At 45.6% G+C, this 111,391-nt stretch overlaps 4 protein-coding genes across 12 annotated transcripts in view; 3 read left to right on the top strand and 1 right to left on the bottom strand.

Annotated features, from left to right (window-relative positions):
- Positions 1-6,570: 6,570 nt before the first annotated feature.
- On the bottom strand, positions 6,571-29,997 carry LOC133381572 (zinc finger protein 436-like). 6 transcript variants are annotated; one of them, XM_061620852.1, is made up of 7 exons: positions 29,578-29,656; positions 28,747-28,793; positions 27,061-27,570; positions 24,767-24,917; positions 20,122-20,204; positions 12,291-12,417; positions 6,571-9,615 (listed from the first exon to the last, which is right to left on the bottom strand). In XM_061620852.1, the coding sequence occupies exons 1-7, from the start codon at positions 29,639-29,641 to the stop codon at positions 8,051-8,053; spliced, it is 2,547 nt and encodes an 848-aa protein (XP_061476836.1). In that variant the 5' UTR covers positions 29,642-29,656; the 3' UTR covers positions 6,571-8,050. The 6 variants fall into 6 exon arrangements, with proteins under 6 accessions (XP_061476836.1, XP_061476839.1, XP_061476841.1 ...); XM_061620855.1 differs by lacking the exons at positions 28,747-28,793; positions 29,578-29,656 and adding an exon at positions 29,892-29,997; XM_061620857.1 differs by lacking the exons at positions 28,747-28,793; positions 29,578-29,656 and adding an exon at positions 29,698-29,833.
- Positions 29,998-32,376: 2,379 nt separating this feature from the next.
- On the top strand, positions 32,377-51,612 carry LOC133381566 (zinc finger protein 345-like). 4 transcript variants are annotated; one of them, XM_061620831.1, is made up of 8 exons: positions 32,379-32,456; positions 35,890-36,535; positions 37,238-37,361; positions 39,090-39,169; positions 42,556-42,682; positions 44,367-44,447; positions 45,539-47,350; positions 49,146-51,612. In XM_061620831.1, the coding sequence occupies exons 2-7, from the start codon at positions 36,122-36,124 to the stop codon at positions 47,347-47,349; spliced, it is 2,637 nt and encodes an 878-aa protein (XP_061476815.1). In that variant the 5' UTR covers positions 32,379-32,456; positions 35,890-36,121; the 3' UTR covers position 47,350; positions 49,146-51,612. The 4 variants fall into 4 exon arrangements, with proteins under 4 accessions (XP_061476814.1, XP_061476815.1, XP_061476816.1 ...); XM_061620830.1 differs by having other exon boundaries at positions 32,377-32,456; positions 35,961-36,535; positions 45,539-51,612; XM_061620832.1 differs by having other exon boundaries at positions 45,542-51,612.
- A 4,842-nt stretch (positions 51,613-56,454) lies between these two features.
- LOC133381635 (oocyte zinc finger protein XlCOF6-like) lies at positions 56,455-89,323 on the top strand. Its single transcript, XM_061620984.1, has 6 exons — positions 56,455-56,773; positions 67,217-67,401; positions 68,595-68,721; positions 70,514-71,902; positions 77,256-77,263; positions 87,374-89,323. Exons 2-6 carry the CDS (start codon positions 67,387-67,389, stop codon positions 88,364-88,366), a joined length of 2,532 nt encoding a protein of 843 aa, XP_061476968.1. The 5' UTR covers positions 56,455-56,773; positions 67,217-67,386; the 3' UTR covers positions 88,367-89,323.
- A 20,170-nt stretch (positions 89,324-109,493) lies between these two features.
- Positions 109,494-111,391, top strand: part of LOC133378971 (vomeronasal type-2 receptor 26-like) — a 13,911-nt gene continuing 12,013 nt past the window's right edge. Inside the window, exon 1 of the mRNA XM_061613585.1 lies at positions 109,494-109,679. Coding sequence (XP_061469569.1) covers positions 109,494-109,679 — 186 coding nt within the window. The remainder of the gene's footprint in view (positions 109,680-111,391) is intronic.

Genomic DNA, 111,391 nt, shown 5'->3' with positions numbered 1-111,391 from the left:
GGCTTTGAGGGAACAGCTTAGGTTAGCCTGTTTTGCACATCTCTTCTACATATTGTGCGCTTTGAATCCCCCAGTCGGGAACAACAGAGAAGGTAGTCATGCTGTAAGGACTGGATGGATCAGGACTGCTGGATCAGGCCAGTGGCCCATCGAGTCCAGCATCCTGTTCTCACAGTGGCCAGCCAGGTTCCTGGGGAAGCCCGCAAGCAGGACCCGAGTGCAAGAACACTCTCCCCTCCTGAGGCTTCCAGCAACTGACTAGGGTGGCAGAGCACAGCCATCATGGCTAGTAGCCATTGATAGCCCTGTCCTCCATGAATTTGTCTAATCTTCTTTTAAAGCCATCCAAGCTGGTGGCCATTACTGCATCTTGTGGGAGCAAATTCCATAGTTTAACTATGCGCTGAGTAAAGAAGTATTTCCAATTCTCTGTCCTGAATCTTCCAACATTCAGCTTCTTTGAATGTCCACGAGTTCTAGTATTATGAGAGAGGGAGAAAAACTTTTCTCTATCCACTGTCTCAATGCCATGCATAATTTTATACACTTTTATCATGTCTCCTGTGACCCGCCTTTTCTCTAAACTAAAAAGCCCCAAATGCTGCAACCTTTCCTCGTAAGAGAGTAGCTCCATCCCCTTGATCATTCTGGTTGCCCTCCTCTGAACCTTTTCCAACTCTATAATATCCTTTTTGAGATGAGGCGACCAGAACTGTACACAGTATTCCAAAAGCGGCCACACCATAGATTTATACAACGGCATTATGATATTGGCTGTTGTCTTTTCAATACCTTTCCTAATTATCGCTAGCAAGGAATTTGCCTTTTTCACAGCTGCCGCACACTGGGTTGACATTTTCATCGTGCTGTCCATTACAACCCCGAGGTCTCTCTCCTGGTCGGTCACTGCCAGTTCAGACCCCATGAGCGTATATGTGAAATTCAAATTTTTTGCTCCAATATGCATAATTTTACTCTTGTTTATATTGAATTGAATTTGCCATTTTTCCTGCTGTGATGTTAGCCTTCAACCCAGGGATGGGGAACATCTGGCACGGGGGGGGGTCAAATTTGGCCCTCCAGACCTTTCTGTCTGGCCCTTGGAACTCTCTTCCCATTACTGGCCTTACTTTGCCCCCTCCTTGAGAGCTTTTGCTAGGAGGCAAACCTTAAATTTGCACTTGCTCCTCTGCCCACTAGAGTCATGTAGCCCCAAATGGCTGCCCGGAAGGGAATACAGCCCTTGCTGAAAAAATGTTTCCCTGGCCCTGCTTTCAAGGGCCACAGGAATCCCTGTTGTTGCAATGGACTAATATGGCCCCCAGACTGCTCTGAAGGTCAGAGGAGGAGGGTCCCTTTTATTCCTCCTGAGTTGGGGTAGTGAATCTGTCCCTGGGGGTGGGTGGGGGGAGTATCCAGCCTCTGCTTAAAAGCCTCTACAGGAAGGGGAGACCACCACTTTCTGAAGCAGCCTGCGCTACACATTTCAACCCGGATCACGCCCCTTTCAACAACATTCCTGTTTTCCCTGAGAATCCTTGGAGCCATAGTTTCTGAGGGGTGCTGGTTATTAAGAGACGGACCCCTCTTCCCCTCCCAGAGCTCCTTGGGAAGACTGTTTGTTTTTGGAGATAAATAGAAGTCCAGCTCCACCACTGAGGGAGTGATATGGGATGGGGGGAGAGAAAGAGGGAGAATTGGCTTGGAAGGAGGGCAGCTGGGGTTGCCCCAAGGGAGGAGCCTGCCCCAAGGATGAGGTCCCCAGGAGAGGGATGCGGGACCTTCTGAGCCCCCTAAACACTCCCTCTTAACAGGGACATGCCAGGGCCAAAATCCAGGAGGGAGGGAGGGAGGGAGGAGGTCTGATGACAAAATAAATGATGAAATTCATTTGCCCTCGCTAGTGGATTGTCTAAAGCGCTACCTCTTGGCTAATATAATAATGGAACCAGAACTTGCAGAGACAGAGAACTTTTTAAAATGTGTAAATTTGGATAAATATTAGCAAAGAATGTCAACGGTCTGAGATGTGTGTGTGCCAGTGTGTGCGTTTACCCAAGTAGCATTGTAGGCTTTTACCCTGCATTGAGATCACGGAAGACTTTAAGCTACATTATTTATAGAAAAACATAGTAGATAGAAAGGCATACCTATCAGTCTAACGAGGGAAGGAAGTCAGTCAGAGCATCCCAGGTAAAGGTAAACAAGCCTATCCATCTGGAGGACCCTCGCTCTATCTCCCTTCTGGAGCTCAAACAAAAGAACAAAACAGGGGTTGCTCTTGCCCCACTTCCAACACAAAATGGGAGTGGATGCAAACTACGGACATATTGTGGGGGAAATGACTGAAGAGAGAGAGATCTATAATCCCTCTGTGTCTTGTCCCGGCTGTGGAGGAAGGAGCACTCTCTCTCTCTCTCTGTCACATTATGTATTTTTACTGCAGGTAACACAAATCCTGATCCAAGTAAAGAGCATTTCGTATTTCCAGTTGCCCCTCCCACACTGAGGTCTGGTTTCTCTCTCTCTCTTCCCCACCCCAGTCCGCACTTAATGCCATGTTATGGTCCTCCCTCATCTCACCACTTTGGAGCCAAGGGCTACTAGTCCTCCTAGTGACGCTTTGTCTGCCTTCCTCCCCATTCCAGAATCCAGGCCAAGAAAAATCTCCTACCTGGGAGACCAGGGTTCAAATCTCCACCCAGCCGTGAAGCCCACTGGGTGACCTTGGGACAGTCACTGCCTCTCTGCCTCAGAGGGAGGGAGACGGTGTAAAAGCCGGAACGGAACTAAACAGGCCAGAACGGAACGGAACAGGCCGGAATGGGCCCTTTATAAAAGAATTGGATGCCAAAAACACTGGGATGTGTTAGAGACACTTGAGAACAACATTTAGGAACAAAAACCATTCCAATAGGATTTTATTAACCCTTTAACAGCCAAAATGCCCTCTAGAACAAAATGAAACACCCCAGAACAGTGACTTCCCAATGAGCCAGACCTCCGAAATTCACCAGTCCCACATGACTACATGGGAGTCATGCAATAAGACGCAAAACTTCCATGCAAACCATGTTCTGATACCCGTTCCAGGCTGTAATACGCTTTGATGTAAAACAGCCTGGAACAGTGATTCCCAATAAGCCAGACCTCCGAAATTCACCAGTCCCACATGACTACATGGGATGCATGAAATAAAATATAAAACCTCCACACAAACCAAGTTCCGATACCCATTCCAGGCTATAATACACTTTTATTTATTTATTTGTTTGTTTGTTTGTTTATTTATTTATTTATTAAATTTGTTAGTCGCCCATCTGGCTGGTTGTTCAGCCACTCTGGGCGACGTACACAATAAAAACATGTCAATACATTAAAACATTAAAAGTCTCAAACAATAATAATAAAACCTAACCCACCCCAAAAGCCTGCGTGAAGAGCCAGGTCTTCAAGGCCTGGCGGAAGCTCATCATAGAGGGGGCATGGCAGAGATCATTTCGGAGGGAATTCCACAGAGTGGGGGCCACAACTGAAAAAGCCCTCTCCCTAGTCCTCACCAGTCTAGCTGTTTTAACTGGTGGGATAGAGAGAAGGCCTTTTGAGGCTGATCTTGTTGAGCGGCATCGCTGATGATGTCGGAGGCACTCCTTCAGATAGACTGGGCTGAAACTGTGTAGGGTTTTAAAGGTCAGAACCAACACCTTGAATTGGGCCCAGAAAACAACTGGTAACCAGTGCAACTCCTTCAGCACTGGAGTGATGTCATCTTGCCGGCGGCTGCCTTTAATCAGGAGAGCTGTCGCATTCTGTACCAGTTGCAGCATCCGGACAATTTTATTTATTTATTGAATTTCTTAGTCGCCCATCTGGCTGGCTATCCAGCCACTCTGGACGATGTACAAAATAAGCATACAGATACAATAAACATTAAAAATCTGGACACAAAGATAATAAAATCTAGCCCGCCCCAAAAGCCCACATAGAGCGCATTACAGTAGTCTAGGTGAGAGGAGACCAGGGCATGTACCACCGATGGGAGCAGATGGTTGGGAAGGTAGGGGCGCAGCCTCCATATCAAATGGAGTTGACACAGCGCTGCCCAGCTCACAGCCGAGACCTGACCCTTCATGCACAGCTGGGAGTCAAGAATGACCCCCAGGCTGCGGACCTGGTATTTCAGGGGCAATTGTACCCCATTGAGCACCAGGTCTACATCCCCCAGCCTTCCGTTGTCTCCCATGAGCAGTACCTTGGTTTTGTCAGGGTTCAGCTTCAGCTTATTCCTTTCCATCCAGGTACTCACCGACTCCAGGCACTTGGATAGGGTTTCTACAGCCAACCTCGGTGAAGATTTAAATGAGAGATAGAGCTGCATGTCATCTGCATACTGGTGACACTGCAGCCCAAATCTCCTGATGATAGCCCCCAGCGGCTTTATATAAATGTTGAACAGCATCGGGGACAGGATGGAGCCCTGTGGCACCCCACAGATGAGCGGCCAAGCATCCGAAACCTCATCCCCCAATGCCACTCTCTGGTACCTACCAGAGAGGAAGGAACAGAACCACTGCAATACAGTGCCCCCTATGCCTAACCTCTCCAGGCGGTCCAAAAGGATACCGTGGTTAACGCTATCAAAAGGCGCTGAGAGATCAAGGAGGACAAGGATGGTGCATTCGCCCCTATCCAGCACCCTCCTCATATCACCTACCAAGGCAACCAAGGCCGTTTCAGTCCCATGTCCAGGCCTGAAGCCTGATTGAAATGGATCCAGATAATCCGCTTCCTCCAAATGCGCTTGCAACTGCTTCTCCACCACCCGCTCAACCGCCTTGCCCAAGAACGGCAAATTTGAGACTGGGTGAAACTTGTTCAGATCTTGGGGATCCAAGGAGGGCTTCTTTAGAATTGGTTTTATTACTGCCTCCTTGAGGGCTGATGGCATAACTCCCTCTTCCAGGGACATATTTCCCACCGCCTTGATCCCCTCGCCCAGTCTATCCTTGCAGCTCATAATGAGCCACGACGGGCAAGGGTCGAGTAAGCAAGTGGTTAGCTTTAAGGTTGAAAGCACCTTCTCCACTTCATCAGAAGGAAGAAGCTGGAACCGATCCCTCACCACCAGAGCACTACTGGCTGCCTCTGGCTCGCTCACTGTGTCCACAACGCACGGAATAGCACTCTTAATACGATCCAGTCCCATACCTTCCTCCCATGCACACTAGTTAATCAAATAAGTCACAGAGACAATTTTCTTAGGTAAAAAGAATAAAGGGTATTTGCTCATGACCTTCATATGTTTAAGAAAACATAGGCTCTAGCTTAGATAGAAAATAATCTGTAGTCTCAGTCCATTTTCAGTTATTGGTGAGGATGCTCCTGGAAGGAACGTCTGCCTGTTCCCTCTGCTAGAGGTTAATGGAGAATGTGCAAAAAGGATCAATATCCCGAACAAAGGAGGAGGAAGAAGTAAATAACCCCACCCTTTAAGGAAGTTCCATCATGGTAAACAAACATAGAGATATCCCCAATACTAGTTAGAGGGAACATTTTGCAGAATTGCTTCCATCTATAATGTGAGTAACTGTTGGACATGCTCCCTACAGCACCGGTTCAAAAGGGTGGCCAGGTGGGGCACTGGCCGAAGGGCCCCTGGAGCTACAGGGGGGCCCTCAGCCGCCCCTCCGCTCTCCTTCCATGATCTGTGCCCCGAACCCCCCTCTACCTGTCTCCTGTCTTTTAGGCACACAGTCACAAAGTAACAAGCTATAGAGAGACTGAGGCAAAGTCTCTGTGAGTATTGGTTACAGGAAGTGACTGGTGGTGCTGCCTAGCAGTGGGATCTAGTGAGATCTGTGCTAGAGTGGAGTGAGAAACCATATAAAGGACGGTTCTGACTGGTGGTGTCCCTAGTGGTGCCTAGTGAAAGGCAGTAGCCACAAGCAGGTAGGAACCTGACAGGGAGAACCAGGGAAGGACGTCACAGCCACAGCCACAGCCACAGCCACAGCCACAGATGGGAATGGGCAGGATGAAGTGGACATTTATTTCATTTATGAATAACATCCCATCAAACAGGGATAAGGAACCTAAGTCCTTCTAGATACTGGTGAACTACAACTCCCATCAACTCTACCCAGCATGACCAATGATCAGGGATGACAGCAACTGCAGTCCAGCAAAAGTTTGGGAGACACAGGTTTTCCAGTTCCATCACAAAACACCCCAAAGTGGTTTCACAATAAAAACAACCATTAAAGCAGATACAAATGCAATTTCCAATCCAATGCAGGTAAAAATCTTCAGTTAAAAGGCCTGTTGGTAACAGAAGGTCTGCAATAAGAAATAAATAGACATTAAACGTGGTGCCTAGTGGAGGAGGGTTGGGGCTGCAAGACTTGGATACTCCTGTGTGTGTGTGTGTAAAACTATCACTGTTTCCTATCTACACTTAGAGATTATGGCATTTATTTAACCAACAGTCCTTTACTGGCAGAAATGGGCAATGTAATCTAAAATGTTAACAATGCTTAACAAAGAAAAAAAAATCCAGGGACTTCACAGGGCTATGATTTGTACAATTTTATTGTATCCAAAAAATAAATAAAAAGAGAGGTTGATCCAAATGTATCTGCATGCCCACTTCTTCATTACTGGCATTTTTATACTGCTCTTCAGGTGAAAAAAAGCTCCCCAGCTGACATATCAATGACAAAAGAGTTCCTGCACTCAGCTCACAATCTGAGAGACACAACATAAAAGGAACTGGGAGGGAGGACGAAAGAAGCAAGCTCAGGCACCAATTTACCAGAGAGCTAGTAATGAACAGCAGTAATAGAAACATTCAGAGAGGAACCAAAGATTTTTCAGCAGAGCAGTGGAGATGACCTGTAGTCCCCATCACTCTCCCTTTCTCAAAGCCTGATGGAATATGTGCTGTGGATGACAGACGTGGGAGCCTGATGGAGCTGATCTTCCAGCACAGCCAATGTAGTCCCATCTCTCCTATAGACTGATGAATAAATGGACTAATTCATAATAAGTGGATTTAACAGAAATGTATCAGGTGCAGATAAATGTAGTCATTATGTGCTGAATGTGTTTCAAAGAGCAGCTGGACTTTAGCAGCTGAAAAGCACATTTGAAAGCAACGACAATCCCTCCAGAAGATCCCAAGGCTCTGAGAATGGAACACCAGGTCACCCAGATGGACCATCCATTAACACTGGAACAGCTGATGATCCTTCAGTCTCTTTCTATGTTCATGTTTATTAAATTCCTTTTTAACCAGAGAGAATGCCCAAAGGAACACCATCCCAAATAAACTTAATAGGAATTCTCAGTAGACATACAGAGGTTTGCCCTGTAAGCATCATAGGAAACTTGTACCTCCCTCCATACAGTGTTTATGGTAACCTCCTTTTCTATGCAAACTTCCTGCCTCTGCAAAGCATGATGATTCATTCCCTTGCTTAGCATACCATAAGAACTTTTTCTGCAGAAATACAAACACAGAAAAGATGAACTAAGAGGAAGAGGAAAGATTTTCTACTCCATTTCTCAGTCCAAGGTGTAAACTTGTTAAATCATTCTTTTCTAGCACGATTTTGTGCTCCCTCTGGAAACTGCTCAGATGCTAGTGTTGTCTCATACGAAGAGGGCAGGTGGGGGGGAGGCAAGGGAGCAGAGACAAGGGGAAGACTCAATTGGAAGGCACTTTCTTTCTCTGGTTGCTTACCTGTATCTCCCTGCTGCTGGGGGAGGGGATGACAAAAAGTACCCTGCAGGCTATGAGAGATTACAAGTCCAAGTCAAGAAATATGGACCCTGCTCTCACTTTAGAAAGGATAGCTGTTACAACCCAGGTCCGTCAGGTAAGGGCTGCATTAATGTTCAATTTCTCAGAAAATAATGATGATGATAATGCATTAATATAGTTAACAGTGACAGAAGCTGTTCCATACCCCAAGCATTTATCTAGGAAGAGAGGAGGAAGCATCTCTCCTATGTGAATTCTCTATTGACTGTAAGGAGCAATTTGTGAATCTCAAATTAAATACTGGTTTTCCTGGCTGAATCCTCTGAGGGGAAGTAAAATTGGTTCACCATCGGAAGCTATTTCAATACTCCAAGACATTAGGGGTTCCCCTTCCCCTCTGTGAGTTCTTTGATGTCTCTTTAGCATACACCTATCGTAAAAACTCTTTTCACATTCCAGGCACTGATATGTTTTTTCTCCCGAGTGGATTTTTTGATGTCTAATAAGGTTTCTCCTCTGAGTGTAGTTCTTTCCACACTCCATGCAATGATATGGTTTCTCTTCTGTGTGGACTCTTTGATGGGAAGTAAGGCTTGAGCTCTGACTGAAGCTCTTTCCACACTCCGAGCAGTGATAGGGTTTCTCTCCTGTGTGGATTCTTTGGTGTGTAAGAAGGTGGGAGTTATCATAAAAGCTCTTGTTGCACTCCATGCAATTATAGGGCTTTTCTCCTGTGTGTGTTCTCTGATGAGAAGCAAGGTTTGTATGCCACTTGAAGTTCTTTCCACACTCCAGGCATTTATATGGCTTTTCATCTGTGTGAGTTCTTTGGTGTATAAGAAGGCGTGATTTATCATAAAAGCTCTTGCTACATTCTGAGCAGTTATAAGGCTTCTCTCCTGCATGGATTCTTTGGTGGGAAGTAAGATTGGAGCTCCGATGGAAGCTCTTGCCACACACCAAGCATTTATATGGTTTCTCCCCTGTGTGGATTCCTTCATGCGAAGTAAGCTGTGAACGTCGAATAAAACTTCTACCACATACCAAACATTTATGGGGCTTATCCTTTGAATGAATTAACTGATGTATATTGAAGCCTGATTTATCACAAAAGCTCCTATTACATACTAAGCATTTATATGGTTTCTCTCCTGTGTGTTTTCTTAGATGGGCAGTGAGATTTGTGTTCCTATTGAAGCTCTTTCCACACACTGAACATCGATATGGTTTCTCTCCTGTGTGGATTCTTTGATGTGAAGTAAGGTATGCAAGCTGCCTGAAGCTCTTTCCACATTCCAGGCATCTATATGGTTTCTCTCCTGTGTGTTTCCTTAAATGGGAAGCGAGGTTTGTGCTCCTACTGAATTTCTTTCCACACTCTGAACACTGATACGGTTTTTCCCCAGTGTGAATTCTTTGATGCACAGTAAAGTGTGCACGCTCCCTGAAGCTCTTCCCACACTGTAGACATTTATATGGCCTGTCTCCTGTGTGAATTCTTTGATGGGAGGTAAGGTGTGCTCTCTGCCTGAAGCTCTTTCCACAATCCAAACATTTATGCTGCTTCTGACCTGTGTGGATTCTCATGTGGACATTGAAGTGTGATTTGCGGCTGAAGATTTTCCCACACGTTGAGCAAACATTCTTTTTCTTTCCCTTTTGTTTTTCTTGCTGAGTTGGGATTTCATGAAAGTTGCCCAACCAAGATTTATTCCTCCACTTCTCCATTTGGTTTTTTTCCTGTGTATTCAGTCCATTTTGATTTTTGAAGTTCTCGTCCATCTCTTGATGCTTCTCTCTCTCCAGTGACACCACATATAGTCCGTCATCGTTCATACTGTCCCACCCCTCATCTGGAATAAAATGGGGGGGGGAAGAATACTTTAATTATGGATCATAATCAATTCAGTGCTGTAGAAGAATAAATCGTGTCTGGCTCCAGGACTTCGCTGGCTACAATCCACTCCAAGTATGACTAACGCTCGATATCCCTCAGTATTCATCTTAATCATGGACAGTTAATAGAACCGATTAATAAACAAATGTACACAATGAACAAAACTCCAAAATGGGGGAACGAGTGTAGCTCAGGGGCAGAGCATCTGGTTTGCATGCAGAAGGTCCCAGGTCCAACGGCTGGCATCTTCAGGTAGGGCTGAAAAAGAGTCCCTGTCTGAAAGCCCAGAGAACCACTCCCAGTCAAGTGCGGTTTTATTTATTTATTTATTAAATTTATATCCTGCTCTTCCTCCCAGAAGGAGCCTAAGAACGCTAAAAGCACTTTAAAACATCTTAAAAAGAAAAGACTTTAAAATATATTAAAACAAAACACATTAAAAATGCATTTAAAAAACGTTCAAAGCATCTTAAGAAGCGATTCTAACACAGGCACAGACTGGGATAAGGTCTCTACTTAAAAGGCTTGTTGAAAGTGGAAGGAATCAAAAAGAACAGAGATGGCCCCTCCCAAATATTTAAAGAGGAGGGAATTCCAAAATGTTGGTGCATTATTGAACTAGGTGGCCAGTGGTCTGACTCAGGATGAGGCAACTTCCTTTCATCCCAAGACTTTTCCTTCAACTGCTCTTTAAACAATCTCCACCTGACCCTTCACTGGCCCAGAGCCCTGTATGACCGACCTTCTAGGAAGAGGCCCTATATCTAGACATACACACACTTTATAATATGGGTGCCTCATGTACCATTTAGACACACGCTGCTGTTCATTGTCCAACCTGTCCTGGGGTTGCGCTCCCCCTGAAGGAGCAGGTTCGTAGCTTGGGGTTCTGCTAGAATCATCTCTGTCACTTGAGGCTCAGGTAGCCTCGGTGGCACGGAGTGCCTTCTACCAACTTCGGTTGGTGGCCCAACTACATCCCTATCTGGACAGGGATAACCTGGCTTCAGTTGTCCACGCTCTGGTAACCTCCAAATTAGATTACTGCAATGCACTCTAAGTGGGGCTGCCTTTGAAGACGGTTCAGAAACTGCAGCTTGTGCAAAATGCAGCAGCCAGATTGGTAACAGGGACCAGACGGTCCAAACGTATAAAACCGATTCTGGCCTGCTTGCATGGGCTGCCTGTATGTTTCCGAGCTCGATTCAAGGTGCTGGTTTTGGCCTATAAAGCCTTACACGGCTTGGGACCTCAATACCTGATGGAACGCCTCTCCCGATACGAACCCACCCATATACTACATTCAAGATCAAAGGCCCTCCTCTGGGTGCCTACTCTGAGGGAAGCTGGGAGTCTGGCAACAAGGGAGAGGGCCTTCTCAGCGGTGGCCCCCAAATTATGGAATGATCTTTCTGACGAGGTGCACCTGACGCCAACACTCTTATCTTTTCGGCGCCAGGTCAAGACTTTCCTCTTTTCCCAGGCATTTTAGCATGTGTTTTAAATTGTTTTAAATTTTTAAATTGTGTTTTAAATTGTTTTTAAAAGATGTGTTTTTAAATTTGTATATTTGTTTTAATGTTTTTAGTTACTGTAAACCACCCAGAGAGCTTTAGCTATGGGGTGGTATATAAGTACAATAAATAAATAAATAAATAAATAAATAAAATCGCCCCACAGTACAGGTGAAAATCACTGCCATTGAAACCTGGTTCCAAGGTAACAAAGAGTCTTATGGTGCCTTAAAGACTTAAAAGACTACACTCTCTCCAATGTTGATCTTTTGTGTATGTGTGTGTGAGAGAGATGTGTGTTCCAACAAGACTTTCCAAGGCCACGTTAACACGATACATTTATTCCACTTTAAGCAGTCATGGCTTTCCCCCAAAGGATCCTGGGAAGTGTAGTCTGTGAAGAGTGCTGAGAGCTGTTAGAAGACCCCTATTCCCCTCCCAGAGTGGTTTAACAGTCAGTCCCTATTCCCAGAGAAGTCTGAGAAGTGTGGGAGGAGCCACGACTGTTTAAAGTGGAATAAATATATGGTGTGACGGTGGCCCCAGTCTGCATCTGTATTGGAATTGGTTTTAAGATGATGTTATTGAAATGATGGCCTGCATTCAATGTAGCGTTAAGGAGATTGTTCCAGCAGTGCAAGGATTCCCCTTGTGCAATGGAACATCCTCCACCTCTCTACCCCCTAAATCTGTTCTGGGGTTTTCCCCAGCACTCTGGAGCAGATTTGGGGATGGTGCACAGTCCACGCAAGGGGAGGAGAGGGGAGAAATCCTGCTGGTTTAGCGTTAATCCTTGTGGGAGTGCTACTGTTTAGCTGAATACCACCCAATGTCTTTGAGATGATGTCACTTCATCGCTGATAAAATGAGATGTTGTCATTTTATTTATGGGAGGAAGGGCAGGCTACAAATTTAACAATAAATAAATCAACACACATATGGTACATGCATGTGTGTTTGCCCCGCCCACTTCTGTTTTCACCCCACCCACTTTTATTTCAGCCCTGCCCACACTGGCATGTGGACCCCTGGAAGGCTGGCTGTGAGGTAAAGCAGCAACCCTCAGGCTTAAAATCCCCACCCCCGATTTAAACTCAGAACAAAGAGGGATTCTCACCGAGAGAGGCCACACTCCTAGAATTCTCCAGCATGACTTCCCTGTGCAGGGCTTTTTGACTGGAATCCAGCAGAGCCCACTCTTCATTGGTGAAATATACAGCCACCTCCTCAAAGGACACTGGAACCTGGAAAAGGAAGAAAAGGTCCCCTGTTAACAGATAACTCAAGGAAGAGCATGCAGATTCTCAGCTCCGTAGCTAAGGAGCACTGTCAGGGACCACAAATCAGATTCATTGGGTGATGGAGGTAACGACACTGAACCTGGAGAAGGACAAGAGGCGCCAGCTCCAGATGAACCTGCAGTCCCCGATTCTGAGGACTCCAGTGGAGAAGATCCAGGGCAACCTGAGGCCCTCCTGCCCATAAGAACGTAAGAGCCTGCTGGATCATCTAGTCCAGCCCATCTAGTCCAGCATCCTGTTCACCCAATGGCCAACCACATGCGCACGAGCCCATAAGCAGAACCTGAGCACAAGTGGACTCTCCCCTCCTGCGGTTCCCAGCAGCTGGTGTTAAGAACCCTGCTGCCTCCGACTACGGAGGCAAAGCATAGCCACTGTGGCTCCATCACAGAGCTAGGCCCCTTTGTCAAGCAGCAGCTTGTACAGCAGGTGGTGCTAACGATCAGGCTGCACCGGCTGCCACTGTAAAAGGCAGGTGAAGGGAACCTTCCCCCGCCAAAGATGTTGCTGAACTGCAACTCCCGGCAGGCACAGCCAGTGGCCGGGGAAGAGAGTTGCCGTTCAGCAATGTGGGAAAGACCAAACGTTCCTCATGCCTGATAGAAGGGCTTGATTTCAAGTACTTTCTTGCTGAAAGCAGCTTCTGGGCCTCCCAGAGCACTGCCTAAGGCTTGTATCCCACCTGAACCGTGCCCTGAATCCAGGCTGAACCTTGCCCCATCCTACTCTCTGTGGCACTCCCTCCCCTCGCCCACCCCAAGGCGCGTCTGGCAACTTTGCTGTACAGTTTTGGGCAAATGCTGAAGATGCACCTCTCTGCCCTTGGGACATGCTTTTTTAGGACCCACCCTACCTAGGGATTTCAGGTTGTCCTTAAATGGTTTTTCAAAATTGTTGTAACCTGCCCTGGCATCTTTGGGTGAAAGGCGGGTAATTGACGACGATGATGATCCAGACGGTCCAAGTTCAATCGCCAGCATCTCCAAGTAGGCCTGGGACAAACCCTTGTCTATCTTGGACAGACCCTGCCGGTCAGGGTAGACGATCGTGAGCTAATGGTTTGGCTTGGTATACGATAGCTACATATGGTAACTCCCCAAAAGATACATTTCCAGTGGGTGAACTGGCATTTCTTCACAGAATTCAAGATGAGAAAATAAGACAGTGCTCATAGCCACTGCCTGGTGAGATCTTTAGCACAAAAGTCATTATTAACTTCGAAGTATGTTGAGGATTGCGTTCCTCTTGGTCCTGATATGGCATTCAATACCATTAAGAGAGAAGCAGTGAAGTGGTCAGAGGGCTGGATTAGGGCTGGGGAGACCAGGGTTCAAATGTTCAACCCAGTCACAATGAAGACAATGTTGTACCGCCCACCTTGCTGCCCAACAGCTTCCCTAGCTGAGCTGACAGAGATAGTCTCGGAGGTATTGCTGAGGTCCCCCAAACTTGTGGTGTTGGGGGACATCAACATTCATGCCGAGACTGTTTTATCTGGGGCGGCTCAGGACTTCATGGCCTCCATGACAACCATGGGGCTGTCTCAATTTGTTACTGGCCCAACGCATGTGTCGGGTCACACTCTTGATTTGATCTTCGCCACTGGTCATGGAAATGGTGATCTGGAGGTGGGGTGTTTTTCATCTACTCCATTGTCATGGACAGATCACCGCCTGCTGAGTTTTAGACTTACGACGACTCTTTCCCTCTGCAAGGGTGGGGGACCTATTAAGTTGGTCCGTGTGATGTTCCTATATTAATGTATAAATGGTAAGTGTTGTTGTTTTAGAAGATACATGGTAAGTGGAGTGAAAGAGGAGGGGGAGTGAATGGGCAGTAGAATGCGAGATGATTGGCTGAGTGTTTAAAATGGCTGAATGTATAAAAGGAAGAGTGAGAGTCGAATCTGGGGGGGAGAAGAGAAAGAGTGGATTGCTTGGTGGGGTTTGAGAGAGTTGTTTGCCAGGAGAGAGTGAAGAAGGAGGGAGGTGGAGTTCAGATTAGTATTGAGTAAAACCATATGCTTATGTGCCTTAAGAAGAAATCTTGTTAATCTTGTTAGCTTTGTTATCTGTAATAAATAATTTGGTTTACCAAAGGCCTGATCCTTGGCTGGGGTTTCACAGACCAGAAGGGAGGGTAAGGTAATGACCAAGGCTGAAGGGGAACTGTAACAAATGGTGGCAGCGGTGAAGAGAATAACAATACCAGTATTCAGAGTCTCTGGGAATACTAGTATTGGGACGTTACTGGTGGTTGCCTAGCAGGGGGATCTGTTGAGATCTGTGCTAGAGCGGGGAGAGAAAACATAAGAGAGAGCGGTCCGGACTGGTGGAGTCCCTGGTGGTGCCTAGAGACAGGCAGTAACCACGAGCAGGTAGGAACCTGACAGGGAGAGCCAGGGAAGGACGCCTCACAGTCCGCTCTCGGAGGCTTATGGATCCTATTGGTTTTCAGATGGCTCTGGGAGTTTTTCCAGCTGATAGTACTGGCGCTCCTGTCGAGGCCTTGGTCGAACTGTGGAATACGGAGATGGCCCGGGCTATCGACACGATTGCTCCCGCGCGCCCTCTTCGATGCAGAGCTCATACAGCTCCGTGGTATACCCCGGAGCTGAGAGTGATGAAGCAAGAGAGAAGGAGACTGGAGTGCAGATGGAGACAAACTCCAGACGGATGCAGTTATGCTTTGGTAAGTGCCTCTACTAAGTCGTATATAAAAGCGGTAAGGGTGGCGAAGAAGTTCCACTTCACTGCCTCTATCAGGACATCTCTCTGCCACCCTGCAGAGCTTTTTAGGGTTGTACGAGGACTCTTACATTCTGGTCCTCGAGATACTATTGAAACATCTGAAGCTCGCTGTAACGACATCGCAGGGCACTTCCAAAATAAAATCGCATGCATCCGTAGGGACCTAGACTCCGATGTTATGACAGACGAATCCATTGAAGTGTCCAGAACACGGCCTTGTCTTTCATTATTGGATGAGTTTCAGTTGGTGCAGCTTGAGGAAATGGACAAGGTGCTTGGATTGGTGCGGGCGACCACGTCTGCTCTAGATCCTTGTCCATCTTGGCTAGTGAAGGCTAGCAGGACTACTACCACCGGCTGGGCCAAGGAAGTGATAAATGCCTCCTTGAGTGAGGGAATAGTCCCTAGTAGTCTCAAGGAGGCAGTAGTGAGACCTCTTTTAAAGAAACCTTCCTTAGACCCAGATAACTTGAACAATTATAGACCGGTGGCGAATGTCCCCTTTTTGGGCAAGGTTCTGGAGCGGGTGGTCGCCGGTCAGCTCCAGGTGCTCTTGGATGAGACCGATTATCTGGATCCATTTCAATCCGGTTTTAGGCCTGGTTTTGGCACTGAAACAGCCTTGGTCGCCCTGTATGATGACCTTTGTCGGGAGAGGGACAGAGGGAGTGTGACTCTGTTGATTCTCCTTGATCTCTCAGCGGCGTTTGATACCATCGACCATGGTATCCTTCTGGAGAGGCTTGCGGAGTTGGGAGTTGGAGGCACTGCGTGGCAGTGGTTCCGCTCCTACTTGGCGGGCCGTCTCCAGAAGATAGTGCTTGGGGAACATTGCTCGACACCTTGGACTCTCCATTGTGGAGTCCCTCGGGGTCGGTTTTGTCCCCCATGCTTTTTAACATCTACATGCAGCCTCTGGGTGCCGTCATCAGGAGTTTTGGAGTGTGTTGCCACCAGTACGCTGATGACACGCAGCTCTATTTCTCCTTTTCATCTTCTACAGGTGAGTCTGTGGATGTGCTGAATCACTGCCTGACCGCAATAATGGACTGGATGAGAGCTAATAAACTGAGACTCAATCCAGACAAGACTGAGACACTGTTGGTGAATGCCTTCCCTGCCCAGATGGTGGATGTTTACCCTGTTCTAGATGGGGTTACACTCCCCTTGAAGGAACAGGTTCATAGTCTTGGGGTTCTTTTCGATCCTTCCTTGTCTCTTGAGGCGCAAGTGGCCACGGTGGCAAGGAATGCGTTCTACCACCTTCGGTTGGTAGCCCAGCTACGCCCCTATCTGGACAGGGATGACCTCGCCTCAGTTGTTCATGCTCTGGTAACTTCTAGGTTGGATTACTGTAATGCACTCTACGTAGGGCTGCCCTTGAAGACAGTTCGGAAGCTTCAGCTAGTGCAAAACGCAGCAGCCAGACTGCTGACGAGGACCAGCCGGTCAGCGCATATAACACCTGTTCTGGCCCGTTTGCACTGGCTACCCATTTGCTTCCGAGCCAGATTCAAGGTGCTGTTTTTGACCTATAAAGCCTTACACGGCGTGGGACCGCAGTATCTTGTGGAACGCCTCTCCCGCTATGAACCGACCCAGTCACTTCGCTCAGCATCTAAAGCCCTCCTCCGGGTACCAACCCATCAGGAAGCCCGGAGGACAGTTACTCGATCTAGGGCCTTTTCTGTAGTGGCCCCCAAACTGTGGAATAGCCTCCCCAAAGAAGTACGCCTGGCGCTGACACTTCTATCTTTTCGGCGCCAGGTTAAGACCTGGCTATGCTCCCAGGCATTTTAATGCGTTTAATGTTACAATTTTAAATCTCTTTGTTTACTGTTTATTTATTGTGATATTTTGTATTTTTGTATTTTTAATCTTTTGTACACCGCCCAGAGAGCTACTCGCTATGGGCGGTTTAAAAATGAAACAAATAAATAATAAATAAATAAAATAAATAAATAATAAGACCACTGGGTGACCTTGGGTAGGCCATTGCTTCTCAGCCTAACCCACCTCGCAGGATTGTTGTGAGGATAAAAAAGGGAGAACCATGTTCACCACCTTGAGCTCCTTACAGCCTATGAATGAAATAGTATATATCTTTCTGAATCACCTTGCAAGGGTGGACTTTGGAAGCACCTTTTCAATGACTCCATTCCTTCCTGAAGGGTCATTTCCAGTAGGGGATGCTGAAGGGCAGCTGATGGTCACCATGGTCGTTGGCCCATGGCAGGGGTGAGGAACCTGAGACCCCCATCCCAGATGCTGTTGGACTCCAGGTCCCATCAGCCTCAGCCAACATGGCCAATGGCAGCGATGATGGGAATTGTAGTTCAAAACATCTGAAGGGCCACAGGCTTCCCATCCCTGGCCTACGGTGTCCCTCAGGGATGAGTGCTGCCCTCCACGTTGCTTCATCTGCAAAGTAAGAACGCAAGAAGAGCCTGGCTGCTGGATCAGGTTGAAAGGGCCCCCATCTTGTCCAGTATCCTGTTTTCACAGTTGCCATGGCCCAGTGAGAAGCCTGCAAGAAGAGCCTGAGTGCAACAGCTCTCTCCCCACTTGTGATTTTCAGCAACATTCAGAGCATACTGCCTCCGACTGTGGAGGCACAGCGTAGCCGCCATTCCTAGTAGCCATTAATAGTCTTGCGCTCCATGAATTTCTCTAATCCTTTTCTAAATCCATCCGAGTCAGTGGCCATCACCGCCTCTGGTGTTAGCGAATTCCATAGTTTAACTATGCACTATGTGAAGAAGGACTTCCTTTAGTCTGTCCTGAATCTTCCAACAGCAAAATTTTATGTTGTTTTAGGCTTCATTGGATGACCCCATGTACTATTATTATGGGGGAGGGAGAAAAACATCTCCCAATCCACTTTCTCCCTACCAGGAATACTTTTATACGTGTTGGTGCCAGTTGCCCTCCCAGTGTGAGGGTATTAACACACACAAGAGAATCATAGTTTCCTTTTCCTGGGGGGGGGGGGAGAGACGTACTGAATCAAGGTCCCCAATGAGCCTCACGACTGAGCAAGGACTTGTTCAAGGACCAGTTCAAGGTCCCCAATGAGCCTCACGACTGAGCAAGGACTTGTTCGAGGACCAGTTCAAGGTCCCCAATGAGCCTCACGACTGAGCAAGGACTTGTTCGAGGACCAGTTCAAGGTCCCCAATGAGCCTCACGACTGAGCAAGGGCCTGTTCGAGGACCAGTTCAAGGTCCCCAATGAGCCTCACGACTGAGCAAGGGCCAGTTCAAGGAGCAGTTCAAGGTCCCCAATGAGCCTCACGACTGAGCAAGGGCCAGTTCAAGGAGCAGTTCAAGGTCCCCAATGAGCCTCACGACTGAGCAAGGGCCAGTTCAAGGACCAGTTCAAGGTCCCCAATGAGCCTCACGACTGAGCAAGGGCCAGTTCAAGGACCAGTTCAAGGTCCCCAATGAGCCTCACGACTGAGCAAGGGCCAGTTCAAGGACCAGTTCAAGGTCCCCAATGAGCCTCACGACTGAGCAAGGGCCAGTTCAAGGACCAGTTCAAGGTCCCCAATGAGCCTCACGACTGAGCAAGGGCCAGTTCAAGGACCAGTTCAAGGTCCCCAATGAGCCTCACGACTGAGCAAGGGCCAGTTCAAGGACCAGTTCAAGGTCCCCAATGAGCCTCACGACTGAGCAAGGGCCAGTTCAAGGACCAGTTCAACGTCCCCAATGAGCCTCACGACTGAGCAAGGGCCAGTTCAAGGACCAGTTCAAGGTCCCCAATGAGCCTCACGACTGAGCAAGGGCCAGTTCAAGGACCAGTTCAAGGTCCCCAACGAGCCTCACGACTGAGCAAGGGCCAGTTCAAATCCAGCTAAGAAACAGGTAATACTTTGGGGCCCAAAACTCCAGTGCAGGGCTTGGAATTGGTCTAACAAAGTTCACTGAGTTAGTTCAAAAATCTCTGAACTGCACCTGAAAGCAGTTCCCAGAACTGCCGAGTGAACTGGAAATGAATTGAATTTGTGTTTGGGTAGAACTTCGGACGATTTCTAATTCGTCGTCTACTCCGTTCTCCTACGTATGTTTGTTTACACTTTAAAGATCATAATTACTGGGGGAAATTGTTGTTTTGTACCTTCAAGTCGATGACAATTTATGGCGACCCTATGAATCAGTGCCCTCCAATAGCATCTGTCGCGAAGATCTGTTCAGATCTTCTAAGTTCAGGTCTGTGGCTTCCTTTATGGAATCAATCCATCTCTTGTTTGGTCTTCTTCTTTTTTTATTTTTTATTTTATTGAGGAAAATGAAACAGTTAATGTTCCACTCTGTCTGCACGTGTACGTTTCATGTTTTCTTTGTCTTCTTGAAAATGGAAATGGACTGCCTTCAAGTTGATCCCGACTTATGGTGACCCTATGAGTAGTGTGTTCATGGTAAGTGGTATTCACAGGGGGTTTCCCATTGCCTCCCTCTGAGGCTAGTCCTCCCCAGCTGGCGAGGGCCTGCTCAGCTTGCCACAGCTGCACAAGCCAGCCCCTTCCTTGTCCGCAACTGCCAGCTGGGGGGCAACTGTGCTCCTTGGGACACTGCCGCTTGCCCACGGCTGCCCAGGGGGCAGGGCACGTAACCCTGAGCCACTCACTGTGGGGTGATCTTTAGTTGGCCCTTGACCCGCAGGAGACACGAGCGGGGATTTGAACTCACAGGCTCTGGACTCCCAGCCAGGCTCTCCTCCCCACTGTACTATACCAGCTGTCTTTGTCTTCTTAGGTATGTTTTATTCCTCAACACCAGCTGGAATTTTTTTTTTGCCAAGGACCATTTTTACAAATAAACTTTCCAAGCTCTGCTAAAGTGTAGCTCCAGAACTCCCACTGACCTACTCTGAAGTTGCCAATAACACATTTCCCTACCTGAGCTGGCTGCTCAGGGCTCCTTCCTGCTCCGCCATGAAAGGGAGACGTTTCAGTGAGCGTCAGTGGTGCTATTCCATTCCCTGTGGGGGTGGGAAAAGAAAACAGATAAAGCCAGGGTGGGGAACCAATTTTTAGCCCTGAGGGCCACATTTACTCCAGCGCAACTGTCTGGGGGACGCGTGCCATCGGGGGCCAAGGGCAAAGACAAATCTGGGAGGATTGATGGATGCAGCTCTCACTTTTGACAGGAGACATGCCAGTCATGTAAAGTCAAAGATTTTGCATTGTTAATAAATTCTGCGTAGACCAGGGATAGAAGGAAGGTAGTCTGGGATCTACTGGCAGATCTCTGGGTGATTTGAAGCAGGTTGGCAAGATTTCTGACTCCCAGTTGGTTAACCCCTTATACGCACACTCAATTGTTTCAATCCAAGAAATTGGAAACCATTACAAGCACCACGTAATATTTGTTCTACACATGAAAGGAACAGATCTTTTAACGTGGCAGTTCCTACACTTTGCTGTACTTTTTGGGGGGCACCTGCCGAGAACTTTTTTCTGCAAGCAAGTCTCCAGACGTGTAAAAACAGACGTGTGTTTTAATCTGTAAATTTCAACTGCTGACATGAATTGTATTTTGAATTTTTTTAACAAACTTGTTTTTCAGTTCGACTTCTGTTGATAATTTTAAGGTATATTTCATGTATTTTGTAAACTGCTTAAGAGGTTTTATTTATAGTTAAGTAGTGTACAAACATTGTTAAATGTTGGACTCGATGGCCTTATAGGCCCCTTCCAACTCCATGATTCTATGAAATAAATCTTAAAAAAATACATAATGGCAAGTGCAAAAGAAAAACCTGAATCCTCCACACACAATTACAGTGCCTTGCAAAAGTAACCTGACCAATGTTCCTATATTACTGAATTACAAATGGTACATTGTAATTTCGTTCTATATGATATTTTAGTTTGAAACACTGAAGCTCAATCAATTATTGTAAGGTGACATTGGTTTTATGTTGGGAAATGTGTGTAAGAAACATAAAAAACTGAAACATATTGCTTGCGTAAGTATTCAACCCCCCACACATTAATATTTGGTAGAGCCACTTTTTGCTGCAATAACAGCTTTCAGTCTTTTGGGGTAGGTATGTACAAGCTTTGCAAACAGTATCTGAGGGATTCTGGCCCAGTCTTCTTGGCAGATTCACTCCAGGTCATTCAGGTTGATCGGACATCGCTTGTGAACTGCAATTTTCAAAGTGCACCACAGATTCTCAGTAGGATTGAGATCAAAACTTTGACCGGGTTACTGTAGGCCATTCACCTTTTTGTTCTTGAGCCACTCCAATGTTGGCCTTGTGCTTCGGATCATTGTCCCGCTGAAAAGTGAATTTCCTCCCAAGCGTCAGTTTTTTAGTGGACTGAAGCAGGTTCTCCTGCAGTATTTCCTTGTAATTTGCTCCATCCATTCTTCCATTTTAACAAGATGTCCAGTCCCTGCTGTTGAGAAGCATCCCCACAGCATGATGCTGCCACCATCATACTTCACTGTAGGGATGGTGTGTCTTGAGGCATGGCAGCGTTAGGTTTGCGCCACACACAGCGCTTTGAGTTTTGACCAAAAAGCTCTATCTTGGTCTCATGGGACCACAAAACCTTTCCCCACATCACAGCTGGGGTGCTCTCATGCTTTCCGGCAAACTCCAGACGTGCTTTCAGATGGTACTTTTTGAATAACAGCTTCTTTCTTGCCACCCTCCCATACAGGCCAGTGTTATGCAGAGCTCTTGATAGGGTTGACTGGTGCACCATTACTCCACTCCCAGCCACTGAACTCTAGCTCCTTCAAAGTGATTGTTGGCCTCTCTGTGGCTTCTCCCACAAGTCTCCTCCTTGTTTGAGCGCTGAGTTTTGAGGGACCGCCTTTTCTTGGCAGTGCCTGGGTGGTGTGATGCAGCTTCCACTTCCTGATTATTGATCCATCTTTGCTCACTGGGATATCCAGACACTTGGATATTATTTTGTACCCTTTTCCTAATCTATGCATTTGTATTACATTCTCTCTCACTTCTGTAGAATGCTCTTTGGTCTTCATTTTCCTTCCAATCCACAGCCTGACCAATGATCCTTCAACAGTGGGGTTTTTATCCTGACAGTGTGACAGAAACTTTAATAGTTCACAGGTGGAGGCCAATGGTAAGGTGTCCTCTATAAGGCAATTTCATTTGTCTGTGTAAACTAGGAGCTTCCACAGCTCAGAGACTGAATACTTATGCAAGCAACATGTTTCGGTTTGTTATGTTTCTTACAAATATTTCCCAACATAAAACGAATGTCACCTTACAATAATTGATGTTGAGTTTCAGTGTTTCAAAATAAAATATCAGACAGAACGAAATCACAATGTACCATTTGTAATTCAGTAATATGAGAGCACTGGACAGGGGTCTGATTCCTTTTGCAAGGCACTGTATATGCTAACATGAATAATGTTTAGGGAAAGGGTTAACTAAGAGTGGATCTCTGTGTTGCTGTGGTATTGCAAACAAATTCCTGGGCTCTGTATTCTTTCATTTTTTTTATATCTACTTATTTATAAAAGTACTTGTATGCCGCATTTTCATAAAACCTACCAAAGAGGTTTACAACAGTTTTAAATATATACACAAATAAAAACATAGGAAATTTAAAAGAGATGACCAACCAACAAGTTCAGAAAGTGTCTCCCCGAGTGAGCGGAATCCTGCTCTTTCAGATTTTTACTTTTTTATGGTTTCACATACGGCATGTAATTTTTGTTGTTTCATTTCCTATGTAACCTGCTCTCACTTTGAAATAGATAAATATGTAAATCTAAGTGTATGCTGCTTGCACCTGGCTCCAGTTTGTAGATTTGGGGAAGGGCTGTCGCTCATTTGGAGGCCGAAACCTGAGCTAGATGGTGTGACTCAGCATAAGGAGGGTTCCCATGATGCTGTGTCGTAAAAAAAACAAAGAGGATCCCACAGGCCTTAATTCTGCCCATTCCTGGGTTAGACAGAGACACATTTCTTCTACCAAGAACCCTTTTCAAGCCCGGAGGCCGCATTCCCTAGCAGGAAACCTTCTGAGGGCCTGGATTTCAACAGTGGGCACATTCTGAGGTAAAAATCGGTGGGGCAACGGATGCAAGTCTTACCTTTGCACAGTAGGCTACATTCCAAACTTCATTCATATGAAAGCCAGAGGTTTCCACATATACATACACACACCCCTCTCCATCCAGCCAAGCGAGAGGCATCATCACAGTTATTCTAATCAAGGAAAAGTTCTCAGGTGGGATCGGAGTAGATCTGCTTGGCGGGGGTGGCCTAGGGAGGTGGGATGGCCTGGGGAAGAGTCCCAAGGGCCAAACAGAGACTTCTTGAGGGCCGCATTTGGTCCCCTGGAGTGAGGTTCCCCACCCACGCTCCACACAGAAGCCCAAAAGTATTACAAAAGCAGCTCATAATTTTCAGGCATGAGGAAGGAGGAGAGACAGTTGCCATAGTGGGCTCCTACTGGGAGAAAGGGCGGGATATAAATCTAATGAATAAATTGTTGTTGTTATATACCTTCAAGACGAGTACGACTTATGGCGACCCTATGAATGGGCAACCTCCAAGAGCATCTGTCATGAACCACCCTGTTCAGATCTTGTAAGTTCAGGTCTGTGGCTTCCTTTATGGAATCAATCCATATCTTGTTTGGCCTTCCTCTTTTTCTACTCCCTTCTGTTTTTCCCAGCCTTGTTGTCTTTTCTAGTGAATCATGTCTTCTCATTACGTGTCCAAAGTATGATAACCTCAGTTTCATCATTTTAGCTTCTTTCTAGTGACAGTTCTGGTTTAATTTGTTCTGACACCCAATTATTTGTCTTTTTCACAGTCCATGGCCCAGTCATGTTATTCTAATATTTGTCTGGATCTTTTAATCCCCACCTTAGATCCTCATTTAAATGAACCCCTGGCTTCATTGGTCACACATATTTTTTACTATTGGACAGATGATGAAGACGATTATCATTAAAATGGGAATAGCAAAGAGCATAATAACAGCAGTGGTTACATAGTTTTATGGTTTTGAGGGTTGAGACAGATGATTTCTACAACTCCCCTTTCAGCTGTTTATGGGAGGAAGGGCAGGCTACAAATTTAACAATAAATAAATCAACACATATAACTGTTTAGAGGTCTTTACATTTAAGCTGTAAATAAATTTTGTTAAATAAACAAATAAAATTAATAGGCAGGGAGTTCCAAAGAATAGGTGATGCCATCCTAAGAGAGAGAGCCAGTGTGGCGTAGTGATTAGAGTGTTGGACTATGATCTGGGAGATCAAGTTCAAGTCTGTGGCTTCGTTTATGGAATCAATCCATCTCTTGTCTGGCCTTCCTCTTTTTCTACTCCCTTCTGTTTTTCCCAGCATTATTGTCTTTTCTAGTGAATCAGGTCTTCTCATGATACGTCAAAAGTGTGACAACCTCAGTTTCATCATTTTAGCTTCTAGTGATAGTTCTGGTTTAATTGGTCCTAACACCCAATAAATAAACAAACAAAACTTTTCCTGGGAACATCACGCCTCTCCTAAACTCAGGCAGAAAGAGTGCTTCCTTACCCAGTGATGAGTCCCAAGTTTGGTTCTCCGGTGAGAACCAGTGATGAGTCCCAAGTTTGGTTCCCCCAAAGAGCAGCTTCTGACTGGTTATTGACAGATCGTCCCTTGATTCAGAGGATTCAACGGCCACCTGCACGATGCCCCCTTGGGCCTGAAACAGGAGAGAGGAGTTAGAGGAACGATGCAAACAAGGGAGAGAGATTGTTCCAGTGGATGCTGGTCCATTTGGAAGAAGAGGGGATCACCCCACCAAACTCAGTTTGACCATAGCCAACACCCCACTTGCCTGCCGCCCTACTCAAAAGCACCCTAGAGGGGGGTCCTGTCAACTTTTTCCTCCTTAGTGACAGTTTTGTCTTCGTAGAATGCAACAGGGAGGAGAATGGGGACAATCTAGAACTAGGGTAGGGAGCCAATGCTGGCTTTAAATGCAGTCACTCCTCTTCTTGGAATCCAGGTACCCATGACTGTACCCACAATCCCCTGGGTTTCTTCCGAAATACTTTACTTTGATGAGACATAAACAAAACCAGCTAGCTTGCTTGCTTGGTGATCACTCGTGACCGAGTAAGATTGTCTTCCAAAATAAAGTCTTTCCATGGGACTTTTGTTATGGAAGACGCCTGTGCGTGAATTTGTTTTACATGGGGAGATCGGTGCACGACGATCAACACACAATCTTGACAGAAAAAGGCTTTGATCCAATGGCATGGGTACCACAACGATTGGAAGTCCTTTATCTGCTGCAGCCTTCATCCACCTTCACAGCCGTTCACACCTTCACACACATTGTTATCCTCCGCCTGTTCTGCCATTGAGGACATTCTTGGATCGTTCTTTGTCTGGTTCCTCTCCCTTGACCTTACCACCATGGGTGACCCTGCTGGGAGTACATGACTCCCAACAGCATCGCTCATAGAGTTCATTGGAACATGCAAGCCCACTCACCACTACAAGGTGACGATCCAGCGAGGGAAAAACCAGCTACACTCCAACTTTAAAAATGTTTGAGTGGCGCATCCCAGGTGCATACGGTGGAAGCATTTTCTGGGGGTGGTCCTACATGCGTGACATCAGCAGTGTACGTGAGTGTGTGTGTATCACAGAGGAGCCTCCCATTTCCCACCCACTGCAATCCTACCCACGTCTAGTCAGAAGTACGCCACGCTAAATTCAAAGGGGCTTACTCTGCAGCTAAGTGGGTTAGGATTGCAAGTCTCGTTCATTTTGAAACAAGAGGGGAGAGTGAGAGATACATGCTCATCTCTGCCCATCAGTCTCTGTAAATAAGAAGGGGAGGGAGATCTGTCTCCTGTCACCCATTTTGGCTATTTAAAGTGCCAACACCAGGAAAATCAACAATATTATTTCCAGGGGGTGGAGCTGGAGAGAGGAAAACTCCACCAAGAGAAGCTGGGGTGGGCGTAGGAGTGGGGAAACCAGGGACAGACAATGGGCCGCTGGAGATAGCAGGATCTGAAAAGCCAGCCAGGCTGCGTGGCTAGCTCTGCCTATCATTCGCTCTGGCGCCACCTACTGGTGGACATTAGTTGTACCAGGCACCACTGGGGCCATATTCATGCCAGACAGTTATTCCACTTTAAACAGTCATGGCTTCCCTCAAAGAATCCTGGGAAGTGAAGTTTCTAAAGGGTGTTGAAAGCTGTCAGAAGACTCCTGTTCCCTTCACAGAGCTACAATTCTCAAGAGTTTTCTGGAAAGAGAAAATGACCATTAAACCACTATGGCAAATTGTAGCTCTGCGAGAATAGGGGTCTCCTAACAACTCTCAGCACCCTTCACAAACTATACTTCCCATGATTCTTTGAGGGAAGCCATGACTGTCTAAAGTGGAATAATAGTGGAATGAATGTCTGGTGTGAATATGGCCTGGGTTCTCCCCCCCTTTCCAGCTCTGCAGCCCCTCCAGCCATCAATGGGGCTGGAATGAAGCTTGGTCTTCCCCCACATCCTGGATAATTACCTAGATAGGGCATGAAAGCCCCAGAATGCCCAATTCAGTATCTTATCAGTGGAATCATCTGCTTAAAGCGGCAGCGTAATCTCTCCATTGGTTGGATCCCAGAGAGCATTGCTAGTGGGAAAGCTGGAAATGCAAGGTCCTTTGCATACCTTCTGTGCCTCTTGAAAGGTCTTGGGGGGGGGAGTCACAGGTCTCCCACCCCTGATTGAGACCCATGAGGACTGGAATCCTACTTTATCTTTAAAGGAAGGGACCTCAGCTCAACGGTAGAGTACTTGTTTTGCATGTAAAAAGATGAAAACTCTCTCACCTGCTGCTCTGCCTGCTTCTTCTCCTCTGCCAGGCTCAGGAGGAAACCTTCAGCCAGGGCCACCGCCTGGGAAGTGGTCTCCGCTCCGCATTCCCTCACCCAGCTCTCCATCTCCGGTGGAAGGACAGCCAAGAACTGCTCCAGGATGACCAGGTCCAGCATCTGAGCTTTCGTGTGCCTTTCTGGCTTCAGCCACTGACGGCAGAGACTGTGCAGGTGGCTGCAAACCTCTCGGGGGCCCTCGACCTCCCGGTAGCGGGACTGCCTGAACCACTGGAGCTGCACACCTGAGCTGGCTGGGTCCACTCCAAAAATCTTTGGAACTGTCTTCTCCCAGAACAGCCCGCTGCTCACAGCCTGGATGGCATCAGGGCTTTTGCCCAATCGCTGCCCCGCTGAGTCAGGCACGTCCATTTCAAGAGCAAGTGAGGAGCCCCTCCTTTCAGTCTCACAAGGCAAGGAAGGTGTTCTTGGGCACGTTGCACGGTACTTGCAGTCCGCAAATCTTTTCTGCAGGCAAGAAATCAGGGACAGCCGCTGATCAAAACATTTTAAGGCCATGCCCTTTCCCAGAAACCTCCCCCAACCCCAGTCATTTTAAATATATTCCCACTCTATCCCCCTCTCCGTTCACATACTGAAGTCTTTCTGACTATGGACTCTTGGGGAAAGGGTTGTAGTTCAGCAGGAGAGTATCTGATTTGCATACATAACATCCCAGAGCACTCTCCCCTTCTGCGGTTTCCAGCAACTGGTATTCAGAAGCATCCTTCCTCTGACTGTGGATGACTGGTAGCCACTGATAGCCTTTTCCTCCATGCATTTGCCTAATCCTCTTGTAAAGCCCTCCAGGTTGGTAGCCATCACTGCCTCTTGTGGGAGTGAGTTCCATAGATTAACTATGAGCTGCATGAAGAAAACCTTTCTTTTGTCTGTCCTGAATCTTCCAACATTTGGCTTCATTGCATGTCCATGAGGTCTAGTATTATGAGGGGGGGAACGTTTCTCTATCCACTTTCACCCCAACAGGCATAATTTTATAACTTCCATCATGCTGTCTCTGACTTGCCTTCTCTCTTAAATTGAAAAATGGAAACAAACTGCCTTCAAGTCAATCCTGACTGATGGTGACCCTATAAATAAGGTTTTCACGGTAAGCGGTGTTCAGATGTGGTTTACCATTGCCTTCCTCTGAGGCTGAGAGGCAGTGATTGGCCCAAGGTCACGCACTGAGCTTCATGGTTGTGTGGGGATTCGAACCCTGGTCTCCCAGGTCACAGTCCAACACTCTAACTAGTATGCCACACTGGCTCTCTTTCTCTAAACTGAAAAGCCCCAAATGCTGCAACCTTTCTTCATAGGGAAGTCACTCCATCCCCTTGATCATTCTGGTTTTCTTTTTCTGAACCTTTTCCAACTCTTCAATATCCTTTCTGAGGTGCAGCGACCAGAACTGTACACAGTATTCCAAATACAGCCGCACCACAGATTTATAAAATATCGGCAGTTTTATTTTCATTACCTTTCCCTAGTAACCCCTAGCATGGAATTTGCCTTTTTCACAGACCTACTCCCAGTCAACGTAGACAATACTGAACTAGATGCACTGACTCAGTACAAGACAGCTTCTGGTGTTTCTGTTTTAATTCAGCCCTTTATTCAGTACTATGAGGACTAGAATCTTACATTATTTTTAGGGGGCCTGTAGCACACTGGCAAAGCATCAGTTTCGCCTACAGAAGATCATTTACAAGATAAAAAAAATCAAGCAGTATGTAAATGCTTTTCAGTAAAGATAGAAAATAAATCCCTGGCATCTCCAGGTAGGCTTGGTAAAGACGCACAGCCCCATCTCTGCCTCCCTTCCCTCCAAGCGCACTCTGCCTCCAGAGCCACAGGTGGGGACAGCGCCGGCTCTTGCACTCAGGTCCTGCTTGCAAGCTTGCCATCGGGGCATCTACCCTGGCCCCGGAGAACAGCAGGCCGGACTACGATGAAGCCCCCTTTGGCCAGACCCACCAGCAAGCAGGAAGGCCCGAGGCCAGGCTGGGAGACTGGCGGCGTTGAACAGGAGAAGCCGCGAACTCCCCGGCACAGGCTCGCCAACGCCAGGAAGCCCCTTCCTTGCCCTGCCAGCCCCAGTCTCCTGCTCCCGCGGAGGGAGGTGGCGACCCTGCGCTCTTTCTAGCCAGATCCAGCCGGGGCTCGAACCTGAGACCTCGGACACGCCAGGCAGGCGCGCTGCCTCGAGCCATTCCCGGGCCTCCCGTTCCACTGTGACTTCCCCACACCCACCACTCACCATTTGCCAGCCTGGAGGAGGCACCCTTCCCTCCACCCCCTTACCAATCCCTCCAGTGGGGAACAAACATTATCATTATCATCATCAGCTCCCCCCTCCTATTTCACGCACCGGGCTCCTCCCAGGTTTCCCCCAAATGAGGGAGGAAGCGACCCGCCCCAGCCCCAAGGGGCCTCTCTAGGAATGCACGCAACTGCATTTAACCCTTTATGCACCCCGGGCAGCCCTCTGCGGCTTTGTAGATTGTTGTTGCTGGGCTCCTCCTCCCGCAGCCAGCATGGCCAAGGGTGAGAGGGTGTGTGTGTAACCCTTGGCTTAGAACAGTCTTCGCCAACCTGGCGCCCCTCCAGATGTTGCTGGACTGCAGCTGCCCTGCTGGCTGTACGGGGGGGGGGATGGAAAGGTGTCCAAAAAATCAGCCTCGCTCCACAACACCATCCCACGCAGGGGGAGGGGGGATTCCAGCCGCTCGGAAGGAGAAGATGAACATCAGAGCACCTTGCAAAATAAATAAATAAATAATCCCCACCAGCTGCTCTCTTGCTTTTGCATGGGAGGGATCCACCGGGAAGGAAGAAACGCGCGCCCTTTTTTATTTGCTTCCTTATTTGTTCCTCCTTCTCAGGGTTAAAAGGATAGAGTCAGGACTGCCTAGAGGGACCTTGAGACACTCACTTCCTGCTTTAGGGGGAAGAGGGGGAGCGAAGCGAGCGCAAAATGTGTAACCCCTTCACCTCCGGTGCGTGCCAAGGAGGTCAAGGATTGCGCTTAGCAGTGGACTTTGGAAAGGTGCAGGGCAAGAGGGTGCTTTGTCACCCCGGAAGAGAGGTGGGCTGCTTAACTCACCGTTCCAGGGTTTCTCCAGGAAATTCACATTGGAGAAAAGGCCCAGGCTCAGTGGTGGAGGAATCTGCTTCGCATGCCGCAGGATCCTATGTCTTCTGCATCCTATGAGCCAATCATCATGAAAGACAACCGTGTTAGCCACCGAGAGGAGTCTTCTCACATGCTTCCGTGTCCTTTCCTGTTGATTGGAATCAATCTCAGAGAAAGGAGGTGAGTCAGCCACTGAGAAGACTCTTCTCAGCAGCTAACACTCTCCCCTTTCATGCTTATTGGCCCCTAGGGATATCTGTTGTTCTGGGAGAAGGCATTAACAAGGATCTCATTCTCAACCCAGCAGAAAAAGAAGAAGGGGTGGCTGTGACTATCATGAAGGGAACTTGCACCTCTGAATTTGCCACAGCACTACTGCCTGAATCCCTGCAGATCTGCTCCCAGTCAGTGTGGATAATACTGAGCTTGAGGGATCAGTGGACTGACTCATTTTAAGGGAGCCACAAGAAGGAACTCTTGTGCTTTTTTTCCTGTCTTCCACCACGGGGGGGGGGCTCCCAAACTGTGGTCCGTGGACCACCAGTGGTCCACAAGCTTCATTCAGGAGGTCCACAGTATGCCCACTTTACCTATTAATATTGATTTTTAATTTCATTTTTATCGCTTCTTTCGTTTCTTACATTGTATTTTACTGTATTGCAATTTGAATTCAATGGAGTGATGGTGTAAGGGTCTGGTACGCAGCACATTCCTTGCCACACAAAAACCTGCTCCAGTGTTTTTTGGTTCATGAAAATCACTGATCCAGTGATTCACAGTCAGGGTCAGTGCTGTTTATGAACCAGCCCGTGGGCATAGATGTGTTTTGAGATTTGACTATGGTTTGGGGGGGCATTCCCTGTGGAAATCCAGAGGACCAGTGTCCCACATCCCTGTTTTTGCACTATGGCAGTGTCACAAAGTATGGGATCTGCAACTTTTATAGCTCAGTCTGTGGATGCAGATGTGATTTTCCAATGATCCATGGCTCTGATCCAAGTTTTCATGCCATGGTGCTGCCGGAAAGTGCCAGAGCCATTATTTTTATAGTTCAGTCCACAGAGACAAACTTTGTGTGTGTGTGGGGGGGGTGATCATCCCATGGAAAACTCCCCCAGGGAAGGACCATACCTTAGTGTTAGAGCAACTGCCTTGCATGAAGGTGGCCTCAGGCTCGATTCCTGGCATCTCCAGGTAGGCCTGGGAGGGACCCCATTCTGAAACCCTGAAGTTTCAGTGTAAACAATGCAGAGCTATATGGACCAATGGTCCAGCTCAGAATAAGACAATTTACTATGTTCCTGTTTAACTAGGGGGCATAGCTCTGTGGCAGAGCATCTGGGCATCTGTAGGAAGGGCTGGGACAGAACCCCTGTCTGAAATCCTAGAGAGCTGCTTCTGGTCATTATTTACTATTGAGCTTTGTTGTTATGTGCCTTCAAGTCGATTACGACTTATGGCAACCCTATGAATCAGAGACTTCCAAGAGCATCTGTCATGAACCACCCCGTTCAGATTTTGTAAGTTCAGGTCTGTGGCTTCCTTTATGGAATCAATCTATCTCTTGTTTGGTCTTCCTCTTTTTCTATTCCCTTCTGTTTTTCCCCAGCATTATTGTCTTTTCTAGTGAATCAGGTCTTCTCATGATGTGTCCAAAGTGCGAAGGCCACGTGTGAACAAGCCAAAAGCAAACTTTGTTCAAGGATTGTGCGCCTCTTCCTTTGTGTTTCTTCGTATAGCACTGATCACAGAATTATAGAATAGCAGAGTTGGAAGGGGGTTGTCAGGCCATCCAGTCCAACCCCCTGCTCAATGCAGGAATCCAAACTAAAGCATCCCCGACAGGAGCCTGTCCAGCTGCCTCTTGAAGGGCTCCAGTATTGGAGAGCTCACCACCTCCTCCCCCCGGGGGGGGGGTTCAGTCCCAGTTCCTAGTTTCAGCTGCAGAGAGGAGGAATCACCCCCTCATCTTTAGGCTTTAAATGATGGGGTGGGGGCAGATCTGAACAGGGTGGTTCATGACAGATGCTCCTGGAGGTCAGTGATTCATAGGGTCTCCATAAGTTGTAATCGACTTGAAGGCACATAGCAACATAACAACAAGTTAAGGGTTAACAAGCCAAAGAGTCCCGCTTCCTAGAGCGGCCCTTGTGGAAGATGGGCATCCATTTCCCGATCACCACCCCATCCAACCCCCCCCTTGGCAAAGCAACATCTGGTGAGTTACAAAGGGCCCTTTGGGAGGGGCGAAAGGAGCTCCCCACACACAGCTAAGGGCAGGAAAGGAATAATGCAAGGCAGGGCAGCAGTCTTTTTTTGGGGGGGGAACCTAACCTACCTGCCCACCCAGGGAAGGGAAATATTAAAAGAAGGCAGGCAGCTAACTGGTGATATGGACCCCCCTCTCCCCACCCCCCCGAGAGAGGTGAACTGTGCAGCTGAGCAGGGGTCCTCCATGACCCCCACAGTGGGGAGGGTCTTCCCTTTTTCTCTGCTATTCTGGGAGTTCGCCTGGGGTCTGCTGGCCTTTGAAAAAACCCCTCCCCCTTGAACTGGGATTCATGGAAGCCCCATCTATTCCTCTGTCATGGTCAGATCATCGCCTATTGAGGTGTAGGCTCACAATGTTTTCTCCCCTCTGCAAGGGTGGAGGACCAATTAAGATGGTCCGTCCCCGGAGACTAATGAATCCTGAAGGCTTTCAGAAGGCTCTGGGGAGTTTTCCGGCTGATAAAACTGACGCTCCTGTCGAAACCCTGGTCAATTTGTGGAATACGGAAATGACCCGGGCAGTTGACACGATCGCCCCGGTGCGCCCTCTCCTCTGCAGAGCTCAAGTGGCTCCGTGGTTCACCCCGGAGCTAAGAGTGATGAAGCAAGAAAGGAGAAGGCTTGAGTGCAAATGGAGACGAACTCCTGACGGCTGTGGTCTTGCACTTGTGAAGGTCTCTACCAAGCTCTATGTGAAGGCGGTGAGGGCAACGAAGAAGCAGTACTTTGCTGCCTCCATTCAGTCATCTTCTAACCGCCCAGCGGAACTTTATAAAGTTGTTTGGGGACTTTTACACTCTGGTCCTCAGAACGCAATAATACCATCAATAGCCCGCTGTAATGAGTTTGCGAGACACTTCCAAGATAAGATCACGAACATCCGCCGGGACCTTGACTCCAATATTGTAGCAGTTGAGCCTAATGAGGTGTCCGGAGCACAGTCTTGTCCTGTTTTATTGGATGAGTTTCAGTTGGTACAGCTCGAGGATGTGGACAAGGTGCTTGGACAGGTGCGGGCGACCACTTCTGCTCTGGATCCTTGCCCCTCGTGGCTAATAAAAGCTAGCAGGAACGGAACAGCCGGATGGGCCAAGGAGGTGATCAATGCCTCCCTACGACAGGGAGTGGTACCACCCTGCCTGAAACAGGCAGTGGTGAGACCGCTCCTAAAGAAACCCTCCTTGGACCCTGAAAATTTTGACAACTATAGACCGGTAGCAAATGTTCCGTTCTTGGGCAAGGTCTTAGAGCGTGTGGTCGCTCGCCAGCTCCAGGCTCTCTTGGATGAAACTGATTATCTGGATCCATGTCAATCCGGCTTTCGGCCGGGGTTTGGTACAGAAACAGCCTTGGTCGCCCTGTATGATGACCTCTGTCGGGAGAAAGACAGAGGGAGTGTAACTCTGTTGGTTCTCCTTGTTCTCTCAGCGGCTTTTGATACCATCGACCATGGTATCCTTCTGGGACGTCTTGGAGGCACTGCTTGGCAGTGGCTGTGCTCCTACCTCGAGAATCGTCTCCAGAAGTTGATGCTTGGGGAGCATTACTCGAACCCCTGGATACTCCAATATGGGGTCCCACAGGGTTCAGTTCTGTCCCGCATGCTCTTTAATATCTATATGAAGCCGCTGGGTGAGGTCATTAGGAGATTTGGAGTGCGTTTCCAGCAATATGCTGATGATACGCAGCTCTTCTTCTCCTTTTCATCTTCCTCAGGTGAGGCTGTTAATGTACTAAACCGCTGCCTGGCCGCGATAATGGACTGGATGAGAGCAAACAAACTGAAGCTCAATCCTGACAAGACTGAGATGCTGTTGGTGGGGGGGCTCTCTGCCCAGATGGATGATGTCCGACCTGCCCTAGATGGGGTTACACTCCCCCTAAAGGAGCAGGTCCGTAGTTTGGGGGTCTTATTAGATCCGCTCCTGTCACTGGAGGCTCAAGTAGCCTCGGTGGCACGGAATGCGTTCTACCAGCTTCGGCTGGTAGCCCAACTACGACCCTATCTGGAGAGGGAGAACCTCGCCACAGTTATCCATGCTCTGGTAACCTCTAGATTGGACTACTGTAATGCACTCTACGTAGGGTTACCTCTGAAGACGGTTCGGAAACTTCAACTGGTGCAGAATGCTGCGGCCAGAGTCCTTACTGGGACTAAAAAATTTGATCATATAACATCTGTTCTGGCCCAGCTGCACTGGCTACCAATATGTTTCCGGGCCAGATTCAAAGTGTTGGTTCTTACCTATAAAGCCCTTAACGGCATCGGACCGCAATACCTGGCAGAACGCCTCTCCCGCTATGTACCTACCCGGTCACTGCGCTCGACGTCGAAGGCCCTTCTCCGTGTCCCAACGCATAAGAAGGCACGGAGAACGACAACTAGAGCTAGGGCCTTCTCGGTGGTGGCCCCCCTTCTCTGTTATCTTTTCGGCGCCAGGTAAAGACCTACCTCTTTGCCCAGGCATTTTAAAAATTTTAAAAATTTTAAAATTGAATTTAAATTTGGAATTTTAATTATGTTTTATTGTGTACTGTATTGTATTTACATCCGCTTGTATTTTAATCTGTTTTATTATGCTGTTCACCGCCCTGGGAGCTTATTGCTATAGGGCGGTCTAGAAATGTAATAAAATAAAAATAAATAAATAAATAAATAAATAAATGAAAGTGGCTGGGAAGAAGGGCTGAGTGGAAGCCTTTTGGGGGGGGGTGTAAATGTATGACTGCCTGGAGGGAAAATGGGGGAGAGATTTTTGAGAGCACTGTGGTTGATGGAGGCTGTGCGATGTGATGACCAGCCAGGCCAAGTCTTCAGTCTCTGGACATGCATGAAAATATTTATTGTTGTTGTTGTTGTTGTTGTTGTTATTGCATTTATATCCCACCTTTTTGCTCTCAGGAGCTCAAGGTGGTGTACATGGTTCTCCCCTCTCCATTTTATCCTCGCAACAACTCTGTGAGGTAGGCTAGGCTGAGAGGTAGTGACTAGCTGAAGGTCACCCAGTGAGTTTCATGGCTGAGTGGGGATTCAAACCCTGGCCTCCCAGGTCCTGGTCCAAAACTCTTAACCACACTGGCTCTCAATATAAGAGCATAAGAAGAGCTCTTCTGGATCAGGCCAGTGGCCCATCTAGTCCAGCGTCCTGTTCTCACAGTGGCCAACCAGATACCCCAGTGGGAACCCCACAAGCAGGACTTGAGAAGAAGAGCACTCTCCCCTCCTGCAGTTTCCAGCAACTGGTATTCAGAAGCAGACTGCCTCTGACAGCGGAGGTAGAATTATAGCCATTGTGGTTGGAAGTGCAGCTGAAGGACTCATTTATTCCCCTCTCCTGTCGCAATTTAGTTTCTCCCCTATATGTCTGCTTTTCCTACAGGGAGTAACCCCAGTTGGTCAGCGTCTAGTTAGAATCATCCAGTCTTATAAAATATACCTTCCTGCCTCCAGGGTGTGTAATAATCCTTTGCACACAGTATTGCACATGCTTTGGCCGTGCAGGAGTTCATGACCTTTCCATCACTGGAGGAGTCCTTGCCTTAAGAGAAAGAAATTGAGAAGGAGGCGATTGTCCGATCTTCTTGGAAGCCACTTTGCAGCAAAGAGGGAAGATGAAGGCAGAATACTCTGCTGGCTCTGAAGCAGAAAGAGGCCCTGATTCCATTGAGCCTGGGAGCAGCGGAGGATTCTGGGAAGGAAAAGTGCAGGAGATCCTTGATGAGAAGAACAGCAGCTCAAACAAACAGCGCCAGCGCTTCAGGCGTTTCCGCTACCAGGGGACTGGGGCCCCCCGAGAGGTTTGCAGCCAACTCCACCATCTTTGCCATCAGTGGCTGAAACCCGAAAGGCACACGAAGACTCAGATCCTGGACTTGGTGATCCTAGAGCAGCTCCTGGCTGTCCTTCCACCGGAGATGGCGGACTGGGTCAGAGAGTGTGGAGCGGAGACCACTTCCCAGGCGGTGGCGGTGGCAGAAGGCTTCCTCCTGAGTCAGGCAGAAGACAAGAAGCAGTCAGAGCAGCAGGTGAGAGAGTATTTCCTCCATTTGCATGCAAAGCAGATACTCTTATCCTTGAGTTGCGGTCTCTTCCGTTAAAGATAGTAAGCAAGATTCCAGTCCTCATGGTTCTAAATCAGGGATGGGGAACCTGTGGCCTTCCAGATGATTCAAGAGGCACAAAGGGTATGCAAAGATCAGGTGAGAGCATTTTGGAGAAAATGGAAGATGGGGTGCCGCAGGGTTCCATCCTAGTAGTTCTAAGGAACAGATAATGTGGTGTTGTTGTTATTATTCATTATATTATTATATTTAGGTGGCATACATGGTTCTCCCCCTCCTCATCTTTTCCTCGCAACAATCTTGTGAGGTAGGTTAGGCTGAGAGGCAGTGACTGGCCCCCAAGGTCACCTGGGAGCTTCATGGCTGGGTGGGCATTCTAATCCTGGTCTCCCAGGTCCACGTCCTACACCCTTAACCACTATATCGCACTGGGTATTCATTATTTAGTTATTTATCCACCTTTCCTCCCTCAAGGTGGTGTGCATGGTTGTCCCCTCTCCATTTATCAGTCACTTTGTGCAGAACAAAAAGGCTCAAAGTGACTTGATAGGATAAAATACGACAGATAAAAGGAATCTGAAACCAGCAATTTCTCTAGTTTCCTGAAAATCCTGCTCATGCCTCTCCCCCCTCCTGTGCCTGGGGTCCTCCTTGCTGTTGCTTCAGGCAGAGAAGCAGACAGAAGAGGCTGACCATTTCCCTGAGACAGAGAAGGCTCCCCTGGATCCCACACAGAGGCCGCTCTTCAGGTGGACCGTGCTGGAGGGTGACAGAGGTGCCGCCTCGCTGGGTAAGAGCTGATGGGTGTTTGTTATGCTTTAAGTTGGATTCCTGCATTGAGGTGGGGGTTGGACTTGATGGCCTTATAGGCCCCTTCCAGCTCTACTATTCCATGGTTCTATGATTTGCTCCTCCGTTCCCTTTGAGCTCCTCTCCAGCCTCTTCATGTTTTCTAAATGGGTTTTACTCTTTCTTTTTATGCTTTTGGCGGACCTTGAAGACCTGGCTCTTTACCCAGGCGTGGGAAGGGGATTAGGCTGGCAGATTGCAGTTCTTGGGGGGTTTAAACTCAAATTTAGGCTGGCAGATTGCAGATCTTGGGGGGTTTAAATGTTTAAGCTTTTAATTTTTAATTTCTAGGATTTTGATTATGTTTATATGAAATGTACTTGTGTTTGGTTGTAAGTCGCCCAGAGTGGCAGATTAACCTCTGCCAGATGGGCGTCTAACAAATCTCATAAATAAATAAATAAATAAGTATGAGTATATATATAAACAGACTATTTTGGGGTTGGGGGAACCTTTTGATCCTGGCAGTCTAACTCTTTATCTGTCCTGACCCCTGCAGGCCAACTTGGGAGACTCACCTCCTGTTGCCTGGGAAACTCAGTCATGCAGCCAATCCCTGCAGAAAGCAGGCTTGAAGTCCCGCCCACCCGTCACAGTCCCTTGCATAGCACTTCCGAACGGCCAACAGGGATGCTGGCGGTCGAGCGATCGGGAAGCATTGGCCAAGGGGCTTTGACAGGCGGGCAGGGAGTTCAAGACTGTTCCCTGCAAGAATCGGCTGTGTGACCAAGTCCCCCATGGGGAAACATGGCGGTGCAGCCAACCCTGCCAAATCTCTACCTCTGTCACACCTGACATCACATACTGCGGGCAGATGGCCTCATGGATCTAATTTGCCCCATGGAACAGAGGTTCCTCCACATCTATCGCATCGGGGTTCCTGAACTGCGGTCCGTGGGCTGACAGTGGTCTGCAAGCGTCATTCAGGGTGGCTCACAGCTGCAATGGACTTGAAAAATAACCGAGAGCTCTGCTAAGACCATAAGCAATTTTCCAGTGGTCCATGGGGGAAAAAAGTTTGGGAACTACCGGTGTAGATGATATAGAAAATTTTTGTGGAATAATGAATTACAGGCTGTCTTTTACAACACAATAATAATATTTTTTAATCTACATTTTAGCCTTTATAGGGTCCAGCCCATCACTTTGAATCAAAGTCAAAAGCCAAAGGTTAGGGACACACCACAGGCTTAAAACGCAGCAAAGCTGTTTCCCCCCCCCCCTCGCTGTGTTTCAGTTAGACTTTGCAAATCCCTGGTGTCTTCTGAAGGGCAGAGAAGAGCACAGATCCCCCCTCTCCTCTCTTCTTTTAAAATGAATGGGATTCGCAATCATGGCCCACTTACCAGGGAGCAAGCCCCGTTGAATTCAGTGCAGCTTGCTTTTGAGTAGACACGGGTAGGATTGCAGTGGGTGGGTGGGCGGGCAATGGGTTGCTCCTCCGTGATACGCACACCGGTGGCATCAGGTATGTAGAAGCATCCCTAGGAAATGCTCCCCAAAAAAAGAGAGCATGTTTTCAGTGACATTGAAAAGTGAGCAGAACTCGCGTCAACTGAATCTCCAAAGGGAGTGTGTTCCATAGCCAGGGTGCAAAGAGAAGCTCTGTTGGTGAGTTATATATATAAAAAATGCATCCTGACATTTTCTTTCTTGTCACCCCTCACAGGCAGTATAGAAACATCACTGATGTGTCCCAGATCTTCTCTCTGGGGTGAAGTGGAAAGGCCCGCTCTGCCCTCAGCTCAGGTATGGGAGGATCCTCCTCCTTCCGGGGTGGAGGTTATTATTTGTTGGCCTTGCAGCTTATCTGCTGATGATGAGGGAAGCAAGTGGACACTGGCATCCCAGGCAGAGAGCGTCCACTTGTCAGCTGGCCCCGAGATCTTGTATTCTCTCTGACGGGTGGGGAGTCCGAGGGCCGCATTCCCTTGTGGGGAACCTTATGGAGCCTGCGTGCCAGTGATCCGATCCCTGGACGGAGGCAAAAGTGGGCGGGGCAATCAGTGTGATTCTTTACTTTGTAGAGGAGGCCGCGTTCCAGCCATGCAAAAAAAAAAAAAGAAAGTTTCTAAACATCCAAGGAAGAGGTGTTGTCACAATTCAAGAACGCATTCCAGCCCGGCGGTAATGCTCGAGGCATGAGTGGTGGAGGGCCAGTGACGGCCACGGCCTGGGAAGGGGGAATGGCCTAGAGAGAGTCCCAGATGCTGGATAGAGAGGCCGGGGGAGCCGTATTTGGTCCCAGGGCCTGAGGTTCCCCACCCTTGCTCTATAAGGAGCAAGGAGTGAGCCCGGAGCGATCAAGGTCGCGTTTCATATCCAGCCATACCAAGCGTGTGACGACAACACAGTGCACAACAACGTGGAACACATCCTGGGCAAGTAAGTGCTCCATGACCAAGAAGTCCAAATGCCAACTTCACCCACTTTGGAAAGTGGCAACAAACTCTTGCTGGAGGGTCAAAAGGATAGGACACCCTTGTGAGGCTGGCATAGAATAAAAAGGACATTTTTTTTCTTAAGAATCTTATTTGTTATTTAGTTTAATTTTTGTAAATTGTATTGCTTTTATTGCTGTATTTTTATACTTGTGTTTATTTTTCATTGTAAGCCGCCTGGAGGGCCTTTGGCCAAAAAGCGGTATATAAATAAATTTAATAATAATAATAATAAAGAAGAAAGCCAGGTATTAGCCTTTGCTCCTGGATTGCTTTCTGGCAAGGAGGGACAGTTTGCAATCCAGGCACAGAGCACCCTCCTTTGAGCTGTCAGTATAGCCAGCTCTTTGGCGCCGAAGGTAAAACCAGATCTGGCCACAAGGAAGGCATCCCTCCTAGGCTGTTTTCTGCTGAGGAAACTCGAGCATCCCTGCTCCTGTAAGGGAAGGCGTGTTGGGAGACCTGGAGAAGGAAAGGCCGCCTGTTTCTCCCTTTGCTCTGAGGCTCAAAGGGAGAGGCTGGTTTAGCTTTGCTTCTGGGGCTGGGAGATGTTTAGGCTGCCCTGATCAAAAGATGTGATGCTGCATTATGTGAGTTGCTCAGAGCTCTCCCTCAGATTACATGTTCAAATGTAATCAAAAGGAAAACTGGAACAGGTTCAGAGGAGGGCAACAAAGATGATCAGGGGACTGGAAACAAAGCTCTATGAGGAGAGACTGAAAGAACTGGGCATGTGTAGCCTGGAGAAGAGAAGACTGAGGGGAGATATGATAGCACTCTTCAAGTACATGAAAGGTTGTCACACAGAGGAGGGCCGGGATCTCTTCTCAATCGTCCCAGAGTGCAGGACACGGAATAATGGGCTCAAGTTGCAGGAAGCCAGATTTCGACTGGACATCAGGAAAAACTTCCTAATTGTTAGAGCCATACAGGTAAGTGGGCTCTCCGACACTGGAGGCCTTCAAGAGGCAGCTGGACAGCCATTTGTCGGGAATGCTTTGATTTGGATTCCTGCATTGAGCAGGGGGTTGGACTTGATGGCCTTATAGGCCCCTTCCAACTCTACCATTCTATGATTCTATGAAATAATAAATGCAGAGAGCTCTAGCAGACAGAAAATGGAAAAGATTCACATTTATTGTTATTTCAATTTGTATGCCGCTTTTCCACACAAATGCGCCCAAAGAGGCTCATAACTCAACAGGAAAAAAATGCATGTTTGTCTAGCATTGCAATAACAGTCCACATTCTCAACCCAGCAGCAAAATAAGGGGGAGCATGGCTGTGACTAACATAAAGGGACCCTGCACTTCTGAATTTGCCACTATACTACTGCTGGTCTCCCTACTGCTGGTCTCCCTGGCTTGGGCCCCATCAGTCCCAATGGGAGCCACTGCATAGTAGCCTATATATAGAAACTCACTGCTTTGTGATTTTGCCAGGCCTTCATAACTGTTATAATTATTTTTATTACTACTGCTGCCACTGCTATGTATTCATAACTGTATTTATTACAGCCCTTTTATCATAAGGGCCCAAGGCAGGTTACAACAATGTAAGAATACTATATTAAAATTAGTTTGAGATTATCATGCTTTGGACACATCATGAGAAGACATGATTCACTAGAAAAGACAATAATGCTGGGGAAAACAGAAGGAAGTAGAAAAAGAGGAAGGCCAAACAAGAGATGGATTGATTCCATCAAGGAAGCCACAGACCTGAACTTACAAGATCTGAACAGGGTGGTTCATGACAGATGCTCTTGGAGGTCGCTGATTCATAGGGTCGCCATAAGTCTGGGCTCCTGCTGGGAGGAAGGGCGGGTTATAAATCAAATAATAAATACAGTAGGGCCCCACTCATAGGGCAGGTTACGTTCCAGGCCCCCGCTGAAAAGTGAGAACTGCCAGAAAGTGGGGCCCTACTGTATTCCAGCTGGAGTGCGGGGAACTTGCACGCGACAGCTGATCATTGTCAGCTGGAGCTCCCTGCATTACAGCTGATTGCCCTGCTGGTGCCGCCGTATTAGCAGAATGCCAAGAAGCAGGGCCCTACTGTAAATAAAATAAAAATAAAATAAGTCAAAATTGACTTGAAGGCACATAACAACAACAAAATTAGTTTGGTTAAGGCATTATATGCTGCTTAATTAGTAGCCTTTCTAAGCGGTGTACCATACATAAAAATGAATGATACAGAGGCGAAAACAATAAAAAGTCATCATAAAACTGAATGCTGCTTTGCAATGCCCGCTGGAATGAGAAAGGCTTTGTTATATGCCTGAAGTTCAGCAAGGAGGGTGCCTGTCTAATCTTACTTGGGAGGAAGTTGCACAAGCTTGTGCCCCCAACATTGAATGCAGTGAAAATAATTGACAATTAAAAAATAGGGTTCATCTGTTGCCCCCTCTTCGATTTTTATTTCATTGCATTTTTTTTGCTAAGAGGCCAATGCCTGAGAACATAAGAAGAGCCTGGCTACTGGATCGGGCCAAGGACCCATCTAGTTTAGCCATCCTTTTCTTACAGAGGCCAACCAGAGCTGCCCAGGGCTCCTTCCAGGAGGAAGGGCAGGATATAAATTAATTAAAGAAATAAAACAATAAACAAGCCCCAATGGGAAGCCCACAAGCAGGGCCTGAGTGTAAGAGTCCAAAAGGAAACGCCTGTAGCATTGCTGCTTCTTTTTCAGGGTTTGGTGTCCTTTGAAGAGGTGACTGTATGCTTCACTGAGGAGGAGTGGGCTCTGCTAGCTCCGGGCCAAAGGACTCTGCACAAAGAAGTCATGCTGGAGAATTATAGGAATGTGGCCTCTTTAGGTAAGGTTCCCTTTCCCCCGAAAGCAACTCCAGATGGGGCTGGGAGAGACTCCTGCTTAAAACTCTGGGGAGCTGCTCCCAGTCAGTGCAGCGGATACCGCCCTAGATGGACCAAAGGCCTCTCTCGTGACAAGGCAGATTCCTATGTTCCGTTGATTCTCATTATAACAGCACGGAAGATGCCAGAGGAGAGGTATGGGAGCCGTTCTGCCTAAGCCGAGTCTTCCTGTGAAACCTTTTTCTGGCCTGGCCCTTTGCAAAGAGGGAGTCCCCTCCCTTGAGATCCTGTGCTAAGACCGTAAGGTCAGCTGATGGTCAGTGCTTGCAGGGCACTGAGAATGGGGCTTCACAGGGTTTTGACATCCGGAGTAGGCCAGGTGGGCATGGCTTCACCAAAATGGTCTTGTGGACCAAGCGGGGAGGTCCCATGGGCTTAATTGGGCACGTGTGCTGAAGGCTCTGCACCACTCCTGTCTGGTATCCTCTCCTGGGGTCGCGGGTTGATGCTCATAGGGGAAACTAGTAGCGCTCAAATAAAGGCAGGGGAAGTCCAGTCGAGGACCAGAGCGTCAAGTCATGACAAGCCAAGGCAAGGAATGTCTGGTCAAAAGGCCTCTCGTGCAGAGGGCAAACAAAATCAGGACCTGGGACAGCTCCGAGTGAGTCCTGCTGGCTGAAGCGCTCTCATACTGCAGCAGCTATAAGTATATGTTGTCTCAGCAGGGAGCTGAACCCAGATGAAGTCTTATGTAGGCTTCTAAAACCAGCAGCGTATGGTTTGCTCCAGCTCCTCTAGAGGAGCTCTCTGGCGGCTTAGCTCTCATCTATATTCACAGACATCAACCTCTGTGAGAGTAGGGAGGTGGAGGCGCTGAAGAGGGCGCTCCAAGGACTGTGGTAGGGTTCTGTCCTCTGGCCAGAAGGGCTCCAATATGGTATTGACAATTCTCCCCTCAAGGAAGCAGCTTGAGCCTTGCACTCCTCAGAGTCCTCTGCTGTGCACTGCAAAGGCCTTCAAGGTGGTGGGGTGGTGTAAGCAGGCATGTATCCAGGTTGGTTTTTACTTCCCTGCATTCAGACAGGGCTGTGAGGAAACATCAGGAGCTGCCTTTGACTGAGTCAGACCATCGGGCCATGCTGCTTTTAGCACTGTGTACACTGAATGGCTCCTCCAGCATTTCAGAGAGGGAACGTTCACAACCCGACTTGGAAATTCTGGAGATTGAACCTGAGGCCTGCATGCCAAGAAGGTGCTGCACCACTGAACTGCAGACTCTTCCCCAGCCCCGGGTTCTCCTCCACTACTCTGTTACCCACCTGGTATTCCAGTCCACGCTGAGCAAGCAACAGACACCGCCCCGGTGGACTATCCTTGTGCTCTCATCACCTGTTACCAGAGCTTGGAAAAGTTACTTTTTTGAACTACAACTCCCATCAGCCCCAGCCAGCATGGCCACTGGATTGGGCTGATGGGAGTTGTAGCTCAAAAAAGTAACTTTTCCAAGCTCTGCCTGTTACATGCTAGTTTTTTAGAAAGAAAACTTGGCCTTCATTACATCTGTCTTGTTAGGTGGCTTGGGGCAAAATGGGGTGAGGAATGGAAATGGTGTACTTAGGGGTTTCTGAGTATTGATCTAGTCATGAGAACCATAAATGACAGTTACGTGTTTTCTGTCCCACGAAGAAGAGCCTCCGATTCCCAAATCTGACCTCATCTGGCACCCTGAAGAAAAGGAAGATCTCTTTGGCCAGGACAGATCAACAGGTAGGCCCTTAGATACATTGCATTGCCTAGAAATGGAGGGGCTCCCTCTGATTGGCTGATGTATTTGTGCAGCCTTGTTCGGAGCAGACTGGGCTTTTGAGGCTCTTAGCTCACCTTGAAATTCCCTCCACAGACATCCACTGCATTCTTCAAAGAATCTTCCTTCCCACAGAGTTTCTGACCACTGTGCTTTGGTAACACTTAGATTGGACTACTGCAGTGTGCTCTGTGTGGGGCTCCCCTTGAAGAGTGTTGGGGATAGTGCAGCTACGGCAGAACGCTGCTGGTGGCTGTCAGGGCTCCACCGTTCAGAGCACGTTACTGCAGTTTTTTCCCTAGCGTTATTGTTATTTTAGTTATCAACCTTAAATCCCTAAATCAGGGGTGGAGATCCTCTGGCCTGACGCCTAATTAGGCCCACTGCGCTTCCCCATTTGGACTGCCAGGTCATTTTGGCCAAGCCACTCCTACTTGCCAATCATCTGACATCATATATGATGCCAGGTGTGGGCAGATAAAAAGGCAACTGGGCCAAAAGGGGTTTCTGATACACCACCAATCAGCTGATCGTCAGCACTTTGGAAGCCCCACAAACAATGCTTCTGAAGCCCTAATGATCACCCGAACATCAGGGCTTCAAAACACTACATGGCTCTTTTAAAACCCCTTGCAAGAGGCTGGCATGATGCGTTGAAGTCCTGACAATCAGCTGGGGGCTTCAAAGGTCTGTGTCATTGGATGTGATTGTCATGCCATATTCTGCATAAGCTGTAGTTGACTGGGCTGGATCAGGGACTGGGGAGAGGCGGATTTGCTTCCCTCTATAGCTCTTCTGGCTTCCAGTTCTGGTCAGGCATAGGTCTCCTAGCTGACTGTCCCAGATAAAGAGTTTTTCCCTCTTTGATTGGCAGCTCATATTCTCACTCATTGGAGGCTAAATAGAGGATCAGCCTTTCCACCAAGAATTGGAAGTCACATCCAGTCAGAGCCATTTTTAAATCAAATTCTCCATAGCAGTTGATTTGGTTATTTCCCTGATTTGAAAGCCTGTTTCTTCTTTGTACTCATGTTCAGTTTCCTTCTTATTTCAGCAGGGTGTGAGTGGGAGTCCGCAAATGAAGAAGAAACACATCAGGTGATGGAGGAAAGCAATACATGTCCAGACATGGAAGAGAATGTTGGGAATCAAGATGGAATGAAGAAGCAGGAGGGAGATCAAACAAATAAGGAGATAATTAATTTCACTGCTTGTCTGGATGGTGACGTCCGTGAAATTCCAGTCCATCAAAAAAAACATAAAAGAGAGAGAAGGATGAAGTGCCACACAAGTGGAAATAGTTCTGCTCATAAAGAAGTTCTTGAGAACCACTGGAAAACCCACACAGGAGAAAAACTATACAAATGTTTTAGTCAGAGCACATGCCTTATCTCCCATCAGAGAATTCATACAAAGGAGAAACCATTTAAATGCTTGGAGTGTGGGAAGAGCTTCAGTCAAAGTGGAAAGCTTTCTTCACATCAAATAATCCACACAGGGGAGAAACCGTTTAAATGCCAAGATTGTGGAAAGAGCTTCAATCAGCGGACGAACCTTACTACTCATCAGAGACTTCACACAGAGGAGAAACCATTTAAATGCCTGGAGTGTGGGAAAAGTTTCAGTCAGAGGACACATCTTACTACTCATCAGAGAATTCATACAGAGGAAAAACCATTCAAATGCCTGGAATGTGGGAAAAGCTTCAATCAGCGGACAAACCTTACTACTCATCAGAGAGTTCACACAGAGGAGAAACCCTTTGAATGCCTGGAGTGTGGAAAAAGCTTCAGTCAGAGGACACACCTGACTACTCATCACAGAATCCACACAGGAGAGAAGCCATTTAAATGTCTTCAATGTGGAAAGAGCTTCAATCAGAGTGGAAAGCTTATTTTACATCACAGAATCCACACAGGGGAGAAACCATTTAAATGTGTGGAGTGTGGAAAGAGCTTCAGTCAGAGGACAAACCTTATCACTCATCAGAGAATTCACACAGAAGAGAAGCCATTTAAATGCTTGGAGTGTGGAAAGAGTTTTGCCAATTGCCCAAGTCTTATTTCACATGCAAGAGTTCACAATGGTGAGAAACCATATGAATGTCTGGAATGTGGAAAAAGTTTCAATCGAAGTGGACAGCTTACATCCCATCAAAGAACCCACACAGGAGAGAGACCATTTAAATGTCTGGAGTGTGGAAAGGGCTTCAGACAGAGAACACATCTTACTACTCATCAGATAATTCACACTGAGGAAAAACCCTTTAAATGCCTCGAGTGTGGAAAGAGCTTTAATCAGAGGACAAACCTTACTACTCATCAGAGAATTCACACAGAGGAGAAACCTTTTAAATGCCTGGAGTGTGGAAAGAACTTCAGTCAGAGAAGACATCTTACTACTCATCACAGAATCCACACAGGGGAAAAGCCATTTAAATGTCTGCAGTGTGGAAAGAGCTTCATTCAGAGTGGAAAGCTTGTTTCACATCAAAGAATCCACCGAGGGGAGAAACCATTTAATTGTCTGGAGTGTGGAAAGAATTTCATCCGGATTGATGCACTTACTGTACACTACAGAATTCACACAGGAGAAAAACCATTTAAATGCATGGACTGTGGAATGAGCTTTAGCTGCAGGGGTGCCTTTACAAAACATCACAGAATACACACAGGGGAGAAACCATATCAGTGCCTGGAATGTGGAAAGACCTTCAATCAGAGTGGAAATCTTATTAGGCATCAAAGAATACACACAGGAGAAAAACCATATCAATGCCTGGAGTGTGGAATGAGCTTCAATCATAGAGGAAGCCTTTCTTACCATCAAGAGCACACACATTATTTAACATCAAAAAATTCATGAGGTAAAATGCTAGAGTATGGAAAAGCTTATTGTGTGAGGCAACCAATTAATATAACATAAATAATATTTAAATAATAAGCCTTTGTTGGAACCATTACTCCACTTCAAAGAGTCCATGTAAGGGGCAATCAGCAAAACCCGATAGGGTCAAAGCTCTAATCATAAAGTAGGCCTTCACAGACATTGAAGTATTCACATATGGGAAGGCCCTACAAGTGCTAATGTAGCAGGTGCATTTGCAATAAACCAAGTTTAAAATCCTGGGATGTAGAAAGTAGTTTCATTTCTCCATGAATAGAAATCTTACTTCACATCAAGTCTACACAGGAAAGTAAATAATATAAATGCACAGAGAACATAGGAAAATCCCTGCTGGATCAGGCCAACATCCCATCTAGACCAGCATCCTGTTCCTTGCCGTGGCCAACCAGATCCCTATGGACAGCCTGCAAGCAAGCAAGTAATGAGCTTTCTTGATGAAGGAAAACTGATGTTATGAAGCTACCCCCAAATCCTTTGTGTGAAGGTGACTTCATGGTAAAATGCCCCAGATCTCCAATATCCCAGGTTTTGGACAGAGTTTGGCTTAACATCATGTGCCCCTGGTTTCAGAAAACAGACAGAGGGGCACTGAAACCAGTACAACTTGCAAGTATCTCTCCAGCCTAGGACTCTTCCTCCCAAAGAAGCCTGAATCCCCTTCTGGCAAAAGAAATCTTGCATTCCCCATCCCTCTCTAACTCACCTTTCTCTCAATCTAGAAGCTAAACATTTTGCACTAACTCCTATATTTCTGCTTTAGTGAGTCCATCGGCCAACGAAAAGCTGCTCTATCTCTCCCTAATACTTTACAAAGAGCCCTGATCACTTTTCTAACATGACTGCCTTCTCTGTGTCTGCCATCGACAAATCCCTCTGCCCTCAAATCCATTTGCACCCCCAACATTGGCCCCCTTTTCTACCTGGATCCTCCTGGAACCCTCATTTGCAAAAAAAAACCACCCTGAAATCCTCTAATTGTTTTCTTTCTCTTCTCCCTCCCTCCCTCCGCTACTTCCAAAGTCAGCTACACACACAGACACATGTACAGATTTATTTTCTTTGAGGTCCTTTAGGGCAGACATTTGCTTTTTCAATTTTTCGGCCTTTTGCTGTTTCATCTCTGTTTGCAAGGCTTGAAGTTTAAATTCGCCTCCCACTATTTTATTTCTGTATTTTTTTTATTCACCATATTTATAGTTCACCCAAAGGTCCCAAGGGGTAATTATGTAAAATCAAACTCCAAAATTAAACAAGAATATTAAAACATAGCAAACATAGGAATCTGCCTTATACTGTTTTAATTTGGATTCCTGCATTGAGCAAGGGGTTGAACTTGATGGCCTTACAGAACCCTTCCAACTCTTACTATTCTATGATTACACTGAATTAGAATGTTCCCTCTAGCTCAGTATTGTTGACACTGACTGGCAGCAGCTCTTCAAGGTTTCAGGCAGGGCCTGTTATCATTTATCATTGCCATATAGTTTTTTTTCCCCATTTCATAGAATAGTAGAGTTGGAAGGGGCTTATAAGGCCATTGAGTCCAACCTGTAGGTGTGTTTCTAAAACCCCTTTAAAAATGTAACTATAGTTTTCAAGGTTTGGGTCTTTTTAAGGTCTCTTATGCCCTTGGTGGTGCCCAGGGTTCAATGTTAAAAAGATCCCTATATATGAGAGAATTGCATGTTAGAATAAAATGCTCTTGCACGTAACCCAGGAGGACATACTTAATAACACTTTATTTTATCATCCAGTGCTCACGGGAGTAACTGCCTGAATACCTGATGTGTGGAAAGGATGTCAAATAGAACATGTGCTTTAATTAGACACTGGAGAAATCGCAGCAGGTAAAAACTACAAGCATGTTTTATGCGTGGAAGAAATCTCAGGAGAACCAGCATCTTAATCTAAAGATTACATGGAGCAGAGTGATTTGCTCACACTTTCTCTAGGCCAAGGGTTGCCAATGTCATGCTCTCCAGATACTGTGGACTCCAACTCCCATCAGCCCCGGCCAATGTGGCCAAAATAACTGGTGGGCACCACGTTGGCTACTTCAGTTCTAGACCTTTGCTTCTTGTTTGACCTGCCCTTAACACCAGAGCGGGTGCTGTTAAAAAAAGTTGGACAAAGAGGAGGTCTAGACCTATAGAGCCTTGATTAAAATAACAACATGGTGTTGCATTGACTGCATACTGTCCATCCACCAAGGGGGTGGTGATAAGTCCTACCTTTTAGTTACAAGATAAACAATTCAGCTCTTTGATTCCTGGGATAATGTCATTCAGCCTCATATTATTACCTAGCAATGAAATTCACTTTGTCTGGCCACGCTCTTCTGTTGTTCATTTTGTGGAAGGTTCAAGGCAAGGGTGTAGTAAAGTGGTAGGTGGAATTGTGTGTTCCATGTGTGTATTTATAGTTTACCTTGCATGCTGACCTTCTGAAGTATATCCCTGTTCTTATTTTTGGGGTTCAGGGTGCTGGGCCAGTGGGCACATTTGGAATTTTTGAGGAAGTGCCGTGGGCACCAGTCACAAAATGGCTGCCGCGGGGCGTTCAAATAGAAAGTGCATTCAAATAGAAACACAGGAAGCTGCCTTATACAGAATCAGACCATTGGTCCATCGAGTTCACTATTGTCTACACTGGCTGGCAGCGGCTCTCCGGTATTTCAGTTGGAAAGCATTCACAGCCCTACATGGAGATGCCAAGGTTTGAACCTGGGACCTTCTGCATGCAAAGCACATGCTCTGTTGCTGCTGTGAGGTGCGTGGCATAACGCAAAATGGTTGTCACATTTAAAAGACAAAAAAAAGATATAGGAAAACAGCATGGTGCATGCATGCCCCCCTCCCCCAGTCTTGTGCAGTAGGGAGTTCTGAGGGGATATTTACGGATACATTTTGCAGATACTCTAGGATGTAATGGCAGGCACACTGGCACCTCCCAGCGCTGGGTTGGTGACCCTTTGCCTGTCTGTTTCGTTTAGATTTCCAGATTCTGAAATGAGGGGAACTGCCGAGACAAGGGGTTGCTATGGTGACTGCTAGGCCTTGGCCAAACTGGGCCACTGCTGGAGTGGTCTGAAGGAGGTAGGAAGCTGGAAACTCTGGTAGGGCCCTGGGCTCACATCAAGTTTCCCCAAACCAAGGAGGGAGCCGTTTCTGGACGTTAAAAGTGTTCTGGTGGATTTTCCCCCCTTCCTGAGAACCAAATTTTAGTTTAATTAATCCCCTAGTTTAATTTAGGGGAAATTAAAGCTACCAATCAGAAGGCAGGAAAAGGGAGCAGGGAAAAACTTCCATCTCATTTTCACATTTTTTCCTCCTGATGCCTTCTTGTGCTGTAACTTACCTTTTCTTTGGAAAACAGAACAAGAGATGGAAGAAAAGCTTGCCGTTACACCGAGTTCTTGCTGCTTGTAATATTTTCACATGGCATTAGAGGGTTTTTTTTTTCCCTGCCAACTTTTTTATACAGCTCTGATTAAACTTTGTTTCTACTTTGGGGAGATTTTACTTCTCCCTTCTCAGAATGGCTCCTTCTGTTTTCTACCCAGCTTTGGCTGCACTGGATTTTTAATCGTTCTGATTCTTTGTCACACTGAGCTAGCTTTACCAGAACTTTAAACAGGTTTCGTTCTTAAAGGTTTTATTTTCTTTTATGCCTTTGTGAAGTTCAGACTGCTGTTTTTAAACATGATTCTCGTTTCCATCAGGATTATTTCACCCCTAAAAACCTTACCAGTGGCCCTCCAGATGTTGCTGTGCCACAACTCCCATCATCTCTAGCCATTGGCCATGCTGGCTGGCGCTGATGTGAGTCAGGAGTCCAGCAACCTCTGGAGGGCCACAGATGTTCTTTTCGCCTTGCTTTAGGCCAAACTGCTCTACAGCTGGGAACATAGCAACCTTTGACGAGAGGGCCGGTGGAGTTTACGGGGGCCAATGTAGCATTTAGTAATGGTTACATTGTAAATTCATTTTAATCTTGGATATTGTAATCCTTGCATGTAAAAGCCACTTTACTTGATACAGATTGTTCCAGGCTTAATTCTCCCATGTAATCTTTGTGACCTAATTCCTGCCCACCCTGCATACCCCTTTTCCTTATATTTTCCCTTCCCCGAGATGATACATTAATTAATGTGCTTTGGATTTTCTTCTGATATGCTTTGTAGATTACCCATGCACCTTTCATAAACTGAGATGCATCCACCGGTCTTCTGCTAATGTTTTTTAAATAAATTCTTCAAACTGATTCCAGCCTCTGATCATTTATTTATTTATTATTTATTTATTAATTAAATTTATATCCCGCCCCATAGCCGAAGCTCTCTGGGCGGTTCACAACATATAAAAAGAGAACATCCGACATATAATTAAACCGCATATCATCAGTTAAAATAAATTAATTATTCAAGGATTAAAACATAATTAAACATATACTAAAATGCGTATTAATATTAAATGCTAAAAATGTTAAAATGCTAAAATATTAAAATGCTAAAAATGCCTGGGAGAATAGGAAGGTCTTTACCTGGCGCCGAAAAGACATCAGTGTTGGCGCCAGGTGTACCTCATCAGGAAGAGAATTCCACAATTCGGGAGCCGCCACCGAGAAGGCCCTTTTTCTAGTTGTCACCCACCGGGCTTCTCTATGAGTAGGCACACGGAGGAGGGCCTTCGATTGAGAACGTAGTGTACGGGTGGGTTCATATCGGGAGAGACGTTCAATCAGGTATTGCGGCCCCATGCCGTACAAGGCTTTATAGGTTAAAACCAGCACCTTGAATCGAGCCCGGTAACATATAGGCAACCAGTGCAAGCGGGCCAGAATCGGTGTTATGTGTTCGGACCGCCTGGTCCCAGTTATCAGTCTGGCCGCCGCATTTTGCATGAGTTGCAGTTTCCGAGCCGTCTTCAAGGGCAGCCCCACGTAGAGTGCATTGCAGTAATCTAGTTTAGAGGTTACCAGAGCATGGACAACTGAAGCAAGGTTTTCCCTGTCAAGATAGTGGCGTAGCTGGGCCACCAGCCGAAGTTGGTAGAAAGCACTTCGTGCCACCGAGGCTACTTGAGCCTCCAGTGACAGGGATGGTTCTGAAAGAACTCCCAGACTACGGACCTGCTCCTTCAGGGGGAGTGCAACCCCATCCAGAACAGGTTGAACATCCACCATCTGGTCAGGGGAACCACCTACTAACAGCATCTCAGTCTTGTCTGGATTAAGCCTCAGTTTATTAGCTCTCATCCATTCCATTATCGCAGTCAGGCAACGGTTCAGCACCTTGACAGCCTCACCCGGTAAAGATGAAAAGGAGAAGTAGAGCTGCGTGTCATCAGCATACTGGTGACAACGCACTCCAAAACTCCTGATGACAGCGCCCAGCGGCTTCATATAGATGTTAAAGAGCATGGGGGACAGAACTGACCCCTGCGGAACTCCATATTGGAGAACCCAGGGTGCCGAGCAATGCTCCCCAAGCACTACCTTCTGGAGACGACCTGCCAAATAGGAGCAGAACCACCGCCAAGCGGTGCCTCGAACTCCCAGATCTGCAAGTCTCCCCAGAAGAATACCATGGTCGATGGTATCAAAAGCCGCTGAGAGATCAAGGAGAATCAACAGAGTTACACTCCCCGTCTCTCTCCCGACAAAGGTCATCACACAGGGCGACCAAGGCCGTCTCCGTGCCAAAACTGGGCCTGAAACCCGATTGAAATGGATCCAGATAATCGGTCTCATCCAAGAGTGTCTGGAGCTGGTCCGCCACCACTCTTTCTAGGACCTTGCCCAGGAATGGGACATTTGCTACCGGCCTATAATTATCATACCTGGTTGCAGCCTGCCCTCTCTCTCCCACTGAGGCAAATTTATGTCCCCACTTTCATGGAGTGGCAATAAGAGGGAAGCTCTTTGAAGGGAACTGAAAGCAGTTTGAGAGAGGCATCATCTCCCATCACGGACACATGTTCATTCAAATCCCTCTCAGCTCTTGGGGAGGCATTCTCTGCAGTACAAATTCAACTGGCAGATGCCTTGCTCACAAGAGCCCTATTCAGGCACACCACTCACAGTTAACATCTACATGCAAGCAATTGATAGGAGAGCCCTGCAGACTTGCCCCTCTCCTCTGTATCTACACATAGGATGCAAACGCCTGAGTAATGAGTCAAACTGCTTTGCTTAACTTTGCTATCAGATATATATACTAATTACAAACTCATTCTTCACATTACATTCCTCTTACACCAACCTGCTCACTCAACTGCATGGAATTTCTGCTTGCCTATGGCGACTAGGCTAGTGCTTAAATGCAAGGGTGCACTAACTGCTTTGACTGACCAATCCCAGCCCCTCCTTCCCAACGTTCCACTCTTCAGACTCCCGCCCTCTGTCTTACCTTAACATTCCATCTCTAAGCAATTTCCCCCTCCCCTTTCCTGACGCAATCCAGAACACAGTTCACTACACAAGTATTTCCGCATATGCACCCCATATTTATTTGTTTGATTTCTTATCCACCCTTCAGGCAGTTTGCAAAAACAATAAACAATTTTAAAACACGTAAAAACAATTACAAAGGGAACAGAACAATTTGGCAGCCTTCTCTAATCTGATGCCCTCCAGATGTTTTGAACTGCAGCTCCCATCAGCCCCAACGAGCACAGCCATCTTAAATATGCTTTAAGTGGGACTTGTAATCCAAAGGGCACCTGGTTGGGGAAGGCTGCTGTACAGGATAGTGATTGTGAAAAGAAGCCCTCCAGGTTATCATCATTTGGATTTATCCAGAATAACGATGTTAATTGAGCATCAGTGGAAATGCCAGTTTGGGACGTGCACATCGATGCCACAACATTCCTGCAATAAGATATGTTGTCCCGAGCAGTAACTGGCTCTGTGCTCTTTGGTACCATCCCAAAGAAGGCACTGTGATGACCAGGACAGAAACACATTTAGAGTGAGCTTCTTCACACAGTGCTTAAACTATGGAATTTGCTCACACAAGATGTCTGGACGGCCACCAATTTGGATTGCTTTAACAGAGGATTAGGCAAATTCATGGAGGAAAAGGCTACTAGCCAGGATGGCTATGTTCTACCTCCACTGTTGGAGGTAGCATACTTTTGAATACCAGTTGCTGGAAATCACAGAAGGGGAGAGTGCTGTTGCGCTCAGGCTTCCCATAAGCATCTACTTCTTACTTTCTTTTGATTACAGTGGTTGTATAACCAGATCGACTTTGATTACTTTTTCTGGGTGAAAGTCTTACAATTATTCCTCCAAGGTATAAGTATGCCTTAGGTCTCTGGCTCTGTCAGAAAGCAAGCCCTCTGCTGTTCGAAAAAATCCGAAATATATCTTGGTTCCAGCCAAGCTGAAGAAATCCCCAAAGGACAAAATGGAATCTAGAACCAGGATGAGTCCATTATCCCGCTCGGTTTACCATCAGCTGAGATTTGTGTTGATGTTGGTCATACTGCAAAGAGAGTGGAAAAAACAGGGAGAGTCGCTTTTACATGAAGCCAAAATGATGAAACCCAAAGATTTTTATGTCGGTAGGAGACTGGGAGAACAAAGGCCAATAGTTAAGTGACCCATTACAGAGAACCCCACAGAATTTGCAGTCAGGTCCTGCCTGTGGCTGGGGATTGGGAAGGGTGGGGTGACATCTAGTTGTCCACTGTGAGAGTAGGATGTTGGACTAGATGGGCCTGTTGCCTGATGCAACAGCCAGACTCTTCTTATGTAAACCTTTTAAAAATAATCTGTTAAAATTGGTTGTTGGGGTCCTTGTGTGCGTTTGCGCCAGACTTAAAAGGAAGATTTCCCCCCTCATATGCCTAGATCATTTAGCTTTGTGCTGTATGGGGGCATACCATTGGGGGGATTTGAAGCTTTGTGCCTCCGGCGTGTGAGAGGGCTGTCCTGGATGCTGCCTCGTCCCCATAACTAAAAGTGAAGACTCGCAGCCTTCCAAGGGTTAGAGGCGGATGGAGGATTGTTGGCAGCAAGAAGATTGTCTTGCTGCATGACCCAGCCGCTACAAAGCTCTTCCTAGGCTGACTAAATGGGACCCTCCATGTTTCTCCGTGAGTCTCTCTCTGCTCTTCCTAGAGATGCCATTGGGGATTGAACGTGGGATCTTCTGCATGCAAGGAAGACGCTTTGCTGATGACCTATGGCCCTTCCCCAACGTGTTCCAAGCGGTATAAGAGTGCTTTACACAGATGGTGTGTCTGTGACTAAGATTCCTGGGGGGGGGGGGGAGCCAGGCAGCTTGGAAAGAGACTCCAGTGAGAACAGGGCACTGCTGCAGCAACTGACACAACGTCATCACTTTGTCACTTTTGTTTTATTATTATTATTATTTATTTATTTACTTACTTTGTATCCCACCCTTCCTCTCAGCAGGAGCCCAGGGTGGCAAACAAGGCACTAAAAACACTTTAAAACATCATAAAAACAAATCTTAAAATACATTAAGACAAAACAGTGTTAAAAACATTTTAAAAACTCTTTTAAAAGGGTTAAAAACATTATTAAAAACATATTAAGCAATTCTGACACAGACCCAGACAGGGATAGGTCTCAAATTAAAAGGCTTGTTGAAAAAGAAAAGTATTTATTATTTCTTTCTTTATTACATTTCTACCCCGCCTTTCTTTTCATCACAGAAACCCAAGGCGGCTTACATACGGTTTCCAGGCGGTCTCCCATCCAGGCACTGGCCAGACCATGTGCCTTCAGAGCCCCCAGGTGGCACTTTTCATTGCAGAATTGACACAAGTGTGGAGCTACAGCGCCATCCTTCTAGGACAGTTTTGATCTTTAAAGAAGCCAACTTCAGGATCATGAACGCAATGACACAAGGCAGGGGGCGGGGGTCACATTGCAGCTGACACCAGCCCTGTTGAACCCCTCCCAGAGCCCCTAATTTCCCAGGGAAAGGGGTTTGTGCAGAGGACCCCAGAACAGAGCTGGAAACGCCCAGCTGTCTCGTGTGATGGGGGGTGGGGACACCTGGCCAAATATGCCCCACCTCCCAGATTCCCCAAACGACAGCAGGGACCAGCATAACACTGGAGAGAGAGAGTGGGGCAGGGGAGAAAAAACTCGTAGGGGGCTGCCCCCATCCCCCCCCGCGGGAGGTGGGGGGGGCGAGAAATCTTCAGCTTGCAGGGAGGGAGAGGGAAAGGCATCTTCTGGCCCTCAGTCCTCCAATGGGGAAATGAACCGAGCTCTGGTTCCTAGAGAGGCAGGATAAAATAAAGGGGGGGCCAGACAGCGTCAAGAGGGGAGGCGGCTGCTTGGAGAGACAGAGAGAGAAAAGTTTTGAGAGGAGGAGCTACAGCGTGCAGAGGACAAAGAGGTGCGAAACATGGAGATGATTGCGGGGGGAGAGAAGGATTTGCTGGGGGCGGCGTCGAGGGGAAAAGAGGGACGCGCCCCCTCCCCAACCCCTCTCGGGAAGCCACAGGCTCCGCCCTTGCCAGATTCCGCGGCCAGCTGCGCCCTCCTGGAAGGCGCCCTCCCCGCCGACCAGGCTGGGTTCTGCCCCCCCCCAGGGAAAGAGGGAAGGGGGGCCTTGGCGCGGATGAAACGGCCTTGCTGGAGAGGCGAGGGGGGGCGCAGGTGGAGGGCTGCCGAAGGGGCTGATCGGGGCCCCCGGGGGAAAAGCCGGGCTATGGGAGATCCCTTGGCAAGGGTTTGCTTTTGGGGCGGCGGTGGGGGGGGAGAGAGGAGCCCCCCTAATACATAGCTGCCTTTTCATAATTCGTGCCCAGGGGGCTGATCGGGTGGAGTTGCCTTGTGGGCACAAAGAGGGAAGCAGCCTTGCTAGGGGTGCACCTTTAGATGGGTGGGTGGGGGGAGATCAGGGATTGCCGAGTGCAGCTTTTGTGCCCCAGAGCTGGAGGAAGAGAGAAAGAGGGAGACGTGGTCAGTTTCCCTCCTTCTGGGCGAGGGAAATTGAGTGGGGGGGATTTGAATCTGAACAGACTCTTCTTAATGGCCTTCTCAGAAGTCTGCAGGCAGTTGTTATGTGTCGATCATGACTTATGGCGACCCTATGAATCAGTGACCTCCAAGAACATCTGTCATGAACCACCCTGTTCAGATCTTGTAAGTTCAGGCCTGTGGCTTCCTTTATGGAATCCATCTCTTGTTGGGCCTTCCTCTTTTTATACTCCCTTCTGTTTTTCCCAAGCATTATTCTTTGCTAGTGAATCATGTCTTCTCATTATGTGTCCAAAGTATGATAATCTTAGTTTCACCATTTTAGTTTCTAGTGACAGTTCTGGTTTAATTTGTTCTAACACCCAATTATTTGTCTTTTTCACAGTCCATGGTATGTGCAAAACTCTCCTCCAACACCACATTTCGCATGAGTTGATTTTTCTCTTATCCGCTTTTTTCACTGTCCAACTGTCACAGCCATACATAGAGATTGGGATATCATGGTCTGAATGATCCTGACTTTAGTGTTCAGTGATAAATCTTGACATTTAAGGACCTTTTCTAGTTCTCTCATAGCTGCCCTCCCCAGTTCTAAGCCTCCTTCTGATTTCTTGACTATTGTCTCCCTTTTGATTAATGACTGTGCCGAGGTATTGATAGTCCTTGACAAGTTTACTGTCCTCGTTGTCAACTTTAAGGTTACATAAATCTTCTGTTGTCATTACTGTAGTCTTCTTGATGTTCAGCTGTAGTCCTGCTTTTGTGCTTTCCTCTAACTTTTATCAGCGTTCGTTTCAAATCATTACTGATTTCTGCTAGTAGTATGGTATCGTTTGCATATCTTAAATTACTGATATTTCTCCGTCCAATTTTCATACCTCCTTCATCTTGGTCCAGTCCCGCTTTCCATATGACATATTCTGCATATAGATTAAACAAATAGGGTGATATGTGTCTCACACCTTTTCCAATTGGGAACCAATCAGTTTCTCCATATTTTGTCCTTCCAGTAGCCTCTTGTGCAGAGTATAGGTTGTGCATCAGGACAATCAGATGCTGTGGCACCCCCATTTCTTTTAAAGCATTCCATAGTTTTTCATGATCTACACAGTCAAAGGCTTTGCTGTAGTCTACAAAGCACAGGGTGATTTCCTTCTGAAATTCCTGGTCCGTTCTCCAGATGTCCCCTTCGGAGTTTGTTGGAAGGGAAGATCAAGACCCCTCACCCTACCCGGTGGATGGATCCCTCTTCTCTTGCAGGATTGGCCCAGCTGAGGGGTGCTGAGGGTCTTTCTCTGCTCTTGCCTGGCCTTGCCATCTGCCTTGGAGCATCCACATTTAGCAGGAGAGCCTCATGGCGTGTGTCCAAAGGGACCTGGGTTCAAATCCCTGCTCCAGAGTGAGAGTCAGTTGGTGCCCGCAGAGTTGGAGACAAATGGGAGGGGTGTCAACGCACATTTCCCACCCTGAGCTGGTTTACATACAATATAAATTGCACATTAATTAAAAGTCAGAACTAAAAATTTCAAAGTTTAATAAAATCAGTGGTTAAAAATATACCCTCTAAAGCAGCCTTTCCCAACCAGTGTGCCTCCAGATGTTGTTGGACCACAACTCCCATCAGCCTCAGCAAGCATTGCCAATGGTCAGGAAAGATGGGAATTGTGGTCCAACAACATCTGGAGGCACACTGGTTGGGAAAGGCTGCTCTAAAGAATAGAAATATATTAAAATTCAGGTAAAGTTTATATATTTGTTTTGCTTTGACAAAAACACATTTAGTAGGCCCTGAGAACAGTACCGTGAAGTCGCCTGCCTGATGTCAATGGGCAGGGAGTTCCAGTGTGCAGGTGTTGCTTCCACAGTGAAACATCAGCTCTTTATTAGTGTGGAATGGACAGTGTGTGGCACTTGTAAAAGTGCCAGTTCTGAAGATCGAAGTGGTCAAGCGGTATGTAGATAAAAATGTAGTAAGTCAAAACATGTGTCATCTCAGTCACCCAATGACACCCCTATGGAACAGACTTCTCCTTTCTGGTATTATCCAGCTGTTTGTTTGTTTATTTAATTTATATCCCCCCCCTTCCTCCTGAAGGAGCACAGGGCAGCAAACAAAAACAGTAAAAACACTCTAAAACATCTTAAAAAGAAAAGACTTTAAAACATATCAAAACAAAACATCTTTAAAAAATCTGAAAAAGAAATTCCAACACAGACACAGATGTTTTGGCCTGCATCTTCTCATCACTTCTGGACAGGATGGGCAATGGTCAGAGATGATACAAGCCAGAGTCGGCAACATCTGGAGGGCACAATTTTGCAGAAGCTTGGCTCAGAGTAATTGTTGAGATTGTGCCAATATTTTAGGGGTCCCCCCCCTTTATTATAAATTAAATGTGAAAATATCTGAACATAACATAAGAACATAAGAAGAGCCTGCTGGATCAGGCCAGTGGCCCATCTAGTCCAGCATCCTGTTCTCACAGTGGCCAACCAGGTGCCTGGGGGAAGCCCGCAAGCAGGACCCAAGTGCAAGAACACTCTCCCCTCCTGAGGCTTCCGGCAACTGGTTTTCAGAAGCATGCTGCCTCTGACTAGGGTGGCACAGCACAGCCATCACGGCTAGTAGCCATTGATAGCCCTGTCCTCCATGAATTTGTCTAATCTTCTTTTAAAGCCGTCCAAGCTGGTGGCCATTACTGCATCTTGTGGGAGCAAATTCCATAGTTTAACTATGCGCTGAGTAAAGAAGTACTTCCTTTTGTCTGTCCTGAATCTTCCAACATTCAGCTTCTTTGAATGTCCACGAGTTCTAGTATTATGAGAGAGGGAGAAGAACTTTTCTCTATCCACTTTCTCAATGCCATACATAATTTTATACACTTCTATCATGTCTCCTCTGACCCGCTTTTTCTCTAAACTAAAAAGCCCCAAATGCTGCAACCTTTCCTCGTAAGGGAGTCGCTCCACCCCCTTGATCATTCTGGTTGCCCTCTTCTGAACCTTTTCCAACTCTATAATATCCTTTTGGAGATGAGGCGACCAGAACTGTACACAGTATTCCAAATGCGGCCGCACTATAGATTTATACAACGGCATTATGATATCGGCTGTTTTATTTTCAATACCTTTCCTAATTATCGCTAGCATGGAATTTGCCTTTTTCACAGCTGCTGCACACTGGGTCGACATTTTCATCATGCTGTCCACTACAACCCCGAGGTCTCTCTCCTGGTCGGTCACCGCCAGTTCAGACCCCATGAGCGTATATGTGAAATTCAGATTTTTTTGCTCCAATATGCATAATTTTACACTTGTTTATATTGAATTGCATTTGCCATTTTTCGGCCCATTCACTCAGTTTGGAGAGATCTTTTTGGAGCTCTTCGCAATCCCTTTTTGTTTTAACAACCCTGAACAATTTAGTGTCGTCAGCAAACTTGGCCACTTCACTGCTCACTCCTAATTCTAGGTCATTAATGAACAAGTTGAAAAGTACAGGTCCCAATACCGATCCTTGAGGGACTCCACTTTCTACAGCCCTCCATTGGGAGAACTGTCCGTTTATTCCTACTCTCTGCTTTCTGCTTCTTAACCAATACCTTATGCACAAGAGGACCTCTCCTCTTATTCCATGACTGCTAAGCTTCCTCAGAAGCCTTTGGTGAGGTACCTTGTCAAACGCTTTTTGAAAGTCTAAGTACACTATGTCCACTGGATCACCTCTATCTATATGCTTGTTGACACTCTCAAAGAATTCTAATAGGTTACTGAGACAGGACTTTCCCTTGCAGAAGCCATGCTGGCTCTGCTTCAGCAAGGCTTGTTCTTCTATGTGCTTAGTTAATCTAGCTTTAATCATACTTTCTACCAGTTTTCCAGGGACAGAAGTTAAGCTAACTGGCCTGTAATTTCCGGGATCCCCTCTGGATCCCTTTTTGAAGATTGGCGTTACATTGGCCACTTTCCAGTCCTCAGGCACGGAGGAGGACCCGAGGGACAAGTTACATATTTTAGTTAGCAGATCAGCAATTTCACATTTCAGTTCTTTGAGAACTCTCGGGTGGATGCCATCCGGGCCCGGTGATTTGTCAGTTTTTATATTGTCCATTAAGCCTAGAACTTCCTCTCTCGTTACCACTATTAGTCTCAGTTCCTCAGAATCCCTTCCTGCAAATGTTAGTTCAGGTTCAGGGATCTGCCCTATATCTTCCACTGTGAAGACAGATGCAAAGAATTCATTTAGCTTCTCTGCAATCTCCTTATCGTTCTTTAGTACACCTTTGACTCCCTTATCATCCAAGGGTCCAATCGCCTCCCTAGATGGTCTCCTGCTTTGAATGTATTTATAGAATTTTTTGTTGTTGGTTTTTATGTTCTTAGCAATGTGCTCCTCAAATTCTTTTTTAGCATCCCTTATTGTCTTCTTGCATTTCTTTTGCCAGAGTTTGTGTTCTTTTTTATTTTCTTCATTCGGACAAGACTTCCATTTTCTGAAGGAAGACTTTTTACCTGAACGCTGTTTGGAGGAATTAAAAAGAGTGGACAGCAGAGATTTTAACAATAACAGGCTACATTTGTGGGAAGCTTCCTTAAGAGTTTTTGCATTCAGTCTTAAGATTTTACTAACTTGATGAACTGGACAAACTGAATATGACATTTTGGCAGTGGCATTTTGCCCTTACAGGTTCAAAACAAGCCCCCTCCATTTTTACCAGCGCAGTATAAGAAGGTATGCATAGCAACCTATCTCTGTCCATAGCTTAGATCTGGAATTGGAGATGTTTGCAGCTATTTATTGCAATGCCCTGCTTATGAGTTCCCAATATTCAGGGAGGTTAATTCAGATCACAGCTGGTACTGCACAGTGGGGAGGAGAGCCTGGCTGGGAGTCCAGAGTCTGTGAGTTCAAATCCCCGCTCATGTCTCGTGGGTGTCAAGGGCCAGCTAAAGATCACCCCCACAGGGAGTGGCTCAGGGGTTACATGCCCTGTCCCCTGTGCAGCCGTGGGCAAGCTGCATAGTCCCAAGGAGCCCAGTTGCCCCCCAGCTGGCAGTTGCGGACAAGGAAGGGGCTGGCTTGTGCAGCTGTGGCAAGCTGAGCAGGCCCTAGCCAGCTGGGGAGGACTAGCCTCAGAGGGAGGCAATGGTAAACCCCCTCTGAATACCGCTTACCATGAAATCCCTACTCATAGGGTCTCCATGAGTCGGGATCGACTTGAAGGCAGGCCATTTCCATTTTCAAGAAGACAAAACATGAAACAAAATAAAAATAAAAAAGAGGAAGACCAAACAAGAGATGGATTGATTCCATAAAGAGAGGCAATGGGAAACCCCCTCTGAATACCGCTTACCATGAAAACCCTGTTCATAGGGTAGCCATAAGTCGGGATCGACTTGAAGGCAGGCCATTTCCATTTTAATTCAGATCAGGAAACCTATAAAGTGTCCTGTTGTTTTTAAAGTGGTTGTGTTGTAAGCAGTTGCAACTCTTTTCATTGTCCTCAGCGAGCCAAACGAGACTGAATTCAGCTCAGTGTTCCTCTTCCTGTATTTCCACTGGAGGATTTTCTCATCCCTAGGGAGCTCTGAGATGGAGTTACTTGACCTCATCCACTCCCATTGTTTATTTACAATATGACATCCAACTGGTATGCATGCAGATTTAAGTTTTTATTTATATGCATAAGACCTGAGGGCCACAAGGGCCCAATAACAAAGCGTGAAATCTCACTAGTTGGAAGGAGAAACTCTGTGGTGGGCGGTGTGAAGAAATGCTGTCTATTATACAGCCACGAGAATGGCTGTATACTATCGTCAGCATGTGTTTTTCATATTCCACAGTGTTAAACTGAAAATACCCCCGTGCCTTTCTGATGCTTCCCATGAGCTCATTTCAAAACAAAACCTTACAAAACTTATAGTCCTGAACTCAGAAATGCTTGCCAAACAACCCTCTAAATTTTCATGGTGATACACAAAACAGTCAGAGAGAATCGAGTGTTCAAAGTGTAATAAGGGGGGGGGGAACCAGACCCTTTTGGACTTTTTTCTCTCAGAGTTCTCATAATCTGTTGAAATTCATTAAAAATCAGCCATGTTCACAGAGTACCGGTACCTGTAATCCTAATACTGACCTTGCCCCATACTCTGACCTTCATCTTCTGCAGTTTAAAAGTTTAAAAAATGCCTGGCTGATTTTTAATTAATTTAAGAAATTTTGGCTGGGACCCAATGATAGCACAGAGCATGCTCAGTAAGAACCAACTGTCAGAGTTCTAAAAGCCTCACAGCTGCTGGGTTTGGTTAATCAGGGGGCCACACCCACACCAGACTGATTTCATGTGAGACAGTCATGGCTTCCCTCAAAGAATGCTGGGAAGTGTAGTTTGTGAAGGGTGCTAAGAGACTCCTATTCCCCTGAGAGAATGGTTTAACAGTCAGCCACTCTGATTGAAGGTCTGTGAGGGGAACAGGGCGTCTCCTAGCAACTCTCAGCACCCTTCACTAAGTACACTTCCCAGGATTCTTTGAGAGAAGCCATGACTGTCCAAAGTGAAATAAAGGCCTGGTGTGGATGTGGCCAGGAACAGCTTTGGTTTAAATTTGGGTGGGAGGCTACACGTGCCTGCTGTAGAATAAAAAGGTGGGGGAAACCCTGAAAAGCAATGATACTGTTCACAATGTTTTCCTTTTGGAAAGGAAAGGGGCTTCCCCTCTGCCCAGTGCCCACCCACCCAATCTCCTCCCCTCCCCCTCCTCCCCACCCTGCCCCTCTCCCAGGTCACTTTCAAATATCCTAAGCATGAGTGCACAGTAATAAATCTCACTGAACTCAAAAAGCATGCAAATGATCAAACCTACCTTCCCCTCCTCCTTCCTTTTGCCCCTTCCCTCCCCCTTCCCACACCCCTCCCCCTCCCCTTCCAATTGCCTCCTTCCCCTCCCCCCTTCTACTCCCCTCTCCCCTTTCTCTTTTGTTCTACTCTCCCCTCCCCCTCCTCCTCCCACATGGTCAGTTCTACCTATCCTAGCCATAATTGCATGGCACTAAATCCCACTGAACTCAGTAAGGATGCAAATGATCAGACCTGCCTTTCCCCTCCTACCCCTCTCCTCTCCCTTCTCCCTTCTTCCTCCCCTCTTCCTTTTTCCTCCCCTGCCCACTCCAGGCCTCCCTCCCCAAGTTCAGTTTTACCTATCCTAAGCATGATTGCAGGGGAGTAAATCCCACTGAACTCAGTTTGCATGCTTGCAAATGATCAATCCATTATCAGCAAACCTGCACAGGATCCCATTTCTTACATCCCGGATTAAATAGCAGAGAAATTCACTAGTAAGCAAAAAACTGGTTTAACCTGACCAGACTTTTTCTCTGAGATATTGTACTGCCCTACAAATCTGTCAACATGCAAACACAGTTTGGGTTGGTCTTTCACAGTCCAATCCACTTCCTGTGTAGCTGGGAAGAATTTGGTAACGTGCCTCTGAGCATATGGTGAGTGGTGGCAATACATGCAATCAGCCCAAATAACAGAAACAAGACATGTGCTGTGTTGATCTTGATTTAGCAGGGAGGAAGCAACAATACTAAAACAGTTGATAGAGTTCATATTGTCACTGTAAATATGTTTAATTTACTTTGCAATTTTAGTGAAGTTTTCTATAGTAAATTATTTTCTTTTGCTTCTATTTCTGTGAATATGTGAAATACAGCAACACTTTGAAACACTAAAAACTCCAAAACAATTGTGGAATAATGGCACTGACTGTTCTGCAGAATAGTTTCCAATGGACATGAGGAGTGTTCTTAGTCTGCAAAAGATAAAACAGTGGGAGGTGAAATATATTCTAGCAAAATTTTAGGTGTGCTCTATGTTTTTAATTGACCATGCCCACCTTTCCTTAAGTGGAATAGTTTAAACATAGCAGGCTCAAAACATGCATCTTGGGCAGGCCAAGGTTGTTTTTTCCAACAGCTAGAGTAGTGGAATTCACGGTATGTAAAAAGAGGACAGAAGGTATGCAAATTTTGATTGGTGGAGGTAGGCATAGAATTTCCCATTGGACGGTGTGATTGGTGGGGCTAAACTAGTGAGGTCAGAAGAAGTGTATATATGGCCTTTGGTGGCCAGCAGCGGAGTTCGGTTGCAGATAGTTGTTGTCGGTGATCAGGGAAGAAATCAGCAAGGAGAAGAAGCGGGCAGGAAGAGAAGAAGGAAGAGGTGGCGTGGCTGGTAGCCAAAGATGTGCTGAAGATAACAATCACTTGGCTCACTCTGAAGGGAAAAGGGGGAACCTGTCTGTGGTGCTGAGGGAAGGACGTCTAGGGCTGTGCTGCAAACGAAACCAGTTTTAGTAGATCTGTAAAGGGATGATAGGGGAGGGTTCCCGCAGGATTTAACTGGGGCACAGCGAATTCAAGGGCAATCTGACCAAAAGGTTCTGTTTCCTTAATGCTATCGTGGTTCAACATTATTAGCCGAATATGTTGGTATTTAAAGTGTCAGTAACAGGTTTTCAGTGTGTTGTCTTGTTTAATGATACAGTAATAATAATAATAATAATAATAATAATAATAATAAATTTATTAGTCGCCCATCTGGTTGGATGTCCAGCCACTCTGGGCAACGTACAAGATAAAAACAATACATTAAAACGTTAACATTTAAAACCATAACAATAAAAACCTAACCCACCCCAAAAGCATGCCTGAAGAGCCAGGTCTTCAAGGCCCGGCGGAAGCTCATCATAGAAGGGGCATGGCGGAGATCATTTGGGAGAGAGTTCCACAGGGTGGGGGCCACTATTGAAAAAGCCCTCTCTCTAGTCCTCACCAGTCTAGCTGTTTTAACCGGTGGGATTGAGAGAAGGTCTTCTGAGGCTGATCTTGTTGAGCGGCATCCCTGACAATGCTGGAGGCGCTCCTTCAGATAGACTGGGCTAAAACCGTATAGGGTTTTAAAGGTCAAAACCAACACCTTGAATTGGGCCCGGTAAACAACCGGTAGCCAGTGCAACTCCTTCAGCACTGGAGTGATGTGATCTTGCCAGCGGCTGCTTTTAATCAGACGAGCCGCCACATTCTGTACCAGTTGCAGCTTCTGGACCGTTTTCAAGGGTAACCCCACGTACAGCACATTACAGTAATCTAGGCGAGAGGTGACCAGGGCATGTACCACCGATGGGAGCAGATGGTTGGGAAGGTAGGGGCGCAGCCTCCGTATCAGATGGAGTTGATACAGCGCCGCCTGGCTCACAGCCGAGACTTGAGCTTCCATGGTCAGCTGGGAGTCAAGAATGACCCCCAGGCTGCGGACCTGGTCTTTCAGGGGCAATCGTACCCCATTGAGCACCAGGTCCACATCCCCCAGCCTTCCCTTGTCTCCCACAAACAGTACCTGGGTTTTGTCAGGGTTCAGCTTCAGCTTATTCCTTCCCATCCAGCCACTCACCGACTCCAGGCACTTGGACAGGGTTTCTACAGCCAACCTCGGTGCAGATTTAAATGAGAGATAGTATCATATTAAAGGAAATAAATAAGGCTGTGAGCCTCATCAACTTGAACCAAATAAATGACTTTGTAGAACCAGCAGTAGAGGTAAGATGGGGACCGAGGTGGCTGGATTGACTGGGGGTGTCAAAAGAACCCCTCCCCCAACATACACACACAGAGCATGGAGAATAGCCTGGAAGAAACTGGGGAGGGGTCTGAAAGAGATGGAGGGCCCTTTGCAGCTCAGGCACCCTCAAGCAAACGGAGCACAATGGAGAACAACAGAGGAAAGTGGCCTGCCGTTTATTTCTTTAGAGCATTTACCGCTCTGCCAAAGCTTCACCTGTCTCTCCCCTGCAGGCGCTGGAATGACTCCACCTGACAGCTACTCCCCACTTTAAAGTGCACCGCGGCAAGAGAGAGTCCCGGAGGTGGCCTAGTTTCCGTCTCGGCCAACCCCTCAGGCAGCACAGTGGCCTCAGGCACCGTCTGGATTGTCTTCTCCTTGGGTTGGAGTGGAAAGATTAGCCATGCAGCCCCCTCAGGTAAATATTGATTGAGCGACGGGGCAGCTTGGGTGCCTCCCGCTCCACTGAGTGGGGAGAGGGGTCTGAACCAAGATGCCCGGTTCTCTTTGACTTCCTACAGTGCCAAAAGTAGAGTGATTACATTATAGAGGCTGATATATAAATGGAAAATATTATCATCATCATTATTATTAAACAATAACGATATTAACAATATTGCATTTACATCCCACCTTTCCTCTAAGGAGTTTGTGGTGGTGCATGTGATGTTCCTATATATTAGTGTATATATGGTAAGTGCTGGTTGTTTAGAGTATACATGGTAAGTAGTGAAAGAGGAGGGGGAGTGAATGGGCAATAGAATGCTTGATGATTGGCTGAATGTTTAAAATGGCTGACAGTATAAATGAAAGGATGACAGGTAAATCTGGGTGAATGTGAGGTGGTGAATTGTGGAATCTGGGGGGAGAAGAGAAAGAGTGGATTCCTTGGTGGGGTTTAGAGAGTTGTTTACCAGGAGGGAGGTGGAGTTCGGATTAGTATTGAGTAAAACCATATGCTTATGTGCCTTAAGAAGAAATCTTGTTAATCTTGTTAGCTTTGTTATCTGTAATAAATACTTAATTTGGTTTACCAAAGGCCTGATCCTTGGCTGGGGTTTCACAGACCAGAAGGGAGGGTAAGGTAATGACCAAGGCTGAAGGGGAACTGTAACAAATGGTGGCAGCGGTGAAGAGAATAACAATACCAGTATTCAGAGTCTCTGGGAATACTAGTATTGGGACGTTACTGGTGGTTGCCTAGCAGGGGGATCTGTTGAGATCTGTGCTAGAGTGGATAGGTAAACCATAAGAGAGTGCGGTCCGGACTGGTGGAGTCCCTGGTGGTGCCTAGAGACAGGCAGTAACCACGAGCAGGTAGGAACCTGACAGGGAGAGCCAGGGAAGGACGCCTCACAGTGCACATCATTCTCCCCGTTGCATTTTATCCTGTGACAACCCTGTGAGGTAGTTTAGGCTGAGAAACAGTGATTGCCCTCTGTCACTCAGTGAGTTTCATGGCCGAGTGGGGCTTTGAATCCTGGTCTCCCAGCCCATAGTCCAAGCATTACACCACACCGTCTTTTAACTACTCTGTTATCAGTTCCCTTTTTGAATTAGGAGAATGCCACATGTTTCAGAAATTCTGTCTTCTTCCTGTTCTTTTTCCAGTGTCTGGTGACTTTTCAGGAGGTGGCCGTTTATTTCACGGAGGAGGAATGGGCTCTGCTGAATCCTGGCCAAAGAGCTCTGCACAAGGAAGTTATGGAGGAGAATTACAAGGCGGTGGCCTCTCTAAGTAAGGAAACACCTTTTTCCCCCTTGATAGATTGATCCTGAAGGTGTGAATTTGCTCTTTGTGCCATTTACTCCTCTACTGTAGGGATGCCCTTATGGAAGTGGGTGTCTGGGCCATGTGCTGCATTTGAGTGTACCTTCTCTAAATACTAACTTTGTCTGGATCCAAATTTGAACATTTGTATGGCAGATAATTGTTCTATGTGTGTAAACTAAATGGGTGTATGGATGTTTAACGGTACTGTTAATGTGTGCTGACACAAGGGTTTTTTCTTTTTATTTAAATGAAATTGCAATTTTAAAAAAATCTCTGGCATCTCCAGGTGTATGTGGGGGATGGATCGTGTACCAGCTGATGCGAAAGCCTTTCCCATGCCTGAGATCCACTGCTAGTTGGAGTAGGCAGTGCTAGGTTGGCTGAACAAAGAGTCTGGCCTGCTGTCACTTCCTGCAGTCTGGAATGTTTTTCAAGAATTCACTGCAAACTCTTGGAAGAGTGCCCCTCCCAACCACCTTCCAATGCCCTATGGCCAAAAGACTGATCCCCTGCAAAGCTGCTGCCAGCCAGTGTAGACAGTTCAGAGCTCAATCAACCAATAGTCTGACATATATATATAAACGTAATTGTGATTAACCAAACAGGTTTTTATTATATTAACAAAATGTTTCAGCTTCCGCCTTCATCAGCTGCTAACATACAAATGCTGTTATCAAGGTGGCAGTTATAGAGCTTTGAGGATGGAACGCTCAGAGGGGCTTCATTTGCAGAAGCTGAGCGATGCTGGTACTGTCCTCCAGGTTCAGGCCATGTGGTGCCAATGTGTCCAGAGAGTATATCCAAAAGTTCTCCCTTTTGGTCAATGCTGCTGGATCTGCTGGCATCTCTATCGCTGTAATGGAAAAGTCCAACAGGCTGTGACCCTTGATGTTAAAATATTTTGCAACTGGTTGCTCCACTTTTTTTGTCAAAATTGCCGACTTGTGGTTCCTGAACTGCGTGCGTAGGTCAGTTGTGGTCTTTCCTACGTATTGGATATGACATCCTGGTCTTTTGCACTCGATGATGTAAACTATATTGCAGGACCTGCAGGTGATGTTCTGTTTACAAGCACTAGGACAGGCAGGACATATTACATCAAAGTGGCTGTCTCCCTGAGGTACACACAGGTGTAAATATATAAATATGGTCATCTCTTTTCACTACAAGCGAATTCATAGGAGCCACAGATCAGTCACTTCTTTCCAGGTTGGTCTCTTCCTCAGCTTTGTTGCACTTCTGTTTTTTCTCCCGCTTCTCACACATCTTCATGCAAAAGCTTGTAGAAACGGATCCCACTGTTGTATCACAGCAGGGAAAAAACAAACATATATAACGCCATAAGGAGAGCCTGCTAGATCAGGCCAGTGGCCCATCTAGTCCAGCATCCTGTTTGCCAACCACATGCCCACGAGCCCATAAGCAGGACCTGAGAGCAAGAATGCTCTCCCCACCTGCAGTTTTCAGCAGCTGGTATTCAGAAGCAAACTACCTCCAACCATGGAGGCAGAGCATAGCCTTCATGGCTAGTAGCCCAGCATTTAGTGACAGCAAGTGAGGTACAGACCATAAATAAACTTACGTTGTTGACTGAGATCTGAGAAGCTAATTTCAGGTTCATCTGAGCATGTAACACGAAAGGGGGGGAACCTTGGAGATGCAGAAATCTGAGCAGTAGCTAATTGGGCTAAATCTCTGTGATTAGATCCTTTGCTTTCGCTTTGAAATTCAAATGTATTTTCCCCCTCCTCAACAGATGATGGGCAACACAATGAGAATTGTAGGGAACCACAGATGGTGTCATCAGCGACTGGCAAGAGTGAAGCGCAAAAAGAGATGTTTGGAATTCAAGAGGGACCAAAAAAGCTTGAAATAACCCAGTCAAAGAATGAAAGGCAGAAATCCTCTACTGCTCAGGGTTTACCAGAAAGAACACGAGGGGAGGAACCACTTAAATGCATGAAGTGTGGAAAGAGATTGAGAGTGAGCAGTAGCCTTACTTTACATCAAAGAACTGTTACAAAGCCATTTAAGTGTATGGAGTGTGGAAAGAGCCTCACTGATAGTGGAACACTTACTAAACATGGAAGAAATCACACAGGGGAGAAACCATTTAAATGCATGGAGTGTGGGAAGAGCTTTACTGTTAGTGGAAGATTTACTAAGCATCAAAGAATGCACATGACGAAGAAACCATTTCAGTTCATGGAGTGTGGAAATAGGTTCAGTGTGAATGATACCCTTACTAAACGTCACAAAGCACATACGTGGGAAACAACACATGCCGGAGAGAAGCCATTTAAATTCATGGAGTGTGGAAAGAATTTTAGTGAGAGCAGAGCTCTTACTTTTCATCAAAGAACCCGCACAGGAGAGAAGCCTTTTCATTGCACGGAGTGTGGAAAGAGCTTCAGTCAGAGCAGTCACCTTACAACACATCAAAGAACCCACACAGGAGAAAAACCATTTTTATGCATAGAGTGTGGAAAGAGCTTCAGAGATAGTGGAACATTTGCTAAACATCAAAGAACCCACACAGGAGAAAAACCATTTAAATGCATGGAATGTGGAAAGAACTTCAGTGAGAGTGGTCACCTCACTAGACATCAAAGGGCTTACACAGGAGAAAAACCATTTGAATGCATAGAGTGTGGAAAGAGCTTCAGGGATAGTGGAAGCCTTACTGTACATCAGCGTATCCATACAGGAGAAAAACCATTTGAATGCATGGAATGTGGAAAGAGCTTTGGTGCAAGAAGTAGCTTGACTTTCCATCAAAGAACTCACACAGGGGAGAAACCATTTCAGTGCATTGAGTGTGGAAAAAGCTTTAGGGTGAGCAGTAATCTTACTAGACATCAAAGAACCCACACAGGATATAAACCATTTAAATGCATGAAGTGTGGTAAGGACTTTACTGTGAGAAGTAGTCTTACTAGACATCAAAGAACTCACACAGGGGAGAAGTCATTTCAGTGCATGGAGTGTGGCAAGAGCTTCAGAGACAGTGGATCCGTTACTAAACATCAAAGAACACACACAGGGGAGAAACCATTTAAATGTGTAGCATGTGGAAAGAGCTTTAGTATGAGCAGTACCCTTACTGTACATCAAAGAACACACACAGGGGAGAAACCATTTAAATGTACGGTTTGTGGGAAAAGATTTAGTCAGAGTGGACACCTTACTTTACACCAAAGAACACACACAGGGGAGAAACCATTTAAATGTATGCACTGTGAGAAGAGCTTTAGTCGGAGAAGTCAGCTTATCATGCATCAAAGATCCCATGCAGGAGAAAAAAACATTTAAATTCATGGAGTGGATCCATCTTACTTATTTTTTAAAAAAAACATTGCTTTTCAGTTAAGCTAATTTTTTATTTGGATTTTTCTGGATCTTCTCTCCAGACTGATTCCGGTTCATCTGCATCTAAGACCACAGGAGCCTGTTCTGTGGAATTCCACTTAGCATTCATAGCTATGTGCTTCTCTTAAACTGAAATGTTGAATGATTAGGACAGGTGGGGATGTAGGAGGCATTCATTAGAGAGCTGGGGGGGTTACATTGGCTAATACAGGGTTCAGCGACGGTTAGGTTTCTAGTTAATTTTAATCTGTCATACAATATTCCTTGTATGCAATATCCACTTTATGAGATTTTTTAGTATTGTTTGTTTCATGCTGTGTTTTCCCATGTACCCACTGTATCTTGACTGGTTTTCATTTGTAAGTTGATGCTGATTTCCCTTTGGTATTGCTTGTGGATGATGCTTACATCTTCGATACACTGAATTGCATTCACTTGTCTTCTGCTGATGTATTTTAAATAAATTTTCCAAACGGATTTCAGCCTCTGGTCATATCTGGTTACCAGCTGCTCGGCCAATGGGGCAAAGGAAGTACCAGGTAAGAGTAAGAAGTGGGCTTTGCCAGCTGTCATCACATAGCAAACCTGGCTGCTCCAGCAACAGAGGGGCCTTGGGGAAAGACAGCAGTGCTGGAGAAAATCTCTGAGCCACTGCTGGTCAGGGTAGGCTGTCCTGGGTGACGTTTTGCTGACAGATAAAATTTCTTCTACCTATGAGTGTTTTGCACATACAAACCACTCATTAAGTCCTCTTGAACAGCCAGAAGCCTCAGTCAGCTTTCATAGAGCATGCTCAGGTTCAGAGAGGTCCTCTTAGGTTCAGGATTTTAAACCAGAAGTCTCTGCCTGTGGGAAAGTACTCAGTGACTGCAGTAGTTTTCCATTAAATTGAAATGGACATTTAAAGAAGTAGATCCAACATTATCTCTTGAGGCTCAGGTGGCCCCAGTGGCTATTTCCTCCTCTGTCTGATTCTCCTCATGTACAGACGCTCTCATGACTTCCCGGTTGGATTATCGTAATGCTCTCTGCTTGGGGCTGCCGTTGGAAAAAGCCTCGGAAACTTCAACTGGTCCAAAATACAGCAGCCGGATTGGTGGCTGGAGTTCTGTTTAGAACTAACATAAAAGCTGCACTAGTTGCTAGTGTTTTTCTGGGTCTAATTTATTATACAGCCACAAGAATAGCTGTATACTATAGCCAGCGTGGATTTTTCCCATTCTGCAATGTTAAATTGAAAATAATTTAAGCTATGCAAACAATACCATACTACTAGCAGAAACCAGTAATGATTTGAAACGAATGCTGATGAAAGTTAAAGAGGAAAGCACAAAAGCAGGACTAGAGCTGAACGTCAAGAAGACTAAAGTAACGACAACAGAAAATTCATGTAACTTCAAAGTTGACGAGGACATGGAATTTGTCAAGGATTATCAATACCTTGCAAGTCGTTAACCAAAATGGCGACAATAGTCAAGAAATCAGAAGGCGGCTAGGACTGGGGAGGGCAGCTATGAGAGAACTAGAAAAGGTCCTTAAATGTCAAGATGTATTACTGAACACTAACGTCAGGATCATTCAGACCATGGTATTCCCAACCTCTATGTATGGATGTGAAAGTAGGAAAATTTGGCACCCTGGGCTGTTGCTGGGAGGAAGGGTGGGATATAAATCAAATAATAATTCACTAATAGGCAAAAAACCTTGTGGTTTAAGAGTACCTATAGCCCACAGATATTTCTATCAAACTTTAAAAAGCAGGGAAATTGGGCAGCTATAGTGAATGCAGCAGGGGAGCAGGAGACCTGACCCCCTCTCTGAGATACTGTAGCACCCTACAAATTTGTAAAAATTTAAACACAATTTGGGTTGGCCTTTCACAGTCCACTCCACTTCCTGTGCAGCTTGGAAGAATTTGGTAACGTGTGCCTCTGAGCATATGGTGAGTGGTCGCAATACCTGCCATCTCCAAAGATGGAGAATTACATTTTTGTATGTGTGTTGGCGTTCTTACTTTGCTTCATTCCTGTGTTACTATTGTTTCTACAGATTTATTTCTCTCATTCATCCTAGAAACCTGTGTCAAATTTATTTTTATTAATTTCAAAGCCTTTTTATTGGTCAGTGTCATATGATGGTAAAGACAGCCTTTTGTGTTTCAAATTGGAGGTTATGTTCTATTTCTATTTTGGGTGCATTAACAGTTGAATCTGAAACTGCAGTTTGATGTAAAATCAGACTGATTACAATATGTTGCTACTTAAGCAATAACTCTAGCTGTTGGAAAAAACAAACTTAGCCTGCCCAAGATGGATGTTTTCAGTCTGCTATGTTTAAACCACTTCATTTAAGGCAAGGTGGGCACAGTCAATTAAAAACAGAGAGCACACCTAGAATTTTGCTAGAATATATTTCACCTCCCACTGTTTTATCTTGTGCAAATTGAGACACTCCTGAGGTCCACTGGAGACTATTCTGCAGAAGTCAGTGCCATTATTCCACAATTATGTTTGGAGGTTGTTTAGTGTAAATTTTGCAATGTTGCTGTACTTCACATATTTATAGAAATAAAAGCAAAAGAAAATGATTTCCTATAGGAAACTTCACTAAAATTGCAAAGTAAATCAGACATATTTAAAGTGACCATCTGAACTGTATCAACTGTCTTAATAATGTTGCTTCCTCCCTGCTAAAACAAGATCAGCACAGCACATGACTTCTTTCTATTACTGGACTGGTTGCAGGTGTTGCCACCACTCACCATATGCTCAGAGGCACACGTTACCAAATTCTTCCAAGCTACACAGCAACATTCACTATAGCTGCCCAATTTATCTGCTTTTAAAGTTTGATAGAAATATCTGTGGGCTATAGGTAATCTTAAACCGCAAGGTTTTTTGCCTATTAGTGAATTTCCCTGCTTTTTAATCTGGGAGGTAAGAAATGGGATCCTGTCCAAGTTTGCTGAGAATGGATTGATCATTTGCATGCTCATTGAGTTCAGTGGGATTTACTCCCCTGCAATCATGCTTAGGATAGGTGAAACTGACCACAGGGGATGGGAGAGGGCGGAGAAGAAAGGAGGGGTGGAAAGACAAAGGGGAGGACTGGGATGGGAGGGCAGGTTTGATCATTTGCATGCGTATAGAGTTCAATGGTATTTACTTCCATGCACTCATGCTTAAGAGGTAAAATTGACCATGGGGAGGAGGAAAGGGAGGGGAGAGGGAGGAGGGGGAAGGGGAGGAGGGGGAAGGATAGGATTAGAAGGGGAGGGGGAAGGGGAGTAAGGGGCAAAGGAAGGGGGAGGGAAGTGGCAAGAGGGAGGGGAAAGGATGGAGGAGAAGGGAGGGTGGGTTTGGTCATTTGCATACTTTTTGAGTTCAATGGGATTTATTTCTGAATGGACTGCCTTCAAGTTGACCGGACTTATGGCGACCCTATGAATAGGGTTTACATGGTAAATGGTATTTAGAGGTGGTTTTACCATTGCCTTCCTCTGAGGCTGACAGGTGGTGACTGGCCCAAGGTCACCCAGTGAGCTTCATGGCTGTGTGGGGATTCGAACCCTGGTCTCCCAGGTCATAGTCCAACACTGACCTGGGGGAGGGGCAGGGAAGGAAGACGGGGAGGAGATTGGGTGGGGTAGAAGGGAAGCCCCTGTCCTTTCCAAAAGGAAAACATTGTGAACAGTATCATTGCTTTTCAGCATTTCCCCCACCTTTTTATTCTACAGCAGGCACTTGTAGCCTCCCACCCAAATTTAAACCAAAGCTGTCCCTGGCCACACCCACACCCCGACTTTATTTCACTTTGGACAGTCATGGCTTCTCTCAAAGAATCCTGGGAAGTGTACTTAGTGAAGGGTGCTGAGAGTTGCTAGGAGACGCCCTGTTCCCCTCACAGACCTTCAATCAGAGTGGCTGACTGTTCAACCATTCTCTCAGGGGAATAGGAGTCTCTTAGCACCCTTCACAAACTACACTTCCCAGCATTCTTTGAGGGAAGCCATGACTGTCTCACATGAAATCAGTCTGGTGTGGGTGTGGCCCCCTGATTAGCCAAACCCAGCAGCTGTGAGGCTTTTAGAACTCTGACAGTTGGTTCTTACTGAGCATGCTCTGTGCTATCATTGGGTCCCAGCCAAAATTTCTTAAATTAATTAAAAATCAGCCAGGCATTTTTTAAACTTTTAAACTGCAGAAGATGAAGGTCAGAGTACGGGGCAAGGTCAGTATTAAGATTACAGGTACCGGTACTCTGTGAACAGGGGAAGTGTAGTTAGTGAAAGGTGCTGAGAGTTGCTAGGAGATGCTCTGTTCCTCTCACAGACCTTCAATCAGAGTGGCTGACTGTTAAACCAGTCTGGCCACTGGAGCTCTCTCAGTGGAACAGGAGTCTCCTCTCAGCACTCTTCATAAACTACACTTCCCAGGATTCCCTGAGGGAAGCCATGACTGTCTCAGTGAAATCAAGTCTGATGTGGGTGTGGCCCCCTGATTAACCAAGCCTAGCAGCTGTGAGGCTTTTAGATCACTGACAGTTGGTTCTTACTGAGCATGCCCAATGTTATCATGGGCTGCCAGCCAAAATTTCTTAAATTAATTAAAAATCAGCCAGGCATTTTTTTAAACTTGTAAACTGCAGAAGATGAAGGTCAGAGTATCAGGCAAGGTCAGTAACAGGATTACAGGTACTCTGTGAACATGGCAAATTTTTAATGAATTTCAACAGATTCGAAGTTCGAAAGGGCTCTGAGGTTTTTCCTCTTTTTAGACTTTGAACTCTCTGTTCTCTCTGATTGTTTTGTGTATCACCATGCAAATTGAGAGGGTTGTTATGCAAGCGTTTCTGAGTTCAGGACTGTAAGTTTGGTAAGGTTTTATTTTGAAATGAGCTTATAGGAAGCATCAGAATGGCTTGGGGGGTATTTTCAATTTAACATCGCGGAATGTGAAAAATCCACGCTGGCTATAATATACAACCTTGTGGCTGCATAATAAAGTATTACCAGAAGCTAAAATGATGAAACTGAGGTTATCATACTTTGGATCCATAATGAGAAGACTTGATTCACTAGAAAAGACAATAATGCTGGGGAAAACACAAGGGAGTAGAAAAAGAGGAAGGCTACAGGGTGGTTCACGAGAGCTGCTCTTGGAAGTCATTGGTTCATAGGGTCGCCATAAGTCCTGATCGACTTGAAGGCATATAACAACAACATCATAAACGCAAAGGCAGAAAGGCAACGGCTGTGCAGGGGGAGAAGGGCAGGGGTCCCCTTGTAGGGGGCCGCGGGAAGGGTGGGCTGGGAGACCCCAGCTCTATCTTCCCAGGGAAACGGGTTTGTCCAAAGGACCCCAGAACAGGAGGAGCTGGGAACGCCAGGCTGCCCATTTTGATAGGGGACACCTGGCCAAATATTACCCCACCCTGTTTCCCCTGAGCCCCCAACAACAGCATTGGGGTAACTGGATAGACTGTGTGTGTGAGTGAGAGAGAGAGACTGGCAGCCCCCCCCCACGGACCTGGGGTGGGGGTGATAGGGCGAGATCTTCAGCTTGCAGGAAGGGAGGGGCAAAAGCATTTTCTGGCCCTCGGTCCTCCGACGGGGAAACCGAGCTCTGAGTCCTAGAAAGGCCGGATTTTTTTTTAAAAAAGAGGGGGCGTAGGCGTCGCGGTGGTGCAGAGGCAAAGGAGTGCCGCGTATCGAGGTGATGGGAGGAAAGGGTTTGCGGGGGGAGCATGGAGGGGAAAGGAGGGACGCGCTTCCCCCCCCGCCCCTCTCGGGGAAGCCACAGCCGGGGGACCCCGCTCCACCCTGGCCAGCTTCTGTGAGCAGCTGCGCCCCCTTGGAAGGCGCCATTCCCCGGGGGAAGAAGGGAAGGGCTTGGCGCGGATGAAGCGGCCTTGCTGGGGAGGGGGTCGCAGGCGGGTGGCTTGCGGCGGAGGGCGCTGATCAGGGGCCTCGGGGGGAAAGCCGGACGATGGGAAGGGACCTCGGCCCCGGGAGATCCCTTGGCAAGGCTTTGCTGTCTGGGGCGGCGGAGGAGGGGAAGAGCCCTCCCCCAATACACGGCGGCCTTTTCAGACTTTATGGCCAGGGGGCTGATCGGGTGGAGTTGCCTTGTGGGCACAAAGAGGGAAGCAACCTTGCTATGGGGGCACCTTTGGGTGGGTGGGGGGAGATGGGGGTTCCGTGTGGAGCTTTTGTGCCCCAGAGCTGGAGGGGAGAGAGAGAGACGTGGCTAGTTCCCCTCCTTCTGGGCATGGGGAATGGAGTGGAGGGGGTTGAAACTGAGCCTTCTCGGGCAAAGGCTGGAGGAAATAATGAAAGAAAAGAATGTCGTCCCTCCTTGAGGGGAAGGGACTTCCCCAGATGCCCCCCTGGGAGATTGTTGGAAGGGAAGATCCATCTACCTCACCCCATCCCGTGGATCTCCCTTCTCTTGCAGGATTGAGGGATCCTGAGGGTCGATCTGTGCTCTTGCCTGGCCTTGCCATCTGCCTTGGAGCATCCGCATTTGGCAGGAGGGCCTCATGGCGTGTGTCCAAAGGGACCCGGGTTCAAATGCCTGCTCGGGAGTGAGAGTCAGTTGGTGCCCGCCCCAGTGATAAGAGTTGGAGACAAAGGCATATTTCCCATCCTGAGCTTATTAGAGGAAGGCCTGCGTAAAAATATAAAAAATAACTTTTTAAAATTGATGACACAGTACACCCCCTAATTGTAAAAACCTGTAAGTGGTTTACGTAAAATATAAATTTACAAAAAGTCAGAAAACCTAAAAATTTCAAAGTTTAATAAGAGAATATATTAAGAATGTATATTGTAAAGAAAAAAATATTTTATTAAATTCCACGTGAAAATGGAAATGGACTGCCTTCAAGTCGAACCCGACTTAAGGCGACCTTATGAATAGGGTTTTCATGGTAAGCTGTATTCAGAAGGGGTTTACCATTGCCTCTGTCTGAGGCTGAGAGGCAGTGACTGGCCCAAAGTCACCCAGTGAGCTTCATACCTGTGTGGGGATTCGAACCCTGGTCTCCCAGGTCATAGTCCAGCACCTTAACCACTACACCACACTGGCTGTCCAGGTAAACTTTCTATATTTGTTTTGCTGAGACAAAAATGCATTTAGTAGTTCTTGAAAACGGTACAGTGAAGGCGCCTGCCTAATGTCAATGGGCAGGGAATTGCAGAGTGCAAGTGTTGCTTCCGCACTGAAAGATCAGCTCCTTACTAGGCTGGAATGGACAGTGCGTGGCATTTGTAAAAAAGAAGAAAAGGGAAGGGACCCCCAAGATGCTGGAAATGAAATTATCATTACCAGTCCATGTAAGTGAAAACGTTTTCTCTATAGATTAGTTATGTAGAATATGACTTTGTGTTATATGTATAATCATGTGTGTCCTTCCAATTTTATGTACAGCTCATGACGAAGGGCAAACTACAAAGTGGCTGAAACCTGCTGGGCTTTTGTTATAATAAACATATTTTCCAGCATCTTGGGGATCCCCCCTTTTTTATACTTGACTTTTTGGATGCTTGCTACTGTTTGCTTTTGGCAGTTTTAAAAGTGCCAGTTCTGCAGATCAAAGTGGTTGAGTGGCATGTGGATAAAAATGTAATAAAAAAATGTGTCAGTCACCCAGTGACACCCCTATGGAACAGACTTCCTCCCAGAAGGAGCTCAGGGCAGCAAACAAAAACACTCTAAAACATCTTAAAAACAAAAGCCTTTCAAACAGAATAAAACAAAGCATCTTTAAAAACGTTAAAACAAAACATCTTTAAAAACATATTAAAACAAAATATCTTAAATGCATTAAAACATCTTTAAAAAGATCTAAAAAAGTCATTCCAGCAGAGACACAGATATTGTTGGGCTTCATCTTCTCATCACAGCATGGACAATGATCAGGGATGATACAAGCAGGAGACTGCAATATCTGGAGGGCACCAGTTTGCAGAAGCTAGGCTCAGAGTAATTGTTGAGGTCGTACCAATCTTTAGGGGTTCCCCCCCTTGATTATAACTTGTTACATGCCTTCAAGTCGATTACAACTTATGGTGACCCTATGAATCAGCGACTTTGAAGAGCATCTGTTGTGATCCACCCTGTTGAGATCTTGTAAGTTCAAGTCTGTGGCTTCCTTTATGGAATCAATCCATCTCTTGTTTGGTCTACCGCTTTTTCTGTTCCCTTCTGTTTTCCCCAGCATTAATGTGTTTTCTAGTGCATCATGTCTTCTCATTATGTGTCCAAAGTATGATAACCTCAGTTATCTAGTATCACTAGAACTTCTAGTGATAGTTCTGGTTTAATTTATTTTCGCAGTCGATGGTATGCGCAAAGCTCTCCTCCAACACCAGATTTCAAACAAGTTGATTTTTCTCTTACCCACTTTTTTCACTGTCCAACTTTCACATCCATACATAAAAAATGAGCCAGTGTAGTGTAGTGGTTAAGGTACTGGATTACAACCTGGGAGACCAGGGTTCGAATCCCCACAAAGCCATGAAGCTCACTGGGTGACCTTGGGCCAGTCACTGCCTCTCAGCTTCAGAGGAAGGCAATGGTAAACCCCCTCTGAATACTGCTTACCATGAAAACCCTATTCATAGAGTCATCTTAAGTCGGGATCGACTTGAAGGCAGTCAATTTTCATTTTTCCAATTTTCACATCCATACATAGAGATCGAGACTACCATGGTCTGAATGATCTTGACTTTAATGTTCAGTGATACATCTTTGCATTTGAGGACCTTTTCTAGTTCTCTCATAGCTGCCCTCCCCAGTCCTAGCCTTCTCATTACTTGACTATTATCTCCCTTTTAGTTAATGACTGTGCCATAGTATTGATATAATCCTTGACAAGTTCCATGTCCTCGTTGTCAACCTTAAAGTTACATAAATCTTCTGTTCTCCTTACTTAAGTCTTCTTGACGTGCAGCTGTAGTCCTGCTTTTGTGCTTTCCTCTTTCACTTTCATCAGCATTCGTTTCAAATCATTACTGGTTTCTGCAGTAGTATGCTGTCATCTGTGTATCTTAAACTATTGATATTTCTCCCTCCAATTTTCACACCTCCTTCTTCTTGGTCCAATCCCGCTTTCTGTATGATATGCATTGTGTATAGATTAAACAAATAAGGTGATAAAATACACCCCTGTGTCACACCCTTTCCGATTAGGAACCAATCGGTTTCTTCCTATTCTGTCCTTACAGTAGTCTCTTGTCCAGAGTATAGGTTGCGCATCAGGACAATCAGATGCTGTGGTACCCCCATTTCTTTTCAAGCATTCCATAGTTTTTCATGATCTACACGATCAAAAGGTTTGCTGTAATCTATAAAGCACAGGGTAATTTTGTTCCAGAATTCATTGGTCCGTTCCATTATCCAACGTATGTTTCCAATGTGATTTCTGGTGCCTCTTCCCTTTCTAAATCCAGCTTGGACATCTGGCATTTCCCGCTCCATATATGATAAGAGCCTTTGTGGTAGAATCGTGAGCACTACTCTACTTGCATGGGATATTAAGGCAATAGTTCGATAATTACTGAATTCCCTGGGATCCCCTTTCTTTGGAGTTGGGATGTATATTGAACGCTTCCAGTCTGTGGTCTATTGTTTCCTTTTCCATATTTGTTGACAAATCTTTGTCAAAATTTGGATAGATTCAGTCTCAGTAGCTTGTAGCAACTATTGGTATGCCATCTGTTCCTGGTAATTTGTTTTTTCCAAGTATTTTAAGAGCAGCTTTTAAAATTCTAAAATTTCTGGTTCTTCATCATAAGCTTCCTCCTAGAATTTATTTATTTATTATTTGATTTATATCCCACCCTTTCTACCAGCAGGAGCCCAGGGCAGCAAACACAAATGCTAGGAAAGGTGATTGAGAGGGTTGTGGTGCAGCAATTCCAAATACTCTTGGATGAAACAGGTTATCTTGACCCATCCCAGTCTGGGTTCAGGCCTGGTTATGGGATTGAATCAGCCTTGGTCGTCCTGACGGATGACCTTTATCAGGAGAAAAACGGGGAGTGCAACCCTGTTATTTTTACTTGATCTCTCAGCGGCTTTTGATACCATTGACCATGGTATCCTTCTGGGCCAACTTGGTGAGATGGGTATTGGAGGAACTGTTTTACAGTGGTTCTGATCCTATCTCCAGGGACGCTCTCAGGGATTAGCATTGGGTGACTGTCTTTTGGCTCCCTGGCACTTGTGCTGCTGGGCTACCGCAGGGTACCATCTTGTCCCCCATGCTGTTTAACATCTATATTAAGCCCTTGGGAGCAGTCATCAGGAGCTTTGGGGTGAGGTGTCAGCAGTATGCTGATGATACCCAGCTCTATTTCTCTGTAACATCGGTATCGGGAGAGGCCGTGCAACCCTGGACTGCTGCCTAGACTCGGTGGTGGGCTGGATGAGGGCCAATAAACTGAGTCTGAATCATAGCAAGATGGAGGCACTGTGGGTTGGTGGTTCCCGAGTTTGGATAATTGCTCAGTTGCCTGTTTTGGATGGGGTCGTACTCCCTCTGAAAGAGTGGGTCTGTAGTCTGGGGGTGATCCTGGATCCATCTTTGTTGCTAGAGGCCCAGGTGACCACCATGGCTAGGAGTGCCTTTTACCAGCTTCTGCTGGTAAGACATCTGCGGCCATTTCTGGACCTAGATAGCCTGACCACTGTTGTCCATGCACTGGTAACCTCCAGGCTGGATTACTGTAATGCACTCTATGTGGGGCTGCCCTTGAGGTTGGTCTGGAAGCTGCAGCTGATGCAAAATGCAGTGGCAAGACTGCTCACTTGGGCAGGGTATCGCCAACATGTCACCCTACTGCTGAAAGAACTGCACTGGCTGCCCATTTGCTACCGGGCCAAGTTCAAGGTTCTAGTTTTGATGTACAAAGCCCTATACAGCTTGGGACCAGGATACCTGAAAGACCATCTTACCCCTTATATACCCAGTCGATCACTGCACTCTGCTGGTGACAGTCTCTTGCAGATACCATCTTATCAGGAGGTTCGTTCTGCACTATATAGGAAATGGACCTTTAGTGTGGCAGCACCTACGCTGTGGAATTCCCTCTCCTTAAATATCAGGCAGGCACCATCTCTGTTATCTTTTCGGTGCCTTTTGAAGACTTTCCTCTTTCAACCAGCTTTTTAAGTTGAGACCTATCCCAGTCTGCGTCTGTTAGAATTGCTTTTTTTAAACAATATGTTTTTAACCCTTTTTAAAAGATGTTTTAAAGCTTTTTTTAAAAGATGTTTTTAATGTTGTTTTGTTTTAATGTATTTTAAGGTCTGTGTTTTTAGAGTTTTTAGTGTTTTTAGCATTTTTGTTTGCCGCCCTGGGTTCCTGCTGGGAGGAAGTGTGGGATATAAATCCAATAATAAATAAATAAATAAAAACACTTTAAAACATCATAAAAACATACTTTAAAATACATTTAAAAACTTACAAAACATTTTCTAAAAAACCTTTCACAATGAATGAATTTGTCATCCTTGCATCTCTTTTATAGAGTTCTTCAGTATATTGCTTCCATCGTCATTCTATTTTATCTCGGTCAGTCAGTGCGTTCCTGCCTCTGGGCTTCCTTTCGGCTTTGACCCAGCTGCGTCATTAGTCACAACACTACTCGTACTTGTCCTTTGATCGTCCCCAGTAGCTTGGTGAGTGCCTTCTGACCTGGGGGTCTCATCTTCCAGCAGTATCTCGTGTTGCATTTTGGATACTCTAGTCATAGGTTTTTCGGGTAAGAGGTATTCAGAGGTGGTTTACCATTGCCTTCCTCTGAGTGTGGATGCATCTTAGTCTGGTGTCTCAGCTTTGACCATTTCACCTTGGGTGCCCCTGCTAGGAGTCTAGCTTCTTAGTCTAGACTCTTGATGGTATTGCTCTCAGCTTCTTCAACACTCGCAAACCTCCCCACCACGTTAAGGTGTGCATCCCAGAGGGACTATTATCAATTAAATGTTAAAATATCAGAGAATAGTTTATCTAAATGCTGTCTGTGGTGCTGAGGGAAGGATGTCTCACTCAGGCAGTGCTGCAAACCACACTGGTGCTTCAGTAGATCCATAAAGGGACAACAGTAGAGGGTTCCAGCAGGTTTAACTGGGGTGGAGAGAGTTAAAGGGCAATGTGGCCAAAGGGTTCCGTTTCCTTAATGCTGTCCTGGTTTAACGTGATTAGCTGAATATGAGCTGTTGGTATTTAAAGTGACAGTAACAGGTTTTCAGTGTCTCTTCTCCTTTAATGATACAGTATCATATTAAAGGAAATAAATAAGGCTGTGAGCCTCATCAACTTGAACCAAATAAATGACTTTGTAGAACCAGCAGTGGAGGTAAGATGGGGACCGAGGTGGCTGGATTGACTGGGGGTGTCAAAAGAACCCCCCCCAACATACACACACAGAGCATGGAGAATAGCCTGGAAGAAACTGGGGAGGGGTCTGAAAGAGATGGAGGGCCCTTTGCAGCTCAGGCACCCTCAAGCAAACGGAGCACAATGAAGAACAACAGAGGAAAGTGGCCTGCCGTTTATTTCTTTAGAGCATTTACTGCTCTGCCAAAGCTTCACCTGTCTCTCCCCTGCAGGCGCTGGAATGACTCCACCTGACAGCTACTCCCCACTTTAAAGTGCACCGCGGCAAGAGAGAGTCCCGGAGGTGGCCTAGTTTCCGTCTCGGCCAACCCCTCAGGCAGCACAGTGGCCTCAGGCACCGTCTGGATTGTCTTCTCCTTGGGTTGGAGTGGAAAGATTAGCCATGCAGCCCCCTCAGGTAAATATTGATTGAGCGACGGGGCAGCTTGGGTGCCTCCCTCACCACTGAGTGGAGAGGGGATCAGAACCAAGATGCCCGGTTCTCTTTGACTTCCTACAGTGCCAAAAGTTTTGAAGCCTGCTCTTCCAGTCCATGGTGGTACACATGGTTCTCCCCTTTGAATTTTATCCTAATGACAACCCTGTGAGGTAGGTTAGGCTGAGAGAGTGACTGGCCCAAGTTCACTTAGTGAACTTCATGGGGTTTTGAATCCTGGTCTTCCAGGCCATAGTCCAAGCATTATATCACACCGCCTTTTAACTAAGAGTAGTTTTCACTGCCCTTTTCAAATTAGGAGAATGCTGCATGTTTGAGAAATTCTGTCTTCTTCCTGTTCTTTTTCCAGTGTCTGGTGACTTTTCAGGAGGTGGCCGTTTATTTCACGGAGGAGGAATGGGCTCTGCTGAATCCCGGCCAAAGAGTTCTGCACAGGGAAGTTATGGAGGAGAATTATGAGATGGTGGTCTCTCTCGGTAAGGAAACACCTTTTTCCCGTTGATAGATTGATCCTGAAGGTGTGAATTTGCCCTTTGTGCCATTTACTCCTCTACTGTAGGGATGCCCTTATGGAAGTGGGTGTCTGGGCCATGTCCTGCATTTGAGTGTACCTTCTCTAAATACCAACTTTGTCTGGATGCAAATTTGAACATTTGTATGACAGATATTGTTCTATATGTGTAAACTTAAATGGATGTATGGATGTTTAATTGTACTGTTAATGTGAGCTGACTTTCTTTTCTAAAAAATGTTTTCTTTTTTGTTAATGACATTGCAATTTAAAAAAGAATCCCTGGCATCTCTAGCAGTGTCGGGGGGAAGGATCGGGTAGCAGCTGATGGGAAAGGCTTTTTTATGCCTGAGATCCTGGAGATCCACTGCTAGTTGCAGTAGGCAATGCTAGTTTGGATTAACCAAGAGTCTGGCCTGCTGTAAGGCAGCTTCCTGTGGCCTTGAGGGCTCTTCAGTCATTCACTGCAAACTCTTGCAAACCCTCCCAACCACCTTCCAACACCCCAGGACCAAAAGACTGAATACCTGCAGAGCTGCTGCCAGCCAGTGTAGACAGTTCAGAGCTCAATCAACCAATAGTCTGGCTTTATATATTTTTATTTATTTATTTTATTAATTGTTTGATTTATATCCGCCCTTTCTCCCAGCAGGAGCCCAGGGCGGCAAGCAAAAGCAATAAAAACACATCAAAATCATAAAAACAGACCTTAAAATACATTAAAACAAAACAACTTTAAAAATTATTTTAAAAAGCTTTAAAAACTTCTTAAATAAAAAGGGTTAAAAACATAATGTTTCGGAAAAAAAGTTTTTGTTTTTTTTTTAAAAATTTAAAGCAATTCCAACACAGACGAAGATATATATATATCTTCTCACAGTTGTATTTGGCCATCTCTTGTCACTACAAGCAAATTCATAGGAGCCACAGATCAGTCACTTCTTTCTAGGTTGGTCTCTTCCTCAGCTTTGTTGCACTTCTGTTTTTTCTCCCGCTTCTCACACATCTTCATGCAAAAGCTTATAGAAACAGATCCCACTGTTGTATCACAGCAGGGAAAAAACAAACATATATAACAGCATAAGATGACCCTGCTGGATCAGGCCAGTGGCCCATCTAGTCCAGCATCCTGTTTGCCAACCACATGCCCATGAGCCCATAAGCAGGACCTGAGAGCAAGAATGCTCTCCCCTCCTGCAGTTTTCAGCAGCTGGTATTCAGAAGCAAACTACCTCCAACCATGGAGGCAGAGCATAGCCTTCATGGCTAGTAGCCCAGCGTTTAGTGACAGCCAGTGAGGTACAGACCATAAATAAACTTACATTCTTCACTGAGACCTTAGAAAATTGAGAAGATAATTTCGGGTTCTTCTGGGCATGCAACACAAAAGGGGAGGAACCCTGGAAATGCAATAATCTGAGAAGTAGCCAATTGTGCTCAGTCTGTGATGAGATCCTTTGTTTTTGCTTTGAAATTTAAATGTATTTTTTCCTCTCCCCTAATCCCCAACAGGTGGCGGGCAAAACAATGAGAATCAGATGGTGTCATCGGTGGCCGGCAAGAGTGAAGCGCAAAAAGGGATGTTTGGAAATCAAGGGGGACCAAAAAACCTTGAAATAACCCAGTCAAAGAATGAAAGGCAGAAATCCTCTACTGCTCAGGGTTTACCAGAAAGAACACGAGGGGAGGAACCATTTAAATGCATGGAGTGTGGAAATAGCATCAGTGTGAATAATACCCTTACTAAACTTCATAGAGCACAGAGGTGGGAAACAACACATTCAAGAGAGAAGCCATTTAAAGACGTGGAGTGTGGAAAGAGCTTTAGTGAGAGCAGGGCTCTTGCTTCTCATCAAAGAACCCGCACAGGAGAGAAGCCATTTCATTGCACGGAGTGTGGAAAGAGCTTAAGTCAGAGCAGTCACCTTACAACACATCAAAGAACCCACACAGGAGAAAAACCATTTGAGTGCATAGATTGTGGAAAGAGCTTCAGAGATAGTGGAACATTTGCTAAACATCAAAGAACCCACACAGGAGAAAAACCATTTCAGTGTACGGAGTGTGGAAAGAACTTCAGTGAGAGTGGTCACCTTACTCGGCATCAATGGACTCACACAGGAGAAAAACCATTTCAGTGCAAGGAGTGTGGAAAGAGCTTCAGGGATAGTGGAAGCCTTGCTGTACATCAACGTATCCATACAGGAGAAAAACCATTTGAATGCATGGAATGTGGAAAGAGCTTTGGTGCAAGAATTAGCCTGACTTTCCATCGAAGAACCCACACAGGGGAGAAGCCGTTTCAATGCATTGAGTGTGGAAAAAGTTTTACAGTGAGCAGTAATCTTATTAGACATCAAAGAACCCACACAGGATATAAACCATTTAAATGCATGAAGTGTGGTAAGGACTTTACTGTGAGAAGCAGCCTTACTAGTCATCAAAGAACACACACAGGGGAGAAGTCATTTCAGTGCATGGAGTGTGGCAAGAGCTTCAGATACAGTGGATCCGTTACTATACATCAAAGAACACACACAGGGGAGAAGCCATTTAAATGCGTAGCATGTGGGAAGAGCTTTAGTATGAGCAGCACCCTTACTGTACATCAAAGATCACACACAGGGGAGAAACCGTTTCAATGTATGGTGTGCGGGAAAAGATTTAGTCAGAGTTGTCACCTTACTTTACACCAAAGAACACACACAGGGGAGAAACCATTTCAGTGCATTGAGTGTGGAAAAAGCTTTACAGCAAGCAGTAATCTTACTACACATCAAAGAACCCACACAGGATATAAACCTTTTAAATGCATGAAGTGTGGTAAGAACTTTACTATGAGAACTAGCCTTACTAGACATCAAAGAATACACACAGGGGAGAATTAATTTCAGTGCATGGAGTATGGATAGAGCTTCAGAGACAGTGGATCCATTACTAAACATCAAAGAACACACACGGGAGAAACCAAATGCACTGTGATAAGAGCGTTCGAGCGGTCAGCTTATGATGCAACAACAATCCCACACAGGAGAAAAAACTATTTAAAATGCATGGAGTGTGGAAAGAGGTTCAATGACAGTGAAAGAGGTACAAAGTTGGATACTTCCAGTGGCTATGGGCCTAGAATCTCTTCTAATTTAGACTCTGGGAAGATGTTGGCTGCCCCAAGACAAAGGGAAGCTTTGTGCAGCTAAGTTGTGCAGTATGATGGAACTTCTCTCCTCCTGACATGGCATTTACCAATTGGCAATCTAATTTTAGTGGCGAGCAAAAGGAGAGAACCAAAATAAGCAATCAATGAGCAGAAAAAGGGTGGGGTGTTGGCAGGCAGAGAGAATATTCAGTATTCTTCACTGGATCCATCTTACTTATTTTTAAAAAATACTTTTCGTTTTAGTTGAACTTATTTTTTTATTTGGGTTTTTTTGGATCTTCTCTCCAGACTGATTTCGGTTCATCTGCATCTAAGACCACAGGAGCCTGTTCTGTGGAATTCCACTTAGCATTCATAGCTATGTGCTTCTCTTAAACTGAAATGTTGAATGATTAGGACAGGTGGGGATGTAGGAGGCATTCGTTAGAGAGCTGGTGGGGTTTACATTGGCTAATATAGGGTTCAGCGATGGTTAGGTTTGTAGTTAATTTTATTCTTGCATATGATATTCCTTGCATGCAATATCCACTTTACAAGATGCTTTAGCATTGTTTGTTTCATGCTATGTCATCCTATGTACCCACTGTATCTTGATTGGTTTTTAGTTGTAACTTTAGATGTTGATTTTCCTTTGATGTTGCTTGTGGATGAAGCTTACATATCTGATACAATGAATTGCATTCACTTGTGTTCTGCTGATGTATTTTTCATAAATTTTAGAGTGAGTATGACCCCAGCCAAAGCAGGCAACTGACCAATTATCCGAACTCGGGAACCCCCAACCCACAGTGCCTCCGTCTTGCTACGATTCAGACTCAGTTTATTGGCCCTCATCCAGCCCACCACTGAGTCCAGGCAGCGGTCCAGGGCTTGCACGGCCTCTCCTGATTCAGATGTTACAGAGAAATAGAGCTGGGTATCGTCAGCATACTGCTGACACCTTGCCCCGAATCTCCTGATGACCGCTGACAAGGGCTTCATATAGATGTTAAACTGCATGGGAGACAAGATGGTACCGTGTGGCACCCCACAGCACAGCTGCCAGGGGCTGAAAGACAATCACACAATGCTATTCTCTGAGAACAACCCTGGAGATAGGATTGGAACCACTGTAAAAAAGTTCCTCCAATACCCATCTCACCAAGTCAGCCAAGAAGGATACAGGAAGCAGCAGGGCAGGATCCAGGAGGACTCCCAAACTGCAGACCTGCTCCTTCAAGGGGAGTGCAACCCCATCCAGAATAGGTTGCAACCCCATCCCTGGTGCAGCTTTCCCCTTGACCAGCAACAATTCCCTCTTGTCTGGATTAAGTTTCAGTTTAACCCACATCTAGCCCTCCACAGCCTTCAGGCACTGGTTTAGGATGAACACTCCCTCCCTGCAATCAGATGGCAGTGAGAGATAGAGTTGAGTGTCATCCTCAGATTGATTGATTGATTGACTGACTGTGTTTATTTATATGTCACCTTTCTACAGCAGGCTGTGCCCAAAGTGGCTCAGAACGAACATTCAGAATATCAAAATACAAAGCGCTGCGGGTGCGGAGAGAATCAAATTTACAAAAGGCAACAATAAATTAAAATGAAACAAAAATCAACAATTTTTGTTGATGTAGAATAAATCAGATTACAAACTAATAGCTAAATTGGATCACCATGGCAATCACGCAGCATATTGATGACATTGTACTCCAAATCTCTGGATGACCTCTCCCAGCGGCTTCGTATAAATATTGAAAGGCATGGGAGACAGAATGGATCTCCTGCATAAAATATTTTGTAGTTGCCTGATTGAAAATGTCCCATTTCCGTCCATTTTAATTCACTCACGCCAAGTATTGTAATGTTGATACGTTCCATTTCTTGCTTGACAATTTCTAACTTCCCTGGTTCATGCTTCTCACATTCCATGTTCCTACTGTGTGTGTCGTACAACTCCGGACTCCTTTCGCATCTGTGTGCATCAGCCTCTGGGCTTCCTTTCGACTTTGACCCAGCTGCATCATTAGTCACAGCGCTACTCATACTTGTCCTTTGTTCTTCCCATACTTGTCCTTTGTTCTTCCCCAGTAGCTCGGTGAGTGCCTTCTGACCTGGGGGGTCTCATCTTGCAGCACTATCTCGTGTTGCATTTTGGATACTCTGTTCATAGGGTTTTCGTGGTATGAGATATTCAAAGGAGGTTTACCATTGCCTTCCTCTGAGTTTGGATGCATCTTAGTCTGGTGTCTCAGCTTTGACCATTCCGCCTTGGGTGCCCCTGCTAGGAGTCTAGCCTCTTGGTCTAGTCTCCTGACGGCATTGCTCTCAGCGTCTTCAACACTCCCAACTCCCCCCATGACACGGGGTACCCCAAAGTTCATATTGGGTAAATATACTTTGGTGTTCAGAGAAGCATGGACTTGCCTTTTTTAACAATTTGGACTTTGGAAGAAATACAGCAACGTCAGCATCATAAATGCAAAGGCATGAAGGCAGCTGCTGTGCAGGCGGAGAAGGGCAGGGGTCACCTTGCCCTGGGGGTCTGTGGGGGGGAAGGGAGGCATGTGGGGGTACTGGGAGACCCCAGCTCTATCTTATCAGGGAAAAGTGTTTGTGGAAAGGACCCCAGAAGAGGAAGAACTGGGAACGCAAGGCTGTCCATTTTGAGAAGTGCACCTGGCCAAATATCAACCCCTGGTTTCCCCAGAGGCCTCCAACAAAAGCAGGGGGTGGCTTTGGATAGACTGGGAGGGGAGAGAGAGAGAGAAACTGGCAGCCCCTCCCCAGAACCTGGAGTGGGGGTGATGGGAAGAGATCTTCACCTTGCAGGGAAGGAGAGGCAAAGGGATAAAGGATGGAGGTTGGAAGAGAAAGGATGGAGGATGGAGGACAGGATAGACGAAGAATGGAGGGTAAAGGATGGGGGATAGAGGATAAAGGTTGGAGGATAAAGGATAGAGAAAGGTTAGAGGATGGACGATAGAGGATAAAACAGGATGGAGAAAGGATAGAGGATGGAGGAGAAAGGATAGAGCATAAAGGATAAAGGTAAAGAATGGAGGAGAAAGGATAGAGGATAGAGAATGAAGGTTATAGGATGGAGGAGAAAGGATTAATGATGAAGGATATAGGATGGAGGATAAAGGTTAAAGGATGGAGGTTAAAGGATAAAGGACAGAGGTTAAAGAATAAAGGATGGACGAAAAAGGATAAACCATAAAGGATGGAGGAGAAAGGATAGAGCATAAAGGTAAAGGAAGGAGGATATAGGATGGAAGATAAAGGATAGAAAATGGTGGATAAAGGATACAGAATGAAGGTTATAGGATGGAGGATAAAGGATTAATGATGGAGGATAAAGGATAGAGGATAAACAATGGAGGATAAACGATGGAGGATGGAGAATACACGATGGACGATATAGACGATAAAGGATGGAGGATACAGGATAGAGGATAAAGAATAAAGGGTGAAGGATGGAGGATAAAGGATAGAGAATGAAGGTTATAGGATGGAGGATAAAAGATGGAGAATACAGGATGGAGGATAAAGGATACAGGATAAAGGGTGGATGGAGGATAAAGGATGGACGATAAAGGATGAAGGATTGAGGATAAAGGATGGAGGATATAGGATTGAGGAGAAAGGATGGAGGATAAAGGAGAGGATAAAGGATGGAGTATAGAGGATAAAGGATGGAGGATAAAGAATGGACGATGAAGGATGGAGGATAAAGGATAAACTGGCGGATAAAGGATTATGGATGGAGGATAAAGGATGGAGGATGGATAAAGTTAAAGGATGGAGAATAAAGGATAGAGGATAAAACAAAGGATGGAGGATAAAGAATATAGGATAAAGGATGGATTATAGAGGGTGGAGGATAAAGGATAATGGATGGAGGAGAAAGGATAGAGGATAAAGGATGGAGGATAACAGATGGAGGATAAAGAATGGAGATAAAGGATAGAAGATTAAGGATGGAGGAGGAAGGATAGAGAATGGATGATAGAGGATAAAGGCTGGAGAATAAACGTTATAGGATGGAGGATAAAGGATGGAATATGGAGAATATAGGATAAAGGATAGAGAATGGGGCTCCTCTCTTACCCCCACCCCAAAAGCAAATCCTTGCCAAGGGATCTCCCATCATTCAGCCTTTCCCCTGATAACCCCCTCACCTGCCCTCCATCTGCGCCCCCATCAGTCCAGCAAGGCCATTTCATCAGCATCAAGACATCCCTTCCCTCTTTCCCAGGGGCTGCAGAGTTGCATCCCAAGTGGGTTGCTAGTGGCCCAGGCGGAGTGGGGTCCCCCGTTTGTGCCTCCTGAGAGGGTCTGGGAAGAGGGGCGTGTTCCTCCTTTCCCCTCAATGCACCCCCAGCAAACCTTTTCCTCCCACCCCCATCACCATCACCTCTATTGGTTGCACTCCTTTGCCCCCTGCACAATCATGATGCTGTCTGCTCAGAATATGAAGGGAGTCCCTCCCCCTTAAATATGGGCTGCCCTGTTGTTGTTTTTAAAAAAATCTGGCCTCTCTAGGAGCCATCAAGCACTTCATTTCCCCGACTGAGGACTGAGGGCTTGAAGATGCTCCATTCTTTATCCTTTATGCTCCATCCTTTATCCTCCATCCTTTATCCTCCATCCTTTATCCTCCATTCTTTATCCTCCATCCTTTATACTTTATACTTCATCCTTCATCCTCTATCCTTTATCCTCCATCCTTTATCCTTTATTCTCCATCCTTTATCCTCCATCTTCTATCCTTTATCATTAATCCTTTATCCTCCGGCCTTTATCCTCCATCCTTTATCCTCCAACTTTTAGCCTCCATCCTCCATCCTTTAGCCTCTACCCTTTATCCTCCAGCCTTTATCCTCCAGCCTTTATCCTCCAGCCTTTATCCTCCCTTTATCCTCTATCCTTTATCCTCTATCCTTTTTCCTTTATCCTCCTTCCTTTATCATTTATCCTCCATCCTTTACCCTCCATCCTCCATCCTTTATCCTCCATCCTTTATCCTCCCTTTATCCTCTATCCTTTATCCTCTATCCTTTTTCCTTTATCCTCCTTCCTTTATCATTTATCCTCCATCCTTTATCCTATATACTTTATCCTCCATCCTTTATCCTCCATCCATCCCTTATCTTCTATCCTTTATCCTTCATCTTCTATCCTTTATCCTCCATCCTTTATCCTCATGGCTAGGGGGCTGATCGGGTGGAGTTGAAACAGGGAAAGAGGGAAACAGCCTTGCTAGGGGTGCACCTTTGGGTGGGTGGGGAAGATGGGGGATTCGATGTGCAGCTTTTGTGCTCCAGAGCTGGAGGGGAGAGAGAGAGACGTGGCCAGTTTCTCTTCTTCTGGGCAAGGGAAATGGGGTAGGGGTGCGGATTAGAAACTGCGCAGACTTTTTTTCATGGTCTTCTCAGAAGTAATGGCAATGGTCAGGGATGATACGAGGGATCAACATCTGGAGGGCACCAGTTTGCAGAAACTTGGCTCCAAGCAATTGTTGAGAATGTGCCAATATTTTGGGGGTTCCCCCCTCTTTATTATATATTAAATGTTTTTTAAAAATCACAGAATAGTATACCTGAATGCTGTTTGGAGGAATTAAAAAGAGTGGGCAGCAGATTTTAACAGTAACAGGCTGCATTTGTGGGAAGCTTCCCTAAGAGTTTTTGGATTCAGTCCTAAGATTTTACTACCTTGATCAACTGGACAAACTGAATATGGTATTTCGGCATGTGGCATATTTGGCCCTACAGGTTCAAAACAAGCCCCCTCCATTTTTACCAGCACAATATAAGAAGATAATCATTAATAGGCAAAAAACCTTGCAGTTTAAGAATGTACCTATAGCCCACAGATATTTCTATCAAACTTTAAAAAGCAGGGAAATTGGACAGCTATAGTGATTGCAGCAGGGGAGCAGGAGACCTGACCTCTCTGAAATATTGGGCCGCCCTACATATTGGTCAAAATACAAACACAATTTGGGTTGGTCTTTCACAGTACAATCCACTTCCTGTGTAGCTTGGAAGAATTTGGTAACATGTGCCTCTGAGCATATGGTGAGTGGTGGCACACTTGCCATCTCCAAAGATAGAGAATTATATTTTTGTATGTTCGTTGGTGTTCTTTTCACTTTGCTTCTTTCCTGTGTTACTAATGTTTCTACAGAGAATCTAACCTAGAAAATTATATTTCTCTCATTATTCATCCTAGAAATCTGTGTAAATTAATTTTTATTAATTTCAAAGCCTTTTTATTGGTGAATGTCTTATGATGGTGAAGACAGCCTTTAGTGTTTCAAACTGGAAGTTATGCTTTATTTCTATTTTGGGCGCATTAACAGTTGAATCTGAAACTGCAGTTTGATGTAAAATCAGACTGATTACAATACGTTGCTACTTAAGCAATAACTCTAGCTGTTGGAAAAAACAAACTTAGCCTGCCCAAGATGGATGTTTTCAGTCTGCTATGTTTAAACCACTTCATTTAAGGCAAGGTGGGCACAGTCAATTAAAAACAGAGAGCACACCTAGAATTTTCCAGAATATATTTCACCTCACCTCCCACTGTTTTATCTTGTGCAAACTGAGACACTCGTCGTGTCCATTGGAAACTATTCTGCAGAACAGTCAGTGCCATTATTCCACGATTAGTTTTGGAGCTTTTTTTTTTAGTGTTGCAAAATGTTGCAATACTTCACATATTCACAGAAATAGAATCAAAAGAAAATAATTTACTATAAAAAACCTCACTGGAATTGCAAAGTAAATCAAACATATTTAAAGTGACAATCAGAACTATATCACCTGTTTTAATATTGTTGCTTCCTCCCTGCTAAAACAAGGTCAGCACAGCACGTGTCTTGTTTCTATTATTTGGGCTGATTGCAATTGTTGCCAACACTCACCATATGCTCAGAGGCACATGTTACCAAATTCTTGCAATTTGCCAAATTTGTAGGGCTGTACAATATCACAGAGAGGAGGTCAAGTCTCCTGCTCCCCTGGTGCATTCACTATAGCTGCCCATTTTCCCTGCTTTTTAAATTTGGATAGAAATATCTGTGGGCTATAGGTACATTCTTAAACCGCAAGGTTTTTTGCCTATTAGTGAATTTCTCTGCTTTTTAATCTGGGAGGTAAGAAATGGTATCCTGTGCAAGTTTGCTGAGAATTTAGTGTGGCAGCACCTACCCTGTGGAATTCCCTCCCCTTACATATTAGGCAGGCGTCATCTCTGTTATCTTTTTGGCACCTTTTGAAGACTTTCCTCTTTCAACAAGCCTTTTAAGTTGAGACCTATCCCAGTCTGTGTCTGTGTTGGAATTGCTTTTTAATTTGTTTTTTTACCCTTTTAAAAATATGTTTTAAAAGCTTTTTTAAAAAAATGTTTTTAAAGTTGTTTTGTTTTGATGTATTTTTAGGTCTGTTTTTATGATGTTTTGATGTGTTTTTAGCACTTCTGTTTGCCACCCTGGGCTCCTGCTGGGAGGAAGGGCAGGAATGAAATAAAATAATACATAAATAATTATTCAAGGTGAATGTAACAGCCAAATGTTGTTGAATAAAACCTTACATAATTTGTCTATGGGACAAACCTTATCCAAGGCATTTGTTTTTAAATGGTTTTTATTTATTTTTTAAATTGTGTTTTTAAATTGCTTTTGTGTTTTAAAATTTGTGTATTTGTTTTTATTGTTTTTAATTACTGTAAACCACCCTGAGAGCTTCAGCTATGGGGCGGTATATAAATGTAATAAATAAATAAATCCTTCACAGGCTGGGACTGGGGAACTGAACACACACTTTTCACAGACTCTCTATTATATATCCAGCAATTCCATTTAAAGAGAGCACACCTAGCAGAGCAGGGAATGTAGAACCTCATCCTGAACCTTATCCAGGTCATCTGGAATAAACCTTGGAATAATGGGGGAATTCAGATACATCTTGCTATGGATCATCTGCTTCTCACGAGCTCCTGCCAGCCTTTATCATGCCAGCCTTTAACATGAACTTTTTGGAGGAAAAGGTGGGATAAAATAATGACGATCTACCTTTGCATATGAGAGCCAGTGTGGTGTAGTGGTTAAGGTGCTGGACTATGACCTGGGAGACCAGGGTTGGAATCCCCACACAGCCATGAAGCTCCCTGGGTGACCTTGGGCCAGTCACTGCCTCTCAGCCTCAGAGGGAGGCAATGGTAAACTCCCCCTGAATACTGCTTACCATGAAAACCCTCTTCATAGGGTCGCCCATAAGTCAGAATCGACTTGAAGGCAGTCCACTTCCATTTCACCTTTGCATGGAATAGGGATGGAAAGATCTGTCAGTTGCGGTTCTCTCCAGTTTCTCATTTTCCCAGTCTTACACATTTCTGCAGCAATTTGTAAATTTTTGTTTTAAAAACCCTCTTGAAAATTCCCCAGCATCTTGGTCCACATTTCTCTTAATAAGCACATTTTTGTAGACAGCTTTGACGAATGTACACGTTTTTGCAAGCAATTTCTCAACATACAGTGCATTTTTCTATGGTATTTTCACACGTATATTCATTTTTATTCACACTTTCCCCTAACACATGCACTTTGGTAAATATTGTCTGGTTTGGAAAACTCCATTGCAAAATTCAAATAAGTGTGAATTTTGAAGGTTGGCTGTGTTTTAGTTCTCATATTGTTTTGGAAAGTGTGAATTCGATAGATTCGTCTGGAAATGTGAACAGAGTCGAATTTCTCACCCATTGCTAGCTGGAATCAATGTTAATCATCCTGGACAATAGAATAAGAGAAAGGGAATCTCTCTCAGTCTTATGAAGAACTCCGCAACATTATTATACAGTTATCTATTCTCTGGTAAGGTCTCACTTAAACTATGGCATGGGTGGGGACCTGAGACCTGAGGGCCAAATGTGGCCACACCCCTTCTCCACTGGCCACACCCCTCACTGACCCTGCTCTGCCCCCTCGCTAGTGATTTTACCTGCCTGCAATGTGTCCTTGAACTGCCTTGCTTCCCCTTGCTTGCATGGATGGGGGCTGGAGATCAGTATGTATGCGTTTTTGCCATGTCCACCATGTGGCCCCCAGAAGGTTGCCCATGAGGCAATGTGGCCCTCTACTTGAAAAAAAAATGCCCACGCCTGGACTACAGCAATGTGTTGTATGTGGGGCCACCCTTGAAGACAGGTTGGGAACTTCAGCTAGTACAGAATGTGGCTGCATGACTTTTAAAGGGGACAGCTGACCGGCAACATCTCTCGCCCATATTGAAATACCTTTGTAGGTTGCCAGTTGGTTTCCAAAACAAAAAATCAAGTTTCTGCTTGAACCCAGGACCAAAAGCAATGCCTCCAGGGCTGGACTATAAGGCAGGAATCTTCTTGGCAATCACTCATGACAGAGTAAGATTGTCTTCCAAAATACAGTCTTTAACAATGGATCTGTCTGAATCTGTATCCACCGCTGATGTACCAGACCATGACTAGGGGCTTCTGGATTTCACAGTCCTGCCCCCATCGCCATTTGCCAATCGCCATGGGACTTTTGTTATGGAAGACACCTGTGCATAAATTTGTTTTATGTGGGGAGATCAGCACACCACGATCAACACACAATCTTGACAGAAAAAGGCTCTGATCCAATGGCATGGATACCATGACGATTGGAAGTCCTTTATCTGCTGCAGCCTTCATCCGCCTTCACAGCCGTTGTAACATACACATTGTTATCCTCCACCTGTTCTGTCATTGAGAACTTTCTTGGATCGTTCATTGTCTGGTTCCTCTCCCTTGACCTTACCGCCACAGGTGACCCTGCTGGGAGTACGTGACTCCTGACGGCATCTCTCACAGGGTTCATTGGAACACGCAGGCCCACTCACCACTGCAAGGTGATGATCCAGTGAGGGGAATAGGGCAGGGGGCATTTAGCCCCTGCAGATACTAACCAGGAAAGACCCTGCACATGAAAGCTTGTTTGCCCATTAAGCCTTACACAATATAAGCGGACAGGGGGTAGCTCAGTGGTAGAGCATCTTCCTTGCCTGCAGAAACTCCCAGGTTCCAATCCAGCACCATCTCCAGGTAGCGCTGAGGGAGACCCCTGCCTGAACCCATGGACAGCGGCTGCCAGTCAGTGTAGACAATACTGAGCTAGATGGACCCAATGGTCTGGCTCAGTATAAGGCATTTCCCTCTGTCCTTATTATGAACCAATACTCTGTGGACCCCAGACGTGTGGGGCTTCTGGGCAGTTTGTCCCCTTGGTCCCTCGGTTAATCCATGTGGCAGAGAAGAGTACCCGTTCCTCCACCGTGCAAAGGCAGCACGAGTGAGGCTGGGTAAGTGTAGGAAGCAGCCCATTGTGGCAATCAGGATGCTGCACTCTCAGTGAGGCCCAAGGAAACCTGTTTTTCTGTGTCCACTCCCCTCTTTTGTGGGGTGGGATGGGGATAGGCACTTGCCAAGAGAACTAAGAGGCCACCACCAATAGGCATGAGGCCTCTGCCAGAACCCATGCTGTTGCCCATGATAGTTCATACAATCATAGAATAGTAGAGTTGGAAGAGGCCTCTAAGGCCATCCAGTCCAGCCCCCTGCTCGATGCAGGAATCCAAATTAAAGCATACCCGGCAGGTGGCTGTCCAGCTGCCTGTTGAAGGCTTCCAGTGCTGGAGAGCTCACCACATCGTTGGTCATTGGTTCCATTTTGAACCACTCTAATAGTTAGGAAGTTTTTCCTGATGTTTAGCCGAAATCTGGCTTCCTGTATCTCTGTCTACCACAGTCTACCAGGGAGGTTACCTGATCAAAAAATGGTATAAGATTAGTCTGGCAGGATGCAAACCTCTTTTGGACCACTCATCTCTGCCTGACCCACACCTGACATCAGGTGTAGGGCAGGTGAGTGCAACGTGGCCCAAAGAGCCTTGCGGGTCAAGTGGGGAGGTCTGGCAGACCTAATTTGGCCTGTGGGCTAGAGGTTCCCCACCACTGTCCTAAAAGGAAATCTTGAGCTGGACTCTTGTGAATGTATATTTTTCACTAAGATCAGAGATGTTCAGCTGCCCCCTCCGTTTCACCATCTCAGAGTTTGAAGCCGCATCTGGGTGTTTCTGCAAACATGTTTGTCTCCATTTGTCGTACACCTGCACATGGAGCCGTGTAAAGAGTTCAGGATGTTGCAGAGGTGATGCTTCTCCCCCTTATAATTATCAAAATAATAGTGATTTTCCCCCATCTTTTTCTCACCAAAGCTCCAGAGATTGGACCAAAGATCACATATGAGTCCGTTAAAATAAACACCGGAATCGAGAGCAACGTGAGATGACGATGCCTTGCATCTGAGCCGGAAAGAATGGGTGCATAATCGTCCCCTGTGACCTTGGGCTGAGATTTAGGGCAGGTGAGGAGGACCGCGTGAGCGTGAGGTTGCCTTCCATCCCCTTCAGATGTGGAGCTTCGACCGGGCTCCATCAGCATCAGGACAGCCTTGCAGTAAGAGGTTGGCTTCATCTAATGATTCTCCTAATTGGAAGGGAGCTGTCGCAAGGGAAGTGGCTGTTCCAGGCAGACACAGCATGGCCTTGTTGCTGCTGCTGCTGGTGCCTTACACAGACTGTGGGACACTGAAGGCGAAATGCCCCTTGACTTTGGAGAGGGATCAGATAGACCCTCTCAATTACTACAGGCCAGGAGACCACCTTGTCTGCGGGGTCATCTCTGCCACCCATGCTTTGTTTTACCCACACACCTTCGACAAGCCTCCCTCCATCAGCTTTGACCTGTAAGTCACTTTGCGGAGATTAAGTTACTGCTGCTGTAATCGCTACCAATTTCATGGACTCCAGTTATTCCCAATGGCCAGGCTCTTTCCTGCTCCTAGCAAATCCCTGCCTTGTTTTGTCTTTGTGGTGGTGGGCGGGTAGGCTTTTGGGATGCATCAGTGCTAAGGCACCATCAACTGCTTAGCCTGCCCTTTCAGATGCCTTTCATTATAACTTATGGGGACCCTATGAATCATTGACCTCCAGTAGTATCTCTCATAAACCACCCATTTCAGACCTTGTAAGTTCAGGTCTGTGACTTCCTTGATGAAATCAATCCTTCCCTTGTTTGGCCTTCCTCTTTTTCTACTGCCTTCTGTTTTCCCCAGCATTATTGTCTTTTCTAGTGAATCATGTCTTCTCATGATGTGTCCACAGTATGACAACCTCAGTTTCATCATTTTAGCTTGTAATGATAGTTCTGGTTTAATTTGCTCTAGCACCCAATTATTTGTCTTTTTCGCAGTCCATGGTATCCACAAAGCACTCCTCCAACACCACATTTCAAATGCGTTGATTTTTCTCTTATCCACTTTTTTCACTGTCCAGCTTTCACATCCATACACAGAGATTGGGAATACCATGGTCTGAATGATCCTGACTTTAGTGTTCAGTATGGCTTTAGTATACAGAACAGATGCCCGCTTTTCTTTAAAGCCCAGGGAACAGAGACAAGTCTGTAGCTAAAGTGGTTCTTTCTTGGTTTTACAAGTGCAAAAGACCAAAACACTCCCCCTACCAACACCCCCTTTGCCAAGGGATTTTTAAAAATAATACTTATGTGTCCAAATGGACACCCAGTCCTACCTTTTAGATGCCCAGCAGACACAAATAGACAAATTTAGCCAATGAACCAAGAACATAAATTCAGATTGGAAGCCAGTGAAAACAGTGACTTTCACTGAAATTTTAGTGAAATTGAATAGACACAGTAGAACATAGGGCCACATTACACAATAATTCTTAGGGTTCTTACTAATCACCAGTCCTTCTGAAAAACTTCTGAACAAAATCTCTCTCCCTGTATGCTATGAAATGTGGTTCTCTGCTACAGCAGGGCATGGATCAAAAGCAGCAGTTTTTTATTTGCTTTTTAATCCCTTTATTTACTGGTGGGTGGGAAGTCTAGTAAGAATTTTGCAAGGTTCATAACTTGTGTAAATGCATTTGCAAGCCTGTTTAAGTTCGAACAACTTTCGCCTCAACCCAAATGTCATGGTAGAGAGAGCTATTTGCATTTTAAAAAATGGACACTCCTTGCCCCATCAATCTCCCCAATAGCTGCCTATTAAGTCAGTAAATGATGCCCAATTGCAGGTTTTCTGTAATAAATCTACTGTGCGATTCAGCAACTTATCAGCCATTCATCAGTTTTCAAAGAAGAAAACAGCTATAAATCACTTCCAGATGACCTCTTTATTGAGTGTTCATCCTGATTTGTTTGCATTTGACCACAATGGGCCAAGGAATTGTTATCCAAGCATTTCCACCTCACGTTGTCCTTCTCTTGGAAATGGGTTTAGTGCACAAGAGCTTAAATCCACTTTAACAGCACAGCCAGAGGCACATGAATCAGCAGAGTAATGATCAGCCAGGAAGAACTGCAAAAGGCAAGGTGGTCCAGAGAGGCAGGAAGCGTTGGAGGAAGATGGGAGTGTGTGTTAACTATTAGAGATGACAAGATGTGTGATTTTAGCCTATATGTGCGGCTGCATGTGCGTGCATAGCTGCTAGGATTTCACTTGATCTGCAGTCTGTGGTAACAAAGGGATATACTCCAGCTGTGGAAAGTTATCCTCTCTCAGTTATTATTATCATCATCATCATCATCATCATCATCATCATCATCATTTCCATTTATAGACCGCTTAAGAACATAAGAACATAAGAACATAAGAACATAAGAAGAGCCTGCTGGATCAGGCCAGTGGCCCATCTAGTCCAGCATCCTGTTCTCACAGTGGCCAACCAGGTGCCTGGGGAAGCCCGCAAGCAGGACCCGAGTGCAAGAACACTCTCCCCTCCTGAGGCTTCCGGCAACTGGTTTTCAGAAGCATGCTGCCTCTGACTAGGGTGGCAGAGCACAGCCATCACGGCTAGTAGCCACTGATAGCCCTGTCCTCCATGAATTTGTCTAATCTTCTTTTAAAGCCATCCAAGCTGGTGGCCATTACTGCATCTTGTGGGAGCAAATTCCATAGTTTAACTATGCGCTGAGTAAAGAAGTACTTCCTTTTGTCTGTCCTGAATCTTCCAACATTCAGCTTCTTTGAATGTCCATGAGTTCTAGTATTATGAGAGAGGGAGAAGAACTTTTCTCTATCCACTTTCTCAATGCCATGCATAATTTTATACACTTCTATCATGTCTCCTCTGACCCACCTTTTCTCTAAACTCAAAAGCCCCAAATGCTGCAACCTTTCCTCGTAAGGGAGTCGCTCCATCCCCTTGATCATTCTGGTTGCCCTCTTCTGAACCTTTTCCAACTCTATAATATCCTTTTTGAGATGAGGCGACCAGAACTGTACACAGTATTCCAAATGCGGCCGCACCATAGATTTATACAACGGCATTATGATATCGGCTGTTTTATTTTCAATACCTTTCCTAATGATCGCTAGTATGGAATTTGCCTTTTTCACAGCTGCCGCACACTGGGTCGACATTTTCATCGTGCTGTCCACTACAACCCCGAGGTCTCTCTCCTGGTCGGTCACCGCCAGTTCAGACCCCATGAGCGTATATGTGAAATTAAGATTTTTTGCTCCAATATGCATAATTTTACACTTGTTTATATTGAATTGCATTTGCCATTTTTCTGCCCATTCACTCAGTTTGGAGAGGTCTTTTTGGAGCTCTTCACAATCCCTTTTTGTTTTAACAACCCTGAACAATTTAGTGTCATCAGCAAACTTGGCCACTTCACTGCTCACTCCTAATTCTAGGTCATTAATGAACAAGTTGAAAAGTACAGGTCCCAATACTGACCCTTGAGGGACTCCACTTTCTACAGCCCTCCATTGGGAGAACTGTCCGTTTATTCCTACTCTCTGCTTTCTGCTTCTTAACCAATTCCTTATCCACAAGAGGACCTCTCCTCGCACAAGAGGACCTCTCCTCGCACAAGAGGACCTCTCTATCTAAGAGGACCTTACTATCTAAAAGATCTCAAAGTGGTTTACAATAGAATACACAAGGTGCAATAAAAATATATCAAATTAATTTACAAAGCAAAATACATAAACAAGATCCATATACATAAACATATACATAAACACAGTATAAAAGTCAGAATTCACCAAGGGAAGCCCGTGATATTAACAACACACACACACACACAGAGAGAGAGAGAGAGAGAGAGAGAGAGAAATTAGATTATTATATTATTTGTTGTTACGTGCGTTCAAGTTAACTAAGTTAACTTATGGTGACCCTATGAATCAGTGACCTCCAATAGCTTCTGTCATGAACCATCCTGTTCAGATCTTGTAAGTTCAGGTCTGTGGCTTCCTTTATGGAATCAATCCATCTCTTGTTTGGCCTTCCTCTTTTTCTACTCCCTTCTGTTTTTCCCATTATATGCCTATTCCACATGTGGTATAGAACAACCTTCTTCATCCTTGGGTCCCCAGGCATTCTTGGACTACTGCTTCCATCAGCCTCACCCAGCTTAGCCAAGAATGAGCAGCAATGATGGGAGCTATAGTCCAAGAACATCTGCGGCTTGGCTGTTGAGCTTGCGGCTTTGGCTCTGGGATCAGTGTCAACATAAGAAAAGACCTAGAAATTAAATCCAGAGTTTTATATTGTCTGTAAAAGCTTGTTAAAAAAAAAAAATCCAGATATATTCATTGAATGCAGGATGACGATGATGCAATATGGATATTTTTGCAGGAAAGCAGCCACAAGGTACTGGCACATCTTGTCCTTCTTGTTTGCAGTTCAGGACATCAACCGGAATCCCAGGCTCTTGCCCAACATCTCCCTGGGCTACAGCATCCATGAGAACTTTTTGCATGGAAGGGCAACGTACAATGCTGTGTTAGACTTGCTCTCTGGTGGGCAAGCGAATGTTCCAAACTTCAGCTGTGGAGGGCGGAATAACTTACTGGCTATTCTCGAAGGGGCCGAGTCTCAAAATTCCATTCAGATTTCCAGCTTGTTGGGCATCTATAAAATCCCCCAGGTAGGAATAGAGAGGGAATGGGACACTAGCTGGCTGACCCTAACGGCAATCTCTCCAGAGAATTTGAAAAGTGAGTGGGGTGGATGTTAAGTGAGACTGGAGACAGGTAATATTTCCTGAAAGAGTATTGCAAGTGATTTGAGAGAGGTTTCACCGTTCCTTGTGGACAGACACATATTTGTCTTTTCTCATACAGTCATCTCTACTCAAATGGGTTTTGTGGAATTTCAGGATGAGACCAAGGATACTTCCATGAGAAAGTTTGTTGTGAATCCAATGCTGTGCATGCATGCAAATTCTGAGTAGGCTTGACAAAATGTCATCAAAATGAGGAAGACCTGGGACATCAGGGCACTGAATAAAATGCCAGTTCCAAACAATTATAAGAGAGAAACCAATCCAGATAATGAAGATATTTCAAAGAACTGGGTACCATTTTTTTTTATTGGAACCAAAGAATATTGATAAAATTATTATTGTTCTGGATATATATAATATGATTTTTTTTGGTTTGGTATTGTAAATTGTTGTTGTTGTTGTTATGTGCCTTCAAGTCGATTACAACTTATGGCGACCCTATGAATCAGAGACCTTCAACAGCATCTGTCATGAACCACCCTGTTCAGATCTTGCAAGTTCAGGTCTGTGGCTTCCTTTATGGAATCAATCCATCTCTTGTTTGGCCTTCCTCTTTTTCTACTGCCTTCTGTTTTTCCCAGCATTATTGTCTTTTCTAGTGAATCATGTCTTCTCCTGATGTGTCCGAAGTATGACAACCACAGTTTCATCATTTTAGCTTCTAATGAAAGTTCTGGTTTAATTTGATCTAACATCTAATTATTTGTCTTTTTCGCAGTCCATGGTATCCGCAAAGCGCTCCTCCAACACCACATTCCAAATGAGTTGATTTTTCTCTTATCTACTATTTTCACTGTCCAACTTTCACATCCATACATAGAGATCGGGAATACCATGGTCTGAATGATCCTGACTCTAGTGTTCAGTGATACATCTTTGCATTTGAGGACCTTTTCTAGTTCTGTCATAGCTGCCCTCTCCAATCCTAGCCACCTTCTGATTTCTTGAATCTTGTCTCCATTTTGGTTAATGACTGTGCCGAGCTATTGATAATCCTTGACAAGTTCAATGTCCTCATCAACTTTAAAGTTACATAAGTCTTCTGTTGTCATTACTTTAGTCTTTTTGACATTCAGCTGTAGTACTGCTTTTGTGCTTTCTTCTTTAACTTTCATCAGCATTCGTTTCAAATCATTACTAGTTTCTGCTAGTAGTATGGTATCATCTATATAACTTAAATTATTGATATTTCTCCTTCCAGTTTTCACACCTCCTTCATCTTGGTCCAATCCCGATTTCCATATGATATGTTCTGCATACAGATTAAACAAATAGAGTGATAAAATACACCTCTGTCTCACACCCTTTCTGATTTTTTTTGCGGTAGGAGGTATTCAGAGGTGGTTTACCATTGCCTTCCTCTGAGTTTGGATGCATCTTAGTCTGGTGTCTCAGGACCATTCCGCCTTGGGTACCCCTGGTAGGAGTCTAGCCTCTTGGCATTGCTCTCAGCTTCTTCAACACTCTCAAACTCCCTCACCACGTTAAGATGTGCATCCTGGAGGACTAGACTAGAGCAAAAATAAATAAATAACTCAAACCACCAAACAAATAATAGACATTGGCAGTTTTGTTTTGAATCCCTTTCCTAACGATCCCCAGCATGGAAATTGCTGGTTTTCCCCCCACAGGTGCCAGATACTGGGTTGACATCTTCATCGAGCTCTGTGGTACAGTCCCCAAGGTCTTGTAGCTGGTCAGTCACTTATATATTGTTTAATGAATACCAACTGAGGAGAAATTAGATTCAGTTCACATTTTATCAATTTTGTAGTTTCTGAAACAATCTGGGAACCAAAACACAGCAATCTTTCAGTTATCCAGATTTTGTGCTGCAGTGGTCCAACGGTGTTTACAAATATGCCTATCTTGGGGAAATGAGTGCATTAAAATGAATATATTCGGGAAAATAACATGCAAAAATGCAATATATTGAGAGGAATTGCTTGCAAAAATGTGTACATTAGTCAAAACTGCATAGAAAAGTGTGCATATTAGGGAAAAATTGCACTAAAATGCTGAAGAATCTTCATAAGGACTTTTTGCAAATTGCTGCCAGAAATGTGGAGAATTGAATTTAAGACTGGAAAAACTGAGAAACCAAGATAACCAAAACTGACAAATCCATTCATATTAATGATTTAAGAAAAGAAGAGAGATGGTCAGTGAGGGCCAAGAACCAGGAGGGCATTCAAAAGAAGACCAGGAATTGTCCACATATGGTCTCTCTGATAATACCTCTCCTTCCTTCCCTTTGTGTGTTGTGTGTGTGCGTGTGTGTTTAAAAAATCTCAAAGTGGTGTACAACTTAAATGGAAATGGAAATGGACTGCCTTCAAGTCGATTCCAACTCATGGCGACCCTATGAAGAGGGTTTTCATGGTAAGCGGTATTCAGAGGGGGTTTCCCATTGCCTCCCTCTGAGGCTGAGAGGCAGTGACTGGCCCAAGGTCGCCCAGTGAGCTTCATGACTGTGTGGGGATTCGAACCCTGGTCTCCCAGGTCATAGCCCAACACTCTAACCACTACACCACACTGGCTCAGAACTTAAATACGGTGGCAATATCATTAGAACAAGAGTACTACATAAAAACTGTAAGGCAGTAATATAAAAGTATAAAAAATAAAAACAGGAATTTGGAGAATTCATACAGATAAAAACAGGTTCCAATCTTTCAGGTTAGGAAAAGCCTGGGCAGAAAGATCTGTCTTTGCAAGGCAAATATTTGCTACTTGGGGTAGCAAATATTTGGGCTTTGATTAAAAATATTCTTCCTTTCCTTGCCAGGTCAGTTATGCTTTTGTTTCTCATGTTCTGAGCGATAAGACCCAGTTCCCTTTTTTCTACCGGATGGTCCCCAAAGAAGAAGCCCAATACCCAGGGATTGTCAAGCTGCTCCTGCACTTCCGGTGGACATTGGTTGGTCTCATGGCTCCGGACACTGACAACGGAGAGAGGTTCATGAAGACCTTGATGCCGGTGCTCATCAGGAGTGGCATTTGTGTTGCCATCTCACAAAGCTTCTCACAACTGTATACAGATGGAATAACTATTGAACCTCGCCCATTCCTCAAGTGGAGGCAAGTCCATGTATTTGTTTATTATGTAGAGACCACATATATTTTTGTGGGAATATTAATTGTTCAAACAATATTTGAGAAAGTAATAAAGCCCACTGCAGGGACAGTCTTGGTCACAACGGCAATGTGGGACATCTCCTTAGACTTAATGTACAGTGGCTTATCTTTCCAACACATCAATGGATTTTTTTCCTTCTTTATTGAGACAAATAAAAGGACAAAATATGATGACTTTCGGCCCTTTTTCTCCATCATGAAGCAGTTTGAGGAGAAAGCTTTTGATTGTTCATATTTAAAGCATACTTTGTCGGTGAAAGGCTGGACAAGATGCAGAGAGACAGAGGAACTGGAGACATTGTCCCAAGACAATCTGGAAATGATCTTCTTTTTAGACAGCTACATGATTTACAACACTATCCAAGCTTTGGCAAGGGCCTTAGACGTTGCTTATTCAACTAGAGCTAAGTGGAGAACAAAGGAAGTAGGCACTGACAGGATGGACGTTCAAAGACTACAGCCATGGCAGGTATTTCCTTTTTTCCATCACAGATGTCTCTGGTAGACACGACCATCAATTCTACAGTTCCAGAAGCTTTGTCCTGGAATTAGAATCTGTGAAAAAGTGAGCAGATTTGGGGAGGGCATGGACCGCATGCAGGGGAAGAAAGTTCTGTTGAGCAAGCGTAAACCCGTGCGCTAATAGAACAAGTGTATTGGATTCTGCCCTGACACTCTTCCCTGAACACTAAATATCCCTGAACCCTATACTCTGAGATGGAGTATTGAAACTGTTTCTGGGATAATCTAAGGCGCTGCTTTAACCATTGAATCAAAGGTTTGTTGATTTTATTTGCCTTCAAGTCGATTATGACTTGTGGCGACCCTATGAATCAGCGACCTCCAAGAGGATCTGTCATGAACCACCCCGTTCAGATCTTGTAAGTTCAGGTCTGTGGCTTCCTTTATGGAATCGATCCATCTCTTGTTTGGCCTTCCTCTTTTTCTACTCCCTGCTGTATTTCCCAGCACTATTGTCTTTTCTAGTGAAGCATGTCTTCTCATGATGTGTCCAAAGTATGATAACCTGTTTCATCATTTTAGCTTCTAGTGATAGTTGTGGTTTAATTTGTTCTAACACCCAGTTATTGGTCTTTTTCGCAGTCCACAGTATGCCCAAAGCTCTCTTCCAACACCACATTTCAAATGAGAACCAAAGGTTAGATACATAAAAGGTACTCTTAAGGTTTGACCCTGCGCAGGGCAATATTTGTCAATGATGTTTCTCCCAACTACATCATAAATATATAATATTTTGCAGCACTACCCTATGCATTGCTAGCCAGAAATCCTATTAAGTTCAATGGTGCATAACCTAGTTAAATGTGCACAGGATGCCAGCCTTAGGCTTTCTTATTTGGGAGTAAATCCCACTAGGATTAAGTCTCAATGCAGCCAACATTTTAAAAGACACACAGCTACCAGAATTCTGTCAGAGGAGATCCAAGCATGAAATGGGCAGAATTGGATAGCCAATGTGCTTTTCCTTATGGTAAATGCTGCTCTTTTCTCTGCCATTCTAGCTCCACCCTTTCCTGGGAAGCTCCCAGTTTTACAATTCTTCAATGGACAGAGTGCATTTGGATGAGAATGGGGAGCTGGCAGCCAACCTAGACATTGTGAACTGGGTAAAGTTTCCTAATGCGTCCATCGTCAGAGTGAAGTTTGGGTCTATCTATAGACGGGAATATCCAGGCCTAGAGTTCACCATTGATCAGGATGCCATTGTTTGGCCCAAATGGCTCAACCAGGTGGGTGGGTGCAGAATCGTGTCTTTCATTTCTATGTATTTCCAATTCCAGAAGCTCTGGTAAGGGTGCCATGCTCTGTGCGGAAATGGAAATGGACTGACTACAAGTCAATTCCAACTTATGGGCGACCCTATGAATAGGGTTTTCATGGTAAGCAGTATTCAGAGGTGGGTTACCATTGCCTTCCTCTGAGGCCGAGATTCGAACCCTGGTCTGCCAGGTCGTAGTTCAACACTCTAACCACTACTCCACACTGGCTGTTGCTCTGTGCAGAGCTGCCTTCAAATGCCTGTCAATGCCAACGTCCAGCATTTCTTCAACATGTAATGGTGGGTCTCTATTTTGTTGTTATGTGCCTTCAAGTCGACTACGACTTATGGCAACCCTATGAATTCAGCAACCTCCAAGAGCATCTGTCATGAACCACCCTGTTCAGATCTTGTAAGTTCAGGTCTGTGACTTCTTTTATGGAATCAATGTATCTCTTGTTTGGCCTCCCTCTTTTTCTACTCCCTTCTGTTTTTCCCAGCATTATTTTCTTTTCTAGTGAATCATGTCTTCTCATTATGTGTCCAAAGTATGATAACCTTAGTTTCACCATTTTAGTTTCTAGTGACAGTTCTGGTTTAATTTGTTCTAACACCCAATTGTTTGTCTTTTTCACAGTCCATGGTATGCGCAAAGCTCTCCTCCAACACCACATGTCAAATGAGTTGATTTTTCTCTTATCTGCTTTTTTCACTGTCCAACTTTCACATCCATACATAGAGATCAGAAATCCCTGTATATGGAGGGTTCAGCTGTTTTGGGTATGGTGAAAATCAAAGGGGTCCCTAACATTAGCAACTAGATGAGGTGGGCAATGGTTCCCCTCCAGCTGCCATATTTAAAGTGAGAAGGTATTCTCATATCTGTAGCAGAGGGTCCATGCAGTCTCCTGGCTGGCCATATTTCTGATTAGGGATGGGGAGAAATTTGATTCAGCTTGCATTGAAAGCCAAATTTATCAAATGGACACTTTCCAAAACCGCATGAGAACCAAACCACAGCCCTCCTTCAAAATTCGCCCTGATCTGAATTATGCAGTTCTCCAACCAAGCGACGTTTGCAAATATGCACGTATTAGGGGAAAGTGTGCATCAAAATGAATATATTGAATTTAAGATTTGGAGAAATGAGAAACGGAGAGAACCGAAACTGACAAATCCTTCATCCCAAGGTCTGACATGATCCTTGGAACCAATGCTTCCCAGCAATATTCCAGGAAAGGCTGCAATAGATTTGTGTGCATGGATGATCCTTCAAGGAAATGTAAGCACCGGTCAACCTTTGAGGGTACTTCATACCCCTCCTTCCCCCAGTGGAAAAAAAAAGATTGGCAGGGAAAATGCTCCCTGCTCTACTTCATATTGTTTGCAGGGGGGGCCAATGCATCAGTAAATTATTTCCTTATATCAGGGCTGGGTAGCGAGTGGTCCTTATCTTTTAAATTCATTCCTGAAAATGTCTTTACTAACTGCGCCTGTAAGTTCCCTACTGTGATGCCAAAAGGTTTTATTTATTTATTTAAAAAATTTCTATCCCGCTCTCTTGCCAAAGGATTCAGAGCGGCATTTACAAAATAGTCATAAAACAATTAATATTAAACAACAAAGTAAAACAGTATCTCACAATTTAAAAGCAGAACAAAATAAAAAGGTTTTCAGCTGCCG

The sequence above is a fragment of the Rhineura floridana genome, chromosome 3 (assembly GCF_030035675.1).
Source record: "Rhineura floridana isolate rRhiFlo1 chromosome 3, rRhiFlo1.hap2, whole genome shotgun sequence".
In the NCBI taxonomy this organism is placed as follows: domain Eukaryota; kingdom Metazoa; phylum Chordata; class Lepidosauria; order Squamata; family Rhineuridae; genus Rhineura; species Rhineura floridana.
This window is presented reverse-complemented; position numbering and strand designations above follow the sequence as displayed.

Bases quoted from the DNA above. Each gene is read 5' to 3' on its own strand.
- LOC133381566 (XM_061620830.1), top strand. From the start codon at position 36,122: ATGAAGGCAGAATACTCTGCTGGCTCTGAAGCAGAAAGAGGCCCTGAT. The intron at 42,683-44,366 runs GTAAGGTTCCCT...TGTCCCACGAAG, and splicing joins TAGGAATGTGGCCTCTTTAG to AAGAGCCTCCGATTCCCAAA. The intron at 44,448-45,538 runs GTAGGCCCTTAG...TTCTTATTTCAG, and splicing joins TGGCCAGGACAGATCAACAG to CAGGGTGTGAGTGGGAGTCC.
- LOC133381572 (XM_061620852.1), bottom strand. From the start codon at position 29,641: ATGCTGGCTGCGGGAGGAGGAGCCCAGCAACAACAATCTACAAAGCCG. The intron at 27,571-28,746 runs GTAAGATTCTAG...TCTTGCCTGCAG, and splicing joins ACAGGCCCCCTAAAAATAAT to AAAAGATTTGCGGACTGCAA. The intron at 12,418-20,121 runs GTAGGGAAATGT...TTCCTTTTCCAG, and splicing joins GCCCTGAGCAGCCAGCTCAG to GTTCCAGTGTCCTTTGAGGA.
- LOC133381635 (XM_061620984.1), top strand. The intron at 68,722-70,513 runs GTAAGGAAACAC...CCTCCTCAACAG, and splicing joins CAAGGCGGTGGCCTCTCTAA to ATGATGGGCAACACAATGAG.